At 38.9% G+C, this 127,643-nt stretch overlaps 3 protein-coding genes and 1 long non-coding RNA gene across 9 annotated transcripts; 2 read left to right on the top strand and 2 right to left on the bottom strand.

Annotated features, from left to right (window-relative positions):
- Positions 1 to 6,485: 6,485 nt before the first annotated feature.
- Positions 6,486 to 48,152, bottom strand: opa1 (OPA1 mitochondrial dynamin like GTPase). 6 transcript variants are annotated; one of them, XM_053498712.1, is made up of 30 exons: positions 47,933 to 48,152; positions 46,380 to 46,686; positions 46,186 to 46,282; positions 45,984 to 46,091; positions 44,473 to 44,520; positions 42,043 to 42,125; positions 37,498 to 37,644; positions 35,235 to 35,288; positions 34,962 to 35,066; positions 33,237 to 33,323; positions 33,005 to 33,118; positions 31,050 to 31,130; positions 30,870 to 30,944; positions 30,659 to 30,730; positions 30,027 to 30,126; positions 29,792 to 29,922; positions 29,196 to 29,341; positions 28,420 to 28,535; positions 26,062 to 26,126; positions 25,841 to 25,917; positions 24,788 to 24,953; positions 23,746 to 23,898; positions 22,745 to 22,853; positions 21,876 to 21,955; positions 21,278 to 21,418; positions 21,071 to 21,187; positions 20,891 to 20,984; positions 20,667 to 20,777; positions 7,903 to 7,975; positions 6,486 to 7,793 (listed from the first exon to the last, which is right to left on the bottom strand). In XM_053498712.1, the coding sequence occupies exons 1-29, from the start codon at positions 47,959 to 47,961 to the stop codon at positions 7,911 to 7,913; spliced, it is 3,078 nt and encodes a 1,025-aa protein (XP_053354687.1). In that variant the 5' UTR covers positions 47,962 to 48,152; the 3' UTR covers positions 6,486 to 7,793; positions 7,903 to 7,910. The 6 variants fall into 6 exon arrangements, with proteins under 6 accessions (XP_053354687.1, XP_053354688.1, XP_053354689.1 ...); XM_053498713.1 differs by having other exon boundaries at positions 37,498 to 37,641; XM_053498714.1 differs by lacking the exon at positions 44,473 to 44,520.
- Positions 48,153 to 52,389: 4,237 nt separating this feature from the next.
- On the top strand, positions 52,390 to 57,411 carry lnp1 (leukemia NUP98 fusion partner 1). The gene is made up of 5 exons (XM_053498164.1): positions 52,390 to 52,440; positions 52,962 to 53,213; positions 54,054 to 54,281; positions 54,591 to 54,695; positions 55,948 to 57,411. Exons 1-5 carry the CDS (start codon positions 52,390 to 52,392, stop codon positions 56,089 to 56,091), a joined length of 780 nt encoding a protein of 259 aa, XP_053354139.1. The 3' UTR covers positions 56,092 to 57,411.
- A 2,675-nt stretch (positions 57,412 to 60,086) lies between these two features.
- On the top strand, positions 60,087 to 70,409 carry tmem45a (transmembrane protein 45a). The gene is made up of 6 exons (XM_053497817.1): positions 60,087 to 60,267; positions 63,743 to 63,955; positions 67,403 to 67,615; positions 68,529 to 68,713; positions 69,812 to 69,954; positions 70,242 to 70,409. Exons 2-6 carry the CDS (start codon positions 63,760 to 63,762, stop codon positions 70,336 to 70,338), a joined length of 834 nt encoding a protein of 277 aa, XP_053353792.1. The 5' UTR covers positions 60,087 to 60,267; positions 63,743 to 63,759; the 3' UTR covers positions 70,339 to 70,409.
- Positions 70,410 to 75,759: 5,350 nt separating this feature from the next.
- On the bottom strand, positions 75,760 to 77,120 carry LOC128526305 (uncharacterized). Its single transcript, XR_008360795.1, has 3 exons — positions 77,049 to 77,120; positions 76,861 to 76,943; positions 75,760 to 76,008 (listed from the first exon to the last, which is right to left on the bottom strand). It is a non-coding gene; the product is annotated as an uncharacterized LOC128526305 (long non-coding RNA).
- Positions 77,121 to 127,643: the final 50,523 nt, after the last annotated feature.

Genomic DNA, 127,643 nt, shown 5'->3' with positions numbered 1-127,643 from the left:
ATTTAACAAGTAATCATAAAATGAATGTCCAAGACATTGCCATTTATCCATCACTCCTGTTTGGTGAAACTGATTCATGTTGGAGCCAAAATGATCCGGCATGGGGTTGTGTTTAAGGGTTTGAGTTACATGTAACATATTATTATCATATAGCAACATAAAAACTTACAAATTTCCCAGCACATACTGGTCACTTTTAGAGCTACAGTATTTTATCCTGTTTCTCTCTAAATGTCTAAAGGCTCAGGCATAAACATGAAAGCCCTGCGCTTATTTGCGGAGGGTTTTAACATCTGCTAAGATACCATTCTTGCCAGTCGAGTAATGTCACCAGACTCTGTTTGGAGCAGCCACGCTAGCCCACTTACAGCCTGAATGCGGCCCTTGGATTCACTCATGCCAGAACAAGTGGCAGGACCCTAGAGGAACCACTCTGTGGGGAGGGATCAACAGCCCTGTGGATACACTTTCATCCTGGCAACGAATCCCTCTGCCTTCTCTGCTCGGTCCCAAACGGCCATGTTTACCTAAAGGATAAGGGAAGCCGAGGGGGACCTCACCTGCTGGCCCAGAGGTTGCTATGAATACCCCATTAATCCCCCTAAGTCTATGCAAACTCACCCAGCCTGGGCTAAAAAAAAAAGAAGGACTCTGTTGCGGATCTGTCTTCCATGGCAACAGGCCTTATCTTTGTCATCCACTGTTTCAAAGCCTTGCTCTGTCTGTTTACCTCCTTTGCTGGAGCATGGCTGACGTGTTAAATTAAACCTCCCTAACAGTGAAGCTTTAGCGCTCCTTTACAAGCGACATAAAACAGACGTGTTTTGTCTTGTGCGAAAACAGCCGTGGTCGAGGGATTAGCGAGACGAAATATAGATTTGCCATCAGGAATCCATTAAATTGCCTCGTTTCAGCAACAAAGGACCTAATTCATTTATGGCATTCCAGTCCATGAGACGGTGAGGTCATCTTATTGATTTTTCCCACTTTACCCATTCAGATGAAGGGTGAGGAATAAAGGAGCTCCTGGCCCAGTCGGGATCACATGATCCCAGCACATGAGAAACCAGCACATCCACAGGACGACCATTCAACTCCAGAGTGAATGCTCCAAGTGGGGGCTAATATCAGCGCTAAATGGTTATAGTAATTTATGGTGTACTTCAAGTAGCAGTGCAGGGGGATGGGGAAGAGAAGATAACTGACCTTTTGTGACTCAGCCAAAATCCCCATGGGCCTAATTCAGCAGAGGGAATTGGACCCCACAGCAGCAATGGGAAGACGCCTCAAACATAATGCACACAATAGACAATTGTGCTATGGGTTTTTCTCTGTCCTTTAGAGCATCCAGCTCAAGGGACAGTAAAGGAAAGGGAGAATGCAGCCTGTTGCTTTCTCAGGCACGACAACAGCGCAGGGATGGGAAAGAAAAAAAGTGTCGACTCAGCCATCATGAGTGGCAGTGATGAAATCTCATCAGTCTTTACAGGCTTGAAGCAGAGTGACGGAATTCTACTGAGACAAGAGGTTAATGTATAGCATAAGTATAGCTGAGCAGGACTAGTTTATGTTCTACACTTTTTAACTAATAAAAGTAGAGCCTAACTACAGATTTTCCCAATCCAGAGGCTCAAAGTAGAAGCCTGAGTAGAAAATCAGCCAACTTTGCTTAAAAGTATTGGGTAAAATTTCCAATTTTTGTTTCATGTTTTCGAGTTACTGGAAAGTTACTACTGTTTACTGGAATTTGTGTTGTGATAAAAATGCATCATAATCACAATTTCCTAAATCCAAATTTTGTGCTTTTGGGTCCACTTGAGTCTTGGTATAGTACGTTCATATACATCAAAGTAGAAGTGTACAAAAATATTCAAAACCCTTTTTTTAGAAAGTTTAAGACTTTGGAATGTCCTTTTTCCTCCCTAATCCTACATTTCGAATCGTTCATATTGGCACAAACGAGTCAAAGAATAGTTCTTGACTATACTTTGGCAGCATTTGATGCACTATATGTCAAAAATACCTAGCAAACAATATCAGAAAGAGGACAAACTAACTGAAAGTTAAAAAAGAAGGCCCTGACATGTCAAATCCTGGCATTGTTATTTTAAATGAAATAAGATATTCACGCTAATCCTGCTTGATCACTTCATTGTGGTTGATATTTCAGCATCGAATCTGAAATTAAAGCTAAGCTGTGCAGTTAGCAAGTCAATCCCAGTTATCTGCTTTTGATGGTATCTTTGTGGGTGGCGTATAAAACCCTGAACCCTGGCCTCGCAGGGCCCTTCATCAACTGGCGTCTGCATGAGAGTGAGACACGGCAAAGCCCGAGGGGGAAGACCCGCTGCCAAAGACAAGCCTGCGAACAAACGGTAACATGACCAAAACTGCCTGAGCACTACCAAATTTATTTCTTTTTCCCAAGCTTTATTCACCGACTGACTCACTCGGCCCTCCCTCAACGCAACCCCCTGGATAAAAAAAAGGAGGGTGGGAGGAAAATGAAAGAAAGAGTCAAAAAAGAACAAGTCCGTTCTTTTGGCCGGGAAAGAAATAAAGCTTTGTGAGCGTCGGCAGCGGTGGCACATTTGACAGGTCTTTACCAGTCTTCGGCTCTTTTGTGTCACGCGTATAATGGAGCAAAACACAAACTGAGCCGGTGTAGCGTTCTGGCCTGGGCTATTACTCAACGTGACGGCCTTTGGAGATGCTAATGGCCATATAGTGTGTCCTCCCCCTCCTCAGAAGCTGGTTATCTGATAGCACAAAGGCATTCTGCTGGAGGTTGACTTCTCTTTCTCTGGTCTATTGAGACCGTACAGAGTCATTAGGTTAAGGTCTCTTTCTCAAGCAAAAAAAAAAAAAAAAGCCTCCAGTTTCTTACTTTTACTCCCAAACTGGGAATATATTAGCGTTCTCTGGAGGAGCTCAAGCAGCCTGTGCCAATCAAGGCTAGCTCAAGCGTACAGTGTATGTGGACCGAATATACAGTATGTGTAAATGTATGGAGGTATATGAAACCCTCAGGTGCTGGAGATACCAAGTCAGGAAGACTAGACAGGAGGAAACAGAAATCCCCCATCACGTCTCACCCCCTCGATTCGCTCTGCCCCCTCCAGTCATGTTGATGCCAGTAACAATCAAACCCTTGTGAAACGCGAGAGGATGCCCAGAAGTTAAAGAACCTCTCAGCCTTCTGTTTTATTCAGCAATCTCGCACTTACACACACCACGGCTCATATTCGCACCGCTTTATTAGCTGCAGGACATGTACCTCACCAGCGTTGTCTTGTGTACACACACACACACACACACACACACACAAAGTCCATTTCAATAACTAGCTAGTCTTTGGCAATCTTTTCACAAAAATAATCTCTAGAAAATCCAAAGCAATATGTTAGGAGGAAGATACTCAACGTCACGCTACTTTACGGAAACTAATCAACAACAGTGTTGTTGATTAGTTTCCTTAAAGCAGTGTTGTGCGCTGAAGACAAATACTGTCAACTGAGTAAAGTATTTTTTCCAGTATTAGCATGTGCTTTATTTCACTTATACCACAGTGAAGTTAAGCCTGTACTCAGTGACTATCTATCAGAAACAGCTTGCACAAACACACACGGATGAAATGGATAGAATCATTAAGAAAAGAAAACAGTCCTATTAGACAAAATAAACAAACAAATTAAGTAAATAGACAGCACGGTGGCGTAGTGGTTAGCACTGTGGCCTTAGACCACCAGGATCCGAGTTTGATTCCCACCTTGGGGTCTGTGTGTGCGGAGTTTGCATGTTCTCCCCTTGCTTGTTAGGTTACCTCCCCGTACTCCGGTTTCCTCCCACAGTCCAAAGATATGCAGATTGGGCTGATTGGTGTTCCCAAATTGTCCGTAATGAGTGCATGTGTGTGTGCCTTGCAATGGATTGGCACCCTGTCCAGGGTGTACCCGGTCTCATGCCCTAAGTCTCCTGGGATATGTTCCAAGCCCTCTGTGATAAAGTGGTATTGACGATGAGTGAGTGAGTCCAAAGGCATGCAGATAAGGGTATGTGGTGTTCCCCAAATTACAGACAGTAGGGGTGTGTGTGTGTGCCATCTTATATGGACTGGCACCCTGTCCAGAGTGTACCCCACCCCTGACCCTTTACGGGAGAAAGCAATATAGACGATAAATGAAGTAGATGTTATCAGGGTTTGGGGGAATTTTGGTTAGATTCACAATTGCAAAATCTAGTCACCTGACTTAACGTATGAAAAGTTAGTGGTTTAAGTGGAGTAAATGAATTTCATGCCCGAGTACTTACTGGTGATTGTAGCTCTTGACATTATCACTAGTGGGTCTGTACTTCCTCAGTGTGATACACACTGCATCTGATTTGACAAATTCGAGCACAGGAAGTCATAGACACATGAATCACAAAAATTCATGAGTTTTGAAATGCAAGACTGATTCATTCTTGTTCTCAGAACTGTTATTAGTTTGCGCATCTCGGAATTCTGGTTCTATGTGTCCTGTAACACATTGAGTAGGAATTAAGGAATTAGAATTCATTTTATTTGTCTTAAATCATTTTACCATGCTTAAAGATTTTGAATGATTTTACATGTTAATGCTGGAAGCGTTTATAACATAAAATCATCAAGGTTAATCCTAGTTTGTTTAGTTCTTCACCCCAATCAGAAATATTGCCCTGGCTTTCTAACATAAAATTAAACTCTTTCTAAGATGGCTGTACAGGGCATCCGGAAAGTATTCTCAGCGCTTCACTTTTTCCACATTTCGTTATTTTACAGCCTTATTTCAAAATGGATTAAATTTTCCTCTAAATTCTACAAACAATACCCCATAATTTACATTTAGGCATTTGGCAGATGCTCTTATCCAGAGTGACTTACATTTTTATCTCAATACACATCTAAGCAGTTGAGGGTTAAGGGCCTTGCTCAAGGGCCCAACAGTGGCAAGTTGGTGGTTTGAACCTGGGATCTTCCAAACCTTAGTCCAATGCTTCAACCACTGAGCTACCTGGCCCATAATGACAGCATGAAAGAAATTTTAAATCGTTTGCTATGCCACTCAAAATTGAGCTTAGGGGCTTTCTGTTTCCACAATGTTTCTACGACTTAATTAGAGTCCACCTGTGGTAAATTCAGTTGAATGGAGATGATTTCAAAAGACACACACCCGTCCATATAAGGTCCCACAGTTAACAGTGCAAGTCAGAGCGCAAACCAAAACATGAAGTCTAAGGAATTGTCTGCAGACCTCTCAGACAGGATTGTCTCGAGGCACAGATCTGGGGAGGGGTACAGAAAGACTTCTGCAACATTGAGCACAGAGGCCTTTATCATTTGTAAATGGAAGAAGTTTGGAACCACCAGGACTCTTTCTAGAGCGACTGGGGCAAAAGAGCCTTCAGTCAGGGAGGTGACCAAGAAACCGATGGTCAGTCTGAAAGAGCCCTAGTGTTTCTCTGTGGAGAGAGGAGAACCTTCCAGAAGAACAACCATCTCTGCAGCACTCCACCATTCAGGCCTGTATGATAGAGTGGCCAGACAAAAGCCACTCCTCAGTAAAAGGCACATGACATGTGCCTGGAGTTTACCATAAAGCACCTGGACAAAAAGCAAAAGGACTCTTAGACCCTGAGAAACTGACCCTTGAAAATCGACGGGATGCGTTTGTCTGTGTGAACTGTACACATACAAGAACACCACTTATACATTACAGGAACTCAGCTGGGAGATATTGCCACGCCCCCCGTACAGTCTTGACCTCGCTCTAAGACATTTCAACATGTTTGGGGTATTAAAGGAGTTCCTGGGACGCCAGTGGCGTTGTTATCCAAGCACAAGTGAAACGCTGGGATAAGTGCATTAGTGTAGCAGGGGATAATAGAGAGAAATAAAGGGAGTTTTTACTCTCAAAAGTGTTCTCTCACAATCAAAAGGCCTGCTTTGACCTGAACACCCATGTATGTATAATGCGTCAAACCATTATAAGTATTGTTCTAAATATGTATAATAAAGCATTGTGTTTTAGAGAAATAAACTCTATACCGTTTACATAAACCTCATTTATAACGTATTATAAGCAGTGCTTATAACACTTCGAAAGTTCAGTTCTAGTTACGGTCTTATGATTAGTCTGATTATTGTTGTTTTTTGTTTTTAAATTTAAATGACAATGTGTAATAAATCAATCATGTTCACACTGCATACCAACAGTTATTATAATGCCTTATGAATGTATTAAAAGCATAATACTAACATGTTCATAAAGTGCTACCAAACTGTATTTTTTTATTATAAGGAGACCAATTTTTTTTACGTTTTACTAGTAAATGTTAGAACCTAAAATGATAGTTACACTAATTTTTTTTTATTACTGTGAAGATGAGAAAAATCCAAGTAAACACGTTTTTCCAGACACAACAGGCTTTTTAAAAATTATTTCCATGAATGAAATCAAACAGCGTTGAATTAATATTCTTTTTATTTCACCTTCAACAGCAAATTAATAAATAAACCGACGTCATGTGACATGCAAACATTACAACAGACAACAAAACGGGGAGGGGGGGGGAGGTTTCTGTATATATTTTCGTTTGTGCTGAGACGAGCCCCGCGTTGTGATCACAGATCCGTCATGTCATATTCATACGTCTACATGTCCATGATGTATATTTACCTGTTTATACACATGAAGTGTGTGGAATTAAGAGCATTCCTCCATGAGGGCAGGACGAACCCTAGCGAGAGAAACGGTAAAAATGTGCAAACAAATATCCTGGGATAATGCGGGGCGAATTTCTCTGGTATGAGATTTTACACAAAGCATAAAGCTGTTGTTAATAAGTGCTTGTGTTTATGGGTTTTTAAATACGTGTGAACGACAGTAACCTCAGACTCAGCATTAGAGCTTGGTGATGGGTCACCTCCAGTGTGTAGGTGTGTATGTGTGTGTGAGGTCACAATAATGATCACTCGGCTCTTTAAGAAGAGGACGCTGGCCGGAAGACCGTGAGGGTGAAAAAAATTACCTGGGGTGTGAGGTGGAGAACCAGGCTCGTAATTAACAGCGCTGAGAGCGATAAAGCCGACTCTCACCAACTCCGGCTCCTGTGAGAGTGAGGGAGGAGACGAGACACAATGTCTGTCTGTCTTTATCTGACTGTGTGTATACTTCTGTATGTCTATGTGTACAACGATGCATATATTAATGTGTATGTGCGATGCTTTCACTGTCCGTACTTTTGTATGTTTGTGTCTCTCTGTCTGTGTGTCTAACTTTGAAGTACATGTCTGTCTGTGTCCCCGTCTGTGCATGTTCTAGCGTACAGCTCTCTATCATGAATGCATCTTTGCATGTGTATGAGTGTGTGTGTGTGTGTGTGTGTGTACACTTGTGTTTGTACATCTATGAGTGTGTCTCTGTGAGTGCATATATGTTTAAAGTCAATATGCATGTGTGTGTGTAAACATTCATCTCTTTATGTATAATTTTACGTCTGCTTGTCTGTCCGCACGTCTCCGTGTCTGTCTGTCTCACCAGTCTGAGTATTGGTCTAGACACTGTTGATCAGATTCTGCAGGAAAGCTGAATGAAGGGGAGTATATGGACACAATCCGAATTATTATTGGGCCTTACACTTTTTTTTTTTGCTTGTGTGTGTGTGTGTGTGTGTGTTGGGGGGAGTTTAAAAGCAGGAGGAAAGGTGCGTCAGGGTGAAGGCGTGGTCTCGGATCGGTCTCTGAGGGCTGTGATGCAGGGCGTCTGCAGTTTCTATAAGAGAGAGAGACTTGGTCAGTGTGTGTGTGTGTGTGTGTGTGTGTGAGATATCTCATCTCTGAGTCTCTCAGTGTGTGAGACAGACATGAACCTGGTACTGTACCTGCTGCACTACTTCTCCTTGTGTAGAGCTTCTATGAAGGCTTCAAGTTTCTCCTGGATTTCCCGTACTTTTTCTGCAAAACGGAGACATCTGGTTACAACTCCAACTTTACTTTAGCCTCCACACACACACACACACACACACACACACACACAATATACACACAATGTACACATAGCCACACACACCTGACAAACGAAACTACCCACCCACACACAACTAAAACTACCCCCTCACACACACACCCCCACTCACCTCATCACCCACCCACACACACACCCAACAACCCACTTTGCCACCCAGACACACACCCAGACACACACACACAACTAACCTTCACTGTCTTTAGCCCCCAGTAACTGAAAACAATTCTTTTCCCTAATTAGTGTGTGTGTGTGTGTGTGTTGGATGTAATCTGTCTTCGCTCCTGGTCTTTTGTCAGATTAAGATTTACGTAATGAGTAATTACGTAATAAGATTTACGTGAGACAGAGCTGAAAACACACTTCAGAAACGCATAAAATCCTCCACTAATGCAGCTCGGCCACTGCAGCGCATCGACCCAGTTCTTAAGGTATATATAAAAATATACACACAATATATTTGTTTCATATTCTTGTCATATTATAAGAAATCGCTCTAAATTCATAATCTGAGAAATAGGATTCAGGATCGCAGTTAAACAAAAGTAAAAAAAAAAAAAAAACTAGCCATGTTATTCTCGCTCAGCGACCGCAACGGTTCAACTAGGCTCATCACTTAGACCAGTGTGTGTGTGTGTGTGTGTGTGTGTGTGTGTGTGTGTGTGTAACGTGATACACTGGTTTGAAAGCTCGTGCAGCCGCTTGATAACTGTGTCGGTCCCGGGGTTCCCCTTCCTGCTCAGAGGTGAGGGATGAAAGCATTGAGACAGCCTTTGTGGACGCTCTGACACCTCTGTGGTCTGAAACCCGACACTCCGAGCCCTCGCGAGTCCTCACGCATGCACGTGTGCAGAAACAACAACCTAAAATAAAACCCATCCCGAGCTCTGAAACATAACTCCGCTCGGTTCCACGCGGACACGCTTCTGGCAGGTGGCAGTAAAAGGTCGGGGCTTTGATACGGCGGCGTGAGCTAATGAAAGTGGGAGATTAGGAGGAGTAATGGAGGCTTTATGGACCGTGATGGGACGCACCGAAGCGACAGGTGTGGAGCTGAAACTCGAGTTGGAGGAAGATTCCCTGTGGAGAGTGACGGGACTAATTCCTGATACCTTGGGAAAATTGGGATAAAAATCGTCCTGATGTCGACACACGATCACAGAGACGGGAGCCTAGACAATGAAACGCCACCATATCATTGGAATCTCCAATCTGACTAGTCAGAAGGTGTTAAAAGTTTTTATATTAATGCGCTTTTAGTCTTCATCACCGTCTCTACAGGAGCGATTCAGTCTCAGTTTTCTGTCAAGAGACTTTTTACAGGAAGGAGTCTTCAGTGTCAGTGTAACAGGCAGAGTTCTGACATCTTCAGTCACGCTTACGGATTCTTAAGGAAAATGACAAGCTAAATTTAAGTGACTACTTATTCCTTGCCTGTACCTTTCCATTATTATTATCTTTATTATTATTATTATTGGTGGGTTTTTTGTGACTGTATTGTTGATTTAATGTAGTTTTTTCTATTCATTTATTTCCGTATTTTTTATTTACTTTTGCTTCAAAGCTAAGAGAGAGAGAGAAAGAGAGAGAGAGCTATAGAGAAGGAAAAAGAAAAAGAAAGAAACAGTAAAAAAGAGTAAGAGAAGGAGAAAAAGGAGCGAGAGAAAGAAAAACACTAAATGAGAGTTTTAGGGAGAAACTAAGTAAAAAGGTAAAAAAGATTGAGAGAGATTTATATTATTGTTTGTTCTAAATAAACTTTTTTTACAGTTATTTTTATTATTATTAAGTTACTTTCTGACTGTATTGTTGAATGAACACAGTTTTTCTTCTCTGTAATTATTCTCTAACTGACAAAGTCTAAAGAAAGGAGAGAGAGAGAGAGAGAGAGAGAGAGAAGAGGCAATTAAAAGAAAAATGCTTCCAGTAAGTTTCCTTTTCTTTGAATTAAAAGAAGCAGATCATTGTATTAAATAAATATAAACTCTAACGTTTGTAAGTCGCTGTGGTGTGAGAGGAATAAAACACATGGGCGTGGTCAGAGCGACTCCACAATAACCCCAGGTTAACTTAACATACAGTTTAGGAATAACTTTACACTTTAACTCGTGTTTGCTGTAAATACTACCTAATGCTTAACACACACACACACATTCGTTAAGTTGCCACACTGTCCATTTGGATAAAAAGACACATTGACGTGTGTGTGCGTTTTGGCTTAACACGTCCGTGAGAAACACATTTACTTCTTTTCACCATCTGTTTGTCCAGAACGTAGAAACGTAAAAAGGCACAGGCTTTTCTTTTCAGGTCTAAGAGAAACGTGACAAAATGACGAGGAGCGGACAGAGGGACGGACGGACTGACGGTCCTGCGTGTCCGGGGACAAGATCTAAACTCCATTTACGCTGCTGTTTACCTTAGAGATGAGCTCCTGGACACATCCATTCATGAGTCGCATCTCTTTATCTGGTCATGAATATTCCCATAATCCTTCAGCCTGCATCCCAGAAACCTGCTCCCCTCCCCAACCCCTTCTCTTTCTTTCTTTCTTTCAGGGTTCCTCCTCAATCCCTTCTTTGAGAAAAGAGGCTCTTGCCTGATCTCCACATGAAATGATATCTCTTTCAGCGGCGCTCTTTCCGAGCTCTAAGCCTCGTGGGCCGCACGGAGAGAAGGCTGGAGAAAGCCTTTAATTGACCTGTAATTAGACGCTGAAACAGTGTGGCCGAGGAGAACGCACAAACACGAGAAAGAATGGAAAGAAAACAGAAAGGAAAAGTGAGAGTCAGGGCATGTGGGAGAGCACCCAGGAGACCGGGAAACTCAATCCCGATCCCTCGCGCTACATGATGGCTTCCCTTCAGCGTCTGCCATCGACGAGGACGGCCAACCGGGGGGGGGAAGGAACAGAAAAGAAAGACGAAATGAAATGAAAATGTGTCGACTGCTTTTTCCAGGCACTCACGTCAGCGCGAGTGTCAGTGTGAGGTTCTGTACATTCTCAAAAACAAGACGAGTCCAAGGGAAAGCCGAGAATGTCAAAAACAGCCGCCTGAGACGGGGCTCGAATTTGGGATTTCTGGAAATCCAGACCATAAAGATATCTGACAACGACAGCAGAAGAGAGAGGTGGAGGGAGAGGTGGAGGGAGAGATGAAGAGAGAGATGAAGGGAGGGATGAAGGGGTCGACGCGACGACGGGACATAAACCAGCATGTCAGCAACACGGCACTGTAACAGCGACGGCGCTACAAATCAACGCGCAGACTTTATCTCTAAAACAGATGCTGAGGAGGCTGAAGAGGCTACAGGACACGACGTAACACCAGCGGGTCAACACGAGGCTAAACTAAAGAAGAAAAGAAAAGAAAAATGAACTCGAACAAAAGATGAAGAGATTGCTGAAGGAAGGAGTAGTGTGTGGAGATGATTTTGCTATTTCCACACACACACACATACACTCCACTCTGCCTGTGTTATTGACTGTAAGCTGGGTGACGTGAGAAAAAAAAACTTGAACCCCTAAATTTCTACAACACACAAGAAGTGTGAGGATATGTACAGGATTACTAACAAACAACAAACAAACAGACAAACAAACCAATCCATTTTTGTTGGGCGAATTAAATGGATAAAATTTCAATAATTTAAAAAATCAATCAAAAATCAATTAAAAGCTAATTATGGAAAGTTTATTAGGGAAGGAGAATAGGAAAAAAATAGATTAATAAATGAACACTAAATAATGAAGTAATGAATAAATAGGAATAGTAATGTAACACCGAAATACTGTATAAAGTAAAAACTAAAGAAATACTTATTTTTAAAATAACTGTTAAAAGTTTAAAACTTTTAAGCAATAAATCCTCTCTCTCTCTCTCTCTCTCTCTCGATGTATATATATATATATAAGGGAATAAATTTGTAAAACTTTATATTAAAAAATCTACACATTTATTTATTTGTATTTATATCTAGCAGTTTTTTTTCCTGTAAAGCTGCTTTGTGACAATGTTGTTAAAATTGCTTTGTAAATAAAAAAAATTACTGGAATTGAGTTTAATTCGATATATTTGAATAAACAAGCTCATTAAAAATGGGAAACAAAAGTTGAAGGCTTAAATGGACACTAGGTGTTGGCTCTAAAAGGGAGTCGATCCCCACAGAGCCCTGTGTTAAAATGTCCAATTTGTTTACAGTCTGGTATAAAAAGATTGTTTTGGCTTCTTTAGGTGAAATTCAACTGTACAGGAATGAACTTTTATGTAACTCATCATATAAGCAAAATAAGTCTGCCTATAATTAGGGGCGTGACCAATATGAGTAACAGCTGCACTGCAGGTGTGAAACCGCTAGCTGTCTGCTATGCATCAGTTTAGCTAACAAGCTAACTGGAGTCATTAACGGGACTACGCGGGACAACATGTAAGGTACGGGTGACAAAGTTCATTCAAATGCAAACAGAAATTCTTAGCCACCTTAGGATTTCAGCTAAGCTTAAGCTATCTTGTGGTACCTCGGGTAAGTAGGCGTGTTTGCACCAACACTTCCATTTCTTATATAGTTTATGCCTAAAATCTGACCTGTGACCCCGAACAGCCGTCTCACTCACACACCCCATACAGTCGTCAGACTGACATGAGACCAGGTCCCAGACATGAGTCTGTCCTTTAATAAACGTTTCATCACACACTCAGAGACACCCACGAGGCGAGTGAGGTGCCACGAGACAGTCTGAGGGACCATCAAGAGCTCGGTGTGTGTGTGTGTGTACTTGGGTGGGGGACAGCATCATGTCTTCAACAGAGGGAGTGCTCTAATAATCGCATGTCAGTCAAAACCCAACCTCTGACCCTGAACATTCCACACACACACACACACACACACACACACACACACACACACACACACACACAGTTACTGCCCTGACGTTTATTACGTCCTGTGAACATTTTAGCCCTTTTTTCCTCTAACGCCACAGCAATGTCTTAATAATAATGTTTTTTCTTCTTATCTACTTATATTTTTATCAATTTATAGTTACATTTCATGTTGCGGGGCCTCCAAGAAACGTCAGCCTGTCTTTATCTCTCTCAATAAGTTAATAAGGCACAAAAAAACCCACATTAACAAGAAATCGCAAAGAAGCGCAAGTTCCTCTGATGCCGACTCTGAAGATTCCTTCTGTAAATGTTAAATAAACATCTTACAGGAAACAGAAAAGTTTTTTTCCTTTTTGATCTGCACGACTCCTGACGTGATGGACGTGCACGTGTACATTAGACTGCTCCGTTTTTACCGCGACATATCATATCGACGCTAGCTTATGGAAGAGTGGGTATGTGAACAGCTCTCTGGGAAAAGCACCGGCGTTCACACTGATGGAAGGAAAAGACTTGAAAGAGCGCGGCTTCGTGTGAGCCTGAGCTTTGTGTTTCCAAGCTCAGAAGGAAGAGACAGACAGACAGTCAGACTGAGATCCTCCCTGAGGTTTTCTCCATTATCCAACAGATGGATGCTGAGAGATTTATGTGTATGGCTGAGATTTATAAACTAAAAGTGGGTGGGTGAGCGGGTGAGAGACAAAGAGAGAAAGAGAGAAAGAGAACAAGACTTTTCCTCCAGCTGAAGTCCAGACGTCTTCCTGAGAATGAACCTGTGAATCCGACACATGCTTTTCCCATCAGAAGGCCGGAAAGATGGTGGGAGGGAGTGAGTGAGATACAGGGTACGAGAGCAAGAGAGATGGATGAGGCCAAAAAGCTGGACACGGATCAAACACAGGATCCACGTGTAATATCTCACAGTGTGCCACTTGTGTTTGGCCCCTTCTGGAGAAAAACGTAGTAAATCTACAGTGGAGAAGAAAAAAAAAATCAATAAAAATTCCCTTTTACAAGACGATAACGCCGGATGCTCCTCTCCATGGGTGCAGACACCGGCCTCGGAAGAAAAACGCCTGCATTTATTTATAGCATGGATCACCCTAAAGTCATGCCCCGACTGGGTCAGTGAGCGGCCCGAGCTTCCTTAGCATTATAGATGGAAACTAAATAAAACATGAAGTGCGTGAAGGATTTCTGACGAAGTGATGCCTCAGCTTTTAAAACTCCTGCCTCCATTTTAAACAGAAAGGAAAAGCCTTAAAAATAAAACAGCAATCAGGAAGTAAGCTCTAAATTTCGGACACTTTAGTGATGAGGCCCAGTAATATCCTCATTAAAACCTAACCAGACTAATGATTTTATTCGCTTTTTCAATAAACTCCATTTTTAAACACGGTAATTTAAGTGAAATACAGATTTATTTATTTTTTTTTTAGCATTGTGATTTTTAATGCGTTTATATATTTTTGGGTGCTGTGATTTATGAATCGATTCTATTCATCAGGAACAAGAATCACCAGCGACGACCAGGAACGATATCACAATATTTAAGTGCAGATAAAATCTGTATTATGATTCAATAAGAATCACGATTATATAAATATACAGATTCTATAGTTTTTTGTTTAAATTTTATTACAATTCTAAACAAGCTTAGCGAATAATTTGCTCATACCACAAGTGTGAATAGTTTAGAGTAGGATTACAGAGGAACTGGAGTATTTTACGACCTCAAAGTAGGGACGCCTCAGTTTTTAATTTGATTCGATTCTTTGAGGCACTGCAATTTTTTTAAAACATTTTTTTAGCTACTGCGATTTACAATTTGAAAAGTGAAAACTAAAAAAAATTGGTATCCCACAAGGCTCTGTTTTAGGTCCTGTTTAGTTATTCTGCTTGGATGTATAAACTTAAAGCTATACAAAATAGAAAACTAAATTTACTAACTAAACGTACTGAACACAGTGCATTATGGGTTTTATGTTTTTTATGTAAAGAAAGCACTGCCGAGCATTTTGGATTGTGGCTACCAAACACTATAAAGATCATTTGTTCGTATGTTTTTCTTCAAGCCCAAGATCCCAAAAAGTGAAGTTTAAACAATTCTTTTTCTTTGTTTGCTGGAGTGGTCTCAACGCTGGGTCAGCAGACAGAAAAATAAAAAACGTCCTGATAGGTTTGGGGAGAGAACGATAGGTTTGGAAAGCTCTATGATGTGTCCCGCCCTGTCGGATTCACGTCCAGGAGATAAAACACACACAGTAAACAGCTCATGTCTGACTCTTTCTGCACTCTACATACTGATAAGACACGTACAGTCGGGTCAGCCGCCGATTAGATAGAGGGATATGAAAAACGCCGGGAAAAAAAAAAGAGTTGGGTTGGTGCGTGCAGAGTTAAAGCGTGAAAACACAAACAGACTTTAAACCTTGAGTACACACTGAGCTGTCGCGCGCACACACACACTCGGCATTAACGGTCCAGGCGCAGGAAATAGAGGAGACACAAAGCAAAGAGGTGAACTTTTTTATCTGTCAGGTGTTTGCATGCAAAGAAAGGAGAGCTGGTCCGGGACATGTCACGACTCTAAGAGCAACTAGGGATGACCGGGTTAAAGAGGCAATGTCATGAGGAACATTAATTCTGGCTCTTAGAACTGATTCAGGTTTATTAGGAAAACGTAAGAAGCTTTTATACAGAAAAAATAAAAAGAAATGCTCCGCTTCATGTGCCTGAGGTTACACATTAGCAATACAGGCTTGGTGCCATGCAGCTGCCCTGGCACACGCCACACACACACACACACACACACACACACACACACACACACACACACACACACACACAGTGTGTCAATCCAGCCACCCAGAGCGAGCTGCAAATGCGGCAAGCCTGAACGCAGCCCAGCTTGCGCAACTCTATCAGTCTCTCACATATACGTACATACACACATTTTCTCACACACACTCACGCTCACTCCCCTGCGGTCTGAAACAGGAGCAGCTCTTTACCTACCTGGCTGCGAGTAAAGGCAAACACTGAACTGAGCCGCAGGGGGTGGAATTTTCTCTTTGTTAAGGGAAGTACCCCGTACACACTGCAACCCATTTCTACCCCCCTCTCCCTCTCGCTTTTAAACACTCAGCCAGGTGAGTACGAGGTCATGCGCTCAGCTCCCTGCACCTGTGACAGGCCCCCGTGGCCGCCTGTGAGCCGGGTTTGACTCCGCTGGCCCTGCCTCGGGCCTGTCTGCTTCATAAATCTCACGCCCGCTGACTCACCGGCGTTTGTAGTGCATGTCCACGGGGCAGAATCCCAAAAGGGAGCAGAGGGGGGATGAAAGAGCATGTTCCAACGGCTCACAGGTGATTCACTGCCCCTCTCGGTTTTAACCCCGTTTTAACCACACGGGACCAAGCAATCGTCTTTTAGCGTCCACAATTAACCAATTAAACGATACACGGGGAACAATTTACGCATGTTTAAGATCGCGTAGCTTTTTTTGCCGTGAAGGCATTTTCTGTAGAGTCGTTTTTGCAAATCACTTCTCTATCGTCGCTCGCAGAAACTCCAGTAAGATGCCTCGACACTTCTTTCCAATCTGCTAGAAATTTCTGATCAGAGTGCTGGAACACAGTGGCTTTCTAATAAAAAAAAAGTTTTGTCACAAAAACGTATTTAAATTTTTGATTTTTACTTTCGGGTATACGTAATTTTTTGTCTTTTAGTCAAGGTTTTTTTTTTTTTCCCCACCAAATCCCTAACATATATCTAACTGATGTAATGATATAATTTTTTAGATTGAATTTTTTTTTATAGCCAACAGCATTTTTATTCTAGTACCTAGACGTGACTGTTGGACTTGCAAACAAATTGTAGGACAAATTGGATTTTTTGAATCCTGCCACCTGCTGACTATTGAGCTAACGCAAGGCAAAAACTTTTGTAATTTTACTCAGGTATTACTCACGAGGACTTATACTTCCACTTGCCCTAAAGGAATCTTTACTTTTACTTAAGTACAGGATTTTGCTCACCTTTGAACAGGAGCTCTGTTGAAATACAAGTGGACAATAACACTCATGGACGCCTCAGTGTTAGTCAATGAGCTAGTTGATGAGTGACGTACTGTACTGTATATTTATCTTTAAACAGCTAACTGTTTCTTCAGGCTTACATCTTGAACTCATTTAAAGATAAAGAAGTGCGGCTGTGTTTACCACTGATGCTAAAATCCGCCAAGCTGAGGTCAAGAAGTTCATGCTGAACGATAAGTTTTTAAAATTAGGGGAGGGGAGGAAGTCTTTTTCCTTTCTTTCTTGTTTATCTTGTTTTTTTTTTTTTTTTTTTAGTCAGGGGTAACTGATTCAGGCTTGGGGCTCCCTTGTGTCACAGCAGAAATTCTGACCGCGAGCTTGTGGACGAAATAAAGCTACAGCCATCCATAACTGGGAATCTAGAAAGTAGACTGGCCGCACTTTCTCGAGAGTACTCTCACACCAATCATAGCGACACGAGCCAATCACGAGAAGAGGTGGACAGCGCTTTCCCCCCAATGTATTCTGTGTTTACCAACAATGCATGAGCAGCGGTTTGAAAAGATTTGATTGACAACAATATATAAAATTCCAACTATTTCATTATTATGTTTTTGTTGCGTTTGTTACATCCTGTGTAGACAGCTTGTGTTTTTACAATAAATGTTATTGGTTTAAAAAAAGAATAGCAATCTCGGTTTCCCATGGAGAAAACTGGTGATTCACATTTTATCACCAATCGTGCGGCCCCATGCCAAAGCTCACGCTCAGACATGGACGTCCCGGCGGGAGCACGTGCAGGTCGTGCTGCAAGGCCGGGCAGGCCCAGGAATTCCTCCAGCCTTTCTGATGAGCTCAGCGCAGGAAACACGCCATGGCTGTGTAAAAATCCGCTCCCATTCCCAAGGGATGACTCGAGAGAGACGGTGGGATTCATCATGAAGCGTGTCTGAGTGACTGGGGCAAAAAAAACATTTCCTAAATGTATATTTAATATCTCATGGTGCCGCCTTACATTACACTGCCGTAACAGATTTCAGTGACGTTATGGTGATTCTTGTAGAGAGTTTCTTTGAGATGGCAGCGAAGGTTTATATCAGTGTAGGTTTCTATAGCAACAGCTCGTTTACAGCAAACAGAAATCTTTCATCGAGGGTCAATAAAAACTAATAACTATAAACGGTTAGAAAGTACAAGCAGCCACTTCTTTAGGTCTAGTATGAGTAGAATAAACCACTTGTGACCTCGCTGCATGCAACACTTACATCGCTACATCGCACCTCTTTAAACTACATCGCTGATTATTCTCCTAAATCGGCGCTTAGAGGTGAGGTTCAGCTTAATGAGCTCTCCGACCCAGAATCATCAGCTGGTGATCCTCTGCAGCACACGCTCTTCTGCAAACACACACACACTATAAAGAGAGAGAGTGTGTATCACGTGTCAGCACACACACACACACACACACATGCATTCATGAGCATGTTTCATTGAACACGTTGACCACTGCGGTTGCCTTCTGGTCAGAGTCATGCCTTAGAGCTCAGGATACAACATTGTGAGAGAGTGTGTGTGTGTGTGTGTGTGTGTGAGTAAGTGCAGGTGAAACACTTGTTTGTGCATTCCCGTCTAACCACGAGCACACCACAAGATAACCTGTGGCTGCGTTTCTGCACGATTAGCCGATCGCGTGTTCACTTTTATTACAGCGCTGCCAATCGGCGCTTCTCTCACCAGCGTCGTGTATTATTATTTTTTTTTTTCAGTTTCACGTCACTCTTATTTGATATTACAGATATTATACTCTGTGAATGAAACGGTATAGTAATACAAATAACGCCAGGTCAGTCTTTATGACCCAGATGCTCATTATCTATAAGCCGAGTTTCTGTTAGTTGACAAAATGCCACTCACCTGGTCAGTTATGTGCGTTTAACCATATGTGTGTGTGTTCAAGCTTGGGCACATCAGCTTTCCCATGGTTAAAATTCCTCCTCTAACTGTTCCTCTTCCCAAACCTCCCTCTCTACACTCCCAATCACGCCGTCTTTATTCCACTCACTCTTCACAAACTCACACCCTCCTGAGTTTCTGGACCAGAACAAGTCACTCGGACTGATTAAAAACCTGAGAGACGGCGGGACCGGGATCACTGTGGAGCGTCACACGCTGAGGAATGAGTGATCTGCAGAAGGACGTTGCCCTCTAGTGGTTCTCCACAAGTGACACTCCATCAGTCAGTTTTATTATTTTATTATTATTTTGTTTTAATGGATGCAGCAATTTAAATCATTAATCACATTTTATTATTTATGATTTAAAAAAATTAAAAAAAATAAATAGATAAAAAAGATTTTAGTTCTGTTTATATTTCGTATACGTATAGTGAGAGCGTGTGTGTACTTACCTGTGCTTTAACGGCACGATTTAAACTTTTCTGTTCCCTTAAAAATGTTTTATTTCTCTCACACGCATCAATTGAACGCATTTCCTGACACATTTATTTACACTTTAACTCATAATTACTTTCCATCATTTAGACCCTACATTAAATAATAGTTCCTACTCCCATTTCCTGATGTTTATTTCATTCTACACTGTAAAACAATACTGAAGGTGTTTATCCAAAACACACAATAATCTCCTCTGAACAGTTGATATTAAGATGTATATCTGCTCCTTCTGCTCTGTAAAGCTTCATAACGGCTCTAATCTGAGGTGCTGGTTGTTAATTGGTGATTTTTGAGGCTGGTGACTCTAAATGAACTTCTCCTCTGCAGCAGAGCTCAGTTTTGGGAGCTTGATGGGTTTTACAAACGCACTCGACACAATACTGTTCCTGCAAGAACTGTTCCATAAAGGCTGACCTCCTTGTCCTAAAATAACAACTGTCTCTTGCTTCATAGTGGGAAAAACTCCAGTATTGTTGTAGGATGTAGGAAATAAATCCAAACTTTTGACTTGTACTGTGCGTTATAACATACAGATATTCACGACAGAGGTATTCAGTACAAAGTGCACTTTTATATTATTATTATAATAATAATAATAATGGTGGTGGTGGCTCAGATGGTTAAGGCTCTGAGTTACTGATCAGAAGGTTGTGGGTTCGAGCTCCAGCATCGCCAGGCTGCCATTTGAGCAAGGCCCTTAACGCTGTCTGCTCCAGGGGGCGCTGTACCCTGGCTGACCCTGAACTCTGACCCCGGCTTCCTCACTGGGACGTGTGAATAAATCATCTCACTGTGCTCTAAAGGTACAGGTGACAATTAATTGAATAATTTATTTATTTTTGGTAACCGGTGATATGTGATGCAATACTCTCGCTCGATAATAGGTGGCAACAGCGAGCAGCCACGTAATCTAAACTTTATACAACTAGTTCTTTAAGAAACGATTAATTATAAATAATTTGCATTTAATTCCACTCGTCACAGCTGATGAGATATTTTGCGATTAAACAATTTTCTTGATTCAGCTAGGTTCAGCTAGCCTGTGGAAAAACTAACTTACAAATTTAAGTAGCTCTTTATTCCTACACCTAGATTGATTATTTTCCCAGGAGCACCCACATCCTAAGTTGTTTCTTCTATGCCACTTGTGTTAATTTGTGCTTAAAGAATCTGCCTACATTTAGCATGTATTTAAAAAAAAAAAAAAAAAGGAAGAAAAAAAAAATGGTGATTTGCACTTACTGAGGTCTTCGGCCAGCTGAACTCTCCTCCCCGTGATCAGCTGCAGCTTCTTCTCGCCGTCCTCGCCGAAATCCTCCAGCACCTCCTTCACGTTCTTCTCCAAGCGCCGCACTGTGACAACGACAAAACACACATCAGATCTCCAACACACCTGGCACCAACACACTAACACCATGCGAGGACCCCGAGCGCGCCGGGTGTTCGGTCGGCTCCCCGTCACGCACCTTCTGTGTTGGTGAGCTGCTGTCGCAGAGTGTTGGCCGTGATGCCCAGCATACGCTGAATCCTCCAGAACAAGACCACGTCGTTACACTCCAGCTGGAACACACACAGAGGAGAAGAGGTCGTCATCTCGGGGCTGAGAACTTAAACACTCTGGGTAAAGGTTTGGGATTGATCCATACCTCTGAGTCTACAAAGTGTCTCTGGTAGTAGTAAAATCCTCGTCTGCAGAGGTTACAGTGGGACAGGGCCTTCTGAAGGAAGTGACGTCGGTAGAGCTGGTGCCACGTGTCCTTAATCTAAAGCAGACACACTGGAATCAGCCCCCACACACACGAATCGTACAGTATGCTGTATTTCTAAACAGGGTGGTTGAGGAGGCCACTGACCAGCACCGGGTCCACATCCACATTGCGTGCCTCCAGGTTCTTGCGCACGGTGGTGACCTCGTCGTTGGCCAGGTACGCCGTGTGGTCCTCGTGCAGCTTCAGTAGACGCTCCAGCTCGTTCTTGGTTTCGTTACGGACGTGCTGAGGGAAAGGTGCATGAGCAAATATCAGTTGGTGTTGTTATACAGAAAGGGGCGTGGTCTGTTCAAGCTTTGCTCCGAAAACGTGTAAAATATTACAACAGCTATTTTAATATTTTTACAAAACCATAAGAGCTCAGGGTTTACTGCAGCTTTGTGTAAATTCATTAATAAATGTAAACGATTGGGTAAAAAATAATAATAATAATAATTTTTTGGAGGATTGATTTTTTCATAATTTAGTCGCAGCCAATTCGCACCTCTCTGGCCGCTCCACAAAGCACCGACCTGGGCGACCATGCTGCCTCTGAGCCGACTACAAAGACAAACTCAGAGGGAACCGCTATGGACGCACTTACACATGATTAACATGAGAGAGATCATGTCTGCCTCTGAGAACACAGCCGGTTTAGCGCCCTAAGATTCCTGACCGAGGGAGGGAAAACACTGGTACTAACCTGCTCTGGTGTGCGATTCTTCCAGTTTAACCATCTCTGCTTCCAGTCCGGTCCCACCATGTCAGCGATCACAGACTCAGCTGAGAGGTAAAGCACAGGATTTATAAATAAACTAATAAATAAACACACATATACTGTACACAGTTACCTTGTTTTAAATGCTCTAAAGTTAAAGAATAAAGTATAACGGTTTCATAGAGCATTCATTAAACAAACTCTGAACAAGAATAAACTCAATTTATTTAAATTTGGTTTGAACTTAAAATTATATTAAAATCAATTTTAATAAAAAACAAAAACAAAAAAATAATTAACCAACGGTGTGCACACTATAAAAGTATGGGTACAATACATCAGTAGATTTTTCCCTCGTTTGTACACCATACAAAAAATATAATTTATAAAATCTAATGGCTTCTTAACTTCCTCTAAACTTGTACCAAGTACCAAGTGTACTTAGAGGACAAATGATGATAATTTTATAAAAGTATATAGTATTTTTTAAAATAATAAAATATAATGAATCTGCAAAATTTTCTTTAGATCATCAATAATTTATTTTAAATGCGTAACCCCTTAAAAACTACATTTAAAAAGTTATTACAATAGTACAGCCTAATAGAGCTATTGTCACAAAGGAATTAAAAAAAATTAAAATGAATAAAATATGATGGAAAAAACACAGAGCTTCTATTGCACTAGTAGAAATATGTTTAAATGACTTTTAAAACAAATAAAATATCAAGCCTCCACAGATCTTCCTTCAAGTGCATTGTGTTACAATAAAATGGTTCAATTGAGAAAAAGAAAGACAGAAGTATAGAAAAAAGGAAGCGGAGGACAGAAATGTCCTGTGTTAAGGAACGCACTGTCTTTTAGGCGAGACTGCAGCGTCTCCTCCATGAACTGGATGGCGGCGTCCCACTGAGGCTTGTCCGTGATGGAGCGATCCTCCAGAGCGTTGTGCTGGATCACTCGCTGCAGTGGAGGAGGAAAAGACAAGAGAAATCTCATGTAAGAACGGTGAGACGAGTCGAAGTAGTGACGAGTCTCTTTAATCTACGTTAGCAAAATTTATAGAAATAAAATGCCTTGTTTGTTGCAAGGTTGTAGAAAAGTGACTTCCAGCCAAATAGTGCTGTTGCATTTAAATAAAAAGTATAAATAAACTCTATAATAAATAAAAATATCTTAATTAATAAAGTGTTAAAAATAATACATATTTTAAATTCAGAATATATTACTATTTATTTATATAGTATCAATCAAAAGATTTTAAAATCAACCATCTATTCCACCTTTTTAAGATTAGATTTTTTTATTTCCTTTTTCAGTTTTAATTTTGTGTACATTTCTTTTGTGCAAATTACAAAAATTGTGTTCAAAAAAACAAAAATGTCTGACTGTTCTTATCTTTGAAAAGTTATTTATTTATTTAATTAATTACTTATTTATCTATTATATTTGCTTTAACGTAGCTGCCCAAAATTAATAAAAGAAAATACACTTTATATACAAAAAAAATTACTGTAACCAGTTTATGGCTTATCTTAATATAATGTTAAAATAAATCTTAAATTTTTCAAAATTCTCCCAAAGACAAACCTGCAGAAGTAACTGACTGTACTTTCCTTTTTTTTGAGTAAACTTTAAATATCATTCTTTTCCCCCAACTTAACCAAATTTTTTTTTTTTTTCTGGCTAAATTCTTTTTTTTTTTTTTTTTATTGGCTCACTGTCCCCACACCTGCATGCATTAGGGCGTGTCTCATGCGAATAAGATGATACTAGGGTACATACTAATGTGCATTTGATATGTTAATAGGTTATGAGTGGGTGGAGTTTAGACGCAGTGTGTGGTGTGTTTTACCAAACTGTCCAGGGCTCGCTCGTTCCACTTGTGCCTCTTGATGCTCTCGTCCTTCACCGCTTCCTTCAGCTTGTCGAAGATGTCGTCCTGATCTTTTCCTTTGTACTCGGCCATGAAGCGAGCGAACTCCTCCTGCAGCGTCTCCCACGCCACCTGAGCGCCACCGCCATGCCCAGAAAACACACACTAGTAGTGTTAGAGCACTGACCGTTTACACACACACACACACACACACACACACACCGCTTTAGAACTGTCGACATGAGGAATATAAAAATACTCCTCTCCATGACTGAAATAATGACGTCATAGCAAAGTTAATAATAATGTGTACTTGTACAATTGCAGAACTGTGGTGGTGTTTTTGTTCTGAGTTTTAAATTTTTTTCCTTATAATATTTTTGCTCATAATAAAAACATTTAATGAAGAAATTCTGTTTAGCAATTTATGCTACAATTTCTTTTTACATTTTATGCTTAATTTATATTGCTAAATATCCTAGTTTATTTTTTTTCCTCATAGAATCAAACAATTTATCATGCATTTTATACATTTCATTATATATTATATATTTTTATTGCACATATTTTATTGCATATTTATGTTTTTGTTTTTAATGCTCAATTTATTAAATATATAAAATATTAGAATTGTAGGAGGGTGTGAGAGAAATCTTAGCAGTTCTTAACAAATTGTGGGGAAGTTTAAGAGAAATCTCAGCAGTTCTTGACAAGTTGAAGGGAGTTTGAGAAAAATCTTAGAAGTTTTTGGGAAGTGTTAACAAATTGTAGGAGGTTTTGAGATAAACTTTAGCAGTTTTTAAGACACTTTGACAAATTGTAGGGGGGGGGGTAAGATAATGTTAGTAGTTTTTAAGAAGTTCTGAAAACTTGCAGGGGATTGAGAGAAACCTTCAGTTACATTTCAGTAACTATAGGTTTATTTTTATTCTTTATTAAGTAAGGAAAAATTCTTTGACTCACACAATGAATATGAACGAAGTGTGTTTGAATGTACTCGTGGCTATCGGGCGGACGTTACCTCTAGCGCTTTGTGCGGCAGCTGCTTGTCGGTCCACTGCTTGAGTTTGATGTCTACGGTGGTGTTGAAGGTGCCTGAGTCTATGGTCTGGGCAGCAGGAAGGTAGATGTTCTCAATGACGTGAGTAGAGACTCTCTCCCACAGCTTCTTCTGCAGGATGGACTCCCTGAGAGCAGAACATCAGCCTGGATGTCAATCACGTCAATCACCACCAACTCGGTAACACGAGCTTCTCTCCGGACAAACCGCAACACATTTTTATTTGTGTGTGTGTGTGTGTGTGTGTGTGTGTGTGTGTGTGTGTGTTTGTGTATGAGAGAGAGTGCATGCGCATGAACATGCTCGTGTGTGGATGTATGTATGTGTGTGAGGCTCATTTATCATCCAGGACAGCTCATATTTCACTATTTCCTGTTTGCTTTGTTCGACTATGGCATGTCGATGCGCGCGCCTCCAATAGGCAGAGGAAAGCAGCCCGCGGCTATTCATCATAGCATCGATCTGAGAGGATGATGAAGCTCTGAGGAGACGCTACACACATCTGATCTATTCCGTTTAGCCGCTCCTCTGGGCTTCGGGTTCAGGAGTTACACGTCCACGCTCCGGGCTCGGCGAGTCCCGAGGTAGAGAGACACAAACGCCTGTCTCTTCTCACGCTGAACGATCTGTCAGAACTGGTGGAATTTTAATAGGCGAGATCGTACATATGGCTTTAATACGTGTATGTGTGTGTGAGAGTGTGTTGCTGTGAAAGGGATTAGAGGCAGGGTTGCCAGATCTGCATGACTAAATTAGGTTTCTTAATAACAACATGCCTTCCTAAAGAAAAAAAAAACAGATCGTTACAGCAACCATGAAGAACATAGTTTTTTATAAATGCTGAATAAACGAGACTCAATGACGGGGACATTTTAGTGTTTGCCCGTACGAGTCTTTTCCTCAACGTATATTTCTAACAAATATATAATGGAGATAAGAGTAAAGGATTGTGGGTAATTTCCCAGCTCAAGGTGTTACTTCCTGAAAAGCTGAAAACCACAGAACGAGACGCACCAGTGTTTGGGAGTGACTTGGCTCAGGCTGATCACCTCGTCCAGGATCTCGTTCTTGGCTTTTTCGTACAGCTCGTTCTGCGCGATAAAGAGAAACAGATAAAAATCTGAGTTTATTTAACTTGTACATCCAACAAACATAACTACACACTCTACCACCAGTGATACCAGGACACACAGTGAGTGAGTGAGTGAGTGTGTGTGTGTGTGTGTGTGTCTCACCCTGTCCAGCTCTCGTAACCGGGGGTAATTATTCTTCCACTCGGTCTCCAGGTTAAAGCGAGACGCTGTCGGATGAGGAAGGCAGAATTAATAGTTAAGCAATTAATCATCCATAACCAATCACAATCAAAATAATAAATATTTTAGACAACACTACGATCTAACAACTTCCTTTTTTGCACCCTGCTAAATATTCATTACATGTCATTTGTTCAAATTTCTTCTTCTATTACTTTTTTATGCAGAGTGATTTCTCACCATCTTTTAAACAGCCGTCCTACATAAAATCTCCTTTGATTAAAAGGTCGAGTGCGACTTTATGTCTCAAAATCTTTACCTTTATGTCAAAAAAACTTTACCTGCAAAATCGGTTACTGTTCACTGAAAGGAACATTTTAACACGTGACCAGGATAGTTTTCCAGAAAAGCCATGACAAACTTGTATGTAAAAATGAAGAAAAAGCCCTTTCTTTCAGTATGTTTATTCTGGCAGGAATTTCGTTAGATAAATTTTTAATTTGTTAAAACATTTTTGTGATTCAGTGACAGTGCGGCGTGAAGAGGCGGAGCTACTGTAACCAGGCTGGCGGTCATTACTTTCCCGGAGTGTTTTATTCCTCTTACACCACTACACTTTGCTATGAATTACTATCTCGATAACAGGAGAACATTTTCATCAGTTTATATCTACATTCATTGTTGTAAAAAGCTTCTTATTTCATTAGATAGTTAATTAGTAGAGATGAGTGAAAAAGTTATAATTTAGTATAACTGTTGCGTGCGTATTTTGATTCTTTTTTGTGGCAACTCATGTATCACCAAATTGTCTCCAAAATATGTGTTTTTAATTATTTATTTTTTTTTATATTTAATGTGGTAAAATGCTGCAGTTCCTCTGTAGTCCTACAGGTGGAGCGCTCTAAAATATTCACACATCGGCAGGCAGCGTTGCGTCCCATGTGGTAAGAGCGAATTATTTGTTACATTTGTTTATGATTGTAGTGATATCTTAAAACATATTAATTCAGATATTTATAAAATTATCATCCTATCGTGATAATATCGTGTTAGATTGTTCATTCCTGTTCTCTCTTTCATTACAGCAAATGAAAACATTCCAGGAAACCCAATGTTAGAGTTGTGATGATGTAGTCCTAAAAATGGAGACTCCTGTCACACATGTAGACGAGTACCACGGCAACAATGGCGTTACTGGGATTAGATCATTAATACAATTCTGCACGATTGTCAGAGCTGCTGTTTTAGAAAAAAAAACTTCTTTAACACCACATTTGAGATTTTTTTCATTATTTAATTTGGTGTTCTTACTTGAGGAAACCTTAAGATGTGATCAAAGTCATCTGTTTTTGCTAACTCGTTAACTCGTTTCCCTGTTAATTACAGCCATGGTTAATGAAAACAAAAACAGGAAAGAAAGAAAAGATCTAGAAGAAAGTAGGTCTAAAACTTCTCCAGGAAGGACAGGACATATATATATTTCGAGGTGCCCCCCCCCCCCCTCCTCCACACACCTCGTGTCCCTGAGGGCCTGCAGATGCAGTACTCTGGCCCTGATCAATGCCCCTGCAGTCGGACGTGCTCTATATCAGCGTCCCGCCTCGGCCCCGCGGGAGCGCCGGCCCTGGGACACGCGGGCTAAGCTGTCTGGGCCGCACAATAGAGCTGACGCTAATTGCTCTGGTTATCGGGCCGGCCCCCGGCGCGGCGGCTCCCATCGATCGGACACACAAAGGCTCGGGCGCGTCCCACCATCAGGTAATAAATCTAGCAGCACGCCGTTAATAGGAGACGCCGGCTAATTGGTGTGGAGGATTTCTACAGCGTCCTGGAGTGCGATTAAACCGGAGCCGTGTTGGGGTCGAGGTTCTGATTGGTCAGAAGGAGGGGGTTCATTTTCTGACAGTGAAACATTGCAGGTTTATAATGATACGTGAACATTTTTATTAGAGATGGGGAAAAAACTGATTTAGTTATGTACCGTCATTCAAAAATCTATTTTAATTTATACATGTTTGCAGCGGTAAAATGTTGCCGTTCCTCTATAATCCTACAGGAGGAGCATTCAAAACTATTCACATATTGGCAGTGATCACAACTTAATGCACAATAGAAGCTAATTATTTGCTCATATTTATTTATCTCTTGTACTAAATAAGTATAATCCAAACCACAGTAGCGAGTAAGCTTAGGAATAACGATAATTTAACGAAAAGAGGTATAAATCCAAAACAAAACTTCTTCCTTTAAAGGAAAGTTCTAAAAACTCTTAAATTCTCCAAAAAACATCCAAGATATTAACTAATCCTTGATAAATATTCCACAACGTGTGTTGTTCACCTTTAAAGGCGTCGGCTTGCTGCTCCACTGACTCTCGCACCATTTTCCAGAAGCAGTCGGACACGGCCAGGCTCAGGTTCTTCGTGGTCACCTGGTGGGCCTTCAGCATCCCATCCCTGCACACAGTCATGTGACGTCACCATTCAGTGACACACTCACTCACCACAACACTACCACTACAGCAGCCACATTATAGAGAAATGGATTTAAATTCACAATAATAACATAACAGTGTGATATAACAGCGCACTATTTACTTATTTCTTTTAAACAGAAAGCAACAACAGTTCTAAATAGGATGTGCCCACGGTAACTACGGTAACAGATCACTTACAGATCCTTGTTAAAGTAGGGTAAGTAACTAGACCGGCGTGCATCACAAGGCAGACAAAACACGAGCGGATTTAACAAGCGGCGCTTTATTTTCAGGTCGCATGGGGGGGGAGGTGGGGTCAAGTAAAAGTATCAAGTCGGGAATTTGTTTTTGAAAAGCGCAGAATTCTGATTTAACAGTGAGGATGAAACCGGGGACTAAAAAATATTCTAATGAGACAAAAGTTGAACTACTGACTTTATTTTTTCTGGAAATGTACAGTTTTCATTTACTTTTTCATTAATTACTGCTTACTTTGGTTTTATAGTTTGTTTTTTGTCTTTTTCCAAGACGCCCTTCTTCCACTGCATTTATTTGCATGTGCCTAAGACTCATATGGCCTCATACAAGAAGATTCAATGTCTGGATTCAGTATTTTGAATGTGCAGCACCTGATTCCCACCTTAACAACCTGGAGTTCCTGAAGAAGTCCTCTTCGTAATCTTTAATCGAGTCGATGCTTTCGCTGCTGCTGCCTTTTCCGGTGACGACGGCGAAATAACCAAGAGCCTTCATAGGAAACAGCTTGCCTTCAATGATCTGCTGGATCTACACACACACACACACACACACAGGCATCAGGAGAATAACAGCACCGAATAATCGGTTTTCTTTTAATTATTATGGATGAAATTTGATCACCACCAGCGCTCAACAACAAGCATCTCTCCTTTCAAACAAGTGTGTGAAGGTCGCCATCTGGTGGATACAAAGTGAATGACGTGTTTGTACGGCACGCTGACTAACACACTGCGCTGTGATGTGAGTGCAGTCAGATTCACACTCGGATACTTTATAGTGAATATCTGACCTAAACTATTGTTTCCATGGTAACGCCTCATTCACAGGAGTTATGTTTCATGATTCTTGTACGTGTATGGAAGGAGTCTCCGGTTTCAGTGTTGTGTTACGTATATGGATTTTGACGTGTCTACGTGAAGCTAGCTCCGTAGCTTCCCAATCCCGACAAGAGACGGGACATTGGTGCTGAGGACTCACTCGGCTCGGGCTCGCCAGGTTCTTCTCAGCCAGGTCCACTTTGGTCAGGACAAAGATAGTCCTCCTGCCCTGAGGGTCCATCTGACTGACCAGATCAGTGACTATACTGCGCTCGGCATCGACCGATCCGTCTGAGAGAGAGAAAGAGAGAGAGAGAGAGAGAGAGAGAGAGAGTGTTTAGTCAGGAAAAAAAAAACACACAAAGGTGTTCAGGAGTGTGTGTATGGAAGCTCACCCTGAATACACAGGATGATGGCGTTTGGGTTCTGCATGTAGGCTTTACTGATGCTGAAAATGGTCTCCTTAGTGTCTACAGCCATGCCGGAGGTCACAGTCTGTAATACACACACACACACACACACACACAACTAAACATCAACAACATCAAACACAGACGTCTAGAAGCATGTCTGGAACACGACGACCCTGTACACTGGTTATTGACACGTTCTAGATCATGTGACCTACATTTGACCTTAAACATGTACTTGACTCATCAATGTTCTTTACCTTAAACAATCACAATGATGTATAATCATATTAACGCAGATATATTTAAAAAATGCATGCAGATGTTTTGTTATTATGATTATTATTATTATAGACGTTTTGCCTGTTTTTGTCATTAACAAAACAAAAACATTTTTTAGCTAGTTTATTATTAATTTGAAACTTTTTTCATATTTCATGTCATATTAATTTGTTATTAAACAAACAAAAACAAATAAATAAATAAAACATTATATACAGTGTGTGTGTGTGTGTGTGTGTGTGTGTGTGTGTGTTCTGGACTGAGAAGAAGAGGTAGAGGAGCATGAGTGCCGCTCACTACACACTCCTGGGTCAGGTTTGTTACACTACACTTACACTGATCACTCCTGGTAAGTCCACTAGAACCATCCTCTGGATCCCGGGGCCTTTAACACTTAACGAGATCGTCTGCAGGAACAACAAAAGAAATAAATCATGGTTAAAAAATGCAACAGTCAGATTTCAATGTGTGTGTGCGCGTGTGTGTGTGTGTGTGTGTGTGTGTGTGTGTGCGTGCGTGTGTGTGTGTAAATAAGAATGTGTTCACCTCTGGACTGACTGTTTGGCCGTCCTTCACACTTTTCCTCATCCTCAGCTCGATCTCACGCCTCAGGGCTGCCAGCTAAAGAACAACAACAACATCAGTCTAGCAAATCTCCAAATCCACTAAAGTCTAATAATAATAAAAAAAATAATAATAATAATAATAATAATCATCTAATCTTACATCGTCCTCTTTTCCCAAGTCGAACTCCCGGGTGCTGTCTTTGAACATGGCCACGTGATGTGGACCTTCACTCAGAGTCACCTACACAACATACACACATACATAAACAAATTAATGAATAAGTGTTCAATAAAACAAAAATTCCCAGAGACATATTTATACACTAAGTGATAGATAGATAGATAGATAGATAGATAGATAGATAGATAGATAGATAGATAGATAGATAGATAAAAATATTTAAGAAAGAAATAAAACAAGAAACAAAAAATGGTAGGCAGAGACAGAGACAGACAGACAGAAATATTTAAGAAAAAAAGAAGGAGCAATGGAAAGGAAGGAAAGAAAGGCAGGTATATACATATATACTCAGCAAAAAAAGAAACGTCCCTTTTTCAGGACTGTGTATTTCAACAGTAATGTTGTAAAAATCCAAATAACTTTACAGATCTTCATTGTAAAGGGTTTAAACAATGTTTTCCATGCATGTTTAATGAACCATAATCAATTAATTAACATGCACCTGTGGAATGGTCGTAAAGACCTTAACAGCTTACAGAAAGTAGGCATTTAAGGCCACAGTTCTAAAAACGCAGGACACTAAAGAGACTCGTCTACCGACTGTGAAAAACAATCAAAGAAAGATGCCCAGGGTCCCTGCTCATCGGCGTGAACGTGCATTAGGCATGCTGCAGGGAGGCATGAGGACTGCTGATGTGGCTAGGGCGATAAATCGCCATGTCCGCACTGTGAGACGCCTAAGACGGCGCTACAGGGAGACAGGAAGGACAGCTGATCATCCTCGCGGTGGAAGACCACGTGTAACAACACATTTAGGCATTTGGCAGACACGGGATCGGTACATCCGAATATCACACCTGCGTGACAGGTACAGGATGGCCACAACAACTGCCCGAGTCACACCAGGAACACACAATCCCTCCATCAGTGCTCAGACTGTCCGCAATAGGCAGTCCATGAGGAGGAGATGCACTGCAGTACTTCAAGCAGCTGGTGGCCACCAGATACTGACTGGTACTTTTCATTTTGAGCCTCCCTTCATTCAGGGACACATTGTGAAACATTTTTAGTTTATGTCTTATAGTGTTGACTGTTTTAGTGTTCATACAAATATTTACACATTAAGTTTACTGAAAGTAAAAACACTTGAAAGTCAGAGGACGTTTCTCTTTGCTGAGTATATATGTATATATCTATATATATACACACATTTTTAATGATTTTAAGCAACAAGTTTTCATCCCAAATATTGATTGTTTATTTTATTACTCTTTATTGCTCTTTATAAAAGTTTCTTTCATGCAAAAATGTTTCAAAAGCATCTTTTGCTTATACCATATTTACTATAAGTAAAACAGTTGTTAGGTTTTACTGAGCTTGCTGGAGAATATGACGACTTCTGGAAACTTTGTCACACTCACTCCTTTCTAATTTTATGCAAATCCCAGTATATATATATATATATATATATATATATATATATATACAGAGAGAGAGAGAGAGAGGGGGGGGGGGGGAGAGAGAGAGGGAGGGGGAGAGAGAGAGAGAGAGGGGGAGGGAGAGAGAGAGGGAGGGAGAGAGAGAGGGAGGGAGAGATAGGCAGACAGACGGATATTTTGCTTTGACAGAAGCGAAACAAGCTGTTCTTGTTTAAAACGCTGACTAATGACTAGTCACATGACTAAAGCTCTACATCTAATTAGTTAACAAGATTTACACTTCATCCAGAAAGAAAAGAAAATTGAGATGAAAAGAAACCAAGCTCAGAAATTAATTGACAGCCACTTTACCTAAAACAGAGAACTGACTATCCTGTAGTAACAGTGGTCTTAAGTTAGCTCCACCCCTATTAAAACATCACTGTCTAGCTCCACCCCCTTCCCTCACAGGTATCCTCCAGGTGAGAAGGAGGGCCCTGGGTCAGTGTCACTCACCTTGACGGGAGACCGGGTCATCATCTCTCCCGAGCCTCGAGGGAAGATCCGAGCCTGAGCGATCATCTCCAACACGCTGGTCTTTCCTGCGCTCTGGTCACCTACAACCACCACCTGAACAACAACAGTTAGGACACGCCCACTTTAGCACACACAAAACACTGCAACACCCTGTCAGGTCGGGTATTTATTCATTAAACTCTATGGTGCTGTGAGACGTGTGTTCACTGACCCTCGGCAGGTGATCCTGAGTGTTGTAGTTGGAATCGTAATCTGAAAGAATGTCCAGGACCTCAGAGTACATGTCAATCAACGACTTCTGCACACGGGAAAGAAGAAACATAATCATCATCCTGACAGCTGTTACACACACTGTGTGTTTGAGTAAGAACGTGATTAGACACACTATCGAGTTTGATTCAGTTTGGCTAAACAGAACTAATGGACAGAGGGGGAGGAAGGGGGGAGTGCAACAGAAGAAAAGAAAGAAAGACCCTACGGCAAACAGGACAAAGGAGAGAAGAAAGGGGAATTTTACACAAAGAAAGAAAGAATCAGATATGCTGTAAAGTCAGACTCAGAGAAATTAGACGAAATCAGATTAGACTTTAAAATCAGACAGGGTGAGGTCAGACTCTATGAGATTAAACATGATAAGGTCAGACTCGTTGAGATTTGACAGGGTGAGGTTGTACTCAGTAAGATTAGACAGGATAAGATTAGATAGAGTAAGATTAGACAGGGTAAAATTATACTCTGTGAGATTTTACAGCGTGAGGTCACACTCTGAGATTAGACTGGGTGAGTTTATACTCGGTAAGATTAGACAGGTTAAGATTATACTCTGTGAGTATAATCTTTTACCCTGATTTTACCCTGTCTAATCTGTGAGATGAAATTTTATTCAGTACGATTACACAGGGTAAGATTATACTCTGTGAGATTAGACAGGGTAAGATTAGACAGGGTAAGATTATACTCGTGAGATTAGGCAGGGTAAAATTATACTCGGTGATATTATACAGCATGAGGTCAGACTCAGTAAGATTAGACAGGGTAAGATTATACTCAGTAAGATTAGACAGGATAAGATTAGATAGCGTAAGATAAAACAGGGTAAACCCCTAATCTTACCCTGTCTAATCTCACCAACTATAATCTCACCCTCACCCGGTGAGATTTTACAGCGTGATGTCAGACTCTGAGATTAGACTGGGTGAGTTTATACTCGGTAAGATTAGACAGGCTAAAATTATACTCTGTAAGTATAATCTTTTACCCTGATTTTACCCTGTCTAATCTGTGAGATTAGACAGGGTAAAATTTTATTCAGTACAATTACACAGGGTAAGATTAGACACTCTGTGAGATTACAGTTGGTGAGATTAGGCAGGGTAAAATTATACTCTGTTTTATTATACAGCATGAGGTCAGACTCAGTGAGATTAGACAGGGATAAGATTAGATAGAGTAAGATTAGACAGGGTAAAATTATACTCGGTGAGATTTTACAGCGTGAGGTCAGACTCTGAGATTAGACTGGGTGAGTTTATACTCGGTAAGATTAGACAGGTTAAGATTATACTCTGTGATTAGACAGGGTAAAATTTTATTTAGTAAGATTAGACAGGGTAAGATTATACTCGTAAGATTAGACAGGGTGAGATTATAGTTAGTGAGATTAGACAGGGTGAGATTATAGTTAGTGAGATTAGACAGGGTAAGATTAGGCAGGGTAAAATTATACTCGGTGAGATTATACAGCATGAGGTCAGACTCAGTGAGATTAGACAGGGTAAGATTATACTCAGTGAGTTTAGACAGAGTGAGCTCAGAGTCTGTGTGATTAGACAGGGTAAGATTAGACTTAGTGAGATCATACAGGATGAGATTATACTTGGTAAGATTAGACAGGGTGATACCAGACCCTGTAAGACTAGACAGGGTGAGATCTGACCTTGACCTTCCTCTGATGAATGCCTTTGTCATCTTTCTGCAGCACTACTTTCCTCAGCTCTTTATTCTCCTTCTCCAGACGCTCCAACATGCGCTGGTACTTCATCTAAAAAACCACAGAACCCGTGTTAGACCTGAGCTACATCATGTCTGTGTTGCGATGGTGTCCGTGTCTCTCAGTGCCAAGTCTCCACTCTCCTTCCCATGCAGGTAATGATGATGATTACTGGTTTATCTACTCTAAATAGTGCACATGGTGTTGCTGAGGATTTACCTGTGTGCGAAGGAGCTCCTCCTGCAGCTGGTCGGCTTTCTCCTTATCTGAAGTCTACAAAGAGACAAAAACACAACAAGTGATTTCTCAGACAGGTTTGGACAGTGGTCAGGTGTAACCGTCCTCATGCAGTGATCAGCACCCGAGCGGAGTAAAGTCCAGTCAATGCAGAAAGTTCATTTCAGTCTGGAGAAATCACGAGACTTAATGATCTGGTTAGAAAAGAGGGGAAAGAGCAGAAGCCCTGTAAAGGAAAGTAGAATCATCAAAAATGAAATCACACTTTTAATACATTTCTGATGCACACACAGAAATTACACAGGAGTTGGGGTTGAGAAGGAATTTTCATCCATCTAATACACACACACACAAACACGTGAGACACTGTTGATAAAAGATGGTGTGTTTTATATGCCATGTACATATAAAACACAGGCCGGGAAACACACCCACCCATGCAGTTAACACCGTGTTAGCATCGCACGCGCTTATACACACTCCTGCTCGGAGAATTTCTGATCCCAATATGAAGACAAAAGGTTGACTGACTTCAGTGACGCTTTTAGTCCTCATCTGGAACTTAACGTTTTTGATCTGCTGACCATTTTATGGAGTGCAAAGGTTTTCACCACCTATAGAGTTTAGTTGTAAAAATGTTCCTCTATTATCAACTTTTGTACCAATAAAACATGGAAAGTGTGACGTGGGATTATCCCCTATCACAAAAAAAAAAAAAAAAAAAATCCTTAACATAATGCAAAATCATCAAAAAAGTGAGGAGTACAAAAACATTTATAATTATTTATTGTATTAATGTCCAATGTTGATGTCATTTTGTTTGAAAGTGATTTAAACATTTCTGTTATTTGACTTTAGTCTTATTTTAAGTATGCTTAGGGTGCACAAACTTTTGCACTCCATTAAGATCTGGAACCAGTCATGACTCAGAACTGGTTCAGGAATAAGCATATAATAGGTGTTTTAGTACATAAAAGTTCATGGTTTACTAATGAATAATAACCAGTAAAATTTTAATACCTAATGATGTACTAAAAATTTAAGAAATTAAAATACTGAAAGGGGCTGGGCTCTCTGCAGCTACCGAACTTTTAATTATAATTTTAATTCCACAATAAAAAGTAAGAAATAAAAATAAAAATAAATAAAAAAAATAATAATTATAATTTTATATATATATATATATATATATATATATATATATATATATATATATATATATAATTAAATAATTTAACACAAGTATATGACTACATAAATAAATAAACAGATAAATAAACAGAGAAGTAAGAAAATGATTAGATAGATAAAAATAAATGAAAGAACAACTGAAAATTCAAATACTTAAATGCATAAGTAAATTACCTACTATTAAAAGAAAATGTAAAAAAAATTATATATATAAATGAATAAACAATAAATAGGGCAGATACTTAAGTAAGCAAGAATTAATTAATTAATTAATTGAGTAAGTAAATACATAAACTACTAAATAAATAAAGTGAATAAATTGTTGTCTTATGTAGTAAAAATACATGTCTTATGTAGTAAAATGCGAGGTAAAAAATAAAACAAACAATAAAACAAATAAATAAAATGAAAAAGTATTAAAATTTGATGCAAACATAAAACATTAAAACATGCAATTAAGAAGCTAATATGTAAAAATGTAAAGTAAATAAAGTAAAACCAATAACTAAATAAATAAGAAAATGCATTTAAGTAAATAAATAAGTAAATTAGCAAAGTCAATAAACAAACAAACAAATTAATCCCCCAAACCATTTTTTTAATCTTTTAAAATCATCGAAAAACCTTAAGCAACTTCTTAATTACTGAACTATGCATTACGTGAGTAGAAATCATTCATTATCCATCAGCTATTATTATTAAAAATTATTATTTATTAATAAAAGTGCTAATGAAAAGCTTATTAATGAAGGAGAAGTTTATGGCAGGGACGCTTCTGGTCTGTAGGTACACGAGTATAAATCAGCGTTCTCACGCCAGTCAGCGATTCTCCTGCGACTAGGCTTTCATTTAAGATTTAAAATTTTAATACAGATATAAATAAATAAATGTGGAAATTATGACGCCAAAGAAAAGGAACAACGTGAAAACAGGGAATTTACTCAGCTGATGAACAAATTCCCTGGCTTGTAGGGGTTTATTTATTTATTTATTTATTTATTAATGACTGGCTTGAGAACGGCTGCAGTGGACGTGCTGGGAGATAAACCGTCACCTTTTGGGAGAATTTCGGGGCCTGGCTAGGGGGCGGAGCCTGAGCACGACCGGGGCGGGGCTCGCTACCGGCTGCCGCCCTCCGAACGTCTTCTTCGTGCTGCTGGATCTGCTGCTGAATGAAAATGAGTTCTCCGAGCAGCCCCTGCTGAGGGACGGCAGAGTGAGAGAGAGAGGCGGAGTCAGCTGTCAATCAACCTGATCACATGACACTGGAGAAGGAGGAGGCGCTTACGGGAGGTGAAGACACAGCGGCCGGCGATAAAAAGAAAAAGTCTGCACACTGAGAACTCCTTTATGAACATTTATAATGTTTGTTATGTTTGTTTACATAGTAATGCATGGTCCATTAATTCTTTTTTTACATTTATTTGTTTGTTTTCTTACATTTCTTAAATTCATTATCTTGTCATGTTGGTACTAAAAATACCATTGCGCTAAAATCTATTAATTTTTGAAAAGAGATTTTTCTTTAAACTATTCATTTAAGTAATACATTCCACCACTTAATTAAAAGGTTACTATTTAAAATTTTTTTATTTAAGATATAAATAATGTTTGCAATGTTTTAATAGATTATAGCTTTTTTAGGAATGCTTTTTATGAATAAATAAACCTTACCAAAACAAAATAAACCAGGTAACCTGGTACATTTAATTTTCATTTGGTTTTAAACAATTCTTAATAAATTTTTATACAAATGAAAGTCTCTAAATAATAACTCTTGCATTCACCAACATTTCTTTCACCATATGATTAAATACCCAAAATAAAAAATAATTTAAACCATATCCATAAACAATAAAATTAAAACAGCATTTGTTTAAAGAAATTTAATTTGAAATAAAATTTTATATTCAATTACGTTATTTAAACAATGAAAACACCACCGCTCGCATCAACCTTTGATCATTGATCTACGAGTTAAACGCCTTCATTTTGAATGTTTGAAAGAATTACAGCTTATTTTGAATGAATGTCTTTAATCAAGAAATAAACCTATATAAAGCTACAATAAGTGAATTAATCCTTTAAATAAATGTACTACTAATAAAAAATTTTATTTATTTTTTATTATGAATTAAAAAAAAAGGAAGAAGGTAATTATATGAATTCATATTTAAAATGTTTTCCATTACTTTTAGCACATTATATATATTTTAAAATATAATGTTAAAATGTTTTATATAGTGTGTATAAACTTCAAAATCAGTCGTTATGGCAGCTAACCAGATTACATTATTTATTAGTTATTAGATTAAATTGTCTACATTTAATAAGCTACTTTTTCCTAACAAGTATAAACCGGTTCTAGTTCGGTTCACACTGCAGCTCAAATAATTCAGTTTAATTTGTTCCAGTTTCCTTTTCTCTGTAAAAGCTGACTGAACTGACAGAGTTCCTAATAAGCAGAGAGGCAGTTAAGGCGTGTTAAAGCTTCTTTACCGAGCCAATGTTTATAACAGAGAAAGCTTTATAAAGCTGAAGCTGAGCTCTGGGAAATCCTGTGTTATTACACAATACACACACACACACACACACAGACAGACACACACACAGGTTCATTTACACTAAACACACTGCCAGTCTCAAGTTTTTTAACACCCTGAGATTCTCATACGTCATCGTTTCCATAGTAACAGGGACATGCACAGCAGAAACACCATACAAGCAGATTTAATAAAGTAAAACCATTGAATGTTTTGTTTGATACATTTAAAGAAGGACTCTCCAGTGTAAGTGGTAAAGCGGTCACTTTACGTTTTCTAACAAGTAAGGAACAAGTCATCACTTCATGCGTGTTTTCTGCCTTTATAAATAGAAAACTGTAAATCACATCAAACTGCTGGGGTATAAGTGGAATAAAACACCTCAGGACATGCGGCTATAGGGAAATAATCAACTTTAAGGTGCAACACACAAGTTCCTCAGTTAATCATATGTATTGGGACAGGAATGAAAGATTCATAACAACGAATCATATTTAAATAAGGAAAGTAATGCAAGGAGCCAAAATTATTCCTTTCTTAGAAACAGAAAAATTTCCATTATTATGGTGGATAATGAACGTTATTATGAAATAATAAATCCTATCCTACCAACCAAATCCTATTAAATCCTACTTACTAATAAAAAAAAACTTGCAAGTCATGTGACTCAACATAGAAGCAATGAATAATGAGAAATAAGAGAGTGAAACCTGAGTTAAGGAGACACGGACATGTCTCACACCAACAGGCGGATAATAAACTAGATCCAGGGATCTGCTGCATGTTTCTTATGTCTCTCTTACATTTTTCGAGGCTACATCATCAGGGGTTTAAAAACTTTCGAGTGGCAGTGTGTATGTTAAACAGCACACTTTTATTAACACATGACTATTTTTGAGTAAGTTTGCCGTATAAATGAATAAATAAAATAGAGAACTCTCTGAATGACAAAGACAGACAGGACGCAAAGCACACGGAGCCAGAGTGCTCAGGAGGACTAGGAGCTGAAAAGAGATCAGAAAACACATTCAAAGGCACAGCGATGAGACCATTCATGAGACCTTTCTCACGTTTTTCTTAGCATTAATGTTTCAGAATGGTGTGATAACTCACACAGGAAGTGGAGGTTGAATAGACATCACATCATGTATCATGTAGCTTTGGCATGAACAGAGTGTGTGTGTGTGTGTGTGTGTGTGTGTGTGTGTGTGTGTGTCAGTGCAACATGGTCATACGTTTCTCAAGTAATAAACATGGATGTGTGACTTTTGTTCGCTCTGTCGTCCAGAAGCTGAGAAACTAGATCAGGGTGAAGGACATTTTACAGGTGGTTTGTACTAGTTGTAGGTGGGAAATTACAATCTCGATCCCAGCACGAGGTCGTGACCGCCACCTTAAAGCGCTCGCCGCTAGCATAGTGTGCAAGTCTAAGGTTTGTAATGTACGTTTGTTTATTTTAATATGTAAAAAGTACAGACCGGAATCACCAGGGACGACACGATATGATACGATCGCGAGTATTATGATTTTATAACTCGAATCCTGATTAGTTTCTGTTTTCAGATTTTGTTACTAAAGTTAGCAAACAATTCACTCCTTCTAAAGGAGAGGCTGTGCTGTGTGAATAGTCTAGACTGCGCCACCTGCAACATTTTACCACCTCAAATTCAAACGTATGAATTTTACATTTTTTAAACAATCAATTTTTTCCTTTTTTCCCCCATCTCTAGTAAAAACAACATATATTATACTACAGAATATACACTCACCTAAAGGATTATTAGAAACACCATACTAATACGGTGTTTGACCCTCTTGTCCATGTTCTCATTTTGTTTACACCAAATTCTGACTCCACCATTTAAATGTTTCAACAGAAATCGAGACTCATCAGACCAGGCAACGGTTTTCCGGTCTTCAACTGTCTAATTTTGGTGAGCTCGTGCAAATTGTAGCCTCTTTTTCCTATTTGTAGTGGAGATGAGTGGTACCCGGTGGGGTCTTCTGCTGTTGTAGCCCATCCGCCTTAATGTTGTGCGTGTTGTGGCTTCACAAATGCTTTGCTGCATACCTCGGTTGTAACGAGTGGATATTTCAGTCAAACTTGCTCTTCTATCAGCTTGAATCAGTCGGCCCATTCTCCTCTGACCTCTAGCATCAACAAGGCATTTTCGCCATCAGGACTGCCGCATTCTAAATGTTTTTCCCTTTTCACACCATTCTTTGTAAACCCTAGAAATGGTTGTGCGTGAAAATCCCAGTAACTGAACAGATTGTGAAATACTCAGACCGGCCAGTCTGGCACCAACAACCATGTCACGCTCAAAATTGCTTAAATCACCTTTCTTTCCCATTCTGACATTCAGTTTGGAGTTCAGGAGATTGTCTTGATCAGGACCACACCCCTAAATGCATTGAAGCAACTGCCATGTGATTGGTTAATTAGATAACTGCATTAATGAGAAATTAAACAGGTGTTCCTAATAATCCTTTAGGTAAGTGTATGTATAGATATTGTTAAAAATTAAGGCTAGAACTAGATTTAGAAATGTAATATTAATCTAATATATTTAAATTATATAATATATTTTAAGCAGTCGGGTTGTATTCCTGTGTTCGGACTGATTATTAATAATTCATTTTTATTGATGTTTTAAGCTGTATATTTTTTCCTGTAATAAGAAAAAAATAATTGCAAAGCTTAGTAAGTTTTAAATATTTTTATAATTATTTTTGTGCGCTTAAGAAAAAGCCTAGCTGTCTCAAAGCACTTATGCCAGAATTTAGTCTCTAGATTTACAGTACACACAAAACGTGAGCTGATTGAATGTTTTTTTTTATTTTTTTATTTCGTTCCTTAACGAGTGAAATGAAAAACTAACTTTGGCAGAGCTTGGTTACTGGAGACGCATGGTTAAACACACTCCATTTGGGTGGGTTGTTATTTGGTGGTGGAACACTGGTGACTGCTGAACTAAACGCACCCTGGTGATCTTTTTATTATCTGAATCTTTTCATGTTCCGTGAACAAGCAGAAAAAATACAGATAGACTTGCCTTCTTAAACTTCTCACCACTCTCGGCTCCAGCGCCCGTGGTCCGGATGTCGGGTGTGGTCAGGTTAGGCTCACCTGAAGTTTCTGCAAAAACACACACACATCACCCAATAATGTGACAACCATTTATTATCACACACACAGAACATGTAGCTGAACTAATAATCAGACTCACGTCCTTTAAAAATCCCTCATCACAACACTCCAAACACAAAGGTTTAAAGAGGGGTGGGTAAACTTTTAACTTCTTTTAGCTGTTAAAAATTTACAGTTTATTTATTTTTAAAACAAACCAACAAACCAAACTGCAGTTAGCAGCAGGAGATATCTGCAAAGTCAGCAATTTGTGTGTTTATAAGTTTGAGTTTATATATATATATATATATATATATATATATATATATATAATTTGAATATTTGTGAATTTTTTTGTGATCTTTTCTGACATTATTAGCGGTTAGCCGAGAGAAATATATTTAAATACTACTTTGTTCCCGACAGTTAAACTCGCAAATTGCAATGAAAGTTAAAATAATTAAAATATTAATAATATTTATTAAAATTCTTAAGTTTATTTGTCTTTGTATTCTTTTAATATTCTTTTAATATTCAAAATAAATGATGCTTAATTAGCCAAATTAACTCGAGTTATTAGTCTTTTAGAAAGTCATAAAAAATCTAAGGCAATCATATCAAAAGAAAAAAAATGAAGAAGGAATTTGTACGATAATTCTCTAGAAATAAAGAACTCTATTGCAGTGTAGTGAGGACACAAACACTAAACCCACAACACAAGGAGTATAAAAGACTTCAGTCAGGAATCTCAGTCACTCTTTTAATCATTAACGAGACGAAAAGTAAACATGTTCAAATTTCTGGATTTCATTTTTACTTATACTGTACAGTGGAAGCTTGGATTACAAGCATAATTTGTTCCGAAAGTGGGCTCGTATTTCAAAACACTCGTAATCCAAATCGAATTTTCCCATAAGAAATAATAGGAACTAATTATTTGTTCCACAGCCCAAAAAAATAAAAACATAAAAATAATTAACACAAAATATAAAGTAAAAATAAAAAAACTAACATTTTTAACCTAAAAATAAATCCTGACAGATAATTGTTTCCGTTTATGCACGCAGACGCTGTGTGTGTGACGGGGCATGGTGTCCGATGACGCGCGTGCACACATAACAGGAGGCTGACAAAGGAAAAGGAAATTGATCTTTAACCTTTCTAATTAGACTTTTTTTTGCTTTACACGCACACACACCCATACCCACACACACACACAGGTGTTATAAGAAACAGTACAGGCGCGCTGTACACATACGCATACAGACACAAAATAAAATATGTTTTACACACACACACATGGTCACAGTGTTATAGTAAACATACACGCGTGCACGGATGTTGATTATACCAGTAAGAGACGCGCACTAAGACCCAGCAGGTAAGACGATTAACCACAATTCCGCAGCGCAAGAGAGAGAAAAATCGGTGGTTCAGTTGTGATTACGTGACGCTCCGCGTCAAAACAAGAAGCGCATGTGTGATACGAGATACTCGGTACTCGTAAACCAACACTTGTTCGTTTATCAAGTCAAAATTTATTTAAAAAATCTTTGCTCGTCTTGTGGAACACTCGCAAACCGTGTTACTCGCAATCCGAGGTTTTACTGTATAAGCATTACATTTCTGAAAGTTTTTTTTCTCATTATATTTTTACCTGAACTAAGAAACATAAAATGCTTTTTTGGGGACATAATTTTAGTCAGACTTTATCTGACTTGAATCTGATATGAGCAGATTTGACTTAACTGCAATTTACAGATTTCTGACTTCATTTGTTTCAGCTTTTCATTTAAACTTGATTTTATCTTATCGATCAGGGACAGTAATTAAGTATTTTGAAATATACTGGCAGTGTACATTATCATTTTGTGTTTACAGAATTTTATGTACATAAAAAAGAGTGTAAATGTGTTAATGTGACAACATATAACCAAACACATTACTTCTGGTTTCTGTAAATGGAAAACAATTAAAAGTAAAGAAACAGGATTAAAAAACAACATTAATGCAGTCAGAGCTTACATCAGATTGGCCAACAGGTATCACAACAAATTCATTAATTTCCTTTGCAGATTTTCACTATTGGGGTAAAAACTGGATTTCAAAGATCTGTAGTTGTGCATCAGTCGGTCAATTAAAGCTTCAATCAATCAAAACCTGACTAGAAAGCGTATATAGATTTAGATAAATTTATATTAATGCAGATTATGTTAATGTTTTGCAAAGACATAGGACATAATTTTCAGGAGTCACTAGTGCCACCCACACGAGTCTGATTAACATGCAGGGGGCATCAGGACACCGCAGGTCAGGGTAATAAAAGGATGGGGGGCACTGTGTGCTGTTTACACACCTAACAACAGACGCAGACCAGAAGCTCCAATGACTGCACTATTCACACCTGTAAAAACGTGGAGGGAAGGGAAGGGGGGAACAAGAGGAACACATGAAACGTGACCAAAAAAACTGTTTAAAAAAAACTTTAAAATGATGGTAGTAAAAGGACTGATTTGTTAGTCTGCAGCTCCTGTGGAAAAGCAGCGTGTCAAAGTCACTACATATTTACAACATCAGTGTACATCATTATCATCATCATGTTTCTATTATAAAACACTTATCTAATGATCAGTATTACAGTACAGCAACAAACTGATATCATGGTACAAAGTAACACGGCTGGTGAATTCTGGCTTCTGACTGGTCAGAAGTCAAGGAGATGACATCGCAGCGTTATGTAAACATGAGAAATATAATTTCTCATTCAAGCGAGATTTAAAATCATCAAATCATGCTTAGAAAATCAAACCTCAGTACTGTAATACTGACCAAAAAACTTTTTTTTTAATCTTCAATCAGGAATTGCTCAGTTCGTGCTGCGTCATATGTGAACTTTTATTAATTATATGTTGAGTAAAAAATGTAAACGCATTACACGTTATATTTATTTATTATGTACTTATTACAGTAACAGTAGGTTTAAACTAGAAAAAAAGCACTAGAAACCATTTCCTGGGTGAAGCTTTAAAATAAACACACACACACAACAAAATGAAGACACAAACGCAATCCATCAGCCAGGACAGGTGTGTTAATGAAAGCCGGCTACAAGGATAAGGATACTTATAACAATTAGCAGTGGGTGGTGGCTCAGGGATTTGAGGCTCTGAGCTGCTGATCAGAGGGTCACAGGTTCGAGTATCACAACCAGCAAGTTGAGAAAGATGGAAAAAGACCAGCAGCAAATAATCATTGAAAATCTCTTTATTTGTTGCTTTTAATATATGAAATATTTAATATGTGAAATGTTGCAGTTCCTCTATAACTCTATAGATGGCGCACTCTAAACCAGTCACCCATTAAGAGGCAGCACAGTGCAGGACACTTGAGGCAAGAGCAAATTGTTTTCTAAGTTTATTTACGATTGTAACAAAATCTATAAAATACTGTATGAATATTTATATAATCGTGATATTTAAAGAATTGCGATGCAAATCGAAACAACACCTGGGTATCGTGATAGTATCATATCGGCTGGTCCATGGTGATTTCCTACCAAGAATCAGACTGAATCAGGAATCAGGAATATGTGGAAAGGGCCCTGAGGACAGCTTAAAGCCTCCAATTTACAATTAAGCACTGAGACCTGAGAGGTGGGCCCTGCCTACTTTAGCAGGAAATTCATTTTTCGGTAAACTATTACAAAGACTCAGCAGCTGTCACCAAACATGTCCCAGCTAATGGATTCCATCTTAGAGAATGGTACGTTTTATATAGCTGTAATTGTTTTTTATCACTGTGTGTGCGTGTGTGTGTGTGTGTGTGTGTGTGTGTGTGTGTGTGTGTGTGTGCGAAAAAGAGACTCACCGCTGGACAGCAGGCCCTTGAGAAACGTGAAGTTTTCTCCAATCTTCTCAAAGTCCGGCAGCAGCTTAGCGATCTCCTCCATTTCAGGCAAAGCGCTCGCTAGTTTCTCTTTAGACCGCCGCAAAAACAATAAGACCTCGTTAGTAACTTTCACGCCAGCGACTTATTTGCTAATTAATCTGAAAACACGTGGGAGACTTACCCAGGTCAATATTTTCGCCAATCTCCCACACGAAGTCAGGCACGATCCACGTGTACTGGCTCATATCTGGAAGCATCTCCTTCCACTCATCGTATGTCTACAGAAAGGAGGCGAGAAAACCCGTTTTTATTTATATAGGTGAGAGTAAACGTGACCCTAGAGGTGTGCATTTTCTGTCTGAAGCGTCTCTGTACCTTCTTGGCGGTGTAGCCTCCTCCGACGGCAGACCCCAGCACGATGTAGCGCAGCTTCAGGAGCCGAGCCGCCAGACGAGCCACCCAGAAGGAGCGCTGCTGCTGATAGCCATGTCCCCCGCGAGACCTCGGGGGCCGCACAGGGAGTCTGGAGAGGGAGGTGTAATGGCGGTGAGGGGGTCGCTGAGGGGTGGATTTGGCAGAGTAGCAGTGGTGGATGGCACGTGACAAGGGGTGGAGCTTCTGCAGCGGGACGCCGAACCGAATCCCGGCCAATCTGGAAGGGAGGACATTCCTGCACGCCATGCTGATGAGAGAAAAAAAGAAGAGTTTGTTAACCACTGTGGCAGCAGTAACGAGAAATACATCAGATGGTTCAAGAACCAGGATGTGGAAGGATGGGCAGAAAAAACACTTTGAGAATCAGGACGGGTTAACAGGTGATCTGAAAACTAGCACAAGGAACCAGATGGTGTGAGAACCAGCACAAGGAACCAGATGGGGTGAGAACCAGCACAAGGAAGTAGATGGTGTGAGAACCAGCACAAGAAACCAGATGGTTTAAGAACCAGCAATAGGAACCAAATAGTCAAATAGTACGAGAAACCCAACGGTCCAAAAGCTAGAATGAAGAACTTGATGATGCAAGAACCAGTACTTGGAACCAAATGGTCTAAAATAATAATAATGATAAAAATAAAACTTAGTATTCGGAGCCTGATGGTCGGGGAACCAGTATGAGAAACCAGATGATCAGTCTGAGAACCAGTATGAAAAACAAGATGACCCAAAAACCAGTATAAGGAACCCAGTGGTCTGAGAACCAGGGTGAAGAAATAGACGATCTGAAAACTAGTGTGAGGGATTCATTCAGAATTGTGTAGTCCTTGAGGGACTACACACTATACGCCCAAAAGTATGTGCACCCATCCTGATGACTGCTCTGATGTTTTATGCGGTCACTCAGCCTTCATAATAAAAAAAAACCTGTCAGTATATAAATAGAACTTAAACCTGAATCACTACACACTTATCATGGCATACTTTCACTTTTATTTTTTTTTCAGGTAACACACCCAGGGTAATAACTCCAGCTAGGTCAAGGTGCTACAGACTTAGCCATGATGTGTGTGTGTGTTATGATTTTTATTCATTAATCAGACTGTTAGCCATTAGCTGGTTTATTTAGATGACTAAGAATCAGGAGTATGACTGGGATTAAGTTGGGATTAGGATTAAGTTACCCTGGTAACTCAACACCCACTTGAGGAACAGGAACTAGCCGGTTATGCTAACTCAAACTGAGTCATAACCTGCTTCTCATTCTCACGAGCTCCACAGAAACAGTGCACACACAACGCCGTGGCCCGTGCACACTTCACTGCTACACAACGTGTGTGTGTGTGTGTGTGTGTTATTCTCAATCACACCGAACACACACTGACATTAAAGCCGAGCCGGTTAGTAGCCCGCGCGAGGGTGCGCGTGTGCCTGCACGCACTGTATAAACTCGTGCATCTATGTGTGTGTGCCCGCGAGCTCCTCGCTCTTACCAGGCAGCAGCAGGTCCGGCCCGTAACATTCTCTCTACAGGATTGAATTAAAGGTGTTTATTCATGCATAAGGTCAAGGATGATGTGTCCAATCAGTGGTTATTCCATGTTTCGTTTCCTCTCGCTTGCTTTAACCTGGTAAACAGCTCACTTTCTCTCTAACAAGGGCATTACAGGCAGCGCTGTAACCAGCAGTGTCAAAACCGACAGGGGTCATCAGGAAAAACAAAAAAAAAACCGCTTCCGGGTCATAACTGCTGCCAAAATAAAAGCTCTATAATACTATGTGTAGAAATAGAGGTCACGAATTAAAACTGCCTGATTGTGATTACATTAAATGTATAAAATAATAATAATGATAATAACAATGATAAAGATTTAATATAAAATTAAACTGGACATTTTGTTCTATTATTCTTTTCTGCTACCTATTTTATTTTGTTATTTCTGTAAAAAGATAAAGCTTTAAAACATAGTTTTAAAATAAAAGTCTAAAAAAAAGAGTCATTACGTAATCACAGATCACATGACATTTCTGCACTGTCATTACTAAACTGTTTAATTAGTGGTAATTGTGTACAAATATGTGATATTTGATATTTATGATATTGAAAAACCATCTAGTTATTATTATTATTACTACTCACAATATAAATATTAACATTATTAAATGCTTGGCTATATTATTTATATTTATAGATATTAATTATATTACTATATAAGTATTATTATTATTATTATTATTATTATCATTATTATTATTATCCTTTAATACAAATGACAAATTATTTGACTATCATTACTGTAGGTGATAATAGAACCAATATTTACAATATTAATTACATAATATGCATAAAATGTGTACAATTAAGAAGAATATTTATTACCCAAATAACAACATAATTATAACAATTGCCTATGACATAATTATATATGAACTAATAACGATAATGAACTTCATTAAGAGACAGACCCAGAGTGTTTGTTGGCAGTGTATCTTGCCTCGTGTCTCCCCATCCCGAGGCTGACTCGACACTCATGACTGAATCGATCGGCTCTCTGTTCACATTTCAATATAACGACACCATACGAGGTCGGGGCTGGTGTTCACACACACACGTCACTGACCCGAGGTAAAATCCTGCACTGATTCCCAACTCACACACACACACACACACACACACACACACACACACACACACAGCAGTGTACAGAGAGTTATACACAGTGTGTTTAAAAATACTGTCTTCAACTTTTAAGTAAAATATAGGTTTTAGCTCTTAATAGGGTAATCAGTTTCATATTTGCTCATTTTTTATAACAAGTTATAACAATTAAGGGATAATTGTACGATACATTTTAAAATGTATACAAGGTGTGTTCAAGTCAAACCAGGACTTTTTATTGTGCAGAATAACAAAGTTATAAAAAGTGAAAACTCCCTTTGTTTCTCTATATAATCTCCTGCTACACTAATGCACTTATCCCAGTGTTTCACTAGAGCTTGGACACCATCGAGGTCAAAAGTTTTCTCAGTATGCTGGAGCCATGATCTGAAACTCTGGCCTCCTAGGAACTCCATGTGGAAATGTCTTGGCCTGAGGTCAGGACTGTATGTGGCAATAACTCCCAGCCGAGATCCTGTAATGTGCGAGTGGTGTTGGTGGATGATGGTGTGAACAGTTCAGACAGACAGATGCGTCCTTTTACGAGTGGGTGACAAGTTATCCATCGCTTATTGTCAAAGTCCTGGTTTGACTTGAACGTGCGTCCAGTTAGCGTGATTACACTGGTGTGTCTATAAGGATTTCCTGCCTCTCTCATCTTAGAACATTGGGTCTATTTTTTATTTATAGCCTCGTGTGTCTCATCAGTCTTATCGTGTTTCCCTGCCTCAGATTTCCTGTTCTGTAAAGTTCACTGATTTAGCATTTCTTGGTAAACTTCCTGGTTTTGACCCATGCCTGATCTTTCCATTCATTACATGTTATTTTGTCACTGTTGAAATATATATAGATAGACAGATACGTAATACTACAGTTCCTACAGCATCGTCCCTGCATGTCCCCTGACCTGATAAACTCCGCCCTGTGACTCGGTGAGCGTCCTGATTTAGTTCTGTTGGACGTGTCTTTGTCTTGTGTCTGACGTGTTTGACCTCTGTCTGGGTTGTGTTTTGGTTTGTATTAATGTGATCTAGTTTCTCTTTATAGTCTATTGAGTTTGTGTGTGTGTGTGTGTGTGTGTGTTTTAATATTTTTTTCTGGACGTGACGCACCTGACACGGTTAAAGAGTTCACTCCAGTTCATCTGTTTTTATGTTAAAGCAGCTATAAACAATCGCAGCCTCTCCAGTTTCTCTTTCATGTACTGTAAGAGACACACACACACACACACACACACAGCCACACACACACACACACACACACACAGCCACAGCATATCATTTTACTGAGAAAGTCTAGACAGAGTAAGTAAATAACAAACCTGGTATTTTATACTACTGCTATTATTATTATTATTATTATTATTAAAAAATTTTGTTTTGTTTTGTTTAATCCTTGCGATGGATTTGCACCCTGCTCTTGGCCCCCACGACCCTGTACAGTATAAGCAGTATAGAAGATAAATGAATGAATTAAATAATTTGTTAAATTTTTAATTAAACAACAACAATAATAATAATAATAATAATAATAATAATAATAAATTAAAAAATAAAATGTATGATAAATATTTAAATTAACTAAAATCTAGTTTAAAAAAGAAAGGAAAAAGAGTATTTTAATTGAGTACATTTTGGAGAATTTTTTGAAAAAATGTGTAGTATGTTGTATTGAAGGTAAGTATTTAATTAAATTAATTTTATTCATTTGTATAGCGTTTTTTTTTTTTTTTTTTTACAATCGTCATTATCCCAAAGCAGTTTTCACAATCAAAATTATGAAATGTGAATGTGTGTATAAATCAAAATGATAAGACTGTTCCTGATGAGCAAGCCGAGGACGATGGCAACACGGGCGAGGTGAAACTCCCTGAGATGGTAATAGGAAGAAACCTTGAGAGGGACCAGACTCAACAGGGAACCCATCCTCATATGGGTGATAATGGACAGCAGGGATTGATCTGCACTCATACTGTGTGTTAGGCGGCTGGAGGTCCAGTGTAACAGGAGACGTGTTTAAGTTTATATGGAGTCCAGCTCGTTATTGGAGGCTCAGGTAGGAAACTCAGTATTGAGTGACTGAAGTCACAAGTCCTCAGAGAACAGCTGTCTGCATCAGCCGAGGGGACAAAACCGTCTTCCAAGTACTTGGACCGGTCCACGTATGGGTTCCAGTCTGAAAAGATTTTGGTGACATGGGATAAACATTATAATAAAAATAAAGTAATTAAACATAAAGGATTCAGTTCTGGCACAAACATAATCACTAATGAATTGAGTGGATGCAAACAACTCATTCGTAAGGTCATGGTAGTGATTATACGTCCTTTAAACTCAAAAAAGTTTTTGCTCTATGCATAGATCATAACCCACTAAACAGCTGAATGAGAAGTGTAATATATTTATTTTTTATCCCAAAAAAAGCAATTCGCACGTACACTTGTCCTGTTACGTTAGTGACCCGCTCTTAGGTTACTTAGGTCTCCTTACTGCACCTTTCCCCTAGGTGGCGTTAAATTCCCCATTCCCGTGCTCCACGCTTCTTTCCCATTCCTTATATGGTCATACTTCCTATTATAGGCTAATAATAAAAAACTTCTGGATGGAAGTTTAAATCGATAAAACCAAAGGCGTTTGCTCCAGGTCTCTTCAAGAGGAACTATTTTTACAGGACAGTGAGGCATTTGGCAGAAGCTACTTTTATTGCGCTTACAGGAGACGACTGGACATCAGCACATAACCAGAGCTATCTCGGTGTAACAGCACGTCTAATCAGTGACAAATGGTAACTGCACCTATTCACTCTGGGCCTGTTAAACACAGAAGAAGGACATTTTGCTGAAGCATGTGTCAGTCAAATTAAAAAGGTGATAACAGATACGGTCACCACTATAGGAACAGACAGGGCTCACAGTAAGGCCGCTGAAAGTCTGACATACAAGAAATAAAAGAAGCTCTTAGACTCATTTCATGTTCGTTCATGCTGATGTCTGCTGAAATAAGCTTTTTAAAACGTGAGCTCACGAATGTCCTATGAAGCCCAGGCTGAGTTTATACCTGATTATGTGGATTTCAGTGAACAGCCGGGTTTTATAGACACGAGAAGACTACAGTGCATCAATTTTACAGTTCACAAGACATCATGATGTTCTAGATGTTTGTTTTTCACCCTGAGGGACAGTGTGATGAGCAGCTGCACACACGAGCGGAGCAGGACAGTAGACAGAGGCGGAGGAAGTGTGTCCCAGATTACTCATTAACGACACCTCGTCTGTTATATTCACTAAAAGAAATGGGTCACGGCACAGAATACCGGGGAGGGGCGTTCCTGGGATACAGGTCGGTGAACACACACACACACACACACACACACACACAGGATGGTTATTTATCTTATCTTTGAATGAAACTGAGATGATTGTAACAGAGTGTGTAATGCTGCAGGACGATCCCACAATCCCTCACTGCTGCAGCCTGTAACGATCGACAGCTTACATGTGAGTGGAAAGTGTGTGTGTGTGTGTGTGTGTGTGTGTGTGTGTGTGTGTTGGGTGTTTGTTCCCCTTAGGCTCTGAAATGGAAATACTTTAACTGCAAAACACCCCCACTCTTAAACACACACACACACACACACACACACATATATACACACAAACAATCTCTCTCTCTCTCTCTCTCTTTCTACCCCTCCCTCGTTCTCTGATGCTAAACAGATTAGAGAGGATTCGCTTATTTAAAGACTTCGCCCGAAACCTGGGTGTCTTCTAAACAAGCTCGGAGATCCGTCCCTCTCAACTCCACAGAGCGGATCATCTGCCGATCTTCAGAGATCCTTCCATTTCAATTTTGTCCAAAGTCTAGTAGCTCCACTACCTCAGGGTCTTAAAGTCGGGAGTTCGAGCGAGAGCTCCACACACACCGGCCTCCAAGCTGTCTCTGCGTCTTCTCCCTGCCATCGTCGTGGACAACGACGAGGACGATGATGGAAACTTCACCAACTGGATGAGCAGCTACTGGGGACACGGAGGCAGAGACGATCGCACCAAGGAGCGCAAGAGGAGCTTCCAGAGGTCCAGACCCTCCACGTACGACCGGCGAGCTTCACTGCCCTGCACGGTGCGTATCAGAACCGTCGAGAACGATGTTAAGTATAAAGACGAAGAAGCAAACTGATGAGCAGAAGAACTGGTGCGTGTCCTGATGTGTGTGCTGCACTCTTTATATTTCTCCTCTGTTTGTTCTCCATTGAGTCATTTCAGGGAAATGATTAAAACTATGCCAGGCATGCGTCAGCGAGTAAAGTGTATGTATTATTGATTCATTTGGACGTACTTTTACTAGTGTTATAGCGACATGCTGGCGAGATGAAAAAAATCCAGCAGCATTTTTCCAGCTGCTTCAACTTAGAAAATATTTTATTACCCGGAATTTATTTGTGTATATACTTATGTCATTTTTTTTTTTTTATGAAAACAGCATTCCAGAGTACACGTTCTCACCCGAGAGGAGCGACAGACGCACACTGTTCACACTGAAATGCACAGTGTGTGTGTGTGTGTGGGATGTACAACTCAGTAATATCTGATTCATAAATCGGAAATATTTCTAGATAGATAGATCTTATTATTATTAATATCAATCAAGATCATATTAATCTTATCCTTTTGATTCATACACATTTACATTTCACATTACAAACTTCCATAATTCTTTTAACTGTGTAAAGCTGCTTTGCAACAAATTGTTAAATGCGTTATACAATTAAAATTTGAATAGAAAGAAAGAGAAAAGAATGACAGTGTGATACAGTAGATAGATCGACCGATAGGCAGACAGACAATAAAAATAAACCAGATGTGTAGAACTTTACAAATAAACCTGCAGTCCTTTAGATGGGATTTATATGATCAGCGTATATACTGTATTATAGATCATCTTTTCTTTCCACTTTCTCAGTCCCAGCTGGAGGCCATGCGTCTAAAACATCTTATGACTCCACCTGACCTGAAGAGCCATGAGGAGGTGAGAGAGGTCCGGTCCCACCCTCGCGCTCGTCGCGTCTCCTCAGACGAATACAGAGGAAATAAAGCTGCAGTGGCAGAGAGTCACATCAGCACCGTCCCCGAGCTGACCGAGTCCTTCAGGAGGATGCTGCGCTCCCGTAAACACAGAGTCCCGTCACTGGTGAGTGCTGCAGTGTCAGGGTGTGGCTGTCAGGGGTGGCTTAGTGGTTAAGGCATCGGACTACTGATCGGAAGATCCTAGATTCAAACCCCAGTGCCATCAAATTGGCCCCGCCGGGAGCCCCTAAACCCTTAACCGCTCGGATGTATAATGGGATAAAATGTAAGTCGTTGCAGATATCTCAGTTTTCCTATAACATCCCGACGTAGAAGGCTCTATACGTGTAGCTTAGAATCTTGAGTGGAGAAAAATGTAATTGATTGATAGCTTCCTGCATTTATGCTTATTTAAGATCTTATATGTTTATAGAATGATTTGGGTAACGTGTGTCTGATCTGCCGTGAAGAAATGTGCGTGAGAGCTGGAGAAACACGAAGAGAAGACCAAGAGCTTCACTGCTCCCATCATAAAGAGGCAAGACAAATAAACATCTACGACATGTGTTTGTGGTTACATATCCTGTGTACCGCCTTTATTTAACCCCTGTCTCGTCTGTCCCTTTAGGGGCGTTATAAGGATCAACACTTGTCTCACATGTAGTACGTGACTAAGGTCAATAAGTACCACATCAAGTGCTGTTCTAGCTCTGCTATGTTTATCGTACATTTTAATTTGAGATTTTTGATTACAATACCGAGTTACTGAATATCGCTACACACAGGGGTTGGACAACAAAAACAAAGCCTGTACTGGAGTAAAAGTACAGAAACCCTGGATAAAGTCTTACTTAAGTAAAAGTAGAAGTTAGTCTGCCAGTTCTGATCTGATTTCAAACACCTGTAACCTTATTAAGCATGTCATATCCATCCATCCGTCTAGGACCTTCTGCAGTCCAACTAGGGACCGTGGAGGCCAATGGTGACCATTGTATTTATTGCCATTTTAATGACCGTGGTAGGACCTCCGGTCAACATTTACACACTCATTCACACACTATGGGCAATTTGGGAACGCTTATGTGCGTAATCTGCATGTCTTTGAACTGTAAGAGGAAACCGGAGTACCTAGAGTAAACCCACCATGTACGGAGAGAACATGCAAACTCCAACACAGACCCCGATGTAAGAATCAGACACTGACTCAGGAAGTGCAGGGCCACAGTGCTAACCACTGAGCCACCGTGTGGCCAAGCATGTCACAAAGGAAATGCAGTTACTCATAATTAATGACGGGTCATTCATGAACGATTCATTCTTTTAAAATGAAAATGAGTAGTAAAGTTGAGTAGTAAAGTTTTGAGTCTTCTAGCCTGAATCATTCACTCTTTTGTCACATGACTCTCATAGACGCTATGCGGTGCAATAGATTCAAAAGAACGAACGACTCGGACTAGAAGACTCATGAGAAAAAGTCTGTACTTTACTTTTTAGTGAAGTAAAAGTATGGATACTTCCTGTATGATGTAGTGGAGTGAAAGTATCTTTTAAGAAAACTACTCAAGAAAAGTACAGATGCATAAAATATTTCCTTAAATACAGTAACAAAGTAAATTTACCCCCTCTGGCTATGAGACACTACACCATCACCTACACCGTCTCCTTCTCTTTGCATGTAAATAAAGTCTGGCAGTTCTTGCTAGCCTCTAGTGTTCACACCCTGCTGTTATTCCTGATTGTCTGAAGTCTTTAGCTTTCTCTCTCTCTCTCTCTGATGATGCTGATGAAAGGTGAGGAGGCTGGATCAGGGGGCGCGTCCACGAAGCCGGAGTTCTGCTGCTGTATGTGAAAACAGGAAGGAAGTAGCTGTCTGCAGCGAACAGGAGGACTACCAACTGCCCTGCCAACATCGGCGTCTACGCAGACAACGCTGATCCACACCCAGCAACACAATGCAACAACATTACTGAAGTATTATAACGTATTTCAAGTCAAAAGTCCTCCTTCAATCCTTATTTCAGTGAGGCTTCCTGGTCTGGTTTCCTTGTTTCCTTCCTCGGTTAGTCACCCCTGTTCCTTGGTGTTGCACAGGTGTGATTAATTTCTTCAGGGATCATTTAGATGTAGAATCACAGCTACATTAATTCAAGAGGAAAAAAGTCAGCATTTTCTATTCCAGTTTTGTGCATAAAGATGAATGCTTGTGTTTAACAGCAGTGGTTTTAGTCATGATTGAAAGATACATTGAATTGTGATTTGAACAAAATATTGCATGAAAATTGACCCAAATGTCAAAACAAATGTAAAAAATGTTGGTAAGCAGTCAGTGTCGGTGAAGCTTCTCAGTCACCCAGGTGAGATTATCTGGGAGTCGAGTCATGTCAAGTGGACTTCTTTTTCCTTGTCAGGGAGATACGTTTCACTACTCATCCCAAGTAGCTTCTTAGATCTAAGGTAAGTTGGAAAGTTCCTCATATTAGAGACCTCCAGGGTCAAAGGATCCTCCCCTGTGTGAAAAGGCTCATTACATGAACAATGAACAAGGTGAGGGTGGTTAGAGAGTAGGGGGCGGGAGCTGTTAGGAAGAACCGGCAATAGAGAGAGAGAGAGAGAGAGAGATTAGGGAGAGTCGTTAAGGTGTAACGACAAGAGACAATTAGGGAAGTCCTGTAGATGTGGCTTTCCTGGTATATGCGTGAAGACGTCTTGATCTTCCCGGGGATGGATGAAAGGGCAGCATGAAAAATAGGAGACAGCGTGTGTCTGAGACAACCACCTCTGTTTAGAGAAGGAGTTTTCACTTTTACCCCTATCTCGAACCATCTATCCTCTCTGTCCAAAACCTGTTCATACTCGTCCTCAAGAGTGTGTCCTTTGTCCTTCAGGTGAAGATACATTGCTGGCTGATTCAGGCCCTGGAGGACAAAGGACAGTGGGCTTTCACAGAAGCCACATGATGATATTTATTTAAGTTTTTTCTTTCTTTTTTTTTAATACCTATTCTAATTTCCTCCTCAGTATGTAATCCAGTCCTCCTCTTCTCTTACTCTTTTTAAAGATGATCAATAACCCTGCTGCATTTTTACACTATTTTACTAAAATTGAAATTTGTTTCCTTTTTTTACACAACTACACCATCTATCACTTATTCTACATAATTATGTGTTATTTGTAAATATTCATTGTATTTCACATGTACTGTTGGTGATGACTTGGTATTTTGCAGCCGTATATTTATTTAAACCCATTTTTAAGACTTGTTAACCCTAATAAAGCCACCTGCTCATTGGAAAATAAACTTGTTTAAAATCAAGGTGTCCAGTGTACACTGTTTTCACATCACAGGAGGTGCGAGTTTATTAATTCAAGCTCATTTAAGTCGTCAGCTCAGGACCTAAATTCCCTGCAGAAGTGGGAGAAATCAAAAATCTGATTCACCAGACGGAGTTTATGAATTTTATATACAGTAACAGCAGCTCTGGCAGTAGTGAAGCTGCACATCTCAGGTTTATATTTACACACTTCAAACTCTGGGAAATTATAAATAATATATTTTATTTTTATGATAAATTGAAAAACATAAAACATTGAAATGGATCTTCACATGTTAGAGACCTTCATAATAACATGTTATAACTGTAATAAATGACATACTACACACCTCATAAGTATTGTATTAGGGACGTAATCAAATATGCATACAGTTAATGACATAAACTAACAAAAGTAACACAAAAAATATGTGTGGCACAGTGGCGTAGTGGTTAGCAGTGTGGCTAACCAGTTTGCACCCTGTCCAGGGTGTACCCTGCCTCGTGTCCTTAGTCTGCTGGAACAGGATCCAGGACCTTCGCGATATAGAACAAAGCAGTATCGAGAATGAATGAAATCCAACTTTATAAATTCACACCCTTATAAGTTCAGAATGTGAAATCATGTAAAATATGGCGGCTCACCAACGTTTAGAATCGTAGAAAAGCTTGCATAGAAGGTTTTTCAGAGTTTGTTTCGGCTCATGACGGTTCTGGAGATTAAGATTTATTATTAAGAATTATTTAAAGATGGATTGTAGTGGTTTGTACATAGGTGGTTAGCAGACTTCATTATTTTATGCTGCTTTATAATGAATTGTAAAGTCCAAAAAAATCTGCCAAAGTCCTTGTTTAATGTTGAGATTTTGGCTATTTTATGCACTCTCATATATACTGTATATGTAGAGCTGGAAGGTTGCAGGGTTGAGTTCGGGTGTTGAATGGCACATACACACATTCACACATGCACACGTTTGTTCACACACAACGACCTATTTGAGAACGCCAATCCACCTAATCTGCATGTCTTTGGACTGTGAGAAGAAACTAGAGTATCTGAAAAAAACTCACCAAGCACAGAGAGAGAACATGTTGTGTGTGTGTGTGTGTGTATGTGTGTGTGAGTGTAAAAAAAAGGCTCAGTATAAACACCTCTTAAACATAATTACAATAACAAAACAACAAAAAGTATTTATTATTAAAGTGTTAAATTAGATAATTATATATATTTTCATATATATATATTATATTAAAATAATTTGTATAACAAAACCCAAATATTATCCCCAAAATATATACAGTACATCAATATGTATGTGTATTTAAAACCTTAAAATTTTATAATGTGCATTTTTCTTCACACAGGTTTCTAGGAAGGGATACTCAGTCACATGACTAGGGCCCTTTATAATATGTGAGTAAGAAACAAATGTAACGAGAGATCCGGAAAGAAAACACCACGTCTGAAAAGAAAGCAAACAGTAACAGCTTTTGTAAAGAAGAGACACAAAGTAGCACCAAATACAAAAACCCCAAAGGAGATTTCACAGAGGACGGCAGCTTGAAACATGGACCATCTGATCTGTACACACTTTATAAGAATTTTGCATTCATTTGTCTTAGCTGATACTTACTCAACTTGATTGCTGCAAATGATGCACTAATATATATATAGCTTTAGATTAATTAACATACAGTAATTTTGACACAAACAAGGTTTTTTTTCTTTGAGAGATGAGCTCTGAATTTTTAATGATCCTCAAACTCAACATCGGAGTGTAAATACAGACACGAACACGGGTTCGAGCACTAATCATACACACGTACACATCGTGTTATTGTATATCTGCATGCTCTGTACAAACTTCTAATAATTCACTTGAACACAAAAACATTAAGGCAGCTGATAGTCATGAACTTTATTAACCCAAATGTATTACAGGTGCAGTATTTGACCAGCTTTCTGTAGAAATGATGCAGTGTGGTTTATTATAGAGAGAATAAACTTATGAATAAAAAATATGATGACTTGTACAGTGTGTAGTGCCAGTCGTGATAATGTGCACGTAGACACGCCAAACAACACACACACACACACCTACGTAATTACAACTTTTTCTCTCCATGATATAAGGAGTAAGGAATGTATGAATGAGTGTATTTTTTTACCTGAAGACACTGTGTGTGTTTTAAGTGTGTGTGTGTGTATATATATATATATATATACGTATATATATATATAAACACACTTTAATCAGAAACACAAACTTTCCTGAAGTTTACTAGTCGTGTAAACTTTTTCAGCACACACACACACACACGTTAAAGTTCATATCCAGGCCTAGAAAGTGTTTAAAGGTTTAATTAAATCTAAAAACTTCTCATTTAAACATAAGAACTCTGGACCTGGAGCCTCTTCACACCCGTTTTCTCCGCAGCACGTGCACGAGGAGGGAGAACAGGCGAGGCGGGGTGGAAATGCACACGTGGAATCCAAACCAGCACGTGAGTGACGTTCCGCGTGACCAATCGGAGAGTACACGAATGACGTCACGCCCAGCATTGAGCCAATCGCGGGTTAGATGGGCGGTTCGCTAAAGAAATAACGGGGAAAAAACTAAGGAGAGGAAAAAAGGAAAATCTTTGTGAAAGGGAGAAAGTGATCAGGAACACGAGAGAGAGAGAGAGAGAGAGAGAGGGGATGTGGGGGATCGTGTCCGTGATGTCTGAACTGTTTTACTTTTAAAAATCAAGAAGAGTGAAGTCTGTGAAGAGTGAAGAGTGACATCCGTCTGTGAGGTGAGAGAGGAGATCTAGAGAACAAAACTAATAGTGTTTATGGTATATTATATACTAACACTTATATATATATATAATAATAATAATAATAATAATAGTAATAATGTATGAACTGTTTATTGATGCAAATGAAAAAGTTGAAAGTCTCTCGTGTTTGTAATGAAAGGCTCATAATAAACACACACACACATAATATATATGTGTGTGTGTGTGTGTGTGTGTGTAAGGGATGTCATTATTATTTCAGGTTGAAGCTCACGTGCAACAAAGATGAAGCCCTTAATTTTTTTTTTTTTTTTTTTTTTACTTCTCATTTTAAAAAGTTTTAGTTTGGTGACATTCAGCTAAAACATGGTATCAGTGTTAAAAAGTGTCTCACCTGAAAACTGAATCTTCAGATAGGATCATATAACCCCATTTCTTCATAATACTTCATTCTTATCTCCCGATCCATGCTTTTTTTTTTTTTTTTTTTTGTAAATATTCATACACTATTATATTTTTTATCAGATTAAAAGAAACACATTTGCTAAATACAATTTAGTGTCCGTAACTTTTTCACATTTAAATCTTTCAATGATCCCAATTGTCATGTAGACTTTGGATTTCACATAAAAAGTCACAACCCAAAAAAGTGTATTATTCTAAATGGCGAATTTGTTAAGATATTGCTTTAACCTGGTTACAGACACTACAGATTTTTTTTTTTGGTGGGGGGGGGGGGGATCCCTAATATTTCCAAACAACAAATTTTACTGGTCATATGCTTCTAGAACGTTAAATCAACTTTAATATTAATAATTATAAAAATAAGAAATAATTAGCATATTAAATTATTTTAATTTGAAGCGAGGCAGTGTAGCGCTAAAAGGCTAATCCCAGTCAAAATATTCACTTTATCTTTTCTAATTAATATCTATTGGTGCAGGTGTTTGTTTACATTGAGACAGTAGCGCATTAGTAGATTATTTTAAAGTAGATTATTAAATCCCACACATAACTGTTTGTAAAATCACTTTTACAGTGAAAGAGTGAGTTCCGACCAACTTACAAACAAAACATTATTTTATTCATACAGATTTCATGAAAATAATACCTGCAGAATATATGTATTAAGAATGTAGAAGACCATACAGTAACCTGGACGTTTACTAACATGCATTTTTCTTTTCACAAAAGTTTGACAGGAAGGGTTACTCCGTCACGTCCCTAGAGCTCTTTATAATGTGTGAGTAACTAACAAATGTAACGAGAGATCCGGAAAGAAAACACCGCGTCTGCACAGAAATCAAACAGTAACAGCTTTTGTAAAGAAGAGACAAAACGAACAAAGTAGCACCAAACACAGAAGAGCAGCGTAAAACATGAACCCGCGCTATATAAACTTTGCATTCATTTATCTGAGCCGGGTTTCCAGCGGCACTGCAGATTTTGCGCTTTAAATAAACAAACTCCAAAAGTAACTTTTATAAGTCTGCACTGTGTCTGTGAAGATTCTCAGTCATCCAGCGGAGGTTGTCTGGAAGCTGAGTCACAGTCCAGTTGGCATGACATCATAACTTCCAGATTTCATGTGTCCTGGTTTATTGGTAACGTCTCCAGGAGACAGACCCATCAGGTGTCTCTGTTTCAGTTTATATCTTTAGAGCCTTCAGGTGATCGCTCCTCTAAGCCCTCATTTTCATATGAAGCACATGGTGAATATTTATCAGACGGGGATTATAAATAAACCCTACAATGGCGGCCAATCAGACGTTCGACCCGCTCTTCACTGAAGGGCTTTCAAGAGTCATGTGGTCGCCATGGCGACAGATAGAGATCTGAAAACAGAATCTGGGAGAGGGACGTCCTGAGGTTCTGAGCCAGAGAGAGCTGACTGCACGGGTCTGGCAGGACGAGATTATAGTAACTGTTTCAGAAGATTGATAGAATCTCGGAGTCTGAAGCTGCGACGGACTTTACACATAACTGTTGGAGAATAAACCATGATTAAAAATATATTTGTTTTATAACATAAACTTTATTAGAGATCAATAACTGCGCTTAGACATCAAAACAGATTATTGTAGGCCACATACTGGCAAGATCAAACAAACACAATATTGCGTTATTCTTGTGCAAATACACAAATCGCCACACTAAAGAATCACGATCGTACCTGAGCCACTCCCCCCCCATCTCTAGTAATCATCCAATCATGTTGCAGCAGAACAATTATTAAAATAAAATAAAATGAATCCACAGATACAGGTCAAGAAATTCAGTTAATCTTAATTTTTCAGGATTGTTTTTTTTCTCTGCGCAAAAACAATGTCTGGAGTTTAAACAGAATGCTGTGAAGATGTTGAAAGTGTTAGTGATGTGAAGGGATTTTTTTGTTCTCTTGAAAATATTTGAACATTCCTTACCACACACACACACACACACACACACAGGCAATATCTTCAAAGCCTACTTTTAGTCTAATTGCTTTCTCGCACCATAATCACACACACACACACACACACACACACACACACACACACACACACACACCCTTTTGCCCTTTTCCTCTGCCTCTCACTTCTCCTTGATTTTTCTCCTTCCTTGACGTCACTTCATCTAATTGCTTTCAGAAGTGTAAAATAAGCACCACAGTAGCTATTTATCTACTGTTTTAGAGTGTGTGTGTGCTCGTAAATTTATTAATGTTTCCATATTTCTGTTTCACCTCAATAACATCAATTGTGTCTCAGTCATCTACACATTTTGTCTGATAATCAGCGAGCTGTATGTGTGACAGTGCCATAACTAATATGCTCCTGCTACAGCTCCTAACCAGTGTGAAGCGTGGTGGTGGTAGTGGAGTCAAAGTGGGGCGGAGCGTAAACATAGAAACATTACTGCACCAGGAACAATTACTGTAGCGTCCAATAAGAGCAGCAGAATTACAGAAGGATGGAGGAAGGAAATACAGAGGAAGGAAGGGATGTTCAAAGGAAGGAATTAAGGAATGAAGGAAGGAAACAAAAAAATGTATTAATTACATTGCAAGGAAGGAAATTCAAAATAAGGTAGGAAGGAAGAGAAGAAGGAAGGAAGGATAGGAACCACAAAGGTAAGAAGAATGAAAGAAGGGAATGAAATACAGAAGAAAGTATGGATGGTAGGAAGAAAGGAGGGACAGAAATAGGAAGGAAATACAAAGGAGGGAAGGAATGAAGAAATAAAGAGGAAGGTAGAAAAGAACTGAATGACGAAATAAAGGAAATATGTACAAAGGAAGGGAAAAAGGAAATGGCTAGAGTTGTCCTCAGATATACTATTGACACAAGGGGGTAAATATTTATGCACAATGTCCGTGTTTTGGTTTAAGCACCCTTTGTGTCACCTTCAAATGAGGTTTCACCAAATGTATACACCAGTTAAGGGAGGGGGTGAATACTTATGCAAGACCCCATGTACTGTATCTGTAATGACTTCCTTGTTGTTTCAGTTAGCTGTGAGGTCACCATGGGGAACTTTAAAGGTCACGCACTACCTGGCAGCTTCTTTCTGATCAGCGGTGTGTGGTGGGCGGTGAAGTACTCGCTCTGGTACGCCACCCGCAGGAACAAGAGCGCCGGTGCGGCCCGGCTTACCACGCGGGCCACGCAGCACCGACTGGAAATCATTGAAGGAGCCACCATGCTCTGCTTCTCTGTTATCGGTAAGTTCTTCCCTGAGGCGCGTACAGGCCACGAGTCAGGCCACGGCGTGTAACGGGAACTTGAGTTCAGTATTTTTTATAATAGATAACAGATGACACCATCTGCAGGTACAGTGAAACCTCGGATTGCGAGTTACACAGTTTGCGAGTGTTCCACAAGACAAGCAAAGATTTTTAATACATTTTGTTTTGGAAAATGAGCAAGTTTTGATTTACGAGCACCAAGTATCATGTATCACACGTGCGCTTGTTGTTTTGACGCCGAGCGTCACGTGATCACAACTGAGCCAATGTTTTTTTCTCTCTCTTGTGCTGCGGAATTGTGAGTAATCGTCTCCCCTGCTGGGTCGTAGTGCGCGTCTCTTACTGGTATAATCAACATCCGTGCACGTGCTTACTGTTTACTAAAACACTGTGACCATGTGTGTGTGTAAAACATAATTTATTTTGTGTTTGTATGCGTTTGTACAGCGTGTGTGTAAAGCAAAAGCAAGTCTCATTAGAGAGGTTAAAGATCCAATTTCTCTCTCTGCTCAAGGCTTGGCCTGCTTTTTGTGTCTGTGTGCGCGCACATCATTAAGCACCGGGCACCTCCTTTAGACCCCTTCTACTTTCGCCTTCACAGACACACACACATACACTCTTTCTCTCTGCTCTACACAGAAACACTGCTCTGTCGTGATTTTTTTCAAAGGTAAAGTGCAGGTTAATTGTTTTATTTTTACTTTACAGCAGTGATTCCGTTAGTGTGTCGCTCAATTAAGTGTCATTAGAGAGATTTCTTGTTTATTTTTCTCTTTTTTAGTGTTTCTGTTGTGTGTGCATGCATGTGTGAAAAGAGTGAAGGAAGGGTAACTGTGTTTTTGCCTGCGTACACAAATGTGGAAACATTATCTGTCGGTATTTATTTTTATTAAATTTTTTTTAAGGTAAAGTGCAGATTAATTTGTTTCATTTTTACTTAATCTTTTCTGTTAATTATTTTTATGGATTAATTTTTTTTGGGCTGTGGAACGAATAATTTGACTTTCCATTATTTCTTATGGAAAAATTATGTTTTGGTTCACGAGTGTTTTGGTTTACGAGCCCTCTTCTGGAATAAATTATGCTCGTAATCCAAGGTTCTACTGTACACGTCTTCTGCAAAAACCTGCATTTGGTAAGATTAGTGCGTCTTTCCCTTTAAATTTATTTTTATATGTGGTTGTTGCAATACCGCTACCTACTGGACTGGAGCATGGAGCAGAAAAATGGCAAAAAAAGATTCTCTCTTTAACACCACTCAACTCAAGTTTAGTTGAGTCTTTTTTGTCTTGTTTCTTAGATAATTGTAGCAGCTTATAATACTTAAACACCTGTAAGAAATTATAAATCAGACGATAAACAGTACTGTTATAGATATGAAAACCACAACGACCAAAGATGACAACTCTGCTATTGATGTGTGCAGCATTTGAGAATATTTTGGATTTCATTACTGATTTATAGAAGCACTGTGTGTTAAATACAACACAGGATCAGTGTTTAGTGTGGACTGGATATAAATAGAGCAAACAATTTCAAACCTGCACTGTTTTTGGAGAAATAACACATAAATTACAACCGACTTCATCGCTTCAAAATGAAACACATTTTTGTTTATCGTAAAATATTATATGTGCAAAGTGTAGGGCTGGACGATATGGCAAAAATTTATATCACGATATATTTCTTAATTTTACTATAATTTCTAGAAAGGGGCAAATACTTTTTCATGGCACTGCACATGTAGTCAGATTGTTCCACTGGGGTGAAACTGTGCCAGGTGGAGTTACAGCACTTTCACAATCATACTAACTTTACACTGATCTGAATAACTTTGAATGATGAACTTATTGTTCTTTCCTTTGTTTCTTTATTTTACAAATATGACCCAATATATGTTCAGTGATACTTTTTTATTTACGTTTGTTATATTTTTATACTAGTATAGGATTTTAAAAATGAATCTTCACTTTAATGATCCAGTGTATTATGATGTGGGACGTGGTGGGCTGCTGGATCCAGCCTCGCTGTCCATGACCGTAATGTTAGTGCCGTCAAAGCGAACTGTAACTTTCCTTCACACCAAAGGCAGAATCTGTTCATTTGAAGCATTTCACAGCATTTACCTCTAAAGCTTTTTCTTATTTTCGTGTAACTTTCAGCTTCACCTTTTCTTCTTCCTCCTTTTCATTCATTGAAATATAATTAATTTGCTTAAAGAACTTCGCTGCATCGAGAAAGAATCAATATCTCTCCCTCCGTAAAATAAAAGTGAAGGTGTCTAATTAATATTGAAGGAGGGCATTACATCTGCATGCGCGGTAACATAAACACACTATTAGCTTCTCCGCTATATTTGTCATGTTGCTCGCGACAGCGTAACAGTCCGTTAATTTATACTCGTGTAATGATAAGAAGGACAAACTGCTCGATGCCCCCGTTCCTTTATTTGCTGCATTGTCAGGTTATAGTACAATTTTTGAGGTGGATTCCGCACTTAAATCCGACTTAAAACTACTGAAAAGAAAACAAAGCTCTATATCCTAGCTTACATCTCGCATTCGTGTTCACACACACCGAACCTCATTACCCACAATGCATCTCCCGCACTGGCCTACACTCCCGTAAACAGCTGTCGTATAGCAACCTCTCTCTCCCGCAACAACACGCTCCTTGTCGGCGGCGTCCGTGCGATCGCCGCACTCATCCATATGATTAGGAAATAAATGTAATATTATGGTTTCCGTCATTTTTTATATATTTGCGTACTGACTGGGCCGGGACACTGGGAAAACTCCCGGTACTCCAGATGGCCAGTTCGCCACTGTATATATATATATTCAAATGTATATCAAAATATCGGAAATGTGTTATAAAAAATCATATCACATATTGAAAACAATTGTTGGTGCAACGTCAAGACCACACAATGAAAGGCTCTGTTTCATAAACTTTCATCAGTTACTGAGAAACTCTTTCTGAGTTACTGTTGGTATGAGTGAAGGGGGTGCAGAGGACAGGGTTAGATGGGGGCAGAGGACCCGCCGTGAAAACAACGGGGTAAAAAAAAAAGCAAAGGGATTGAATGCAAGGAGTACATAAGAATGGAGGGAGAGGGAGGAAGGAGGCAGAGAGGATGGAGGGGTGGGAGGTAAGAAGTAATGAGGGGAGGAAATACAAATGAGCAAGAAAGCAAGGTAAGAAGAGAGGGAGAGAGGGGACGGAAGATAGGAATGAAATACAAAGGAAGGAAATAAAGTGATAGAAAAGAAACAAAGGAGCAGAATGAAGAAGGAAAGAAGAAAGCGAGATGGAAAGACCAAGGATGGAAACACGCATCCAAGAAATCGATTAACTTGAAAAGTAAATGATGGCTAAACATGTGTGTGTGTGTGTGTGTGTGTGTGTGTGTGTGTGTGACAGGGATGCTGGCAGAACAGTTCACGGTGGACGGCCCGAAGCTCCACCTGTACGACTCGTCCACTCAGCACTGGCAGAAACTGATGAACTGGCAGCACACCACCATGTACCTGTTCTTCGGGCTGGCCGGAGCCACGTCCCTCACCGTCCACAGCACCAGCGCAGCACCGCTGGCCTTGGACCGCTTACTGCTCGGCCTCGCCTTCTTCAATGAAGGTAACGCAGTTAAACACACATGTGAAATGAAAACGAGGAATATATATGATTATTAAACCCATTTTAGACAAACAAGTGTGAGTCAAAAATTATATGCACTCTGGCTGAAGAATTTATGTTAATCACCTTTTAGAAATGACAAATATATCCTTTTTATACGAAATCTCAACAAGCTTTCGTATTCCCTCTTGTATAAAATGAATGTAGTGAGATCAGAACTATAGTGAGGAAGCTTTAACACCTTAAAACAAAGCTTTTGCAGCGTCTCGACAGTGTGTGCAGAAGTGCGCGGACGTGCTGTTGAGTGTTGAACCTTTTAACTAATAATAGTCCAATACTGGAGAATCCCTATGTGCAATGGAATGGAGGATGTTTCCATTCCATTGTTTACTTTCGGACTCGGAGTGATGGATCCGTGTCTCATCACCAGTAAGACATTTTCACCTTCCTTAGAGTATCTCTCCACATTTTGTTTGCAGATATCTGAACGCGCTGTAAGACGATAAATGCGTCTAACAGATGTTTTAATCTAACTGGAGTGCAGAAAATTTATCAAATAATTTGTCAGCAAAATATATTTTAAAAAGAACAAGAAAATGTGAGGCTTACCAAAAAACTAGCAAAAAAATTCTAGGAATGGGTTTAATAATAATATTTTGAACAATTTGAGTCTTTGTTGCCACAATGCACCAGCCTGATGCTACCAGTGAAACCATAGCAACCAGCAGGAAACTACACGAACCGCACCCACTGGTGACTAGTACAAAATCACATTTGAAATAATTTAATAATGCTGAACGAATGAATATAGCAAAACTACCAGTTTTTCTTTTCCTGCAGTGTGTATATGTTTTTTTGTCTGACTCTGTGTATATTCCTAGAACTAGCATTCAGACATGTTCTTGTGTCTCAGGGTTCTTATTCCTGTATCACCTACACGGCAGAGACATGCTGGACGTCCACGTGCACATGCTCCTGCTGTACGCCGTGTTCGGAGGAGCGCTGGTCTGCCTGCTGGAGGTCTTCCACAGAGGGAACGTCCTGCTGGAGCTGCTGCGGGCCGCGCTCTGTCTGCTGCAGGGCAGCTGGTTCTGGCAGGTCCGACTCAATGCCGTCTTTATTATGAATGCACTCGTTTGAATAAGTCATCATTTCAGAATGAGAAATAAAAATGTTTTTTTGTAAGGAGAGGTTTATATAAAGTGTATGGAAGGAGACTCCAGTGTCAGGGTGTCTCTGTAACCTTGTCCTCGTCACTCACCAGGTTTCACTGCCTTTAAAAAAACAGCAGATCATATTCTCACTTTAATTCCTTTGGTATTAACAAGATTATTATTTGTTTTTACTTTTACTAGAATTCACTGTAAGTTTGTTCTACTTTAAAACACTTATCCTGATCGGGCATCGGGTGGTACAGGTCCTGCGATAACTACGCTTACTGAAACTCAAGCAAATACACTGCAATTAAATCTGTTTATACATCGCATCCCTAAAAATTAGAATATGAAAAAGTGTAAAAGTTCACTTTTAATAATTGAACTTGAATTCTGAACCCATTGTTTATTCTCGTTTCATCACACATTAAGTGAAATATTTCAAGACTTTTTGTTGTATTAAATTTGATGAAAAGGGGTTTAAAGCCCATAAAATTAAAATAAAAAATCTTGTATCTAAAAAAAAAAAAAAAAAAAGATTATTTAATTTTAAGTTTGAGTGAATTACTATTCATGCTGTTTAACCACAAACACGGGGACGAGCTTTCTGGGGAAGCCGGTTTCCTTTTCCTTTTCGAATTTTTTGCATTATAAATAAAAATTTTTTTTATTGATCTTAGGAAATCTTCTAATAGTTTAGATTTTCATGAGCCGTTAGTCTTAATTTTCAAAATGTAAACAAAAAAGACTTGAAATATTTTACTTTACATGTAATTAATCTAGAACATAAGACTTTTTAAGTTTAATAAAAGAAAAACTTTTTTCATGATAATTAAATAGTTTCAGATGCACTGTTTATAAATATTTTCAGATAAAAAAAAGAATAAAAAGCTAATAATCTTTGATTTTGTTGAAGGTTTGAATTGCTACAGGTAATTCTCAGGCATTCTAAGCTTTGTTATAGTATTTGATGGAAACTATTCAGTTTTTTATTCTTTGTTGTTGTTGTTGTGTAACTTTCTGTTCCTCTCTTTTCCCCCAGATTGCCTTTGTGCTCTACCCCCCCAGCGAGATGAAGTGGGATCAGGCGGATCACAACAACGTGATGTTCATCACCATGTGTTACAGCTGGCACCTGGCCTTCGCTCTCGTCGTCGTGGCTGTAGCACACACCACTGTTACATGGTACGTCTTATTAGGTTCTTAGTAAACACTCTACCATGAGGCTAACCCACGACTGGACAGAGTGAACACACACCCTCACACACACCACTGTTCAACTGCATTCACTTCAGGTATGAGATAGAAGAACTATGAAATATGTGCACTAGGGGGCAGAATAACACAGTTGGAGAAAAGAGAACTGTATCATTAGGAGTTAGGGGTAGGCGTGAATTCATGAAAGTTAGGACACCCCTATAAAACAATAATTTATTATGGATTATATAGTCACCAATATTTTTTTTCCTCAGCTTGGTACGTTCCAAACTCAGGAGGATGCCACCAATGGAAATGGGTCTGCTGAAACCCCAGGAAAGGGAAGGAGACTCTGAAGATGAGGTTTTATGAGTATTTATCACGGCTTTGCTGTGAGCGTTCCTCAGCCAAAACATGCTCAAGCCAACACGATCAAACCCGGGGACACCGGATCATCAATCCACTACGCTGTGTGGGCGGGGCCAGGTGTGGACGACTGCTGTCAAACTCTGACTGAGACGTCATCTCTCTTAGGGGGAACACTCTAGTGAAGTCATTCTTAAAGTTTAAACTGTCTCCCATTATGAAAATTTCTGTGCTTTTTTACCAGATAATTTAATTGGCAAACGTTTGTCTAAAAATAGGTTTAATATTTTAAGAATTAGTTTGTTGTAATCTTATGTTAACATGTTCTCGATACTTTGTCTTAAATTTAAGATATATATTCATTTGTATATACTTCATAATGAGTGTGTAGCGTATGTTTATAATGAATCTATGTATGGAAGAAATTTATCACTGCACTGAAAAAAGACCAGGAAAACATTTTTTTCAGAAATTCGGCTTTAACAGGGAGTCTAAGGGAAGATGTTAATCCCAAATAACAGGTTTTTTGTAACTGTACAGTGGAAACTTGAATTACGAGCACAATTCATTCTAGAAGCGGTTTGTATTCTAAAACACTCGTAAATCAAAGCAAGAAGAAATAATGGAGAATTCAATCATTCTTTCCACATCCCAAAAAGATAAATAAATAAAAATAATTAACACAAAATAAAAGTAAAACTTTAACCTGCATTTTACCTTTAAAAAAAAGTGGAAATAAATCCCGACAGATAAGTGTTTCTGTTTATGCGCGCAGGCGCTGTGTTTGTGTGTGTGTGTGTGAAGCCAAGGTGGTAGGGGGCTGTAAAAGTGAGAGTGTGTGTGTGTAAAGCGGCATGGTGTCCAATGACGCACGCACACACATAACGACAGGCTGAAACAGAGAGAGAGAAAATGGATCTTTAACCTCTCTAATGAGACTTTCTTTTGCTTTACACGCGTGCACACACGTGTGTTATAATGAACAGTACACACAAGCTGTACACACGTGCTTACAAACACAAAATAAAATATGTTTTACGCAGACACACGTGGTCACTGTGGTATAATAAACAGTACACGCATGCACGGATGTTGATTATACCAGTAAGAGACGAGCACTAGGACCGAGCAGGGGAGATGATTACCCACAATTCCGCAGTGCAAGAGAGAGAAAAACCATTGGCTCAGTTGTGATCATGTGACGCTCGGTGTTAAAACAAGTGGTACATAATACTCGGTGCTTGTACGTAAACCAAGACTTGTTCATTTTCAAGTCAAAATTTATTAAAAATCTTTGTTTGTCTTGCGGAACACTCGCAAACTGCGTTACTCGCAATCCGAGGTTCCACTGTATAATAAAAAGTGACATTGACATTACCTTGGAACAATAAATCAGTCAGGAGAAGATAGATATGAGAGGATTTTTATCCAAAGTTTCTCCCATCCTCTAGAAAGAAGTTCCCTTAAAATTTTCAGAGCGTTTTTTAAAACATGTGTCCTTACTTCAACATAATCACAGATTATTTCTTCTACACATTTAAAGCTTCACATACAAACGCCTTTAAATAATTTACAATTAAAGAGAGTGGTAGGACATGCAGTCATTTAACAATTCAACGAGACTCTCCTAGGAAAAAAAATAATCAAAAACACAAGCAAACGTCACACAAGATTAATCAGTAAGCGCAGTCAGAGGAAGTAAAGTGTCAAAAACAGAACTAATACATATAAGGGCATCGTACAATAGCTGTTAATGACTGATACAGAAACGCTAAATAATCCTTTGGAAAGAAAAATATAAACATCAGGTTATAAATGCGACAAGCTTATTAAAAGGGTGCGACACAGTTTTAGGACAGATTAGGAAAACAAAAAACAATGAGGTCACTGTGATGGAGACAGGACATGCACATGGAAAAGGATAACAAGAACAAAATGGCAAAATGGAGTGGAAATTTGGGACAATTAAATATTAATGTTTTACAAGTTTAACTGATTTGCAATCTATTTTTCCTTTCTTTTCTTTTTTACGCAGGATTATTCCTTTAAAAAGCGATGACTGGACTCACTCGCGTGCAGTGATTCATTACCTTTGATCAAAAATACCAAAGAACCCATGATATTTTGGCTTGTTACAGCAAGAGTGTCATGAGATTCATATTTATTTGTAGTCTACATTAAAAAAAAAATTAAGGTTAATAAATGCGACTCGTAAGATAATAAAAGGGGTGTTCAAGTCAAAGTGGGACTTTTGACTGTGCAGAATTACAGAACCTCAGGTATGAAAGTAAAAAAAAAATTCCCTGCCACACTAATGCACCTATCTCAGCGTTTCACTAGTGCTTGGACACCATCAAGGTAGAAAGTTTACTGTTGCCACAGACAGATGTGTCTCGTCCGCAAGTTGGTGACACATTATCCATTAAGTAACACGGATCAGGCGTTCCACTCGCTATATGTTTACGGGAATGACTGCACTGAGCCCCGAGCCACCTCGGCCGGGATCGTCATTCATGGATGAACAGCATTCTTTAAACGTTTCGCGCCGGTCACATGTTTTACTGCGGCTAAGAGTCACATCACCGTACTGTGCTTGAAGTTTTCTGTAATTCTCAATTTAATTTTACTCGTCATTCACCAAAAATTTCATTAAATGTCCGGGTTGGACTCAAACACGCATTGTACTTGGGTAATAACCGTCTTTTAAAATTCCAAAAAAGATTTTATAACCTTTACTCATTAGCAGCCACTGCTTAATAGAAGCTGTTGATATGAATATGGATTAAGATTTACGCTTTTGGACTCCTCTACTTGCAGTAGAAATGCTATGCTAGGAAGTAATATTAATACTAATACTTTGTGAAATTTTGTTAAAATTATTTGGACTTTCTGAGCAAACATCAATTTGCGAAGAACCTTGAATTACAGAGCATCGACTATTTATTAATATAAACATGTTTTGTAAAGTTTTATGTTATATATTATTAGTATTATAGTGAACAGCATTTTTATTATTTAACAGAAATGTTACACCTGATACACCTTCACAAAATGATGTGTGTAATTAATAACGTGTTAATCTTGTTATTTTAGATTACATTTATTCTTTTTAAATGATCCTCTGATAGCTTTCTGTTGGTTGTGTATTATGAACAAGTGTTGTATAGAAAGCTTTAATTGAAATAAAAAATGTTCACCTCTTAAAATTGGGTTTTGGTCTGTTCTTTACTTTAATACCGTTTTACATCCAAATATTAAATGCTGTTTATAGTGTTGAAGGTGAGACTAAATAAAATATGAAATATTTCTGTTAAAGTACATGAAAAAATAAAGGTGATTAACTAACATAATGCACTTTTTTAGCAAGATTACTATTTTATTTTTTAAATACAAATAGTTATTTCAAACTTCATTATATTCTAAATAAGACGAAGAAAACAGTACACATCATACTCCATTATCTATACTCATCTAATCATGCAAATGGATCAATTGTTTTTATATATTTTTTATTTATTGTTATTTTTATGGATATTTTTAAGGATAAGATAAAGGTTTTACCTTTTTATAATCATCTGGTGGTGCTAATGGCTGCAGACAGAAGGAGAATGCCAACACGTTTATCATCTTACAATCTTTCCTAGATGCCGCTGCTGAAGGCAGCCTCAGCACAACCCTCTCTAGTACATTCTTCTCGTTTATTGTCTGTGTGTAAACTAGAGAAGAACTACTTAACCTTAAGTCGTTCACTCCAGACAACCTTTCTCCAGTGTTTACCAACCTGGAAACCTGCTACTGCAGGTTTGAGAACACCTTCACACCTCTCACAGGTTGTGTCCTGAGCCCCCTGCTGTACTCAGTGTACATGTCCAACTGCAAGGCCACTAACTCTACCACCATCATCAATTTTGCTGATGACACCATCTACAGTTTGCTAACGACACCACTTGGATCATCTGCAGCAAGCGTTGATGGAGAGAGGCCAAGAAGATAGAGAAGAACCTCTGCTACCCCAACAATGGACTATTCTCTCTGTTGCGGTCAGAAAAACACTTTCCGCTCCCTGAAGGCCAGCGCTGAGGGACTGAGGAGGAGCTTCTTCCCACAGGCTATTCAAGCACTGAACCAGACCATCACATAGGACTAGACTTTTTGGACTTGCTTTGTTTCCTTCACACTTGTGTTGGAGCAAATTGCGTTACTCTCTACATTGCTTATTTGCACATGATATATGCTGTATGTTCCCAGTTCCTGTTTACACATACTGTAAATGAGGACTAACGTGCACATTAAAACATGGACCATAACACTGCTGCTGGAACACATATCACTTTCATACTCCATGTTCCACTCATACTGCTGCTGTCATACCTGTACATTTCTTTTCCTTCTGATAACCTTTTATTTTGCACATTCTGTATAATTTATACATTTTCTATATTTATATTTTAACTTTATTTTCTTCTATAAAACTTAAATTCTATATTTTTTTTATAAAAAAATATTCTTATCCCATCTTATCCTTCCTTTTTAGATCACTAACAGTTGTTTAAGCATTTTACTGTATATCATACCGTGTATGGTTGTGACACATAACATTTTTATTAGATTCCACAGAATCTCCATTTACAGTTTTAGTTAATGTTCACTTTAAATATTTATGTGAATAAGTTCTTGGTGGGTTAATTTACAATTGAATTCAGAAACTGATAGTTTTTTGAAAGTTTCATACAAAACAGACTAGAGGTTAACCAGTATGGTGCAAAACGAACATAAATGGCTATTGTTAGGAATCATATCCTGTATTACAACTGTGGTGAGCAGAAGGGCATTTCAGAACACACAATCATAAGGTGGATCCCTAGGAGCCAAAAACAGGAATCTGTGGCTACAGTGCACAAACTGGAGAGTGCAAGGTTGGAAAAATGTCACCAGCCCTTTCTCAGCTGTCCACTGTACAGTAGCTGTATGTTGATGATTGGAAGATTGGAGTAAATTGGATAAAAACAAGTTTGATTATATTATAGCATGTTTCAGTTTAGAGGGTACGTGTAATCAATGTATACTATTAGTTAATAGTGGAATTATGTAAAATAATTTTTCACATTTAAACCTAGAATTACTGATTTTTAAGTTGCTGAGACAGGCTGAAATGTGCTCAAATTTCTCTCGCTGAATTACGCTTTGTGGGTATTGTAATTGTTAATTCAATTAATTTCAATTCAATGAGCTTTACTGAAATGGCCATATACACACATTATTGTCAAAACATTATCAAACAGGAACAGTTTTAAATATACAAATTTAGATTATACTAACTATCATCACAAATATATACATTTACATTGGCCGCTTTAAAGAAGAATAAAACAACAACAACGAAATAATAATAATAATAACAAAGTAAATGAAAGTGTATCGCTCACTCTTAAATGTTACAATTATCTCATACACCAAAGTTTTTTTTACATCCCCTTAAAAGTAAATTATTTCTCATTAAATCTTCCAAAATGAATATTCTAATAAGACTAAAATATCACTTTGACATATGAAACACAGCTAAAAAATTCAACCTTTATCTTTTCTCTCCTTACGAAACTCCATTCCATCAGGTTGTACTCTCCATGTCACTGTGACATCCTCTGTCATCCTGTTATCCTTCATTGTATGCTCGATCTAAAGAATACAACTTTCATTATTGAATCATTCAGTCTAGAGACAGAAACCTCATGTGAACCTTGAAATGTTAGACCAGGGGTCGGCAACCATAAACAAGCATAAACTAGAGAGCCATTTGGAGTTTCCCACAAAAAAAGAAAACACCGAGAGCCTTTTGACATCTAAAATGAAGATAATGCTGCAAACATAATTTTTTAGCTTTATATAAAAACTATAATGTGTTGCATTTATGAAATAAATTAACGTAATTTTATCTCTGCATGCATCAAAAACATTTTAAACTAAAAAAAAAAAAAGACAATAGGTTGAAGGTTACTTTCAAATAAAATACTCAATGTCTATTTGTCTCTTTGTGTTTATGAAATGAAAAGCCAAACTTAAATTATCCACCTGCAGCAAACCAAAGTGTGCCGTCATTCTTTTAATTTTAATTTATTAAGCCCTGAATAAAACCGGGGCTTGAAAAGCTTAATAAATCACGTGCCGGCGGGTGTTGCACATCAGTGGTTGCGACGCATATTTTGGGTGACAAATTTATATAAATATATTTTTTATATATGTTATTTATATATTATTTCTATATATTTATAAATTTATATATTGAGCGTCCTTATTTATTTTCTAAACTCACAGGGAACCGCAGCAGAGGGCACATGTGGCTCAAGAGACGCGGGTTGCCGACTCCTGTACTAGACAAACAACACAACAGTTACATTCTGACTTGCAAGCCACTGTATGTGTTAGAAGTTGATAAAGACTCTAAATGAAACAGCTTTAGATCCTTCTGTCTGCGGTAATGGGAATAAGAATTTTAAATAGGAAGATTGCCTTGTGGAGGATGAGACTCACCTGGTCCAAGATAGCTGCCTTTAATTCATTCACATCCTGATTGGACTTTACCCTTATTCTTGTGACTGCTTGTCTTTTGATTTCTTATATAGGAAACGTGAAGACACATAAAAAACACAAACAAATATATATTTTGGTATTCTAATGCAATTTGTTTAGAGATTAGACAAAATAAACCTTTAACTTACCTGAATAACAGAAGAAAGGTTTTATAGAGTAGCACTTGTCATCAACAGCTTGACTGTTTTTTAAATAACCACAATTTTCATTTCCCAAAACATTATTTGGATATCCAGGCATCCAAGAGATGGTAGAGAAATCGGTTTGGTCTATCCACTTCCAGCTATCTCTGAACAGACCAAACCAAGTGTATCGTGATAAAGGTGTTGCTATTCCATGTACAACCGAGAATTCTGTTTCATTCCTTTCGCTGGCCAGATCTGTGAAATGCTGTCTGCAGTAACTCTGAGCTCTATCCCATGTCATCTTTGTAGCAATGTAAATGTACGTGTTGTTCCTTTCTGTAGGAATTAAAATAAAAACATGATAATTAAAGTTAAATATGTTTAAAATGTTACGGTCAGGTGAAAAAGAAAGAATTTAATTAATTTAAGTAACTTAAATTAATGTTAATAAGAAATAATTAAGGATAACAATAGGGAAATTCGTCTATGACAAATTGTGAATCCAATATAAGAGGCAGCAGATCCAAGATGGACAGTGGTGCGTGAGGAAGCGTAAGCATGGCAAGCGGTTGGGAGTCAGTGCTAGGCTAAAAACAAACCCTAGCTGGCTGGTTCTCACCTCCATCATACTTTCCAATGTCTGCTCCCTAGAAAATAAACTGGACTACATCTGACTCCAGCAGACTACACCGACATGAGTTCAGAGACTGCTGCGCCTTAGTTCTCACTGAGACATGGCTCAGCAGCAGAGTTGCAGACACCATCATTTAGTTAGACGAGCTAGCTCTGTATGGTAAGGCTCGCGCAGATAGTTTGTGTGTGTACATCAACATGAAATGGTGAAGAACTCTGCTCTGTGAACTGTATGGAAAGATCAGGGACCTGCAGAACACACCCCTATGGACTGTTTATTGTTGCTGGAGATTTCAACCATGCAAAGCTCAAGTCAGTGCTCCCTAAATTCCATCAGTTTGTGGACTTTGCAACAACAGAAAAATAAGCTGGATCTTGTTTAAACAAACATCTCCTATTCATATCAAACAGAGCCCCACCCTCACCTCGGCTACTCAGATTACATCTCCTTTATGCTAGTTCCAGCATACAGACCACTCGTTAGGTGTTTAAAACCAGTTCTGAAGCAGGTGAAACCTGGCCAGTAGGAGCAATTTCTGCTTTTCAGAACTTTTTTGAGAACACTGTCTAGAACATGTTCAGGGAGGCTGCGACTTACGGCAACTTTACTGACTTGGAGGTACACATCATCAGTGACCAGATACATGAACAAGTGCACAGAAGACATCACTGTCTTCAAAGCAATTTCCCTCTAGGATTAATAAAGTTATTTGAATCTTGAAGAACAGTATCTCTCTCCCTAACCAGAAACAGTGATCGCTGCAGAGGCATGTGTACTTCTGAAGACCTGAGACTCCACCTTTAATGCAGGGCACAAGGTGGTCCTAAGAACAGCAAGAGCCAAACTGTCTTGGACCATCAAAGAGGCGAAGTGCAAGCTCTTCGAGCTCTTCTGACCAAATTAACAATTTATAGTGTTAATTTGTTTTGTTTCAGGTAGTCAGCTAATTAGTGGTCTAAGGTAGCTAGTTCGTTTTTTGAATTTATATTGTTCATTTATGTTGTTTGTATGTAGCACTTTGGTCAAGGAGAAATGTTGTTTCGTTTCAGTGCCCAGAGGTTCAACAACCACTTCGAGAACAGCAGTGGAAGGCATACAAACCATCACCAACTACAGGACATCATTACCTGCATGTGACAGTGACGGATCACTTTCAGATGCACTGAACAGCTTCTACACTCAGTTCGACATGCAGAATGACATGGCGGCGAGGAAGACCACCCCACCTCACAACGACCAGGTGCTATGACTCACCACGACAGATGTGAGGAAAACTCTACCTGCGAACCCATATAAAGCTGAAAGGCCAGGTAATATTCATGGCAGAGTGCTCAGAGAATGTGCTGAACAGCTGGCAGATGTTTCTACTGACATCAATATTTCTTTGAGAAGCACCATTGTTCTCACATGCTTCAAGACCACCACAATAGTCCCCAAGCTCAAAGAAGTCTTCTGTGTCTTGTCTATCCTGACTCGTCCTGTTGCACTCACCTATATTTATGAAGTGCTTTGAGTGGCTTGTCATGAGACACATCAAGAGTCTGTTGCCACCCTCACTGGATCCGCATCCCGGAAAACCTCATCAGAAAGGTGAACCTGTTGGGCTGAATACCTCCCTCTGTAACTAGATTCTGGACTTGCTGACCTGAAGGTTTCAGTCGTGTGGCTCGAAAACAGCACCTCCAGTACCACCACAATGATCATCGGGTGCCCCCAGGACTTTGTGCTTGGGTCCTTGCTGTTCACACTGCTGACTCATGACTGTTTAATGACACACAGCTCCAATAACATCACCTTTTTTGCTGATAACACAACCTGTGGTGGGTCTCATCAGCAAGAATGACAAGCTATCTTACAGAGAGGAAGTGCAGAGGCTAACAGACTGGTGTAAAGTCAACAACCTGTCTTTAAATGTTGATAAAACACAGGAGATGGTTCTTTACTACTAGAGAACACAGAGCGACCACTCTCAGCTGAACATCAATGGCTTCTCTGTGGAGATCGTCAAGAGTACCAAACTCCTTGGTGTCCACCTGACCGAGAATCTCACCTGGTCCTGCAACACCAGCTCTATGTACAAGAAAGCCCAACAGCACCTTGTCTCAGAAGCCTGAGAAGGCTGAGGAAGGCCCAGCTTCAACTTCCAATCCTATTCATCTTTTATAAAAGGACTGTCGAGAGCATCCTAAGCAGTTGCATCACTGTCTGCTTAGGGAATTTTGCCATCTTGGACAGCAAAACCCTACAGCAAATAATGAGGACAACCTAGAAGATCATCGCGGTCTCTCTTCTCTCTATCACAAACATCTACACCACACACTACATCCGTAAATCCACCAGCATTGGAGTTGATCAGACACACCCCTCACACTCACCTTTCACCCTCATGCAATCAGGCCCTCACAACCAAACTGCATAACAGCTTTTTTCCACAAGCCATCCGTCTTCTCAATAAAAAGGGACTGGACTGATAAACACGCATGCTCACAGTTAGACTTAATGACATCAAAACAATGGAACTGCTCTGACAAACACATGCGCAAACACACTATAAATCTAGCAATTTTACATACCGACCTACAATTGCTTTTTTTTGCCCAATGTTAATTACCTGTTATTTGCAAAAGAACTCTTTTCTACCCTTGAAGTGACTTTAACAAGAAATGTTTACCGTTTCTCATTTCGCTACCTCAACTCCTTACCACAGTATTGGAGTATTGGGTTGTGTCATGTTGTTGTCATGTTGTCGCTCTTGTTTGTGCATGCATGTGCATTTTACATTTTCTTTTTGTATTATAAAAATTTTTTTAGTGTTAATTTGTTTTGTGTCAGGTAGTCAACTAATTAGTGGTCTTAGTAGGCTAGTTAGTTTTTTTTTTATTTATGTTGTTAATTTATGTTGTATGTTTGTAGCACCAGGAGGAATATTGTTTTGTTTTAGTGTGTGCTGAACTGTAAATGGTTTAAATGACAATAATTCAGGTCAAGTCAAGTAGGCTTTTAATGTCATTTCAACCATATACAGTACAGTACACAGTAAAAAGGAACAGCGTAAAATAAAGGCCTACTTGACTTGACATGGAAAGTACCCCAGTAAACCATTAAATATTTTGCCATTTAAGAGGAAAACCCAAATGATAATCTTTTCTTATGAGAACTTTTCTGACAAAATAGAAGTGAAAAATAATTAAGCCTCTCACCATCAAAGCAGACAAATGGGTGTGGTTCTGCACAATTTCTATCATCCCAACTGCCTGGAATTACTGCAGCACATGTTTGATTTCCGCCACTGTTTTTAGGCTGCCCAGTACTCCAACTTTTCATATTTCCCAGCGGCTTATTTCCAAAAGACCAGGGCCAGCTTTGGATGTCATTGAAAAGCCCAATCCAAGCACTGGAATTAAACTGCTGTCTCTCCGCTTCATTCTTAATTTGCACAATGTCATCATTACTTTTAATGATAGCCAGGTCGGTATATGTGGCCTGGCAGAAAGCTTGAGCATTACTCCATGTTTGTCCAGTCTGGATGAGGAAGTACACATGGGAGACAGACTGCACAAATGGGGCAACTCCTGTAGAAGAAAGTTTTAGAAATGTTATTCAATGTAAGGTCTGTGGCAGAAATTCTACTATTTAAGATATCCATTAGAAATCCAGAAGATTTAAAGTCAGACAGATAAAAGGTTGTTTTTGCTGTCCTGAATCAACAAAATTGGTTGGTTGTGTGTAATATTCGTCTTGGATAAGCACACAGATATAGGTTGTAAGTAAGGTTCCCATTAACCATCAGATTGGGGGGTGGTATGAATGTTGTGTCAAATTGATTAGTTTGGGTATTTCTATAATTACTGATCTCCTTGGATTTTCATGTACACAGTTCCTAGAGTTCACTCAGAATGGTGCAGGAAAAAATAGAATCCATCTTACTCTCCACTCACATCACAGCCCCATGTGTTGTATGTTGGAAAAAGACATCCAGCACTCTCAGCAATGGGAGCCAGACTCAGGGGGTGGTCCTCTGGGCAGACTATATAAGTTGAAATCCATGAGGATTAACCCTATTTTCCTTGTCTCATGACTGAAGCCAGTCTGAACCTTGCCCCCGCCACACCATTATTGGCAAAGATTCAATATTCAGCGTAAGGCAGATTCTTGACTGACAATTCCTCTGGGCTAGTGGACTGGAAGAGGTATGGACCAGAGGAGCGATCAAGGGTCCCAGCCCAACATATATTGGACCCATAGCTTATCAGGGATGTTTCTTGCTTTTTTAGAAATTAAAATGTATATCTGCACAGGAAAAATTGCTATGGTGCGTATTAATCTACGCTCTCCCCTTTGACTACACCGCCCACCTGTGATTTTGGTGGCCCACCCTTAAGGAGGGTCCACAGTTCCCCTCTCAATTCTGAAAGGGCTTTTGCAAATTGATTGAGGCCACTCCCAGCCTGTCGTCAGGGTTTCATCCCCAATCAAACGGTCAGACTGAGAGGTATTCAATACCTGGTGGACTGGGAAGCCTATGGACCTGAGGAAAGAAGCTGGATCACTGCCAAGTTTGTCCTAGACCCCAAGCTAATCTTGAACTTTCATAAACGCTTCCCAGAGGCTCCCCGCCCTAACACCCAGATTCACGCCCTGTCTGCCGTCTTTTTCCCACGCTGTCACTTCTTCTCACCTGCTCATGCACATTTCCCACGCCCACGTTTTCACCCCGTCTGCTCCTCTGTTTCTTGTTCCCTCCACTGATTATTCCAGTAATTTAAGCACGCGCTGCTCAGATCGCTGGATTATTGTGTGTTTACATACCTCAATAAAAAAGTTATTCACAAGTTCTGACGCGTCTTTTTGTTACACAGTTTCACTGACGACTCCAGACGTTCGTTGATTTCTTTGTCTCTTGTTTTTTTTTCAACATTAAAGTACAACGGTTATTACAGTTTCTTGCATAAATCCACTGTAGTCACGACAAGTCGTTTGCTGTGTTCTGTAGCTTCGATAAATTACAGTTACAACAACTCATTTTACTGTATCCTTTTAGCTTACGATATCACGTTATCACGTTATCATGGTCAAAAGCTTGTGTAAACCTTTCTGTATCCTTCCGTGTCTTAACAGCAACTGAACAACTAACATGCGTGATAGACTGTGGGATGATGTCACAGAACAACTTATGAAATGATGTCACAATACAACTTACAAGTATAATACTAAATGCTTAAACTAATACACTTAATGGACTTACTGCTTAACTAATAAATTGTAATTAAATAAACACAAAAACAAATTACAAGAAGGAAATATGGCCCTTACACATATCAAAATGCAAAATGCCCTGTTAAGTGCAGTTAGGAGCCTCCTTAATCAACAGGGGGCCATTCAAAAGCCTAGACAAAACGTCATTACCTGTTGCGCTTTGTAGAATCCTGACAGGTTTTGTAGCAGCAGTGAGCTTCGTAGAACATTTAGGTACCTTTGTTCGTTAACGTAATGTGTGAGTAACTGCATGTGTATATGCGTGTACATATACACAGTTACTCACACATTACTTTAATGAACAGAGGTGCCTAAATGTTCTACGAAGCTCACTGCTGCTACAAAAATCAGAGGACACAGACCCCGCAGACAGCAACGGCGGTTTCGGATGAGACCCATCGGAATTCTACAAAGCGCACACTGTTGATTAAGGAGGCTCCTAACAGCACTTAACAGAGCGTTTTGCGTTTTCATGTGACCAAAGATATTTTAAAACCATAGGTTGTGTGGACAGGATTAATTTTTTAAATCGAAGAAGATAAATCTCTGTTTTAAAAAATACCTGGCTACATGTAGACTTAACTTTATTATACAACCCCCCAAATATAATGTAGCTAAACTATTTGGTTGACAAATTGTCTGATTTGTTTATGCTTTACAAAATAAGTTGATTAAATGATTTTGTCAGTGAGAGTTGCATGGAGATCTTATGGTTATGGACTCATAGATCAAAGTTTTAGGGAAATGGGAAACATAGGGTAATGAATAAAGTGGAATGGCAACTTCTCACTGTGGTTATTGATGAAAGATTAACCAGTGGGATTTAGAGACTATTGGGGATTTAAGGGACAAGTCTATAAAGTTGCTAGCAGTCCACCAGAGACTAAAGTTTAAGCGTTTGCCTACCTAAAAAAATTGAAATGAAAAGGAGGACCCCAAGTGAAGAAGACTTCAAGGTTAAGATGGATCCCATTACTTTCCTCCCTCCTCTGGATAAGACTGATAAGATAAGATAAAATAAGATAAGATGAGATATATCTTTATTCATCCCACAGTGGGGAAATTTTTGTTACTGCAGGAAACAAAAAGTGCAAATATAAAGTAAAGGCAAAATGAGTGACTTTGTATTAAATTTATGCACCAGAAACATTTTTAGTTTGAACAGCTCAACATACCTCAACTCGCCTCACTGAACAGAATTTGACAACTTTAATATGTGTAATTTGACAAGATTCTTATACTTAGATTTAGACTTCATGCAAGTGGTATTACTTTTAAAATATGGAAAACAAATATTTTCATCTTTTGGGATATTATTTAATCATTTCCGTAGCTTAAAATGGGTTAAATCTAGCTCAAAATTAACTTGAAATATCTTACTAAGACAAGGAGAGATGTATTTTCTTAAAGTTAGAAATTTTAAATGCAAAACATCTGAATTTATTTTCCTTTCTATAAAAAATAAGAATATTTTCCAAGAAATGCCTTTTATGGTTTTATTTTTTCCCCACATAATTGACATATATTTTGTTTATTTAACTTCATATTTAAAACTAACAAAACTAGCCAAAAATGCAAGAAAATCTCTAAATAGGTTTAGTATCTTGAATTTTTGCAATTTTTATAGAAAATACTTTTGACTTAATTGAAAAAAGATAAAATGATGAGATGACCTTTTTTTATACTTTACTTTAAAAAACATTTCCTTTTATTAGGTGTAAGAAAAGGATTTAAGCAAAAATATTGAAACCTACCTGAAATAGGTGAAAATTCTCAAAATTTTTAAGTTTCTGTATTTGTGACTTTGACTCCTTTTAAGCTGTAAGATTTGTGTGAACCACAACCTTTTGTTTCCTACTTTGCAAATCAGATTGTATGAAAATCTCAGAAGGATGTGGCAAAGAACAATGGGTTAAAGGTGTTTTTAGTATTTAAAAGGTGTTTTTAGTATTTAAAAGGTGTTTTTTTTTTAGTATTTTTAAAGGTGTTTTTGGTATAGTTTGGTTGTGGTAGCAAATTTACATACACTCACCATGAGCATGAATTTCATGGAAATTTTGGGCTTGCAATGATTTCTTTGAACGGGTCTTTTTTGAAACACACATTAAAAAAGAAGAATAATTTGAACCACAATGTAGAATTTATTTTTAAAACACAGAGTATTTAATGTATTTAAATTATACATGCAGGGGTAAAAACATACTTGCACCCTGATTTTAAATCAGTGGTGTGAAACTCCCGAAATATGTCTTCATTTGCTAAGCCTAAGACCTCTATGTTTCCTGTTACTGATGATTGACTACCAACAGGAACAGGGTTTATTTGACAGCACTTATTAAATTGACAAACACACATTACAAATAAAAATTCCTAGGAATTCAGTTCAGATTTGAGAAATAGAGTTGCACACTGCAAAAAATTACATCTTATCAAATGATATATTCTTGAATTTAGCCAAACCTATCTATAATTCTTTTAAATAAGTTTACACCAAACCAAATATAAGATTATTAGTTTATTATTATTACTTATTTCTAGCCAAATGCTGATAAAATTGCAGGGGAAAATGTATTGTTCTATTGGCAGATAATTTAGCTTATTTCAGGAATTAAATACCTAAAAACTAGCAAAAGTATCTGACAAAAGAACAAAACATTTTTTATTCAAAATTTTATTACATTTGACTAGAAATAAACTTAGTAATATTATTTTTTGGTTTGTTGTAATCGTATTTTAGGAACACAAAACCCTCAGCTTAGTAGGATATAAGCTGTATAAGCTATCACTATGGCTTATATAAGGATATAAGCTGGATATAAGCCATCAATATGGCTTATAGGATATGAGCCATATTGATAGGATAGCATCTTGCAGTTGATGGGGATTTGTGGGATGCACATCCAGGGCACGAAGCTCCCGTTCCACCACATCCCAAAGATGCTCTATTGGGTTGAGATCTGGTGACTGTGGGGGCCATTTTGGTACAGTGAACTCATTGTCATGTTCAAGAAACCAAGTTGAAATGATTCGAGCTTTGTGACATGGTGCATTATCCTGCTGGAAGTAGCCATCAGAGAATGGGTACATGGTGGTCATAAAGGGATGGACATGGTCAGAAACAATGCTCAGGTAGTCCGTGGCATTTAAACGATGCCCAATTGGCAGTAAGGGGCCTAAAGTGTGCCAAGAAAACATCCCCCACACCATTACACCACCACCACCAGCCTGCACAGTGGTAACAAGGCATGATGGATCCATGTTCTCATTCTGTTTACGCCAAATTCTGACTCTACCATTTAAATGTCTCAACAGAAATTGAGACTCATCAGACCAGGCAACATTTTTCCAGTCTTCAACTGTCCAATTTTGGTGAGCTCTTGCAAATTGTAGCCTCTTTTTCCTATTTGTAGTGGAGATGAGTGGTACCCGGTGGGGTCTTCTGCTGTTGTAGCCCATCCGCCTCAAGGTTGTGCGTGTTGTGGCTTCACAAATGCTTTGCTGCATACCTCGGTTGTAACGAGTGGTTATTTCAGTCAAAGTTGCTCTTCTATCAGCTTGAATCAGTCAGCCCATTCTCCTCTAACCTCTAGCATCAACAAGGCATTTTCGCCCACAGGATTGCCGCATACTGGATGTTTTTCCCTTTTCACACCATTCTTTGTAAACCCTAGAAATGGTTGTGCGTGAAAATCCCAGTAACTGAGCAGATTGTGAAATACTCAGACCGGCCCGTCAGGCACCAACAACCATGCCACAGTCAAAATTAAATCTCTCTTTAATCACCTTTCTTTCTCATTCTGACATTCAGTTTGGAGTTCAGGAGATTCTCTTGACCAGGACCACACCCCTAAATGCATTGCAGCAACTGCCATGTAATTGGTTGATTAGATAATTGCATTAATGAGAAATTAAACAGGTGTTCCTAATAATCCTTTAGGTGAGTGTATATATATATTATATTCTATTATATAAGAACTGTGTCTATTTGTTCAGAATTTTACACCAAGTTTCTTCTTTGGGTTCTGCCAAAGTCGTGTGCATTTTCGGAAGCGGAGCCGCACGTGAAGTCACAGGTCATTTTTTAATCTGTCTGTCTGTGACTTTGTGCGCAGCTCGACTGATGTGAAATAAATCAAATATCTATATATAATATTGTTGTTGTTGTAACAGTGTTTCCAAAAATACACACTACATTAATGTTGGCAAACAGCGTTTATCCCCATCTCTGGAGAAAACAGTTGTGTGAGTAAAGAACTGAACAGATGTAAATCTATCAATTTATCCATAAACACACACCTTGATCTCGTACCTCAAGGAGATACGCGCAAATACTAGAAGGAGCAGCCGCAGTTTCATATCAAATGTAAAGGGGAAAGAGACGATAATAAACTTTTGAGTTAATGGAGCTAATTGCAAAATTTTTAGGGGGGCTGAGTATAATTTAGGGGGGCTAAAGCCTAAAAATGGGCTAACAAAGTCCATGCATTATGGGCAAACATTACTTATAGGAATGACAAATTCCATTTGCATTAAGTAACTCATTTCCATAATGAGTCGGCAATAGGAAAGTATAATAACAATATTAAAAAGTCAATGTTGTTAACTTAATTTATTATTGTTAAGTTTATTTATTATCTAAATATTACTGTTAAATCATGCTTTATAATGACTTTAATGACTAAAACGTTTTTGTCCTAATTCTCCTTCCTAATATACATATGTATGGTTTGTATTATTACATATAAATAGTTTCATGTCGTTGTTTGCTACAGTACAGTATTAAATTACATTTTTATTATTTACAATTAAATGTTTAATAATTTATTCGTAATGATTTTTAAATACGATTTTTTTTTGTATTTAAAAAATGTTTCTGTAGGCCTATTTGCATTTCTATTAGCTTTCATCCTCATGTTTAACACATATTAATGCCCAATACAAATATCATTAGATTCTATTCACACTAAATACAAATGGTTTTGATAGAATGACTTTGATGATTACAGGTATAATTAAAAGTGCAAATAGTGATACTGTAGTTGTCTTAACTATTTTACAGTCGTTCGAGTTGGTGATCCGGGTTTCCTTTTTTGTAAATGCAGCTAATACGAAAACATTCACACTATTTTTAGGAGGGGAGGTCCTAAGATAAGGTCCCATAAAATGCTGTATCAAACTATCCAAACTACAGTTTATGCATTTGCAGTTTGTGTAAAATTGGTATTACACATTGGTTGCTAAATTTAATCTCACAACAGACATGAAGGGAAAGACATTCTATAAGAAAGTCGCAGTTTGTGCTAGCAAAAAGCAAGGGGTAAGAATGGATTTTTATTTACACCATTTCTTATTAAGTTTGTGTTGTACTTCTGTTTTAACCTCAACATCGCTCTACAGAAATCTGGAAAGGAGAACAAGCCCTAGCCCAGACAGGAAAGCAAAAGCTGCAACTCGGCTTGTAAAAAAAAAAAAATCGGTATGTACAGTAATTGTTTTTTTATTATAACACTGGGTAACACTTTATTTTGATAGTCCATCAGTTGACATTTAACAACATTGTTTCAACAGACAAGCAACATACAATCAACGAACTGTCTGTAGATTATAAACTGCATTTCACTTTCTATTCTATAGATTTTATAAAAAGTGCATGTTGACTGTCAGCATGTCTTTCTCAACAGGTTATTATCTAATAGTAACTACTCAGAATTAATCTATCAGTTGATAGTCTACAGCCATGTCAACATATGATCAAGAGCATATATCCTTAATCAGGGGTCTCAAATGCATCAGATAACTAATTACTTAACCATCTCTTTTTTATTTTCCCAAAATCACTAGTTTATTATCTGTTGCTTGTCAACTAATTTACAGTTTACGTTCAGCAGACTATTAGTAGGCATTCTCTACTAAGCATATGTAGATACATTTTAGGACTGTCCAATTAAAGTGAAAAACACTTGATAACTGTAGAAAGTCAATAAACTATTAACAGAACACATACAGCCATCCATTAATAATATGCAACAGATTTACTGTTTAAGATAAGAAGTCAGTACCAGACGATAAAATACAATAGACAAAACACTACAGGCAGGATATGAGAGAAGGTTGTTTTATTAACAATATGTTAACACAAACCCATTGTTCTCCAGGGTATCAGATCATAAAACAAAAAGAAAAACAATAAAATAAACATGCTGCACTGGCAGCACCATGTCACCGTATAGGGGTCACGCAACTTCACCATCAGCACACCAACATTTCACATTATGAAAAAATAAAACTTGCCTGTTTAACAATCTACTCAAACTTATCCTGCTAACATCCTGTTGCATACATTCAGTCTTTCTTGGCAGAAAAGGGGATGAGCTGTTTGTTGTTTTTCATTTCAATTATCTTTTCTGCCAGCTCACAAACTATTTTTTTTCTGACAAATTTGTGCTAGTTTCAGAAGTGTGTATTTACCCTTGAACTGGCTTAGGAGACTTTTGTCTGCTATGTAAATCTCTGCAATTGCTGCCGTGTCTTTCACGGCATTTCTTGAAACGCGAGCTTTCTTGAAAGCTGTGGTCATCCTGAAGCCTCTTTGCACATGTTTGAGGACACGCCGATATCTTTTCACCACATCCGAGATTGAGGCAACTGAAAGAAAAAACAATGTGAAGAAATCACCAATGAGTTCTGTTTTGTGTCTTGTGTGGTGTCTTAGTTGCAGGGTGAGACACAGGGTGAGACTTAGTTGCACAGTGCTTCCCAAAAAGCTGCAACTTGGATGAAGGTGTTTATCTTTGATTCAGAACATTTATTGTATTTTATAGTAGGCAGTGTGAGAGCAGTCTGCCAATTAAGCCCATGCAAGACTATTTTTCTGATTACTGGTTAAAAAACAAAGAGAGATAAAAACTAGTCAGGATATTCTTTATATTTAACTATTAATTACAGGTTCACCTCATCCAGACATAATAGGTAAATGCAGACAAATTGTTTCTCTATTTACTTCATTCGAAACATTTTTAAAGAAACCTGTAATAAAAATACAAGTTGAATGCAGATCGTCACTGATTGAAGAAAAACAAACAGCACAGAGTTTAGAATTGACACATTGATTTCATGTCATTCAAAAGAGAGATGATAAGATTGATATTGGTGGATAGTGTGCAGAATGTCTCTAATCCTAAAAATATAACCTCAACACTTGATACCTAAACAAATACAGCATGTCTTAAGAGCCTACCATACCTCGCTCGTCTTTTCCGCCTGACCTCTTTGCCTTTTTGTTTTCCTTCTTTCTTTTTTTGCTTCTTTTCTTGCCATTCTTCTTTTTATAATTCTTTTTCTTCTTTTCCTTATCTGAAGAGTCAGAGGTAGAGCAGGAGCTGGAGTCAGTGCTGGAGTCAGAGCTTGAATCAGTGCTAGTGTCAGTGCTGGTGTCCATCATCATGGCCTGTGGCCCCTCATCTCCAGTGATAAAACAAACATAAATAAAGTTTAAAGCATAACTTCACCCTCAGCTATGTGCCTATAGGCACCGCAAAACTTTAAAGAATGTTTATTGTCCTTAATTATTATTCTGCTGGAGATTACATTGTGTTTAAGGAGACATTGTGTTGCAATATTACAATGTGTAGAAAGTCTTTTAGGTTTTATATATATTTAATGAAAAAACTAAATAAAAAAGTCTATCTATCTATCTATCTATCTATCTATCTCTTTATATATATATATATATATATATATATATATATATATATATATATATATATATATCCTTATCCTTATGTCCTTGAGAAGTCGTCCAAGTACACCATGTTTATGTCTTCTGTCTTAAGTCCACTCAATGAAGCAGAGCTGTTTTTTTAAGAAGTTGTCAGACCGATTCCCCCGCATACGCCAAATTTCCCTCTTATATGTCTGCCACGCTCTCTCAATGTTTTAAGTTTGTAGTCCTGTTTGTGGATCCACATAATTCTGGCTGTGGTTGACTCTCACATGTTTGTAGCCCTCCTGGGAAAGGCAGGCATACGCTCTCCACTCATCACTCACTACAAGACTTTCTCTTTTGACATGTTTTTTGATGATTGGAACAAGGGTCTCCTTGTTTCGTCGAAGAACTGGACGTCTGCTTGCAGCTTTGATTTCAAGTATACCAAAAACCCATGTTCGCTTTCTCTTCCAGGTGTTACCAAAGCGTCCTCTTCCATACTACCAAAACAGTATGAACAGTGTTAGAAAATAATCTAAATAATCTCTTGACCCTGTGGAAATGTATTACTAGTCAGGAATAATTACATGATAATAGACATTTTTTACAGTCTGCATGTCACAACATCCGGCTCTGATTAGTAGCGTAAATTAATGGACAGATGCCAGTTTTATGAAGAAATTTTAAAGAAATTTTTCAATAAGCTTAGCAATAAACGTCAAAAAAAGTTTTTTTATTTTATTTTTTACATTCACATGTGCATTCGTTTTTTTTAAATTATTATTTATCTGTTTGTAAGCACTGTGCAGTGTTAATGTTCAAACTGTGTATTTACAGTGTTAAATGTGGCTGACTGTCTCACTTTTGAACTGTGCAGAGCTGTAGCTGAATAGTTAGGCCTACTATGCTACTGTATTTTAATGCTGGTCATTATGGTGGTAATATTTTCCAAAATTTTTGGAGGTGGTACTTGGTATAAAACATTTAAAAACCACTGATCTATCCTAAACTACAATGCACATACCGATGTCAATTCTTTCAGGTTCTGAAAGATGTAACACATTTCATCAAGTGCCTTGGACATTTAGATTACATTACCTTGCGTTTATGGCAGAACTTGCTCTTATCAATGTGAACAATGACATTAACTCCACCAACTTTCTGCTTCTTTTTCTTTCTGTGCTTTTTCAGGCTTTTTACACAAATTCTTCTGAGTTTCTTTGACATCATAGAAAGTGTTGCTGTGCTCTTTGCAATGCCATTTTGAAGCATGTCTACTTGCCGTAGATGTAAACCCTGTGCAAATCTACAAGGGATTAACAAAAATGATCATCTTTAAACAAAGGCAGTATATTTTCACATTAACAAAGCATAATAACAAAGAATATAAATAGTAAACACTTCTTTTCAACCGTCCACATCTTTTACGTCGACACTCCCTGGGAAGTTTTAGGACATCAAATTGTATGATAAACAGATTTTTTTTTTTTTTTTTTTACATATGCCCTTCAACACACACACACACACACACACACACACACACACACACACACACACACAGAGTAAATTGGATATATAATTAACATAAAAAATCTTGTAAAAATCGAATCATGTTAAGTACCAATATCTCAAAACATTTGAAGTACATGTTAAGAAATATTTAAACTGTTTTAATAAAGTAATAAGGTGTTTAAAGAAATACAACAAACAAATTATTGTGCTCATAGTAGTGACATACAGTACAAGAGTTACAATGACAACTACAAGAGCTTGCATTAATTTAAATATCACATATTTTATACAGTTTACTGCAAAATAGCAAAAACAGGATGAAAATGGTTCAACAATAAATTATGATGTACAATAAATTAAAAGATAAACACACTAAAGTACTGTATATATTGTCATAATTCATTAACAGTAGATCAAAAGCAATCACTTGTTTATGTTAGACCCAAAAAATAAATACATTAAATAAAATTACCACACCATTATGGCCTCTGGTCAGTTTTGGTGGCGAACAACACAAGTGTGACTCACACATGAACAATACCAAAGGGTTAACTTAAGTGTGTGCTGCTCTAATTAATGTAAACATTAGCCTAAGTTTAATACTTTTGATGTTTAACACATTAAGCCATATAGTGATTCCACCTTTTCCTTCCCCAAAATACCATTAAAAATGATATAAAAACTTTTTATGCACTTTAAGATATTTAAGAGTTTTTATGACCTTAAATTTGTTTAAAAAAAAAATGTAGGGATCAACGAGTAACATTAATTTAATGTTAGCAAATAATAATGTAGGCCTATAGCACAAAATGCCCTTTTACATGACGAATAGGGCATTCTCGTAATCATACACTTTGCTAAGGAGGAGGTTGTGTCTATTGCAAAACAAAATATGAAACTAACGTTAATCTTTTAAATGACTCAGATGAACGAGTAGTTTTAGTAGTAGTTAATTTTCTATTGGGCGGGCATCGCAAAAACCTCCGTATGTTATATACAGGAAACAGTATTGAATTATTCTCAGCAATAAGTCTACGAGTCCCGAGTCGTTTGTTCTTTTGACACGTGACTCCCATAGACGCTATGCGGTGCAAAAGATTCAAAAGAACAAACAACTCAGATTGGAAGATATAAGAGGTGAGCTGCTCATTATGTTTATTATAATATGTCCTTAGTTACATTGTAATATTTATAACTGAAACTATAGCCAAAATGTCTGTATGTTGACGTATTGGGGGTTACAGTTAACATGACTTCCACACGTTTTCTTTTATTTGCTTGTTTTAATCTGAGCCTGAGAACTGCCACCTGAAACATGACTGCCGTCATCCTGTCTCTTGAAATCTTGCGCACTGCTGCGAGTCACCATGAGATTCCTGTCTCTCTGACGTGCATTTTTTATTGCCCCATCTGTACATTAATGCATAATCAAATAGATTTGTTGAGTGTCAAACCCCATTTTATTAAACTTTTTCTTAACAGCTTTATTAACCTTTAATTTCTGCTTGAAAAAAAATCTCTAGAAGATATAAAAGTAAATGTTGGTTTGCTGAAGGATGTTCAGTATAAGCAGATCCTGGATAACTTAATTCTTATCTATGTACCGTCTTCAGTTTAGCATCAGGATGAAATGAGGCAGGCCTAGAGCGTGAGAAAAGTCATAGACAGCAGTGTCAGGATCCAGTCCGGTCATCTCAGCAGGCATCAGAAACATATACAGTGCATCTAAAAAACATTACAATATCAAGAATTTTTTTCCTCAGTTTGATTCAACAAATTAAACTCTCATACTGCATCTACTAGATTCATTTTTTTTTTTTTTAAATCAAGCTTTGTTTAAACGACTATAGCTTACAGCTAATGGAAATCAAAAATCCAGTATCTCAAAATATTAGAATCTTTAATTACATTAAAAGTAATATCAAGTAAATAAATAAATGTCCAGCATCTGAAAAGTTTGGTAATTTATTTGCTTAATACTTGGTTTGAGGTCCTTTAACAGGAATTTCTGCATCAATATGGCATGGCATGGTGGTGATCAGCCTGTGGCACTGCTGAGGCATTATTAATGAGCAGGGGCAATATTAATGAACCTTTTGAGAATCCTCCCAGAGAACACTTAATTTAACTTAAAAAACGTTTAGATAGGAGTCTTATCTCAAGATTGATTAACGACCAATCTCTGTGCAAACTTAAGCAAATGAAAAGACAAAAACTCAAAAAATCTCAGTGAGGAATCAGGGCTGACAACTTGCTAGGGTTGATACATTTTGAAGACATTGACTGGTTGTAAAAAAAATCCACAAAGAACACAAACCAAAACGTTTGTGATACGAGGGGTCAACCCTCAACCTGCAGAACCAACAAGGGTTCGGATGATTTTTTGAGAAAATATTCACAGAGACAAACAAACAGGGCAACCTTGTCAGGGTTATTCTTTGTGATTTCTAAAGTGCTTAAACACTTTAGGGGGATAAGTTTCATGCTATGTAAACTGTAGACCACAGTTTGTCTGGAACTGGTAATGAGCAGCACAGGTGTTCCACAGGGGACTGTATTAGTTCCTTTCCTTTTTACACTATACCAGAGATACTGAATTCAATTTATTAAAATTTTATTTGTATAGCACTTTTTAATTTGTATAGCTCTTTACGACAATTATCATTGTCGTAAAGCAGTTTTACACAATCAAAAGAATTAATTAAGTTTGTATGAAATATTAAATTCAAATTTAAGCTCCAGTAATAATACACAACAGTTGTCAATTACTTTAAAGGTGTGGACAGTTTGAACTTTGATAGCCTTGTATATTTTGCTGAATTTGTACGGAATACAAACAATCTTTAACAAATATTTAGTGAATCTTCATTTGAACGCTGACAGGATATAAATTAATGTAAAATGACTCTAGTTACTTTCTCATACTGGGCTATCAGTTAAGGTATTTTACATGCCTAGGACTGCTCCGGATATTTTTGCTCTAACCACTTGTGTTTTGTCTAATACTACTGATTCATATTACTTCTTTTTATTAGTACCATAATTTTGGAACATTAGTCAAACTTTTTTTAGTCTTTCTGCAGGAAAAAATTAAAATAAATTACAATTTATAATTTAAAAAACATTTAAAACTTTTTAATCTTTGTGCAATATTAAAATTTGTTTGATAATCTTAATATTTATAGTGTAAGAAATATGCAGAATTATTTATTATTATTATTATTATTATTATTATTATTATTATTATATATTATTTTTATGTTTCATTTACTAAAGTAAATTTTCCCTCTATCTGCTGTCAGTGCCTTCCTAATGCTGCTAATAAAATACATCAATTATTTTTCGGAGTAGCACAAGGCTGTGTGCTGAGACCCTTTCTCTAATCAATATTCACCCATTACTGCAAGCCTATACACACCCCGACAAAAGTCTTGTCGCTTATACAAGTTATAGGAACAAGAAATAATAACTTGACTTCTAGTTGATCATTTAAAATCAGAAGTGGCTTATATGAAAGGCCTCTAGATTACACTTATTTTACCAAATTAAAATCTTATCATGTCGTGATTTTTTATTATTATTATTAATTAGGACAAAAAGGCCAGACTTCGCTCGGACAAAAGTCTTGTCACTTAACAGAAATAGTTAGTACAGTACATAAAGTTGTAGTGCAGTGGAAAAATAATTAATATTGTGTATGACTCCAATGAGCTTGTGCAGGATGATTCACTCCTGTGCATTATTATCACACGTTTACTAAGGTGTGTGTTTTACTGTGGTTTTAGTGAGGCTATGAAAAGAGTAAGCCAAAAAACATATAACATACAGTAGTGTGTTTCTACACCCTTAATTCCTTCTGACCTTGGAGAAGTGGTTTAACCACTTTTTTTGCATTCTTAGAAAAAAAAAACACATTTTGCATCCTGCATTTTGCATTCTTAGGTAGAAATACGCAAGGAAATATTTATTTACACAAACACAAGGCCATATTCTGAATTCCTTTGTGAATATGAGTGTTTCCTATAAAACCTTGATTTTAAAAACTTAATTTTATTGGTTTTTGAAAATCCTAACGAAAAAGGAAAAGAAAGGAGCTATGCAGTCTGCTTAGCAGAAGGAGGAAGAAGCTGACAGAAGTTCTAGTCACCGCATACAGCTAGAAGTAAGATTTTTGATCACACTGTAACTTTAGAAGGCCTTTCTGTTCCATCAAGTGCAACAGTAAAAGACCTCGGTGTGATTATGGATTCCAGTCTTTCATTTGAAGCTCATGTAGATAGTATTACCAGGATAGCATTCTTTCACTTCAGAAATATTGTCAGGATAAGAAATATATTGTCACTAAACGATGCAAAAAACTAGTTCATGCTTTTATCACCTCTAGGTTGGACTATTGTAATGCCTTACTGTCTGGCTGTCCAGCTAGGTGCATAAATAAGCTTCAGCTAGTCCAGAATGCAGCAGCGAGAGTCCTCACTAGAACCAGAAGATACGAGCACATCACACCTAACTTATACTTGTTTGCTTTACATCTCAGGAAGCCCTCATGTTTGTGTTTCCTTCTGGCTCTCCCTTTTAGTTATGCTGTCATAGTTAGTCCTGCTGGAGTCTCTGCTTGCACTCTACAGTTAATATACATTCACATTATACATTATGTGACTGTGACTGTGTTATCTCTCCTCTTCTGCTCTCCCCTCTCCTGTTCTCTCTCCTTCTCCCTCTCTCTCTTCCTTCTCTCTGTCGAGCTACACATGTCGTTCCTGAGCTGCCAGTGATCCAGACTCCCTCTGCCCTCCGGGCCTATCTGACCCATCCTGGCGCCCTGCTTCTGGTTGGAGATCTCATCACATGGATGCCCCGTGTGTCTCTTTGGGATGCATCTGGTGACTAGGGATGGTTTCACTCTACCTAGAAGACGGTTTTGGGCCCGACTGGTGTTGACAGCTGTTTCTCTGAGAACTTGACAGTTCGATAGTTCAGTACTGGAATTTTCTACAAGTCTACCTGAGTTTTCAATAACTAACTGGACTCCATATTAACATGAATTAACATCAACATAACTAACATAAAGCTGAACTGCCTGCCACATAACACACAGTATGAATGCAGATCAATTCCTGATTTCTGTTTTACCCAGATGAGGATGGGTTCCCTGTTGAGACTGATTCCTTTCAAGGTTTCTTCCTATTACCATCTCAGGGAGTTTTTCCTTGCCAGTGTCGCCCTCGGCTTGCTCACCAGGGACTATCTGAACATTTCAATTCATACACATTCACATTCAATACAAACTTAAAAAATTCTTTAGATTGTGTAAAGCTGCTTTGCGACACTGACAATTGTTAAAAGGCCTATACAAATAAAATTGAATTGATTTGAATACATGTAAAAAATTGCTACAAAAAGGAGACTGACAAAGTTTGTTTTTGATTAATGAGTTTGTAGCAGTGATGATATACAATGCTAAAATTTTGTGCTACAAGATGCTGGAATTTTGCGACTGATGATGCACTTTGCTGAAATCTTGTGATACAAATGCAATGATTTTCTAACAGTGAAGTTTACAACACAGGAATGATGCAATAGCTTTACATTAAAAAATCTACCCTCCTTACTAAGCCGTGTGCCACTTCTGCAACCACAGTAGACCTGATTATTTGCTAAGTACTACACACAGTCATGAAAAACATGGCACACTTACATAAAAGATTTACATAAAATTGTATTTAAATAAGAGACCGAGATTAAGCTAGAGGTGTGTTTGGCTCAACTTGGCATTTTGAATAGTTTGCTCTCCCTTTGTTTTATCTTGGTTTTTTAAGTATTTTCTGTGTTTTTATCATTATTTTATACATCTGTCTCTTATATTTTGTTGGAATTGTTTACATTAAACTCAAAGCCTTGTTATGGGTGATTTGTTTCATATTTTGTGAAAATGTCTCAAATGTATTTGCACAGTCAAGAGCATATTCAATTCTCTCCTGTGACCTGGATCATCCTGAGGATAACATCTGAATTAAAATGTATTAACTTACATTTTACATTTAGGTTTTATGTAAAAAGCACACCACTTCCCTCAAGCATGGCGCTTAAATCAGAGAAAAAGTTATAAAGAAGAAAATAAATAAACAAGAATCCTTCCATTCCAGTACAAAAGTTGAACCAGAAATAAGGAAAAGAGAATAATTTGCATTTCCTTAGTAGAATGAGCATGCACAGAACCTGAAAAGGAGTTTCTGAAAGAAAACATAGGAACATATAAATCACAACAAGGCAAGAATGTATTATGCTCAATGTTTATGCCAAATATAAATATTTAAATGTGCATAATAAGACCATTTGGAGAGAATCAAATGGCTGCGTTCAGATGGTATCTCCTAGGGCATTTATTAGACTTTGACCAGGAGAGAAACAAACACACCCCCAATAGAGTGTTGAATGTTCTTTCCGGGTTAGCCTTAGGTTCAAGCTGTTGTTCATGTTTCAAGTTTTGTTACAGTATTCGATGGAAACTATTCAGTTTTTTATTCTTTGTTGTTGTTTATGCTCTCTCTTTTTCCTGGATTGCCTTTGTGCTCTACCCCCCCCCCCCCCAAAGCAAGGTAAGGCTTTGATCCCACTTCAGGCAGATCGCAACAATGCAACGTTTATCACCATGTGTTACAGCTGGCACCTGGCCTTCGCAGTCATTGTGGCTGCAGCACACACCAGTTACATCTGTGTCTGAGTCCCCAACACTATTTGGAAGACTATTCCATAACTTTGGGGCTTTGTAAGAAAAAGCTCTGCCCCCTGCTGTAGTTTTAATAATACGCAGTACTGACAAGCAGCCTGCATCCTTTTATCGAAGTAGGCATGGCGGATTGTAAGACACTAGCAGTTTACTCAGATACTGTGGCGCAAGACTATTTAATGCGTTATACGTCAAGAGTAAGGGATTTAGGAACATACCCACTGCTGAGTGAACAGTTAAGTACTTTCAACAGGGGTTCTGTTATTGCTGGAACTATCTGCTTGAGAAAATGTGTCGGTATAGGATCTAATATACAGGTTGACGATTTTGAATAGGAGATGAGTGAAATTAGTTCTCTCGCTTCAAGGGGAGTAAAGTATTCTAGGTTCTGATATGATGTGATTAATTTATCATCTATATCACTTAAATTGTCTGGTTTCAAAGCCTGAATTTTTTGCCTAATATTTATGCTAATACTAATACTTTTTATTTACTGAAAAAGTTCATGAAATCCTCACTACTGTATGTTGTTGTTGTGGAGATTTCTGCAGTGGTCTTGTTTTTAGTTAATTTAGCTATGGTATTAAATAAAAATCTAGGAATATTATTGTTGTTTTCTATAAGAGTGGAGAGATACATTGCTCTAGCAACACTGAGAGCTCTTCTATAGTTCAGGATGCTCTCCTTCCATGCTCTTTGGAAAACTAACAATTTAGTTTGACGCCATTTGCGTTCTAATTTCCAAACGGTTTGTTTTAGAGTGCGTGTGTGGTCATTATACCAAGAAGTGTCATGCACACTCGGAACGCGACCGGCACTAGGACCCGGAAGTGAAGCGGTCGCGAACCAGGAAGTATAAAAGGAGTAAACAAACCATAGCATCTTGCTCAGTCATTAAGTTTGGCCCATGTCTAGTCGGAATCGTTCGTCGAATCGTGAGTACTCACTTTATTGGTCTTGCTTTCTGATTGAGTGTGCATTTATGTGAAGAGTCCTTAGATTAAATAGCGTGATTATCCTGCCTACTCGTGTTCTTCCGCGTTTGGGTTTACCATTCACCATCATGCGCGCCTCTGCGACGTGGTAGATCAGCACGCCAAGCTGATCAACAAGCTAACCGGAGAGATCACTAATCTGCGCCTGGGCCTCCAAGACATCGCGGCCTTGCGCCGCGAGGTCGCGGAACACCGGCAAGAGAACGCGGATCTCCGGGCGGCTGTGGATCGCGCGGCTAGCAGGCCTCCCGTCGCGGCGGCCGCGGCGCCGCACCAACCCACCCCCCCTCCTTCCGATGTATTTTTGGCGCTTCCGGATAAATGGGATGGCACAGACGGGAAGTGCAGTGTGTTTTTAACAGCGCTTGATCTGGTGTTTGAGTTGAATTCCAACAGGTACTCCACCAATCGGCTACGCATTGCGCTTCTGGTTTCATTGCTATCCGGGCAGGCAGCTGAGTGGGCCACGGCAGTGCTACGAGCGGATACAGATACCGCCCACTCGTACAACGAGTTCACCCACAAACTCAAACTCACCTCCGAACACCCAGCGGGCGAGGAGGAGACCGACACTAAACTTTACCATCTGCGGCAGGGAGCATCGTCCGTGAGCCGGTACACCGCTGAGTTCCGGACTCTCGCCGTGCAGACCGACTGGGGGGATGCCGCGCTCCGGACATCCTTCTACGAGGGACTGGCTTCACGAATAAAAGACGAGCTCGTCGGGCAGGAGCTTCCCGCCACGCTGGAGGGATTAATCCAGCTCTCCCTCCGTATAGACCAACGCCTTCTCTCTCACCCAAAGCCAGCCCCAAGGACCCTGCCGCCTGCACCTACCTTCTCCTACACCTCGCCACGACCACCTACAGCCTTCACCACCACCACTACCGGATCTGTCGGATCTCCACCTCCTGCCGTGGTTGACACCGGAGCCGGCGAACCCATGCAACTAGGACGCGCCTCCCTGACTGTGGCGGAACGCGAACAACGGTACAGAGAGGGGTTATGTGCCTATTGTGGGTCAGCGGCACATCACCGGGCCGCCCGGGAAATGCCCAGCCCCGGTGAGTGCGAGGAGAGACTCACCGGGCCCTCTCCACCACGACCAACGGCACCATCTCACGTCTCACGGTCCAGGTAATTCTCCAATTTGGCCACAAACGAGTTCGAAGTACTGCATTCATCGATTTCGGTGCCGCTGGTAACTTCATGACAAAGAATTGGGGATGAAGATCGAGGCGTTATCCCAGCCGGTTCACATCACTTCAATCGACGGTCGGCCCCTCTCATCCAGCCCTATCACTCACCAGACCCAACTCATCACCTTCATAATCGATCAACACCAGGAACAGCTCCAACTTCACCTCACCTCCATCTCATCTCCTCCCATCATCCTCGGCTACCCGTGGCTGCTGCAGCACGACCCCCTCATTTCCTGGAACCAGAATCGTATCCTCCAGTGGGGACCGACCTGCACTGAACTTTGCCGACGGGCCCAGGCTGGGACGTGTTCCACGGAGTCCGAGGCCCCCGACGTCGACATCAACGCCATACCTCCCCCCTATCGTGACCTGGCTGGAGCTTTTTGCAAGAGAAGAGCCACCCATCTGCCACCCCATCGCCCTTATGACCTGGCAATAGAGCTTCAGCCGGGGTCCGTCCCTCCCCGAGGAGTATGTCGCCAGCGCACTTCGCAATGGGACTATCCGGCCATCTTCGTCGCCGGCAGCCGCGGGGTTCTTCTTCGTGAAGAAGAAAGGGGGCGAGCTTCGCCCATGCGTCAACTATCGGGGGCTAAACAAGATCACCATTAAAAACCGTCACCCATTGCCGCTTACCAACTCAGCCCTGGACGCCCTCTCTGGTGCCACCGTGTTCACGAAGTTGGACCTCTGGAGCGCCTACAACTTGGTGCGCATCAGAGAGGGTGATGAGTGGAAGACGGCCTTCATCACCCCCACCGGACATTATGACAGCCTGGTCATCCCATTTGGACTCTGTAACGCACCCTCGGCCTTTCAACAATTTATCAATGACGTCCTGAGAGACATGCTAGGCCGATGGGTGTTCGTCTACTTGGACGACATTCTCATATACTCGCACACCACTGAAGAACACATCCAGCACGTCCGGGCTGTTCTCAAGAGATTGCTCGCTCACCAACTGTACTGCAAGTTGGAAAAATGTGCTTTTCACCAGCACTTCACCACATTCCTGGGTTTTGTTATCTCGCCCCAGGGTGTGGCCATGGACCCGCAGAAACTCGAAGCTGTTCGTCATTGGCCCTTACCCAAGACTCTCAAACAGCTTCAACGGTTCCTCGGGTTTGCGAACTTCTACCGTCGCTTTATCCGGGGCTATAGTACAATTGCAGCACCACTGACCAGTCTGACCAGGCCCTCACCTCATCCTTTCCACCTCACTCCCGCCGCCATTTCTGAATTCAAAGAACTTTGCCACCGTTTTACCACCGCCCCTATCTGCTTCACCCAGATGCCAACCAACCGTTCGTTGTGGAGGTGGACGAGTCGGATGTGGGCGCCGGCGCTGTTCGCTCCCAGCGAGGTCCAGACCAGAAGCTACATCCTTGTGGCTTCTTCTCCAAGAAATTTTATCCCACTCAGCAGCGATACGGAGTAGGGGACCGCGAGCTGTTGGGCATAAAGTGGGCCTTGGAGGAATGGCGTCACTGGCTCCAGGGCGCCAGTGGGCCGTTCATTGTCTGGACGGATCACCAAAATCTCATCACCATCAGAAACCTCAAACAACTCAACCCACAGCAGGCACGGTGGGCACTATTCTTTGAACAATTCGACTTCCATTTGTCATACCGCCCGGGCTCCAAAAACACCAAGGCCAACGCCCATTAAACGGGCGTTCTGGTGGCCCTCCATGAAAAAGGACATAGAGGAGTTCGTTCAGGCGTGCCCGGTGTGTGCCAGGGCCAAGGACCCAAACCGACCCACCCCCGGAGAGCTGCAACCACTTCCCATTCCTCGACGGCCCTGGACGCACATCGCCCTGGACTTTATCACGGGCCTGCCGGTTTCCGAAGGGAAAAATACCATCCTCACGATAGTTAACCGGTTCTCCAAAGCAGTACACCTGGTGGCCCTCTCCGGACTCCCATCAGCCAAGGACACCGCCAAGCTGATACTGGAACACGTAGTCCGCCTGCATGGGTTCCCCAAAGACATCGTCTCGGACAGAGGGCCCCAGTTCACCGCCCGGTTCTGGAAGGCCTTCTGCCATCTGATCAATTCCACCAGTAGTCTGTCATCTGGCTACCATCCCCAGACTAACGGTCAGACGGAACGAACCAACCAACAGCTGGAGCGCTACCTGAGGTGTTTTGTGTCTGATCGCCAGCGCTCCTGGGCCCGCTACCTCACATGGGCAGAGCTATCTCACAATCTCCACGTCTCCTCTGCCACGAACCTAAGCCCATTCGAGGTACGCTATGGTTTCCAACCTCCGATGTTCGACCACCCAGAACCGGAGGTTGACGTACCGTCGGCCCAACAGTTGGTCCGTAGGTGTCGGCGGATATGGAACCAAGCCAACCTCGCCATCCAACGCACCAACACCAGCTACGTCGCCCAGCATCGCCACCGACACCCTCCGGGACGGTTGTACAGAGTAGGTAACAAGGTATGGCTGTCCACTAAGAACCTCCATCTGCACACAGAATCACGAAAGCTATCACCCAGATTCATCAGTTTTTACCGCGTCACTCTGAGAATTAACCCTGTCACCTACCGGCTCCAGCTGCCTGCGGCGCTCCGGATCCACCCAGTATTCCACGTTTCTCAACTGAAACCCTTCACCACTTCACCCATGGTTCCACCCACCCCCCCTGCTCCTCCTCCCCGCATCATTGACGGCGGTCCCGCATACACCGTGCGACGGATCCTTGATTCGCGCCCTCGGGGCAGAGGCACCAAATACCTGGTCGATTGGGAAGGTTACGGCCCCGAGGAGCAATCTTGGGTTCCAGCACGGTTCATCCTCGACCCCGAGCTCATCCAGGACTACCGTCACAGGGTATCCTCCACCTCAGGACCGTCTGGAGCCGGTCCTGGACAGGGGGGTACTGTCATGCACACTCGGAACGCGACCGGCACTAGGACCCAGAAGTGAAGCGGTCGCGAACCAGGAAGTATAAAAGGAGTAAACAAACCATAGCATCTTGCTCAGTCATTGAGTTTGGCCCATGTCTCGTCGGAATCGTTTGTCGAATCGTGAGTACTTACTTTATTGGTTTTGCTTTCTGATTGAGTGTGCATTTATAGGATGCGGGTTAGATTGTGTCTTTCCCTTGCTCCCCATTTGTGAGAGTCCTTAGATTAAATAGCGTGATTATCCTGCCTACTCGTGTTCTTCCGCGTTTGGGTTTACCATTCACGTTACAAAGGGCTAACCGCTAAAGCTAAGTCTTCTGGTCACCTCAGGTTAGTTCTTGACAAGAAGCGAGTTTCTTATCTCTAATCATTTTTCTTTTAACTGGAGCTACATTATCCAAGCTAGAACGAAGTGTTGACTCTAGATATTCAGTCTGTGAAGTCAAATGGCGATCCAATCAAAGTTGATAACTCGGGGAGATTATCGATAAAGCTCTGTGTGGTATTTGATGTGAATGTACGTTTAAATAAATTTAACTAGTGAAATAAACTGTACAAATAAGGGCATAATAAAAATATCACAAAGTATAGAAATATAGAAGAAAAAAAGTATATATATAAAAATGAAAAGTGACAGTGGTTGTGCAAAAATGCATGAAAAGTGACTTATTAAAGTGTCTTGTGCAGTTGTCCAGATGTATAAGTATGTAGTGCAAGTGTGTATGAATTTGTCCATGTTTGTCCAGTCAATGTTGGGAGTTTAAAAGATGTTATTAGTTCTGTATGGTGGTGTGATTGAAAGACCTTATCGCCTGCGGGAAGAAGCTTCTCCTCAGTCTCTCTGTGTTGGCCTTCAGCGAGAGGAATCGTTTACCAGACCGCAACAGAGAAAACAGTCCATTTTTGGGACAGTTCGGTGCGGATGGTGCGCTCAGCTGATCGCACCACCCTCTGTAGAGCTTGTCTGTCCTGCATGGTGCTGTTTCCAAACCAGGTCGTGATGTTTCCCGTCAGGATGCTTTCTATGGTACAGGAGTAGAAATTCCTGAGTACCTTAGAGGGCAGTCTGAAGTCTCCCAGCCTTAAAGCGAGCATAGAAATTGTTCAGCTCGTCTGCCAGAGTCGCGTCCACGTTCGTCATACCGGATGTTGGTGTTTTATAGTCCGTAATTGTCCTTAGTCCCTGCCACAGGCTCCTAGAGTCACTCTGTTGGAGTTGTGACTCTAGTTTCCATCCGTAGTGCTGCTTCGCCTCTTTCACCGCCTTCCGCACGTTATATGACGCAGCCTTGTACGGTCACCCGACGTAAGTCCCATGTTGTAGTCAGCGGTGCGAGATCTCAGAGCATCGCGGATGGTTTTATCCACCCATGGCTTCTGGTTGTAAAACATTCTGATAGTCTTTCTCTCCACGGTATCATCCGCTAGTTTCCCGTAGAATCCCACAACCACTTCCGTAAACATGCTGACGTCATCGGGGGCTGTTTCTGAACTTGTCCCAGTCTGCGTCATCGGGTGCGTCCTGTAACGCGGCCACTGATTGGTCCGTTCAGCGCGCGACCTCCCTCTAAACCGGAACTTCCTGTTTCAGCCTTTGTTTGTACTTTGGCATGAGGAAGATGGCGACTTGATCGGATTTCCCAAATGCTGGACGAAATTGTGCCTTGTAGCCGTCCTTGACTGTCGTGTAACAGTGGTCCAGTGTCCTTTTGCCCCTGGTGGGGCAGGTGATGTGTTGATAAAAGTTCGGCGCTGCGCGTTTGAAGTTGGCACTATTAAAGTCCCCCGCCACAATGAGCGCAGCGTCCCGGTGTTGTGTTTGGTGCTGTGTGAGTGCCTCATGAAGCTCGCATAGGGCAGTGTCCATGTCCGCTTGTGGTGGACGACACATGATGGACAGTAGTTCCATGTTGGGTGTGCAGGAGCGTGTAAGAGGAACAACACTCGCGCTGTTGCACCAGCTGCTGTTCACCATTAAGCACACGTCGCCTCCCCTTGACTTTCCCGAGTCCCGCGTCCTGTCCATGCGGTGAACCGAGAAAAACTCGGCCGGCTGGATGGCGTGGTCCGGCACGGCTGGGTTCAGCCATGTCTCGGTGAAGCAGAGGAAGTTGCAGTCCCGAATGTCTCTCTGGAACTTTATCCTGGCCCTGAGGTCATCAAGCTTGTTCTCCAGTGACTGGACATTGGCGAGCAGGATGCTAGGCAGAGGTGTGCGGTGTGCATGGGCTTTCAGCCTGTTCCTGACGCCGGCTCGTTTCCCTCGGGGCCGCCGTTTTGCGTCGCGTCCTTTGTCTCCCTCAGGATCTCACTCGGCCAGCTCGGATTTGGGGTACATTGTATACCAATAGAAACAAGAGTGTCTCTATCATACCTAATGTACACAATGGTGATGATTTTCCCGATTTTTAAACACTGAAAACTAACTTAAAAAACAAAAACAAAAAAATGGTGATCGGAGCAGTCGTGACGACAGCCGACCTCACCAGCGCGATCTTAGTGTACATGGGTTGGCACACACGCTCTTACCTAGTGTATTTCTAGACAGCAGGTTACCTACATGTTGACATGTATACCACATGGCTTACTTCCCTAAACCAGTCTCTCAACTATAACAATCACCAGCATATTGACTGAGAAAAAACTAAGTATGGCCAGGACAAAGTGAGTCTCAAGACAGACTCTAATTTCTGAAAAGGCTTCTTAAAAGCCAGCTGGAGGATGGGTATTGGTTGAAGACCTAATATGTGTAGCAACCAATCAGAAGAGTGGAATGACAGGATTGGTTAATGTACTGAGATGTGCAGCAGCCATTCAGAAGAGTGGAATGATGGGATTGGTTGATATAATGGAACAAGAGCCCACCAATCAGAAGCAGCAAGCAATGGATGGAACCACTAAGAAACCTGAAATAAAAGAAAAGGGCAACAGACAAAAAAACAAGCATCTAATAATGTTCTGGAATGTAACAACCTCATCACCACGAAGTCTTGAAATGTGTCATGTTGGATGTTTTATTTACTGCTGAAAATGTGAGCGGCCATATTGGCATGATCTTGACATGAGCTCTGGATCAACAAGAGGGGAACTTTATTATCATTATTATTATTATTGGCCAACCCTGCAAGGATCCTGAGGCATCCAGAGAAGGACCAGCTCCAGCTGGATTCTGCTTTATTATGATTGGAGCTACACATCCTGCTCCTGTGCTCCCAGTGATCCAGACCCGATCTGCCCTTTGCACCTACTGACTCATCCCTATGTTGAACTGGACTTCATGTTAATTTTAAGAATTTCTGTTATATTGAACTTTTACCTGCACAACACACATTATTTTATTTCTATCTGTTATCACCCAGATGAGGATGGGTTCCCTGATTGAGTCTGGTTCCTCTCAAGGTTTCTTCCTATTGCCATCTCAGGGAGTTTTTCCTTGCCACTGTCGCCATCACCCTTGGCTTGCTCATCAGAGACATTTCATTCATTATTCATTCATTCATCTCTTTGTTATCTAGACACATTTTTCTCACACATACACACTCCCAAATAATGTTCTTTAAAAAAAAAATCTTACATTTTTGTGAAGCTGCTTTGAGACAATGACCATTGTTAAAAGCGCTATATAAATAAAATTTAATTGAAATTTAATTATTACGATTATTATTATTATTATTATTATTATTATTATTAATAATTAATTAATTAGAAGGAAAACTTAGAATAATGAAATATTTCTATTCAAGAATTTTAAAATGAATTTTGCTTCCTTAAGTAAAAAGAACAATTGAGACCATGGGTGTCGCTAGGCCATTTTTAGGGGGGCTTTAGGCAAATTGGTGATTGCCCATCGTCCCCTTTAAATTTCATATGAAAGTGGCGGCAGACTTCGGCTCCTTCGGCTTCTCCTCGTCTTTCAACGCGGTCTTTAATTCACCATCACAGAGAGAGGATTATGGCAAGGTGTGTGTTTTCAATAAATTGCTATATCTGCATCAGTGCAGTCCTTTCTCATAAATACAGTTTACAAAATGTTAAATCTTCGCTGTGTTCACCCTCATCACACCAGCTGTTTCCTCTAGTGAAAATGAAGCCTTAATACACACTCTATGAACGTATAGTCTACTTTATAAAACAATCCTGCAGTTGCTGTTTTAATTGAAAAACCTAACTGTCTATAGAAAACAATGCACAGTGCATATGGCATTAGCTACCATAGAGTTATGCAATTAAAAATAGTGACAGACAGCATTCAACTTGTTTTAACTGCAAAGCAGTGTGATGAACAGAGATTAAAAAAAATCTTTTTTTGTAATAAATATTGTATTGTATTAGATAATGTCCCAAATCGTAAAATACATTGATTAGCCTTAGAGTAGCGTTTTTGTCACTTTGATTTAGAAAAAAATACTATTTTAATGAATAGAAACAAAAAAAAAATAGTAAAAAGATGCTTTGTTTAATTACATTAAAACAATGTTTGTCTATATTAATGAATTTGAATAAATAGCCTAGAAGCTATGAAATTTTAAGGTGTTAAATAGAGAACCTACTGTCTTATTTATGTAGCTAAAACACTAAATTAAACTAGATAACATGATGATCAAAGTTTTAACACATTGGAACCTCGGATTACAAGCATAATTTGTTCCAAAAGCGGGCTCGTATTTCAAAACACTCATAAACCAAATTAAATTTTCCCATTAGAAATAATTGAAATTTAAATTATACGTTCTACAGCCCCCCCCCAAAAAAAATAAATACAGAAAAATAATTAACACAAAATATAAAGTAAAAATAAAACAAATTAACCTGCACTTTACCTTTAAAAAAAGTAAAAAAAAAAAAAGTAAAAATAAATTCCAACACCTTACTCAATGTAAGTTTAAAGTTATATGCTGTTTTCTGGTTACATTGTTCTGATTGTACCTGTACATAAAAAAAGGTTTATAAGGTAAACAGCATGTGTGATCAAAAAGACTCATTTGAGTACTGATTCTGAACAAGCCAAACATGTGTTAAACATCTATAAGGGCTGAGCCCCCTAAACTGAAAATCGCCCCTGATTGAGACTATGCCAACCATTCTAAAAAAAGTGTCTAATGATGTGAAATTATGGCAATGTCAATAATGTATAAATGTAACGTCATCATCACATTTTTCAGTCCTTTGGCAAGGGAGGAACTATGGAGTGGATGTGAATTCACGAAAGTGGGGAAAAGAAAATATAAAAATATGAAAATCTTTTACAGCCGATTTAAACCTTTAATTATGGCTTTGATTCAAATTTAGATTGAAATTTAGATCCCTTGTCTTTGTTTTTATTAGTTTTTATTTTTTGTTTGATTGCTGATAGCTATGGTAATTTGAAACTTGATTAAAGAAACTTAATTACACATAAAACCTCCAAATCATCTAAACCTCACTATAGGGTTGGGGAAGCCTGGAGCCTATCCCAAGAAACTTAGGGCATGAGGTGGTATGCCAAACCATTGCAGAAAATAAAAACCTAAAACTTCTTACTCAATTATTGTAAATAGTTTCTCACATGACACACGTATAGTACCTTGACACCCACTAGGGGGAAATGCTGCTCTAGTGTTTTTAATTCTAAAACCTATCCATTTTATCTCCCCTGCATCTTATTAATCTATACTGAACAAAAATATAAACGCAACACTTTTGTTTTTGCTCCCATTTTTAATGAGATGAACTCAAAGATCTGAAACGTTTTCTACATAAACAAAATAACCATATCTCTCAAATATTGTTCACAAATCTGTCAAAATCTGTTACGATAAAGAACTGGAGTCAGGTCGAGACTCCAATGAGGACGACGAGCATGCAGATAAGCTTCCCTGAGACAGTTTGTGCAGAAATTCTTTTGTTATGCACTCCAATTGTTTCAGCAGCTGTCCGAGTGGCTGGTCTCAGACGATCATGGAGGTGAACATGCTAAATGTGGAGGTCCTGGGCTGGTGTGGTTACACGTCGTTTGCGGTTGTGAGGCTGGTTGGATGTACTGCCAAATCCTCTAAAACACCTTTGGAGACGGCTTATGGTAGAGAAATGAACATTCAATTCACGAGCAACAGCTCTGGTGGACATTCCTGCTGTCAGCATGCCAATTGCACGCTCCCTCAAAACGCGACATCTGTGGCATTGTGCTGTGTGATTCAACTGAACCTTTCAAAGTGGCCTTTTACAGGTGGCCAGTCTAAGGCACACCTGTGCAATAATCATGCTGTCTAATCAGCATCTTGATGTGGCACACCTGTGAGGTGGGATGGATTATCTCGGCAAAGGAGAAGTGCTCACTATCACAGATTTTGACAGATTTGTGAACTATATTTGAAAGATATGGTTATTTTGTGTATGTAGAAAATGTTTCAGATCTTTGAGTTCATCTCATAAAAAATGGGAGCAAAAACAAAAGTGTTGCGTCTATATTTTTGTTCAGTATAATTTATCTCCAGTTTCTTAATATAAGACTCCTGGCAAAGTAATTATAGATTAGTAAACCTACATCTAAAGAACTTGTGCTATTTTAAGGTGCTTTTGGCAGATTATTTTGCTAGTTTAAAACATTTATTGTTTAAAAGAAACAAAATGATCTGCCAGTAAAATAAGAATTTCACGCTAAGAAAATTTGCCCTTTTTTTCTAGAAATAAGTTTAATATTCTTAAAATTTGTTTGTTGTAAACTCTTACATTGACTAAAGAAGATATTTTTACTTTTTTAAATCATATTTTTTGTGGTGTGCAGTGTACTGTATATTTACAGTGTAATGTATCTACTGTATGTACAGAAGAAATTCATCCCTGCACTGATAAAAGACCAGGAAAACTGTTTACTGAAGATTTGTTATTGCCAGTAACAGAAAGTCTAATTGATGTTATTCCCAAATAACATGTTTTTGTAACTATATAAAAAAAAAAATCTGATACGTCCTTGAAAAAAAAAAATTATATATATATATATATATATATATATATATATATATATATATATATACACACACACACACACACACACACACACACAGTATATATGAAATAAATATGAGAAAAGATAAGAAAAGTAGTTAGCTTAAATGTTGCAGAAACTTGTCCCTTAAATAGTCCTTACTCCAATATAATCACAGATTCTTATTTAAAGCTTTACATACAAACACCTTAATTTACAATTTAAGAGAGTGGGAGGACATGCAGGAATCCTACAATCCAACAAGAATCTTCTACAAAAAAAGGGTCAGAAACAGAAGCTAACTACAACACACAAGGGTAATCTGTACGCAAAGTCAGAGGAAAGAAGTTCTCAAGAACAGAACTAATACATAAAAGGATATCATAAAATCATCATAAAATAGCTGTTATTGACTGATAAAGAAACGCTTAACACTCCTTTAGAAAGAAATATATAAACATCAGGTTATAAATGAGACAATAAAAACAAAAAGCAATGAGATCACTTTGGTGGAAAACGGATAACAAGAATGAAACGTCAGTCACGTATCTTAGAATAATGCTGAGGGATGAAATTCATGACAGTTAAATGTTTATGTTCAACATTTCAACAGACTTCCATTTGTTCCATTTATTCCATTTTTTTTAATAGAAAATACCAAAGAACTTATAATTTTAGCTTATTACAGCAAGAGTGAAGTGAGATTCTTATTTGTTTTTAGTTAATAAATGCAGCTCAAGTCCCAGTTTGACTTGGACAACTATTGTACTTGGGTAATAGGTCTTATTTCAACATTTACATTTACTATTGAAAATACACAGCAGCAACTACCGCTTAATAGAAGCTGTTCAAATGAGTATGGATTAAGATTTTTGCTTTTGGACTCCTGTACTCGCAGTAGAAATGTCACACTTGGAAGTAAAATGCCAGAACTTTAATGTTTTGTAAAAACAAGTTTAAATTATTTGAATTTTCTAAGCAAACAGCATGTGCAATCTGGCAAGAACCTTAAATTACAGAGCATTGACTATTTATTAATATAAACATGTTTCTTAAAGCTACTTCCTATTATAGTGAACAGCATTTTTATTATTCAACATAAATGTTATACCTGATACACCTTTGCAAAATGATGTATGTAATTAATAACTGTTTTAATCATTACATTAGATTGCACAGCTGATAGCTTTCTGTTTGTGTATTATGAAAAAGTTTTGTATAGAAAGCTTCAACTAAAATTAGCTCTTAAAATTAATTTTTGGTCTGTACTTTTAAATTCAGATCAAAATCTAAATTAATCTCGATACAGATACATGAAAAATAAAGATTGTAAACATAAAATGTTTTATTTTTTCATTTTAAGACAACACTATTAATATTATTTTATATTCTAAATAACAAACAGGAAGTACATATCATAATTCATTACTTATAATTATCTAATCATGCACCTAATCATGAAAATCTCTAAACTGTTTTTTTTCAGTTATGTTTCTTTATTTATTGCATAGTGCTTTAAACATGATTTTTGAATATTCATATGATGATGAGCTAGTGCTGAAAGGGATCAACAACTATAATTAGTAATATAATAAATGGGATGAAAAAACACTCCCTGACCAGAACATCTACACTTTTTAAAACCATGCAGATACAGGTCAAGAGCTGTTGATGTCTGGAAGTTACAGTAAGTCATGCCAACTTCTAATTGTTGGTTAGAAGTGGAAGTTAAGTTAAGTGGAGCAATGGTCATACAGTAGCTCGACTAGAGCATTTAAATGGACTACCGTCCCATTGTTTGATCATACACCGACCATGTCTCATTATAAAGCACAGCAGGGGAATTTATTTATTTTCCAAAGTATTCCATTGTCTGATTCCACTACAATAGGTAGTGAGATTTCCCTTTTAGCTTCTAAGTGTTGTATTTTTGGTTGACTTATGTCACACACCAAACAATTGAAAAACCAGTTAGGTAGCTGAAAACTGGTAGCATGTCAAGCAGTGAACAATAGTGGGACAACTTTACATTTAATATGTGCTGTATATTTTTTGTACAAACGAGATGCAGGACATCTCTCGTTATTATGGCTATCCAAAGACAGACGACATAGGCATATTTTTAGCCTGGAGAAGCATGTGCAGCATGTGCAGAGTGCCTAGCCTGATTCCTGAGTCGGACTCCTGGGTGGGTTAATTTAAATATTTTTAGAAACTGATGATTTCCTGAGATTTACATGCAAAACAGCCTCTAGAGATTAACCAGTATGGTGCAAAAGCATACTGTAAATGGCTGGTTAGGAAGACTATAGTAACTCTACATATAACCGTATATTACAACTGTGGTGAGCAGAAGAGCATCTCTTGAACCAACACATTGAAGTCAAAAGCAGGAATCCAAGGCTAAAGTGCCTTATACTGTAGAGTGCAAGGTTGGAAAGTAAATGTTTGGGTAATTGTTTCTGTTTAGAGGGTATCTGTAATCAATGTACACTATTAGTTAATAGTGAAACCATGTACATTATCATTTCACATGTAAACCTTTGAAGTTGCGTAACCATACTGAAACGTCCTAAAATGCGTGTCACTTTCTTCCATTTAAACATTCAGCTGAATTTGGCTTTGTAGGCAACGGGAACCTAAATGCTAAGAATGTTATATTAAAAACAGTGTTAGATTCCACGGCTATGCTGATGACACATGATCTGTAGTAGGTTTCAGGAATGCCAGATTAAGTTGTTGCTCGTTGAAAAATGTTTAAAAGCAATTACATTACATTAAGCAGAAGTCCTTATCTAGAGCAACATTTTTATGATTCATTACACATTTCTCATGTGAACAGTTGAGGGTTTAAGGCCTTGCTCATAGGCCCTACAATGGCAAATTGATGGTGGTGGGGTTTGAACCCAAGACCTCTCAATCAGTAGTAACCACTAAGCTACCCATCACATGCTAAGTAATGTGCTGTCCTTATAATTTTGTCTCTCTCTTTCTCACTCACAGACACACAAAATTCAGTTCACTTCCTTCACTTAAATTCAATTCAACTCAACCAGTTTGAATTCACTTGACATGACCAAACACATACCTTTCTGCCAAAACATTATAAAAATGAAACTAAACCATACTAAAATATCGAAAATATATGAAGCTATTGGCCCCTTTGAAAAAGGATCAAATTTAAGTAAAAACAACAATAATAATAATAACAATAATAATAATTCATAAATAAATAAAGTATACTACCACTAGTAATAATAAAAGTGTACATTTTAATAAAACTAAAATATCTAGTACAGTAAAGATTTGTAGCCGTTTAAACATAGCTAAAAAAATCAAGATTTATCTTCTTCCTCCTTATGAAACACCATCCCATCTGGTTGCACTCTCCATGTCATCGTGGCATCCTTTGTCATCCTGTTATTCATCAGTTTTTTGTCGAGCTAAAAAATACATCTTTCATTACTAAAGCATACATCATTTATTACATCTTTGATTTCTTAGTTACTGAATGTCGAAAATTTCCAGTATGATCAAGAAAGTATCACAGTTGTGTTCAAAATAATAGCAGTCCAACATCAGTAACCAGATTAATAATTGTTTCGGGGAGAAATTATATTTCTTCATGGTAAATATTTAACTTGTAGGTGTAGTGGAGTAAGAAAAAACCAACAAACCCAAGAGTCATGTTTGGATGCACCTGATTCTGTGTAAATTAATCATTAATTGAAATGAAGCGTGTTCAAAATAATAGCAGTGTGGAGTTCAATTGGAAAGGTAAATTATTCTGTGTAAAACAGGTGTCAAACAAGTTCCTCTTATTTAAGGATAAATGCAGAAAAGGTTGTCCTGTGCATTTCCCTCTGAAAATCAGAGTAAAACAGGTCATTTTAGACATTGTTTAGAACAACAGCGTACTTTGATTCAAAAGTTGATTAGAGATGGGGAAAAAACATACAAAGAAGTGCAGAAAATGATTGGCTGCTCTGCTAAAATGATATCAAATGCTTTAAAGTGGAGATCAAAGCCAGAAAGATGTAAAAGAAAATGGAAAACTACCATTCGAATGGATCGAAGAATAACAAAATTGGCAAAGATTCAGCCAATGATCAATTCCAGCATGGTCAAAGAACACCAAAAGTGACCTGTACTGTTACTATTACAAGACGGCTATGTGAAGTCAAGCTATTAGCAAGAAGCCCCGCAAAGTCCCATTGTTGAAAAAAAGACATTCAGTGCTGAAGAGGTTACAGTTCGCCAAAGAACACATTGACTGGCCTAAAGAGAAATTGTGCAATATTTTGTGGACTGATGAAAGCAAGATTGTTCTTTTTTGGGTCTAGAAGCCGCAGATGATTTGTCAGGTGACTCACGAACAGTGAATTCAAGCCACAGTACACTGTGAAGACAGTGAAGCATGGAGGGACAAGCATCATGATATAGGGATGCTTTTCATACTATGGTGTTGGGCCTATTTATTACATTTCAGGGATCATGGATCAATTTAAGTACATCAGAATACTTAAAGAGGTCATGTTGCCTTATGCCGAAGAGGAAATGCCCTTGAATTGGGTGTTTCAACAAGACAACGACCCGGAACACACCAGTAAGCAAGCAGCATCTTGGTTCCAGACCAACAAGATTGACGTTATAGAGTGGCAGCCCAATCCCCAGACCCTAATCCAATAGAAAACTTGTGGGTTGACATTAAAAATGCTGTTTCTGAGGCAAAACCAAAAAATGCAGAGGAATTGTGTCGTGTAGTACAATTGGCGAGAGAATTGGGAGAAACAGTGTGTTTCAGAACTTGATAAACCTTTGTTGAAAACAGCTCTGGGTGGTTCTGGTTGCAGTAATGAGATAGGGAGTTTTAAATGGGAGGATTGTCTTGTGGAGGATGAGACTCACCTGGTCCAAGATGGCTGCAATTAATCCATTCACATCCTGATTGGACTGGACCTTCACCCTTATGGCATTCTTTATTTTTCTTATTTCTAAAATAATGGAAATGTGAAGAGACATAAACACACTAATATATATATATATATATATATATATATATATATATATATATATATATATATAATATAAAAATTGCAGTGAAATACAATTGGTTTAGGGATGAGAATAAATAAACCTTTATTACCTGAATAACAGAAGAAAGGTTTTATAGAGGAGCACTGGTCATCAATAGCTTGATTGTTATTTAAATAACCACAGTCTCCATTTCCCTTTGGATTTCCAGGCCTCCAGTTGATGGTAGAGAATTTGGTTTGGTCTATCCACTTCCAGCTATCTCTGAAGAGACCAAACCAAGTGTAATATGACAAATTTGCCGCTCTTTTATGTACAACCGAGAATTCTGTTTCATTTCTTTCACTGGCCAGATCTGTGTAATGCCGTCTGCAGTAACTCTGAGCTTCATACCATGTCATTGTTGTATTAATGTAAATGTAACTGCTGTTAATTTCTGTAAAAATGTAAACAAACACATAATGATTACAATTTAATATTCAATAAATATTGAAGCGAAAGAGGGAAGAGCTTCATTTACAAGTAAACTAAATAAAAGTTTTTAAGAAATAATCAATGATGACAATAAGGGAAAAATGTGTAGCAGTAAACCTCAAAATATTTTTGCCATTTAAGAGGAAAACCCAAATTTTTATATTTTCTTATGAAAAAGAACTGAAGTGGGAAATATGGAGCCTCTTACCATAAAAGCAGACAAATGGGTATTTTTCTGCACAGTTTCTATCATCCCAACCAGTTGGAGATATTGTACCACATGCTTGATTCCCATAAAGGTTATTTGGCTGTATAAAATTCCATTTTTTCATATTTCCTAGTGTCTCATTTCTAAAAGACCATCGCCAGCTATTGATGTCATTATAAAGCCCAATCCAAGCACTAGAACTAAATTGTTGTCTCTGTGCTGCACGCTGAAATTGGACAAGGTCATCATCGCTTTCGATGATAGCCAGGTTGATATATGTAGCCTGGCAGTAAGCCTGAGCATCACTCCATGTTTTTCCGTTTTGAATGAGAAAATACTCATGGGAGACAGCCAGCACGAAGGAGGCAACTCCTGAGGAGGAAAGTTTGAAAAAATATGCAATGTAAGGTCTGCGGCAGAAATTCTACAAATTGCTTTATTAGCATAGCCTGAAAAGTGTCCTTTAAAGCTGATACAGAATTATTGAAGCTGTTGTATCTTTTATTTTCTGTTATGGGTTTATGTCCTCACTATTTTAAAGAGATTAGAGGTTATCGTACACTAGATACAAAGTTTTTATGCATTATGCTGTTCTCTTCACCTCTCTTCATCTTTGTTCTTCCTGAAATCGGCAGTTCCACCTGTTTGTAAAAGGGAGTAGCCCACTTGCTCTATAGTTGTGGTCTCTGCCAAGTCTCTGTAATTACCATAATGAAGCTATCAATTCAATGTGAAGTAATGCCCCACGTAGACTCTCTACTGGTGTCTCGCAGGGCTCAGTACTTGTTCCTCTTCTGTTCTCCCTCTATACCCGGTCTCTTGGTAAGGTCATATCATCGCATGGATTTTCATACCATTGTTATGCAGATGACACACGACATACTCTCTCCTTTCCTCCCTCTGACACTCAGGTTTCCACCCGGATCATTTCAGTCATGAATTCACAATTACATCACATTCCAGCTATTATTTCCAGCCGTGGTTAAATAATGTATGAAATATTCATTAAACGCTGGACACAAACAGCAAATATGATGATTATTATAAAATGCCAGAAGAAGCTCGTGGTCATAAAATAATATTTACTTAATAATATAATATATATAGTTCATTCATGTCTTCTGATGATGTCGACACATTTTTTACGTTTTAAATAAGATATGTTGGCATATTCACGAATCAGGACATTCGCATAGTTAAGACTATCAGATAGCCTACTATCAGGAAATTAAATTAATTTCAACACTATGTAAACCGAGACATTGCCATGACTTTCACTGTTTTGTCCCTGTTAAAACATTACAAAAAATATATAAGAAACTTATTAAGAATTTTAAAGCACGAATTTGGGCATCTCATTTCATCATTATGAAAAAAATATGAAGCACATATACACACATTTATCATGAAAGATCTGTTGTAAAGCAAAATAAAATTCATGTTTGCTTCAGCATTGGGAACAATATTGTTTTAGACTAAGTAATTATACACAATTCTTCGTTGTACAGTACTTGGTCCGGCGTTTAAATAAAGTCCTTCCATGCGCCATTTGGCGGATATTCAGTGAAGCACAACACATTTATTTAAATTCCCGAATGTTGCTTACGGCAAGTCGCGGCGCGCCGCGCGCTAAATTGAGGCATCCCGCGGGAAAACACGCGCAGTCTTAATAGCCACATCTGTAAGCATGTCTGGCAGACATCTCAACCTGGATGGCTGCTCATCAGCTGAAGCTCAATCTCAGTAAAAAAGAATTGTTGTTTATCCCTTGTGACTCATCCCCATGTCAAGACCTTGTGATATCCCTGGACAACAACCAAATCACTCCCTCAACCACCGCCCGCAATCTTGGGGTAACTGTGGACAATCATCTGTCATTTTCCCCACACATCGCTAACCTTACTCGCTCTTGTCGATTTCTTCTTTACAATATCAGAAGAATTCGCCCATTTTTTTCTTCACAGGCTACTCAGGTGCTTGTTCAGTCCCTTGTTATTTCAAGACTGGACTACTGCAACTCACTCCTGGCAGGCCTGCCTCTGTCCACAATTCGTCCTCTGCAACTGGTCCAGAATGCAGCAGCACGTCTTGTTTTTAACCTTCCCAAGTTGTCCCACACCACACCACTCATCCGCTCCCTGCACTGGCTTCCTGTAGCTTCCCGCATTAAATTCAAAACGCTGATGCTTGCCTACAAAGCTAAAAATGGCCCAGCACCCACTTACCTCTCTGCTCTAATCACACCACGCACTGCACCACGTTTCCTCCGATCCTCCAGCACTGCCTCATTCCACCATCTCTCAGGGATCAAGAGCGGCATTCATCCAGGCTCTTTTCTGTTTTGGCACCTAGGTTGTGGAATGAACTTCCTCTAGATGTCTGTACAGCTGAGACTTTGACTATCTTTAAACGACGACTCAAGACGCATCTGTTTCTCCAGTACTTGAAATAACACCCCCCCCCCTCCCCCCCAAAAAAAAACCTCCTCCCAGTTGTGTTGGACTAATAGCACTTAGTTATTAACCTAGTTAACCCAGTGTAAGTATGTATCCAATCATGTAAACTTTAAAGCACTTTTTGTAAGTCACTCTGGATAAGAGCATCTGCCAAATGCCTAAATGTAAATGTAAATGTGTAAATGTAAGTAATCCTTAGTAATTTGGTACATCTTAGTACAGTAATTTGTCCATCTTTTTGACGAGTGACCAGAGGTTTGTTAGAAAGAGACTTGGCAGCGTTGGTCACTGTAGCCTAGCTTGTGCACTGGCTCTCTTGCCATGGTTCTGCTTCCTTTCCCTACACTGCCTCCAATAAGGTAAAAAATGTAAAAAGTAAACTTAACACTCAAAAGAAAAAAATGCTTTTGAGTGAAATCAATGCCACAAATAATTATATAGTAAATAATTCTCAGAACAATAAAAGAAAAACATACTTTTTTCTCACCTGTAAAAAACAGGAGTATGAACAGTTGCTGATCCATCACAGATATTGGAAAAATCACTAAAAGGTAAGAAATGTAATTTAAAGTCATTGCTACTAATGTTTTCTGACTTTGCTACTTATACATTTTAATGTATATCTGGATTTTTGTGAAGCTGCACAGGGACAATGGCTATGGTTAAAAACAAAAATAAGTCAAACAAGTTAAATTAAAACATGCATATCACACACAGCTGATACAGTTCATGAGCTACAGTAACCTATTAGTCCATGTTACATTGAAAGGGAACCGTAGGGGATTTGTTGTAGAACTTTTGCCAGCTTAATTCTATTGCTTTAAGGATGCCTGTTTACTGTTACATGTGCTGATTGTGGGCTTTAGATGAGGCATAATGGCAGAGGTGAATTGCTTTGAAAGTCTTTTAATGAGGAAAACAAAAACAGTCACACAATGGAACTAATAAGGAGTAAACAATGAAACTATGAGAAACCAAAAGAGCAGTGATTCATTTAACTAACCAAACAAGGACTAAGAAAACACGGGTTATACACTACAGCCATTTAACTAAACAGGACAAAACAGAACAGCAAGTTAACAAAACAGTTTAACCAAACACAACAGTACTTTTACCAAATAAAGACAGACCACGAACTGAACAGAACAGGAACTAAACCGACCAGGAGCTAAACAGACCAGGAGCTATGGAAACCAACATGAAACAGAGACATTTTAGTTTAACACAACCTCTTAACTCAGTGGTTCTCAAAGTGTGGGGCACGCCTCACTAGTGGGGAATAAAGACATGACAGGTGGGGCGCAATGAACGGGAGGGAATTAGTGGAAAATAATAGGAAAGTACCTATTCTAATTCATGCTTTTCAGCATCTTGATGTGGCACACCTGTGAGGTGGGATGGATTATTTATTTCTTAAATATTTCTGTAACAAGTATATGTTAAACATTTAATTCAATTTTATTTGTATAATCATTTTAACAACTTTCATTGCTGCAAAGCAGCTTTACACAATAAAAAAAATTATGGAAATTTGTATGAAATGAAATGATTAGATAGTCTTTGATGAGCGAGCCAAGGAAAACATAGGCATTAAAAACCTCTGCCACACTAGGTAGCTACTTCATTTACATTAACAAGTAATGTCTATTAAAAAAGGAATTTTCTTATAAACATTTAATGTACAGTAGTTCTTTGGAATACAGGCTTCCAAGCCCTTTCTGAGAAGAAAGGATCCTATGGTAATGTGGGGGGAGTAGATGGCCTGATGCCCCTTTCCATACTGTCATTCAAGATTTAAATCTATGGCCTTCTATGTATTCTATGTATAGAGATTCCATGTATTCACAGTGGTAGCGGGGTCAGTGTTAGCTCATTGTCTTACTGATTAGAAGGCCCTGGTCTACAAAATTGCAAATGTTGGGTCCTTGTGCAAGGCCTCTATCTCTTTTTTTTTTTGATCAAAGTCTTTTTTATTGAGAATATTAACAAGTTACCTATACATACATACATTGTACACTATTTTTTTTCTAACTGTACCCCACCCCCCACCCCACAAAAAAAAAAAAAGCCAGCCAGCAGAAAAAAGGGAAAAAAAAAAAAGAAATAAATTGCACATCAAACAGAAATGGAAGAGAAGGAAAGTATTAGAAACAAAGACTAAAAAAGCAATATTTTATTACAGATCTAATTGATTTGCATCTATATTTTCAAAATGGCTTATAAATGGTTGCCAGGTATCATAAAATTTCTGAATGGATCCCTTTATAGAATAGCAAATCTTTTCTAGATGAAGAAAATACAAGACCTCTTTAATCCAGTGAGTACCCACTGGTGGCGACGACTCCTTCCATCTAAACAGGATCAGTCTCCTAGCGAGAAAGGAGCTAAAGGCAATCATATTGGCCTTGGCGTCATTCAAGCGGACACCACTTGAGTCAACACCAAAAAGTGCAATAAATGGGGATGATTTTAATGGTATTTGGCAAATTTTTGACAAGGTATCAAAAATAAAACTCCAAAAATTGTATAGCTTTGGGCATGTCCAGAACATATGTAGTAGCGTAGCTGGTTCCTGCTTACATCGGTCACATGTGGGATCAAAGTCCTCTCTAATCCTTGCCAGTTTTACCTTGGACCAGTGAAGCCGGTGAACAATTTTAAACTGAATGACTGTATTTCAAACTGATGATGAGTAAATTCTATGTATTATCTTTTGCCACAGTTTATCTGAAATTTGTTCTTTTATATCATTTTCCCATTTGCTTTTAAGTGTATCTAATGTGGCTGAGTTACTTGTGTTTAATAACTTGTATACAGCACTAATCATCTGTTTGGCATCTGGTTTACAGCTATAAACAGAATCTAAAAAGGATGGAGAAGGAGACAAAGGGAAGGAGTCAGAGTTACAGGAAATGAAATTCCTCAGCTGTAGATATCTATAAAAATGTGTCCTGGGAATGTTAAACTTTTGTACAAGTTGTTCAAATGAGCCAAAGATATTGTCAATGTAAAGATCGTATAATGACACAATACCACACTTAAACCAAACCCCAAAAGCATTATCTGTGTAAGACGGAGCAAACATACAATGTCCATTTAATGGTGCTATCAAGGACAGATCAGTAAGCTTAAAATGACGCCGAAACTGATTCCAAATTTTAACTGAGTGTATAACTAGTGGGTTTGAGGTAAAAGAAGATGTGGGTTGTTTTTGTGGCAATTTAGCACATAATAATGATGAGAGAGATATTGATCCCATGGATGCTTCCTCTATAGCCACCCAGACGGGAGGGTTGACTGCATACTGCGCCCAGAATAACATCGCCCTTACATTAGCAGCCCAGTAATAATAAAGAAAGTTTGGAAGTGCCATTCCTCCCGATTCACGGGGCCTCTGTAGGATACTTTGTTCAATACGTGGTTGTTTTTTATTCCAAATAAAAGTAGAAATCTGACTACTTAAGTTATTGAAAAAAGATTTTGTTAAAAAGATTGGAAGACACTGAAATAGGTACAGGAATTTTGGAAACAGATTCATTTTAGTTGTGTTTATTCTTCCGCCCAAAGAGAGAGGTAGCAAGTCCCATCTTTCAAGGTCTAATTTTGTTTTGGAAAGTAGAACCTGATAATTCGCCTTGTATAGATCTGCATGGTTGTGTGTTACCCAAACTCCTAGATATTTGATTTTTCTGGGACTAATCTTAAAGGGGGTTGAATCAGGAAACTGTGCTATATTGTTTTTAATTGGCATCATTTCACTTTTTTGTAGATTAACCTTGTAGCCAGATATTTCACCAAAGTCTTTCAGTAAATCCAAAAGTTTTGGTAAGCTATGGGGAGGATCGGATATGAAAAGCAGCATGTCGTCAGCATACAGGGAAACTTTGTGTTCCACTCCCCCACGAGAGATACCTTTAATATTGGCATTTTCCCTTAATGCGATAGCCAATGGTTCAATAGCCACAGCAAAGAGAAGAGGTGACAAAGGACACCCCTGTCTAGTACCACGCTGAAGCTCAAAGAAAGGGGATAAGTTGTTATTTGTCCGAACGGCAGCCAGTGGGGATGAGTATAGCACTTTTATCCATGATATAAATTTAGGGCCGAAACCAAATTTACCAAGAGTGTAAAAAAGAAAATCCCAATTCACTCGATCAAATGCTTTTTCCGCGTCTAGGGAAATAATTGTTTCCAAAGTGTCAAATAGAGATGGGTTATAGATAACATTGAACAGGCGCCTAATATTAAAAAAAGAATATCTGTTTTTTATGAAGCCTGTTTGATCAGGTGAAATAACACCATGCATAACTTTCTCCAGACGGCGGGCCAAAACTTTTGCTAAGATTTTCGTATCTGTATTCAACAATGAAATTGGACGATATGAACTACAGTCAAGAGGATTCTTTTCTTTCTTTAAAATTAAGGATATAACTGCTTGCCGCATAGTTGGAGGTAATGAACCAGAAGAAAAGCTTTCTCGGGAAACTGACGCCAACAGAGGAGAGAGCTGATTGGAAAAGGTTTAATAAAATTCTGAAGGATATCCGTCTGGTCCAGGTGATTTACCAGATTGCATACTTTGGATTGCTAGGGCTATTTCTGTATCAGATATAGACTCATCTAATTGTAATGCTGTATCTGCACTAATTGTAGGAATACCTAAATTTTGAAAAAAGGCCTCTAATGGCGAGGTGTCAACAGCTGAAGGAGCAGTATATAGTAATTTATAATAAGGTAGGAAACAGCTATTGATAGTTAAATTATCAGTACACTTGATACCATGATCATTTTTAATTTCAGGTATAGCTTGTTTAGCCGAGCGTTGGCGCAACAGATTGGCCAACAGTCTACCCGTTTTTTCCCCGTGCTCATAAAATGAGGAGCGTGATTTTAAAACCAGATATTCTGCTTGTTTCGTCGAAATTAAATTATATTCCGCGTGTAATAATAAGCGTTGTTTAAGTATGGTTGGTGTAGGTGACACACTGCATATTGAATCCAATTTCTTTATCTTATCTGCTAATTTTGTAAATTGTTCCCTGGTCTCCTTATTTTGTTTTGCACAAAAAGAAATAATCTGCCCCCTTAAATATGCCTTTAAGGATTCCCAAACTGTAGAAGATGACATACCTGGAGTTTGATTGACATTTAAAAAAAAATCATAAAGCTCACAAACTTCTCATCTGACAGAAGTGAGGAGTTAAATCTCCAAGGACGATAGTTAGGCCCTGCACTGGGGATATGGATTGACAGAGTCAGTGGAGAGTGGTCTGAGATCACTATGGCTTTATAATCCGAATCTGTTACAAGAGGCAGAAGCCTTTTATCTACAAGAAAATAATCTATGCGTGAAAAAGTATAATGTACTGGAGAATAAAATGAGTATTTTCTTGTAGTAGGATTTCGAAAACGCCAAACATCTGCCAATCCATAAGCCTCCAGGAAACTTTGTATCACTTTTGCTGATTTGGATTTGGGATTTCGGAAAGAATGCAGTTTATATCACCTCCTATGATAAGGTGGTGGGTTGTCATATTTGGGATCCGAGACAGAAAGTTAACAAAAAAACCTTCATCATCCCAATTGGGTGCATATACATTGGCTAGAATAAGTGGGAGCCCGTATACTTGCCCAACTACAATAATATAGCGGCCAGCAGTATCTGCATCTACAGTAGTTGCTACAAATGGTAAGTTTTTATTAATCAGGATAGCAGCCCCCCTCGCCTTTGAGCGGAAGTTGGAGTGATATACTTGTCCGATCCACCCCTCCCTTAATTTAGGTTGGTCACATGTGCGTAAATGGGTCTCTTGAAGAAAAGCAATATCAGCTTTGAGGTGTTGCAAATGAATGAGGACTTTTTTCCTCTTTACAGGATGGTTAAGGGATTTAACATTCCAACTAACAAAATTAATCAAACAACCATTAGTCTGTCTAAAAGAAACGCCTGTTTTTGTCATGAAAAGTTAATAGCAATAGTGAAGCTGCAGATTTACGCAAAATAGAATAGAGCCAGGAAAAAAGAAAGAAAGAAAGAAAAAAAGAAAGAGAGAAAGAGATTTTTTTTAAAAAGAACTGCTGACTGGCCTGAACCCTAACCCAATCACCCATTAAACCCAGGTGATTAACCCAACCCACAACAACAAATCCACACAATGTGCTTATCTGGATCCTACTGAGCCAAAATCAGGCTCTCACTAAACCATCTTATAAGCTTGTAACAATAAAATATATGAACAAGTCTAAACATTAACTAGTCAACATCATCCTTATTATGATTATAAAGCGTTAATTACAAAAAACTTTGTACTGAAACTAAAACGGACACTTCAACGTAATTACACTAACTTGTAATATAACACTGTAGTTTACCCCGGTCAGTACTGTGTTTACCGTCCATGTGCCAACGATAGGAAATATGAACGTCCTTCAGGAGTTAAGGACTGGCTTCTGCAGAAGTAATAACACTGTGCTTAACGTAGTGCATGGCTTTATCCGGATCAGTGAACATCTTGTCCTCACCCTTATAGGAGATACGGAGTCGTGCAGGATACAAAATGCCGAAGCGCACACCTCCTGTCCTCGTAAGAGCTTTCTAACCTCAGTAAATGCCGCACGAGCCTTGGCCACACTCGGAGTGTAATCGGGAAATATAGCTATTTGCTCCCCGTTAAAGCGAAGTGGACCTCGGGACCGAGCACGGCGCAGTACCTCCATACAATCCTGATGGTAGTGTAATTTGGCCACAATGGTGCGCGGTTTCCCTCCTTGCTTCTTGGGCCCAGAACTTCTATACGAATGGTCAATAAGGAGGTCCTTGTCCATCTGCAGAACTTCGGTCAGTACTTTAGAGACAGACGCGGTGGAGCTTGACCCCGGTTCTTCCGGAACGCCTAGGATTCGAATGTTACATCTCCGCATTTTCCCTTCCATGTCATCATACCTGGCTTTCAGTTCGGTCATTTCTGCCTGCAGGCTCGTTATAGTAGTTTGCATTGAGACCACTTCATCCGACCATGTGGACAGTCCGCCCTCCATGTCCCTTACAGAAGACTTAATCTGGTCCATCTCCGCGCGGGTTGTCGCAACGCAATTGGTGATTTCGGCCTTGAGCGTCTGTAACTCACCCTTAATGGAGTTCAGTTCTTCGGTCAGTGCACTTCTCAATTCTTCCTTAATAACAGTTATAATGTCACTCTTGAGTGACATAAGAATTTGAGATTTGAGGTCTTCGACATCCATTTTTTCCAATTTTGATGAGGATGAAGTAGCGGCGCGGCTTGAACTCGGCTCACTAACGGGGCTGAGGGCCGAGGGTGTGCTGGGCCTAGTGCTCGATGATCCGCTGAATTTGTATTTTCTTAAGTTCGCAGCCATAGCCGACACCGAAAAAAACTACTAAATTTGTCACGAAGTTATGACTACGTATTACTGACCAATTAAAAAAAATAAACTAGAAATTAAAAAAAGGATTTTAACATATTAAATGTTATTGTTCAGCGAGAGCCCGACAAAACACGTCCTACTCCATAATAGGCTCTATAGCGCCCCCCAAGGCCTCTATCTCTGTCCACACCATTGGTTCTGTATAAGACCGACCCTGAACTCGTAAAAATCACAGCTCAAAACTATAATACATAATTTTACTATGCGCTCACAGACCAAGTTACTGCATAAAGGTCATTCATTATCTTTATGTAAAACAGTTTTGTCCAAGTGCAGTAAGTCAAGTTCTTTGATATACAGTAACATCTATAGAATTTCACCAAGTTGGCACTATCAGCAGAATTGATTGGTAGCTAAGTTTTGTCTTCCACTGCAGGACGGGTACAGGAATTATATTATGGGAGTCCGTAAGTGACCTTCTGGAAATTCATGTTGAGTTTAGATACAGTAAAGGAAGATATTACGAAGAGAAAAAAGCTCTTTCTGCAATTTGTACACACTTCAGGAAAGAAAAATAGTAGGAGATACAGTGGTGTGAAAAACTATTTGCCCCCTTCCTGATTTCTTATTCTTTTGCATGTTTGTCACACTTAAATGTTTCTGCTCATCAAAAACCGTTAACTATTAGTCAAAGATAACATAATTGAACACAAAATGCAGTTTTTAAATGAAGGTTTACATTATTAAGGGAGTTTTTTCTCCCTAAATAATAAAAACCATCATTTAAAAACTGCATTTTGTGTTTACTTGTGTTATCTTTGACTAATAGATAAATGTGTTTGATGATCAGAAACATTTTGTGTGACAAACATGCAAAAGAATAAGAAATCAGGAAGGGGGGAATCTTATACACATTAACACAAATATACAATGAAAAGCATAAAAAAAATACAGGTTTGGTGTTTTGGTTCTGCATTATAGTCTTATAAGACTGCACTTCCAAGTTGCGAGTGGAATCCTGGTGACACAGTGGGGTCAGCTGACCTTATTTATAGGCAGCCCACGAAGACTTAAAAGGGAGGACAATGCTACAATGTGTTTATTGAGCATTTTGTCTCAGAGC

The sequence above is a fragment of the Clarias gariepinus genome, chromosome 6, assembly GCF_024256425.1.
Source record: "Clarias gariepinus isolate MV-2021 ecotype Netherlands chromosome 6, CGAR_prim_01v2, whole genome shotgun sequence".
In the NCBI taxonomy this organism is placed as follows: domain Eukaryota; kingdom Metazoa; phylum Chordata; class Actinopteri; order Siluriformes; family Clariidae; genus Clarias; species Clarias gariepinus.
This window is presented reverse-complemented; position numbering and strand designations above follow the sequence as displayed.

What these genes read in the sequence shown, in the direction of transcription:
- lnp1 (XM_053498164.1), top strand. Translation starts at nt 52,390, where the DNA reads ATGGGTCACGGCACAGAATACCGGGGAGGGGCGTTCCTGGGATACAGG. An exon ending in CGTTCCTGGGATACAGGTCG is followed by an intron (nt 52,441 to 52,961) that starts GTGAACACACAC and finishes AAAGTCTAGTAG; the next exon opens with CTCCACTACCTCAGGGTCTT. An exon ending in ACTGCTCCCATCATAAAGAG is followed by an intron (nt 54,696 to 55,947) that starts GCAAGACAAATA and finishes TGCTGATGAAAG; the next exon opens with GTGAGGAGGCTGGATCAGGG.
- tmem45a (XM_053497817.1), top strand. Translation starts at nt 63,760, where the DNA reads ATGGGGAACTTTAAAGGTCACGCACTACCTGGCAGCTTCTTTCTGATC. An exon ending in GCTCTGCTTCTCTGTTATCG is followed by an intron (nt 63,956 to 67,402) that starts GTAAGTTCTTCC and finishes TGTGTGTGACAG; the next exon opens with GGATGCTGGCAGAACAGTTC. An exon ending in GCACACACCACTGTTACATG is followed by an intron (nt 69,955 to 70,241) that starts GTACGTCTTATT and finishes TTTTTTCCTCAG; the next exon opens with CTTGGTACGTTCCAAACTCA.
- opa1 (XM_053498712.1), bottom strand. Translation starts at nt 47,961, where the DNA reads ATGTTACGGGCCGGACCTGCTGCTGCCTG. An exon ending in GCCGGACCTGCTGCTGCCTG is followed by an intron (nt 46,687 to 47,932) that starts GTAAGAGCGAGG and finishes TTCTCTCATCAG; the next exon opens with CATGGCGTGCAGGAATGTCC. An exon ending in ACTTGGGAAAAGAGGACGAT is followed by an intron (nt 30,945 to 31,049) that starts GTAAGATTAGAT and finishes GTTGTTCTTTAG; the next exon opens with CTGGCAGCCCTGAGGCGTGA.